The 121,896-nt window shown below is 42.1% G+C and overlaps 2 protein-coding genes across 7 annotated transcripts in view; one reads left to right on the forward strand and one right to left on the reverse strand.

The window, feature by feature from the left end:
* The window catches only part of LOC121546012 (TAR DNA-binding protein 43-like), a 13,446-nt gene extending 6,198 nt beyond the window's left edge, over positions 1-7,248 (forward strand). For 2 of the 3 annotated variants that reach the window (XM_041856976.2, XM_041856977.1), the window contains exons 2-5: positions 4,700-4,863; positions 4,962-5,102; positions 5,222-5,392; positions 5,516-7,248. In XM_041856976.2, the coding sequence (XP_041712910.1) occupies positions 4,700-4,863; positions 4,962-5,102; positions 5,222-5,392; positions 5,516-5,998 (959 nt within the window). In that variant the 3' untranslated portion in view covers positions 5,999-7,248. The remainder of the gene's footprint in view (positions 1-4,699; positions 4,864-4,961; positions 5,103-5,221; positions 5,393-5,515) is intronic. The other variant, XM_041856978.1, reaches the window with a different exon arrangement.
* A 12,905-nt stretch (positions 7,249-20,153) lies between these two features.
* Positions 20,154-121,635, reverse strand: LOC121546010 (ubiquitin conjugation factor E4 B). Of its 4 annotated transcripts, XM_041856975.2 has the most exons (29): positions 121,352-121,635; positions 120,324-120,531; positions 104,226-104,361; positions 93,705-93,792; positions 75,822-75,969; positions 75,280-75,505; positions 74,396-74,857; positions 73,305-73,415; positions 71,533-71,674; positions 69,586-69,686; positions 61,639-61,750; positions 61,239-61,322; positions 60,504-60,560; positions 56,913-57,029; positions 56,369-56,467; positions 55,921-56,034; positions 55,433-55,631; positions 43,734-43,872; positions 43,442-43,541; positions 42,988-43,115; positions 34,643-34,741; positions 33,555-33,790; positions 33,222-33,348; positions 32,860-33,004; positions 32,603-32,737; positions 31,008-31,199; positions 25,200-25,374; positions 22,474-22,620; positions 20,154-20,413 (listed from the first exon to the last, which is right to left on the reverse strand). In XM_041856975.2, the coding sequence occupies exons 1-29, from the start codon at positions 121,373-121,375 to the stop codon at positions 20,346-20,348; spliced, it is 4,119 nt and encodes a 1,372-aa protein (XP_041712909.1). In that variant the 5' UTR covers positions 121,376-121,635; the 3' UTR covers positions 20,154-20,345. The 4 variants fall into 4 exon arrangements, with proteins under 4 accessions (XP_041712909.1, XP_041712907.1, XP_041712908.1 ...); XM_041856973.2 differs by lacking the exons at positions 73,305-73,415; positions 74,396-74,857; XM_041856974.2 differs by lacking the exons at positions 73,305-73,415; positions 74,396-74,857 and having other exon boundaries at positions 43,734-43,869; positions 93,705-93,795.
* Between the last annotated feature and the right edge of the window lie 261 nt (positions 121,636-121,896).

Raw genomic sequence — 121,896 nt, forward strand, 5'->3', positions numbered from 1 at the left:
AGGGCGCCAGTGGCGAATTTGCCAATCTTGGTGTTCTCTGGCAAATGCCAAACATCCTGCACGGTGTTGGGCTGTAAGCACAACCCCCACCTGTGGACGTCGGGCCCTCATACCACCCTCATAGAGTCTGTTTCTGACTGTTTGAGCAGACATGCACATTTGTGGCCTGCTGGAGGTCATTTTACAGGGCACTGGCAGTGCTCCTCCTTGCACAAAGGCGGAGGTAGCAGTCCTGCTGCTGGGTTGTTGCCCTCCTACGGCCTCCTCCACGTCTCCTGATGTACTGGCCTGTCTCCTGGTAGCGCCTCCATGCTCTGGACACTACGCTGACAGACACAGCAAACCTTCTTGCCACAGCTTGCATTGATGTTCCATCCTGGATGAGCTGCACTACCTGAGCCACTTGTGTGGGTTGTAGACTCCGTCTCATGCTACCACTATAGTGAAAGCACCGCCAGCATTCAAAAGTGACCAAAACATCAGCCAGGAAGCATAGGAACTGAGAAGTGGTCTGTGGTCACCACCTGCAAAACCAGTCCTTTATTGGGGGTGTCTTGCTAATTGCCTATAATTTCCACCTGTTGTCTATTCCATTTGCACAACAGCATGTGACATGTATTGTCAATCAGTGTTGCTTCCTAATTGGACAGTTTGATTTCACAGAAGTGTGATTGACTTGGAGTTACATTGTGTTGTTTAAGTGTTCCCTTTATTTTTTTGAGCAGTGTATATACATGTACCAGTCAAAAGTTTGGACACCTACTCATTCCAGGGTTTTTCTTTTCTTTTGACTATTTTCTACATTGTAGAATAATAGTGAAGACATCAAAACTATGAAATAAACATTTACATTTTCGTCATTTAGCAGACGCTCTTATCCAGAGCGACTTACAAATTGGTGCATTCACCTTATGATAGCCAGTGGGACAACCACTTTACAATTAGTATTCCTTAAAGAGGTGGGGTTTCAAGTGTCTCCGGAAGGTGGTGAGTGACTCTGCTGTCCTGGCGTGAGGGAGCTTGTTCCACCATTGGGGTGCCAGAGCAGCAAACAGTTTTGACTGGGCTGAGTGGGAACTGTGCTTCCGCAGAGGTAGGGGAGCCAGCAGGCCAGAGGTGGATGAACGTAGTGCCCTCGTTTTGGGTGTAGGGACTGATCAGAGCCTGAAGGTACGGAGGTGCCGTTCCCCTCACAGCTCCGTAGGCAAGCACCATGGTCTTGTAGCAGATGCGAGCTTCAACTGGAAGCCAGTGGGGTGACGTGAGAGAACTTGGGAAGGTTGAACACCAGACGGCTGCGGCGTTCTGGATGAGTTGTAGGGGTTTAATGGCACAGGCAGGGAGCCCAGCCAATAGCGAGTTGCAGTAATCCAGACGGGAGATGACAAGTACCTGGATTAGGAACTGTGCCGCTTTCTGTGTAAGGTAGGGTCGTACTCTGCGAATGTTGTAGAGCATGAACCTGCAGGATCGGGTCACCGCTTTGATGTTAGCGGAGAATGACAGGGTGTTGTCCAGGGTCACGCCAAGGCTCTTTGCACTCTGGGAGGAGGACACAACGGAGTTGTCAACCGTGATGGCGAAATCATGGAACGGGCAGTCCTTCCCCGGGAGGAAGAGCAGCTCTGTCTTGCCGAGGTTCAGCTTGAGGTGGTGATCCGTCATCCACACTGATATGTCTGCCAGACATGCAGAGATGCGATTCGCCACCTGGTTATCAGAAGGGGGGAAAGGAGAAGATTAATTGTGTGTCGTCTGCGTAGCAATGATAGGAGAGGCCATGTGAGGATATGACAGAGCCAAGTGACTTGGTGTATAGGGAGAATAGGAGAGGGCCTAGAACTGAGCCCTGGGGGACACCAGTGGTGAGAGCACGTGGTGCGGAGACAGATTCTCGCCACGCCACCTGGTAGGAGCGACCTGTCAGGTAGGACGCAATCCAAGAGTGAGCCGAGATGCCTAACTCGGAGAGGGTGGAGAGGAGGATCTAATGGTTCACAGTATCAAAGGCAGCAGATAGGTCTAGAAGGACGAGAGCAGAGGAGAGAGAGTTAGCATTAGCAGTGCGGAGAGCCTCCATGACACAGAGAAGAGCAGTCTCAGTTGAATGACCAGTCTTGAAACCTGACTGGTTTGGATCAAGAAGGTCATTCTGAGAGAGATAGCAAGAGAGTTGGCTAAAGACGGCACGCTCAAGAGTTTTGGAGAGAAAAGAAAGAAGGGATACTGGTCTGTAGTTGTTGACATCGGCGGGATCGAGTGTAGGTTTTTTGAGGAGTGGTGCAACTCTCGCTCTCTTGAAGACAGAAGGGACATAGCCAGCGGTCAAGGATGAGTTGATGAGCGAGGTGAGGTAAGGGAGAAGGTCTCCGGGAAATGGTCTGGAGAAGAGAGGAGGGGGTAGGGTCAAGTGGGCAGGTTGTTGGGCGGCCGGCCGTCACAAGTCGCAAGATTTCATCTGGAGAGCGAGGGGAGAAAGAAGTGAAAGCATAGGGTAGGGCAGTGTGAGCAGGACCAGCTGTGTCATTTGACTTAACAAATGAGGATCGGATGTCATCAACCTTCTTTTCAAAATGGTTGACGAAGTCATCCACAGAGAGGGAGTAGGGGGTGGCAAAGAGCTTCCTAGGGTTAGAGGCAGATGCTTGGAATTTAGAGTGGTAGAAAGTGGCTTTAGCAGCAGAAACAGAGGAATAAAATGTAGAGAGGAGGGAGTGAAAAGATGCCAGGTCCGCAGGGAGTCTAGTTTTCCTCCATTTCTGCTCGGCTGCCCGGAGCCCTGTTCTGTGAGCTCGCAATGAGTCGTCAAGCCACGGAGCAGGAGGGAAGGACCTGTAGTAACCAAAAAAGTGTTAAACAAATCGAAATATATTTTATATTTGAGATTCTTCAAAGTAGCCACCCTTTGCCTTGATGACAGCTTTGCACACTCTTGGCATTCTCTCAACCAGCTTCATGAGGTAGTCACCTGGAATGGATTTCAATTAACAGGTTTGCCTTGTTAAAAGTTAATTTGTGAAATTTCTTTCCTCCTTAATGCGTTTGTGCCAATCAGTTGTGTTGTGACAAGGTAGGGGTGGTATACAGAAGATAGCCCAATTTGGTAAAAGACCAAGTCCATATTATGGCAAGATTAGCTCCAGGATCACAGTCAAACGTATATAGCAGATTCTGTAGAATTTTTTGGTATTTCCCATGCATGCTTGCGTTCAGTTCGTTCATTTTACCAAACATGTCTGTTACATTGGCAAGGAGACACTTTTTTTTATTTTCATTACACAGAAAGTCAAGTCAGTTTTTTACATCCATTGCAAGTTCCTCTCTCAATTAGAAAAATATTTCCAACACTCTCCCTCGATAACCACCAAGCCTCGGTGTGAAATAGAACATTGTCATGCTCTGATCATATACAGTGGGGGAAAAAAGTATTTAGTCAGCCACCAATTGTGCAAGTTCTCCCACTTAAAAAGATGAGAGAGGCCTGTAATTTTCATCATAGGTACACGTCAACTATGACAGACAAATTGAGAGAGAAAAATCCAGAAAATCACATTGTAGGATTTTTAATGAACACGGAAACATGGCTCTCTCGGGATATACTGTCTGAGTCGGTCCAGCCAGTTGGGTTCTCTGTTCATTGCGCAGACAGTAATAAGTCTAGCTGACGCAATGCTATTTTCTGGATTTTTGACCATTTTTGTTCTTTCTTTGGCCTCCCATCGATTTAGTCACCCTAATTGTGGCCATCCTACAAGGGTACAAATTCCAATAACTATTGAACAGATTACGACAGAGACATTAGATTTGGACCGTTGGTATCTACACAATTATCATATTTTACCTATTGGTCAAAATATGTTTTTGGGGCCTCCTGAGTGGCGCAGCGGTCTAAGGCACTGCATCGCAGAGCATGAGGCGTCCCTACAGACCCGGGTTTGATCCCAGGCTGTGTCACATCGCGCTCTAGCGACTGCGATTTATATACTTTATCAATGCCAAATAGGGTGCTTATTTAATGCCAAGCTAAACCGAGACAGCAATCTTGAAGTCGAAGTGATTTTGAATTTGATTAGCTTCCCACATCGCCATTTGAAATATTCTGATTTATAATTAAATAATATGCCGTGGCAAATATTTGTATACTTGCCAATGTAACCTACAACATTATCCCAATTTGATATGCTGCTACAATGTATTCACACCCATATGAGATAAAATGGAATGTTCTCATGTTTTGGTTGCAGAGAAAAAGCACATCTCACAGCTGTTTTTACCAAAGCCTGGAATCAATAGTTATTACTTTTGGGGGGATTCTAATAAGGCTACAATGTTTGGTTTATTGTTTGAACAGTCGCTGAGATAAAATGTATTTATCAATGCAAAATAGGTTACTTTGATGCATAGCCTATAGACCAGATCAAGGAACCAAGCGAGCTGCCATGGCTACGCAAGGAATGATATGCCGCGTTACAATTTTCATGTGGTACGGGAGTACGTAGAAGGTCGGAGCGCAGGACAACGACATTGCTACACTCAATAGGGTCCGTCTCTATAGGGTATACTAGCTAGATCTACCAAACATTATTTCTTAGCTAGTTTGTTTAGGCCAATGACCAAGTATTTTAACATTGTTCATCCTCTTGATTTTGTCTTAACACTGTATCATAATGTCATACAACATTTTGCATTCCTGTGTCAGATAACAAAAGGAAAATGGATGAAATGGATGCTGCCTCTGCGGTTAAAATGAAGCGGGGTATCGAGAAAACATCAGACCTCATTATCCTTGGGTTGCCTTGGAAAACATCTGAGCAAGATTTGAAAGACTACTTCGCCACTTTTGGAGAAGTCATCATGGTGCAGGTAACCCAACCTAATCAACATTTTGTTTAATGGTTGATGTACTTCATGGAGGTAGCATGCATGTCAATAATCATACCTCTCTCGCTCTGCGCGCGCAGGTCAAAAGAGATGTTAAGACTGGGAACTCAAAGGGTTTTGGCTTTGTTCGGTTCACTGAGTACGAGACTCAATCCAAAGTGATTTCTCAGCGACACATGATTGACGGAAGATGGTGTGACTGCAAACTACCCAACTCTAAGGTATTTAATCAATGTTTGAGTACCCGCTTATTTGAATCCTTTCCTCTAAAGTCTCGATTTTGTTAGATTCACAGTTCAGGTAAAATACTTAAGGGCTTTCACTCTTATTGTCATGATAGGCAGGTCCCGATGAGCCCATGCGCAGCCGTAAAATATTTGTTGGCCGCTGCACAGAGGACATAACCACTGATGAGCTCCGGCAGTTCTTCATGCAGTATGGTGAGGTCACCGACGTCTTCATTCCCAAACCCTTCCGAGCGTTCGCCTTTGTCACTTTCGCAGACGACCAGGTATGTTTTCCTATGGCCGTTGCTCAACCTGTTGGGTCAAGACTTTTGAAGTGGTGCGCAGATTATACTCTGTTTGGTTTGCTTGTTGAATCATCTCCTCCACCCGCCCCCCTCTCTGTCTAGGTTGCCTCAGCCCTGTGTGGAGAGGACCTGATCATCAAGGGCGTCAGTGTGCATATCTCCAACGCCGAGCCTAAGCACAATAATAGTAGGCAAATGATGGATCGTGGTGCCGGTGGGTTCGGGGGCCAGGGCTATGGCGGTGGTCGTGGAGGGCTAGGGAGCAGTGGCAGTAGCGGGGTGAATTTCGGGGGGCTTAGCCTTAACCCAGCCATGATGGCCGCCGCTCTGCAGAGCAGCTGGGGCATGATGGGTATGCTGGCTAACCAGCAAGGTCAGACCAATGCGGCAGGCACCACCGCCGCCGGGCAGACCAGTGCCAACCGAGATCAGAGCCAGGCCTATAGCTCTAGCAGCACCAGTTACAGCAGCCCCAGCTCAGCTAGTCTAGGGTGGGCTGCAGGCACCAACTCTGCCTCCAGCAGTGGGTTCAGCTCTGGCTTTGGGACCTCTATGGAGTCAAAGTCATCAGGTTGGGGAATGTAGAAAGCTTTGATTTAAAGTCCTATTTCTAGATTAATCTGGTAAGTATTTTGAGGGGCAAGAAAGAGTTAGTCATATCTTATCTCCCTGCTATTTAAAACTATATTGCCTTTCATTTTGTTAAAGACATTTGAATATTCATATGTTTGTGTGTGTGACTAATTATGTAGGAAATGAGTGCACAGAGTGGTTGAAGTGTATAGTTCTTTAGTGGTAAACTGCTACACTACCTGTCATTTTTTGTTTTTCTTGAGAAAAAGTTATTTTGTATTAGACATGAGATGACTCTGCATGCTAAGTAGGTATTTCTGAGATGCACGAGTATCACGAAAGCCCCCCTCAACCACCTGTATGTGATTAAATGGTCTTGAATTGGGCTTGAGGTTTAATCTCAATGCAGTTGATGGTATCTTTTTTGTTTGCCGTTTTATGGAAACGCCTTCATGAAAATCTCTTCAACAGTTAACCAACTCTTTTCGAATTTCCCGGGAAGAAGCCCCTCGTTGGCAGTAATGTTCGACCGAACTCAGTATCAGTACCCCTCTTCCCATGTGTAAATGCTTTGCCATCAAAAGACACAGCTTCACTCTGCATATACTGTGTTAGACGGTGGGTGTTGTCTTTTTTCTCCCCTTTTCATGGATCTAAAAATCTTGTCAGCTTCATCACTTGAGAACAATGCGATTGGTAGTGGCCAAAGAGTGAGAGACTGAGTGCGCGAACGGGGGAAAAGAAGTGTGAAAAGGACTGGTTGTGCGATGCTAAAGAGCCAGTTGTCTGCGAGAGTTGTGAAGAACCTGTGGCTTTGTGCGAGTGTGAAAGGAAGAAGTGTGTTCCATATGACCATCAAAAGGACATTCATCGCATCTTGAGATCCCTAAGGTCTCCTTTCTCTATTTCTATCAAGCTTAATCTTAAGCACAGTGGAATGTTTAGCGCTAAGAATATTTGTATCCTTTCTTGCTGTCTGATTTGATGTGAATGCTGTAGGGTGTGTGTTCTTTATTTTCTCCTTGTTCCTACACCTTTCTGTGTGAAAATGTGACCTGCTGTTGGTGGTTGTCTGTGTTGAGAGCACTGGGGGAGATTGGAGGATTGTGTGACGTTGCACGTGAACTCAGTGTGTCTTAAGAGGGTGAAGTGGCGAGCGTTTGACGAGTCCCTATTGACATTTTGTGTTAAGTGTTTTTGAATGCATTTTATATGTTTTGTGAATCAAAGGGAATTCTCAAATAAAACTAAATTTGACTAGGTATGTTGCGTACCTGACAGTGATCTTTTTTTTTTGGGGGGCTGTTACTATTAATTGAACTGCCAACACTCTAATTTGCATGTATAGGGACCTGGACACTGCCTGCCCAGGTTTACATCAGAACCCCAGAGTGAAGTCAGTTATCGGGAAGCTGAAGACTGGAGTTTGATGCACTGTTGGTTGGGGGCAGGCAACAAGCCAACAGTGGAGATGCTGCAGAATGCCTTATGCCTGAAAAGGGACTTCTTCACCTCACTAACAAGACCCCTTGGACCACCCCCATTTGAAATTTAAAACTGACCATTCTCAATTGGGCAGAGGTATTTGGTTTATACCTTCAAATGAGAATCTTAAAAGCAGGGCAAAATGTCATTTATTTAACTAATCGCCTGCAATTAAGTGGTGTTTTATTTGTATGTTTTTTTAAGACATTACCTTATTTTAAATCTTGCTTTCGAAAGATTTAATTTTGTCGTTAAATTATGCTTTGTCACAATACAGCCATTGGTTATTGTAATTGGAAATGCAAAGAAAAGGCTTTTATTTTAAATATTCTGTAGATCCCTCTTTGATTTGGGGAATGACTTGAGTCAATTTTACAGGGTTTTGGATCATTTATGATTGAACTCGCCAGCAGGAATTGTATTGCTTGTGTACTGATATTGAACTCTTTATTTTTAGTTATTTAAAGTGTAAAATAGTGTAACATTTTGAATCATTTGTTGTAATTCTCCATTTAGACAAGCTTCTATCGTCTATCAGCAGCCAGCACCATATTTGGTGCCTGGTCAGAAATTACTGTTGCCAAGTTCGCATTCTCATTTGAGGCAGTGTGGCAATATTAGATCAATATCTTTTATAGATCAACTCAATTTGTTGAATTTAGATTTAGGGCTCGACTCAATCCGTATCGTGGGAGTTCAGCACGATTGAAATTGAAAGGCAATGTTCCCGCGTTCGCAGAAACTGCGTTCATGGTAAAACACTGCATAAGTCAGCTTAATCAGAAATTACCTTTACATTTCAATTGTGCTTGAATCCAGCCCTTAGCCAGGCTCACACTCCTGATCTCCTAACCCCTCCCCTCCCCCTCTTCATGGACTAAAGAGCAATGGATTTGTACAATTGGTTAGTCTAGTTCGGTGTTCCTCGTTCTTGGGTAACAGTGAACATTGTCATCCCTACCTGTGCTATAACACCTCATTGAACTACTCAATAAAACCGCACTTGGGTAAATGGGTAACAGTGAACATTGTCATCCCTACCTGTGCTATAACACCTCATTGAACTACTCAATAAAACCGCACTTGGGTAAATTGAGTGAAGGAATGATTGGTTATGACAACATGCACTAAATCAGAGCATAGTTATTGTGAACAATAAAAACAGAAGGATATGTGAATTGAATTGTGACTAGTGCACTTAGCATGAATTGTACATTGATAATATGTGTTTGAGGTTTCCATCCATGCTAACATTTTTGCATAATTTGTGCTCCTTCACAGGCGGTTCTGGCTGATGAACGGTCTCCATAGCTGATAGAAATGTTAGTAGCATCATTGTGGATGATATTCCTTCTCGATTTCTAACTGTACTAATAAGGAAGAGGAGGGCAGGCTTATTCATTGTCCCTGAACTGCTTGAAGTGTTCACAGGCGGTTCTGCGATAGACTAGCCAGAAATGTCTGGGAACGTCCTGTTGTGGTTCAAAACGTTTTGACAAATTTTGCATTGTCCTGCTCACTACGACGAGAGTTTGCGTCTTACACAGCATCGAGTTCTACAGCAGACTGGACTTGATTTCCACAGAATCACTTGCTAGCTAGCGGAACCATTGGGGAAAAGCTAGCTACAATTCGCCAATAAATATACTTTCTACTGAGCACTACATTACGTGATGTAAATACAAACATGAATTGTGTTATCAGCTAGTAATTTTGCCCTTGTAGAACTTGGAAGACAGCGGCTAGAGGTCCGTGTATGGAGGTTCTGAGTACTGCTGTTTTTCTTATTGCACCCACCTGGTGTCTCAGCTCTACCAGTCCGTGATGGGAAGAATGGAAATATATGTTCCTTTTTATCTGATAATTGTATTTTTAATATAAACCAATCAGGGTTTAGGCCTGGGCATAGTACTACCACAGCAACCACGCTAGTTGTTAATGATCTTGTCAATGCCTTGGATGCTAAAAGAGCTGTGCTGCCTTGTTTATTGATCTGTCAAAGGAGTTCAACACTGTTGATCATTCTGTTTTGCTGAAGAAGTTATCAAGAATAGGCCTGGGATATACATCCTGTTTATGGTTTCAGAATTATCTTAGCGACAGAACTCAGGCCATCTTGACAGATGCTGTCGCTAAGATCATGCTAGGTCACGAAATGTTGACCCTGAGGACCTGCATATTTGCGCTACAAATGGAGCCCAAATTGAGCTTGTTTCTCAATATAAGTACCTGGGTGTCTGGATTGATGACAAGTTGTCCTTCGTAACGCATATAGAAAATCTGACTAAGAAGCTAAGAGAGTTTTTTTTAATATTGAAATAAATCATGCCTCAGTATTGAAAATAGGAGAAAGATTGTTCAAACAATGCTTCTCACTGTATTGGATTTTGATGATATTGTTTACATGCATGCGGGAACCTCTGTTTTGAAACCCTTGGGGATGCAGTCTAGCATTCCGCAATACGTTTTATCACAGGGGACAATTTTAGGACTGTTCAACACTGTATACAAATGTGGGATGGACCTCTCTGTCTGTAAGAAGAGAGCTGCATTCTCTTTTATTACAGAAACTCCCTTCATTAATTAAGTTAAGAATCATAAGTTACCAAACCCGTTCTCAGGAATGGATAACACTAGAGATCCCTTCAGTCTCCACAGATTTGGGAAAATCTGCGTTTTGTTCTTTTGCCCCTAATTTGTGGAATAATCTGCAGAGTTCACTGCAGTTGGGTGTGCTGGTGCCACGCAGGCAGTTAAAACTATTGACTGAGGACCTCTATGTAGTTGAATGTGATTGCTTTTATTAAATATGTTTATTTTGGTTTATTGTGTATACAGGGCTCTCTTGTAAAATAGATTTTTAATCTCAATGTGACTCCCTGTTTAAATAAAGGTTAAATAAAATAAGTAAATAAAATTACAATGGTAGCAGGCCAATCCTTCTCCTGGAGGTATGCTGGCTTCTGTTCCAGCCCAGCACTAACACACCCAATTCATCTTATCAAACCTAATGAGTTGATCATGTGTATTATTGCTGGGCTGGAATAGAATGCACACCCAGTAGATCAGGGAGTGGAGCAAGGTTGGCCACCTCTGGTAATGCTTTAGTAATAACAGCCTACTTACTAAGATGTCTAACATTTACAAACAAGTTAGAATAAAATGAACAAAATCTATTTTCATTAAACTTGTATTAATTGTTAACTTAAAAACATTGAAGATGAATGAACATTGACACTAGTTCATCACAGATCACAATTCTGCAATAAAAAGGTGTGAAGGGGATCTGCCACTTATGTCTTTTTCCGTGTTGCTTCCTCAAATTAACATTACCTTTTTATCCAGTTGTGAGCTCTCCAATGGGTTTTATTTGATTGTCACAGTCTCAGGATATCGGCCTTGTGAACCCATTTTGCAGCTTCACATAATGGCATGCATCGCCAATGCAGCCATAGGCCTACAGTATGATGGCAGAACTGGCCTAATGGGCATGTACAATCAATGTCCCCTTGTCAATGTACATCTGAAGCAGAGTATAGCTAAACTCACAAATTAGCATATTGATGAGCTAGAAAAATTTTCTCAATTTAAAATGATACCAGTAGATAATGTACAGTGCATTCGGAAAGTATTCAGACCCCTTTTTTTTGGCATTTTGTTACATTACAGCCTTACTCTAAAATGTATAAAAATAAACTCAATGCACTGTACAAGTTGAGAATGACACATACTAATTTTCACAAAGTCTGCTGCCTCAGTTTTGATGATGGCAATTTGCATATACTCGAGAATGTCATGAGTGATCAGATGAATTGCAATTAATTGCAAAGTCCCTCTTTGCCATGAAAATGAACTTAATCCCCAAAAAACATTTCCACTGCATCTCAGCCCTGCCACAAAAGGACCAGCTGCCATCATGTCAGTGATTCTCTCGTTAACACAGGTGAGATTGTTGACGAGGACAAGGCTGGAGATCACTCTGTCATGCTGATTGAGTAAGAATAACAGACTGGAAGCTTTAAAAGGAGGGTGGTGCTTGAAATCATTGTTCTTCCTCTGTTAACCATGATTACCTGCAAGGAAACACGTGCCGTCATCATTGCTTTGCACAAAAGGGGCTTCACAGGCAAGGATATTGCTGCTAGTAAGATTGCACCTAAATCAACCATTTATCGGATCATCAAGAACTTCAAGGAGAGAGGTTCAATTGTTGTGAAGAAGGCTTCAGGGCTCCCAAGAAAGTCCAGCAAGCGCCAGGACCGTCTCCTAAAGTTGATTCAGCTGCGGGATCGGGGCACCACCAGTGCAGAGCTTGCTCAGGAATGGCAGCAGGCAGGTGAGAGTGCATCTGCATGCACAGTGAGGCGAAGAGTTTTAGAGGATGGCCTGGTGTCAAGAAAGGGCAGCAAAGAAGCCACTTCTCTCCAGGAAAAACATCAGGGACAGACTGATATTCTGCAAAAGGTACAGGGATTGGACTGCTGAGGACTGGGGTAAAGTCATTTTCTCTAATGAATCCCCTTTCTGATTGTTTGGGGCATCCGGAAAACACCTTGTCTGGAGAAGACAAGGTGAGCGCTACCATCAGTCCTGTGTCATGCCAACAGTAAAGCATCCTGAGACCATTCATGTGTGGGGTTGCTTCTCAGCCAAGGGAGTGGGCTCACTCACAATTTTGCTTAAGAACACTGCCATGAATAAAGAATGGTACCAACATATCCTCCGAGAGCAACTTCTCCCAACCATCCAAGAACAGTTTGGTGACGACCAATGCCTTTTCCAGCATGATGATGGAGCACCTTGCCGTAAGGCAAAAGTGATAACTAAGTGGCTCGGGGAACAAAACATCGACATTTTGGGTCCATGGCCAGGAAACTCCCCAGACATTAATCCCATTGAGAACTTGTGGTCAATCCTCAAGAGGCGGGTGGACAAACAAAAACCCACAAATTCGGACAAACTCGAAGCATTGATTACGCAAGAATGGGCTGCCATCAGTCAGGATGTGGCCCAGAAGTTAATTGACAGCATGCCAGGGCGGATTGCAGAGGTTTTGAAAAAGATATGTCAACACTGCAAATATTGACTCTTTGCATAAACTTTGTAATTGTCAATAAAAGGCTTTGACACAGTTATGGAATGCTTGTAATTATACTACAGTATACCATAGTAACATCTGACAAAAATCTCTCATAACACTGAAGCAGCGAACTTTGTGAAGACCAATACTTGTGTTATTCTCAAAACTTTTGACCACGACTGTTACACACAATACCCCATAATGACAAAGCGAAAAAAGGTTTTTATACCTTTTTGCGTTTTTATATACACTACTGGTCAAAAGTTTTAGAACACATACTCATTCAAGTGTTTTTCTTTATTTTTTTTACTATTTTCTACATTGTAGAATAATAGTGAAGACATCAAAACTATGAAATAACACATATGGAATCATGTAGTAACCAAAAAAAGTGTTAAACAAATCGAAATATATTTTATATTTGAGATTCTTCAAATAGCCACCCTTTGCCTTGATGACAACTTTTTTTCAGCGGCAGGGAGACTCATCAGGATCGAGGGAAAGATGAACGAGCAAAGTACAGAGATCGTTGATGAAAACCTGCTCCAGAGCGCTCAGACTGGGGCGAAGGTTCACCTTCCAACAGGACAATGACCCTAAGCACACAGCCAAAAAAAATGCAGGAGTGGCTTTGGGACAAGTCTCTGAATGTGCTTGAGTGGCCCTGCCAGAGCCCAGACTTGAAGCCAAACAAACATCTCTGGACACCTGAAAATAGTTGTGCAGCGACGCTCCCCATCCAACCTGAGCTTGAGAGGATCTGCAGAGAGGAATGGGGAAAAACTCCCCAAATACAGGTGTGCCAAGCTTGTAGCGTCATACCAAAGAAAACTTGAGGCTGTAATCACTTCCAAAGGTGCTTCAACAAAGTACTGAGTAAATGGTCTGAATACTTATGTAAATCTGATATTTCAGTGTTTGTATTTTTAATACATTTGCAAAAGTTTGTATAAACCTGTTTTTGTTTTGTCATTATGGGGTATTGTGGGTAGATTGATGAGGGAAAAAAACAATTGAATCCATTTTAGAATAAGGCTCTAACGTAACAATCTGGAAAAAGTAAAGGGGTCTGAATACTTTCCAAATGCACTGTATATGAGGCTAACCATAAGCAATATTTTCTACATTATTTTTCGGACATGAAATTGTTTATTGCAAATCCAACCCTTGTATTCTAGGTACAGAACTGTAAATAAAAATAAGGAGCTGGCAATTTGCAGGCTAATTAAAAATGTCAAAAAGGAAAATAATGTGGCGTGGGGAATATTGTAATTCTACTTGTTTATTTGCTAAGAATGATTTTAGAATACAGAGAAAATCAGAAGGTCAATGGCATGGAGGAGGATTCCAGAGATGATGGTGGGTAAAGAGAGATTTGCACAACAATGTTTGCAAGTCAAAGCCACTATTTCCAAAGTACCCATTTATGTCCAAGTAGGCCTATGTACTTTACAGGAAGTGAGCAAAATTATCAATGTCATGACACAAGTATAATGAGTCATAAGCTATAATATGAGAATCATAATGTTAAGATACCATAATCCAATTGGTAGCATATTACATGGGAAATTCATGCTTAGTGTATTATTTACAATGTTATAATGCGTGTTACTGGTGATTTCTATTCTTTGGTGGGCAAATTCCATAATTTAATTCACAAATAGTGGCTTTGATCAGTTTTGAGGTTTAGGTTGCTTGATGTTCATTGCGAGCAGACAGCACAAGCAAACATTGTTGTCCAAATCTCTCTAACCACCATCAACACCAACAATCTCTGCAATCCTGCTCCATGCCATTGACCTTATGATTTTTGTCTCTTTATTCTAGCAAAGCAATATCATATAGAATTGGAAAACCAGACACAGCGATGATTGGCTTTAATCCATCTTTTTTGGTTGCGCTTGCCCGGAACTAATGACAGGTTGAACTATGTTTCATGAAGGGAAGATTTTCAAGCAAACATCTGCTCCTCACCTGATTGGTTAACTGCAGCGGTGGCAGCGTGCAATTTGCATAAAGCAGAGCAGAGCTGAACTTTTGCTATCGCTCTGCTAGCAGGGTTCGCACCGCTCACCTTCCCACAATCCCCAGGGCATTTCTCCGGTGCTTCCATTGAAAATGAAGTGGTGGAAACCCTACTTGAGATGGCGCTCGGAAAGCTCCCGCTGAAAAGTGCCCTTTGCCAAAAACCTGAGGGTGGATAGCACTTGGGTGTGCACCTGAACGGCATGCTTTTGCCTTTTTAAAGTAGGTCTTAAATCCTTGCAAAAATCCTATAAGATTGGCTTTGGGAAACAATATCTGATGAGCCAATCTGTACTTTCTGCAGAAAAAGTCCCACGTCTCTTAACGCGCTCTCTGCAAAATGCAGCATGTGCCAAATCTTCCAACAGAGCAAGAGCAGGCATCTCATTCGATTTCCCATTATCTCAGTCTTTTATAGTTTTTCAACAATGTTTCACTTTCACACATAGGCCTACATCTAATTTAACAAATTACCTATACTTTATATGGATAATTACACTGAACAAAAATATAAACGCAATATGTAAAGTGTTGGTCCCATGTTTCATTGGCTGAAATAAAATATCCCAGAAATGTTCCATACGCACAAAAAGCTTATTTCTCTCAAAGTTTGTGCACAAATTTGATTACATCCCTGTTAGTGAGCATTTCTCCTTTGCCAAGATAATCCATTCACCTGACAGGTGTGGTATATCAAGAAGCTGATTAAGCAGCATGATCATTACACAGGTGCACCTTGTGCTGGGGACAATAAAAGGCCACTCTAAAACGTGCAGTTGTGTCACACAATGCAACATATGTCTCAAGTTTTGAGGGAGCGTACAATTGGCATGCTGACTGCAGGAATGTCCACCAGAGCTGTTGCCAGAGAAATTAATGTTCATTTCTCTACCATAAGCCGCCTTCAATGTTGTTTTAGAGAATTTGGCAATACGTCCAACCGGCCTCACAACCGCAGACCACGTGTAACCACACCAGCCCAGGACCTCCACATCTGGCTTCTTCACCTGCGGGATCGTCTGAGAAACTGTGGGTTAGCACAACCAAAGAATTTCTGCACAAACTGTCAGAAACCATCTCAGGGAAGCTCATCTGCGTGCACGTCATCCTCACCAGGGTTTTGACCTGACTGCAGTTCGCAGTTGTAACCGACTTCAGTGGGCAAATGCTCACCTTTGATGGCCACTGGCACTCTGAAAAAGTGTGCTCTTCACAGATGAACCCCGATTTCAATTGTACCGGGCAGATGGCAGACAGTGTGTATGGTGTCGTGTGGGTGAGCGGTTTGCTGATTTCAACGTTGTTAACCACCCCATGGTGGCGGTGGGGTTATGGTATGGGCAGGCATAAGCTACGAACAACAAACACAATGGCAATTTGATTGCACAAAACATACCGTGACGAGATCCTGAGGCCCATTGATGTGCCATTCATCCGCCGCCATCACCGCATGTTTAAGCCTGAAAATGCACGGCCTAATGTCAGAAGGATCTGTACACAATTCCTGGAAGCTGAAAAAGCCCCAGTTCTTCCATGGCCTGCATACTCAAACGTCTCCCACTGAGCATGTTTGGGATGCTCTGGATCGACATGTACGACTGCGTGTTCCAGTTCCCACCAATATCCAGAAACATTGTACAGCCATTGAAGAGGAGTGGGACAACATTCCACTGGCCACAATCAACAACCTGATCAACTCTATGCGAAGGAGATGGGTCGCGCTGCATGAGGTAAATGGTTGTCACCAGATACTGACTGGTTTTCTAATCCACGCCCCTGCATATCTGTATTCCCAGTCATGTGAAATCCATAGATTAGGGCCTATTGAATTTATTTCAATTGACTTATGTCCTTTTATTTGTATTTATTATGGATCCCCATTAGCTGCTGCCAAGGCAGCAGCTACTCTTCCTGGGGTCCAGCAAAATTAAGGCAGTTATACAATTTTAAAAACATTACAATACATTCACAACATTAAGTGTGTGCCCTCAGGCCCCTAGTCTACTACCACATATCTAAAACACCAAATCCATGTGTAAGTGTGTGTATAGTGCGTATGTTATTGTGTGTTTGTATGCATGTGTCAGTGCCTATGTTTGTGTTGCTTCACAGTCCCCACTGTTCCATAAGGTGTATTTATGTTTTTTTAAATATATTCTTACTGCTTGCATGAGTTACTTGATGTGGAATACAGTTCCATGTAGTCATGGCTCTATGTGGTACTGTTCGCCTCCCATAGTCTGTTCTGGACTTGGGACTGTGAAGAGACCTCTGGTGACATGTCTTGTGGGGTATGCATGGGTGTTCAAGCTGTGTGCCAGTAGTTCAAACAGGTAGCTCGGTGCATTCAACATGTCAGTACCTCTCACAAATACAAGTTGTGATGAAGTCAATCTCTCCTCCACTTTGAGCCAGGAGAGATTGACATGCATATTATTAAATGTTAGCTCTCTGTGTACATCCAAGGGCCAGCAGTGCTGCACTGTTCTGAGCCACTTGAAATTTTCCTAAGTCCCTCTTTGTGGCACCTGACCACACGACTGAACAGTAGTCCAGGTGTGACAAAACTAGGGCCTGTAGGACCTGCCTTGTTGATAGTGCTGTTAAGAAGGCAGAGCAGTGCTTTATTATGGACAGACTTCTCCCCATCCTAGCTACTAATATATCAATATGTTTTGACCATGAATTTACAATCCAGGGTTACGCCAAGCAGTTTAGTCACCTCAGTTTGCTCAATTTCCAGATGATTCATTACAAGATTTAGTTGAGGTTTAGGGTTTAGTGAATGATTTGTCACAAATACAATGCTTTTAGTTTGAAATATGTAGGACTAACTTATTCCTTTCCACCCGTTCTGAAACTAACTCCAGCTCTTTGTTAAGTCTTAGTCATTTCAGTCACTGTAGTAGCTGACGTGTATAGTGTTGAGTCAGCTAGACACACTCAAAGCCAGTGGCATGTCGTTAGTAAAAAGATTGAAAAAAGTAAGGGGCCTAGACAGCTGCCCTGGGGAATTCCTGATTCCACCTGGATTATGTTGGAGAAGCTTCCATTAAAGAACTCCCTCTGTGTTCTGTTAGATAGGTAACTCTTTATCCACAATATAGCAGAGGCTGTAAAGCCATTACACATACGTTTTTCCAGCAACAGACTATGATCGATAATGTCAAAAGCCGTACTGAAGTCTAACAAAACAGCCACAACAATCTTTTTATCATCAATTTCTATCAGCCAATCATCAGTCACTTGTGTAAGTGCTGTGCTTGTTGAATGTCCTTCCCTGTAAGCGTACTGAAAGTCTGGTCAATTTGTTTACTGTAAAATAGCATTGTGTCTGGTCAAACACCATTTTTTCCAAAAGTTTACTAAGGGTTGGTAACAGGCTGATTGGTTGGCTATTTGAGCCAATAAAGGGGGCTTTACTATTCTTCGGAAGGGGAATAACTTTTGCTTCCCTCCAGGCCTGAGAGCATACACTTTACAGAAGGTTTACATTGAAGATATGGAAAATAGGAGTGGCAATATTGTCCGCTATTATAATCAGTAATTTCCATCCAAGTTGTCAGACCCCGGTGGCTTGTCATTGTTGATAGACAAAAATAACTTTTATGAACTCAGTAAAATCTTAGAAGTTGTTGCATGTTATTTTTATATTTTTGTTCAGTGAAAGTTTCACTACCAAGACTTAACCAAAATGGATCCCCATTCCCAAATCCTAAATGTATCACCCTCCCCTTTGTATAGCTGAAATGTATTAATTAAGTATACATAAAGTCTTACAAAACTGAGAACAAAATAAACAATGAATAAAGCGATTGAATGCATTCTGCTGCTAAAAACCTATAAAACCTGTAGGCTGTGACAACTGCTTATCCTTGCAGCGTTATATGCATTCACTTCGTCAAATATATGTATACAGTTGAAGTCGGAGGTTTACGTACACCTTAACCAAATACATTTAAACTCAGTTTTTCACAATTCCTGACTTTTAATCCTAATACAAATTCCCTGTCTTAGGTCAGTTAGGATCACCACTTTATTTTAAGAATGTGAAATGTCAGAATAATAGTAGAGCGAATGATTTATTTAAGCTTTTATTTCTTTCATCACATTCCCAGTGGGTCAGAAGTTTACATACACTCAATTAGTAATTGGTAGCATTGCCTTTAAATTGTTTAACTTGGGTAAATGTTTCGGGTAGCCTTCCACAAGCTTCCCACAATAAGTTGGGTGAATTCTGGCCCATTCCTCCTGACAGAGCTGGTGTATCTGAGTCAGGTTTGTAGGCCTTGCTCGCACATGCTTTTTCAGTTCTGCCCACAAATTGTCTATAGGATTGAGGTCAGGGCTTTGTGATGGCCACTCCAATACCTTGACTTTGTTGTCCTTAAGCCATTTTGCCACAACTTTGGAAGTATGCTTGGGGTCATTGTCCATTTGGAAGACCCATTTGCGACCAAGCTTTAACTTCCTGACTGATGTCTTGAAATGTTGCTTCAATATATCCACATCATTTTCCTTCCTCATGATGCCATCAATTTTGTGAAGTGCACCAGTCTCACCTGCATCAAAACACCCCCACAGCATGATGCTGCCACCCCTGTGCTTCACGGTTGGGATGGTGTTCTTCGGCTTGCAAGCATCCCCCAGTTTCCTCCAAACATAACGATGGCCAAACAGTTCTATTTTTGTTTCATCAGACCAGAGGACATTTCTCCAAAAAGTATGATCTTTGTCCCCATGTGCAGTTGCAAACTGTAGTCTGGCTTTTTTATGGCGGTTTTGGAGCAGTGGCTTCTTCCTTGCTGAGCGGCCTTTCAGGTTCTGTCGATATAGGACTCGTTTTACTGTGGATATAGATACTTTTGCACCTGTTTCCTCCAGCATCTTCACAAGGTCCTTTGCTGCTGTTCTGGGATTGATTTGCACTTTTTGCACCAAAGTACGTTCATCTCTAGGAGACAGAACGCGTCTCCTTCCTGAGCGGTATGACGGCTGCGTGGTGCCATGGTGTTTATACTTGCGTACTATTGTTTGTACAGATGAACGTGGTACCTTCAGGCGTTTGGAAATTGCTCCTAAGGATGAACCAGACTTGTGGAGGTCTACAATTTCTCTGAGGTCTTGGCTGATTTCTTTTGATTTTCCCATGATGTCAAGCAAAGAGGCACTGAGTTTGAAGGTAGGCCTTGAAATACAGCCACAGGTACACCTCCAATTGACTCAAATGATGTCAATTAGCCTATCAGAAGCTTCTAAAGCCATGACATCATTTTCTGGAATTTTCCAAGCTGTTTAAAGGCACAGTCAACTCAGTGTATGTAAACTTCTGACCCACTGGAATTGTGATACAGTGAATTATAAGTGAAATAATATGTCTGTAAGCAATTGTTGGAAAAATTACTTGTCATGCACAAAGTAGATATAGATGTCCTAACCGACTTGCCAAAACTATAGTTTGTTAACAAGAAATGTGTGTAGTGGTTGAAAAACGAGTTTTAAAGTCTCCAACCTAAGTGTATGCAAACTTCCGACTTCAACTGTATGTAGATATATACACACAAAGTCATGAGCAAAAACCTTTTAAAAGTCGTAATTTTATTGTTTCATTTTAGCGCCAAGGGCCTTTAGATGACGATCCGAGAAAATAAGGATAAAGGGAGAAAAATCTCATCAGGTTTTTTTGTCTTTTTTGTTGTTGTTGATGGTATTGAATTCAGGTGTGGTGGTAACATCCCTTACCCCCGGAGTTGGGGGTTGGGGGTGTCACTAGAGGAAACGTCCCTGGCCTTGCTTCTCTCTCATCCATGCCTGGATCCTCTCCTTCAGTTCAGGGACTGTGAATAAAGACACAATGACACAGCAAAACGTGACCACAACCCCCTGGGGACCTTAACAGTTAATAAGGTATGCTAGTTACTCTTGACCCTGATCTCTCTTTTGACGAACATATCAAGACTGTTTCAAGGACAGCTTTTTTCCATCTACGTAACATTGCAAAAATCAGAAATTTTCTGTCCAAAAATGATGCAGAAAAATTAATCCATGCATTTGTTACTTCTAGGTTAGACTACTGCAATGCTCTATTTTCCGGCTACCCGGATAAAGCACTAAATAAACTTCAGTTAGTGCTAAATACGGCTGCTAGAATCCTGACTAGAACCAAGAAATTTGATCATATTACTCCAGTGCTAGCTTCCCTACACTGGCTTCCTGTTAAGGCAAGGGCTGATTTCAAGGTTTTACTGTTAACCTATAAAGCGTTACATGGGCTTGCTCCTACCTATCTTTCCGAGTTGGTCCTGCCGTACATACCAATACGTACGCTACGGTCACAAGACGCAGGCCTCCTAATTGTCCCTAGAATTTCTAAGCAAACAGCGGGAGGCAGGGCTTTCTCCTATAGATCTCCATTTTTATGGAACAGTCTGCCTACCCATGTGAGAGACGCAGACTCGGTCTCAACCTTTAAGTCTTTACTGAAGACTTATCTCTTCAGTAGGTCATATGATTGAGTGTAATCTGGCCCAGGAGTGTGAAGGTGAACGGAAAGGCTGGAGCAACGAACAGCCCTTGCTGTCTCTGCCAGGCCGGTTCCCCTCTCCACTGGGGTTCTCTGCCTCTAACCCTGTTGCAGGGGCTGAGTCACTGGCTTGCTGGTGCTCTTTCATGCCGTCCCTGGGAGGGGTGCGTCACTTGAGTGGGTTGAGTTACTGACGTGATCTTCCTGTCTGGGTTGGCGCCCCCCTTGGTTTGTGCTGTGGTGGAGACCTCTGTGGGCTATACTCGGCCTTGTCTCAGGATTGTAAGTTGGTGGTTGGGGATATCCCTCTAGTGGTGCGGGGGCTGTGCTTTGGCGGAGTGGGTGGGGTTATATCCTTCCTGTTTGGCCCTGTCCGGGGTTTCTTCGGATGGGGCCACAGTGTCTCCGGACCGCTCCTGTCTCAGCCTCCAGTATTTATGCTGCAGTAGTTTATGTGTCGGGGGCTGGGGTTAGTTGGTTATACCTGGAGTACTTCTCCTGTCTTATCCAGTGTCCTGTGTGAATTTAAGTATGCTCTCTCTAATTCTCTCGTTCTCTCTTTCTCTCTGAGAACCTGAGCCCTAGGACCATACGTCAGGACTACCGGGCATGATGACACCTTGCTGTCCCCAGTCCGCCTGGCCTTGCTGCTATTCCAGTTTCAACTGTTCTGCCTGCGGCTCACGAAACCCCTACCTGTCCCAGACCTGCTATTTTCAACTCTTAATGATCGGCTATGAAAAGCCAACTGAGAGACCTGAGCCCTAGGACCATACGTCGGGACTACCGGCCGTGGTGACTCCTTGCTGTCCCCAGTCCGCCTGGCCTTGCTGCTATTCCAGTTTCAACTGTTCTGCCTGCGGTTATGGAACCCCTACCTGTCCCAGACCTGCTGTTTTCAACTCTTAATGATCGGCTATGAAAAGCCAACTGAGATTTATTCCTGATTATTATTTGACCATGCTTGTCACTTATGAACATTTTTGAACATCTTGGCATGGTTCTGTTATAATCTCCACCCGGCACAGCCAGAAGAGGACTGGCCACCCCTCATAGCCTGGTTCCTCTCTAGGTTTCTTCCTAGGTTTTGCCTTTCTAGGGAGTTTTTCCTAGCCACCGTGCTTCTACACCTGCATTACTAGCTGTTTGGGGTTTTAGGCTGGGTTTCTGTACAGCACTTCGAGATATTAGCTGATGTAAGAAGGGCTATATAAAATAAAATTGATTGATTGATAGTAGGACATGTTGCCTAAAAGAAAATGGAAAATAAACAAAGACTTAAATTGCAGTTATCGAGTGCTGGTCCCCTTTTTTCTTTATGTGACCAACTGTTGACTGGAAGACCATGCTGTGTGTGTGTGTGTGTGTACATACGTGACTCCAGCATGCTTTCGTTGAGAGGCTGTCTGTTAAAGGGGTCAGTGGAGGAGTTGAGAAGGTGGCGGAGGATGATGGCTCGGTCCATGATGTTCCCAGAGGGCAGTATCACAGGGTCAGTCATTAGGGTGTCCATCAGAGGGTCTGTGGACACACACATACACAGACAAACAAAGATAAAATTACATTTTATCTTCAATTAAAATGAAATTCATAAAATCTAAATATACATTCCTCTCTTCAGACATTGTTATTAAGTTCTCTGCAATTATTTTTGCATGCATGTGTCTATGCTCAAATCAAAGCACAGACTTCAGAAACGTATGCAAAGAAATCTTGATTAAGATAATGTAATTAATTATCTTTAAATTAAAAGTTGTGTCCTTTATTGAAATGTCGAGAGGTGGCTGTACTGTGGTAGAGGGTTTTATATGTTACACGTTTTATGTTACATGTGAGGACTCAATCGCGATTTATGGCATTGTCTGGATGGCTGACCATATGTTCGCTATCACAAAAGTCAAACACACCTTATCCGTGGCGGGACGTTCCCTGGGAGCACGGACACCGACGGTGGTGTGAAGACAGATGAAAACTTGAATAGACTAAATTAATGTTACTGTGTGAATTAAATTGTCGTGTTTGGATTGTTTCAAGAGTTCATAACCAGCTGTGAATTTTGACAGGTTTTCTTATATTGTAAGTGCTATAGATGTATTTTTACCGAGTTACTGTCTTAATCTGTTTGTCGGACGGCGGTCAGTTCAAAGAGGGAGCGACACAGATGTCCTATCATTTAGATAATTGAGGTTGAAGAATGCGTGTGGTGCTTTTATGCCTTTTGTTTATTGTTTTGGCCAAACAAAGTGATTAGAATTAGACGATGGGAGATACTGAGATTTGGCGCTCTGGGAAGAATAAAAGATGGGTGGAAACTTTGCACATGGAGCCATTGTAAACCACTCTCCTGGTGTAGTGTTCCGTTACACAATAGTGTATTTTATACTTTGAGATATTTTGTATCTTTTGACATTGAATACTTCTGGTACGTACCATTTGATAATAGTATTCTTATTACATAACTGTAATACATCTGATTACTTTGAAATGGATACAAACAGTATATTTCTGAGTAATATTCCTTGAATTATTATTCGATGTATGGTCTAATGGTAAATGTTATTCACATTACACATAGCATATACAGTGCATTCGGACAGTATTCAGACCACTTCCCTTTTTTTTATGTTACAGCCTTATTTTAAAATTGATTAAATAATTGTTTTCCTTCATCAATCTACACACAATACCCCATTTAGACATTCTGAAAATGCATAAAAAATACAACAGAAATACCTTATTTACATAAGTATTCAGACCCCTTGCTATGAGACTCAAAATTGAGCTCAGGTGCATCCTGTTTCCATTGATCATCCTTGAGACGTTTCTACAACTTCATTGGAGTCCACCTGTGGTAAATTCAATTGATTGGACATGATTTGGAAAGGCACACACCTGTCTATATAAGGTCCCACAGTTGACCGTGCTTGTCAGAGCAAAAACCAAGCCATGAAGGAATTGTCTGTAGAGCTCCGAGACAGGATTGTGTCGAGGCACAGATCTGGGGAAGGGTACCAAAAAATGTCTGCAGCATTGAAGGTCCCCAAGAACACCTCCCGAGTGGCGCAGTGGTCTAAGGCACTGCATCGCAGTGCTAGCTGTGCCACTAGAGATCCTGGTTCGTATCCAGGCTCTGTCGTAGACCCATAGGGCGGCGCATAATTGGCCCTGCGCGTCCAGGGTAGGGGAGGGAATGGTCGGCAGGGATGTAGCTCAGTTGGTAGAGCATGGCATTTGCAACACCAGGGTTGTGGGTTCATTTCCTACAGGGGGCCAGTATAAATAATAATGTATGCACTCACTCTGGATAATAATGTATGCAAGTCGCTCTGGATAAGAGCGTCTGCTCTGGATAAGAGCGTCTGCTAAATGACTAAAATGTAAATGTAAACACAGTGGCCTCCATCATTCTTAAATGGAAGAAGTTTGGAACAATCAAGACTCTTCCTAGAGCTGGCCGCCCAGCCAAACTGAGCAATCGGGAAGAAGGGCCGTGGTCAGGGATGTGACCAAGAACCCGATGGTCACTCTGACAGAGCTCCATAGTTCCTCTGTGGAGATGGGAGAATCTTCCAGAAGGACAACCATCTCTGCAGCACTCCACCAATCAGGCCTTTATGGTAGAGTGGCCAGGTGGAAGCCACTCCTCAGTAAAAGGCACATGACAGCCTGCTTGGTGTTTGCCAAAAGGCAACTAAAGGACGCTGTCTGTGTGACCCTCATTACTCACAAAATGTCCGGAATTTTACCACGATAGAGGGTCTTCCTTTTACGTCCCAATCGAACTGATTGAAGTCAGCTCTTTTGACCCAAGTCCTGGTCTTACTCATTATGAAAAAATCCTACGGACGTTCAGAACATTGCAGATAGATACGTAATGTACAGAACAGACACGGTGCTGTAGTAGGCCTAATGTGGAATAGAGGACTGTGCCAAATCTTACTGCGACGTTGCATCCAAATGAACATGCCACTGCGGTCAAGGGCAATTAGTAACTCAAAATAAAAATATATTTTTGAAGTTCCAAAACTTGCCAGTTTTGAACACTAGAAAGTGATTTTAAACACTTTCGAGTTTGAACACTGGAAAGGTTGAACACTTGCCTTTAAACTCATCAGGTGCGTCACTGTAGTCCATTTCGGACTGAGAGTTCCTGGCGACTATCTCCTCCACCTTCTCCGATAGCAGCTTGAATTTTTCAATGGCGATGGTGGACTTGATGCCGGCTTTCTTCATCTTGGAAATCACTTCCTCAAAGAGCTCTCGGCTGTATGACCGCTGGAAAGGGGAGAGAAAGAACACCATGTAAGCCTTAGGAGTATTCATTACTGCACACCATAGCAAAACGTTCTGCAACAGTAGATCCCTCCCCGCATTTTGGATTTGAGATCAAATGTTTTATTCAAGGCGACAGTACAGAATGTCACCTTTTATTTCAGGGTATTTTCATACATATCTGTTTTACCATTTAGAAATGAAAGCACTTTGTGTATCTAGTTCCCCCCCCAGGTGAATAAGTCATAAGTATTTGGACAAATTCCACTATACTGTGTGTGTGTTTGGGACTTTTACCATTATTAAAGACCATAATATTGAAACCATTAGAACTACTGTAGCCTAATGGCTTGCTTTTTCGCCAGGAATGGTCTAACTAATCCAGAACTTTTTTGAAAGGAATAAACCACACACAGATGGGCCGTTTCCTGGAGACAAAGTTTAAAAGAAAATGTTGTGATCCATTTTAAACACGAGAGACCAACAAAATGGTTAAAAGGGTGTGGCAGTAGCTGGAACAGAGGCATTTAGTGGGCAAAACCTGGTACTTAACATTCATTTATGGTAAATAATGCAATCAACTTCAATGGCAAATTTCTCTGAACAGGGGGGAAGAAACGTCACCAGACGCAGAGGGAATACATTTCATAGGATGAAGAAGCAATACTCCAAGCCTCCATACTACTTGTCAGACAGAGAACGGTTACAGTATACTGGTTGTTGGGTTGGGGTATCCGTGGGAGGCCTTTGATCATTTTATTGGATTCCTCATATCTTACTCATTGTTAGGAAGAATTATGGTCCAAATCGGATGTTAGGTACTATATTTATTGAACATTATATGAATCCTATAAATTAAAAAAGGGCTAATTTGGGTGCAATCAATTAGCTTAATTTCTCAGATCAAATTACATTTAAACAAAATAATGTTTCAGGAATGTTAATCTTATCTCTTTCTAACTACAGAAACTATTTCAGAACAATCTGAGATGGGTGTCGAAATCCTCTGTGTTTTTTGAGGTGCAACGACCCTTGGGGGACTATATACAGTGCCTTCGGAAAGTATTCATAACCCTTGACTTATTCCACATTTTGTTGTGTTACAGCCCAAATTCAAAATGGATTAAATATATTTTCTCACCCATCTACACACAATAACCCCATAATGACAAAGTGAAAACATGTTTTTAGAAATGTTTGCAAATGTATTGATAATGAAATACACAAATATCTCATTTACATAAGTATTCACACCCCTGAGTCAATACTTTGTAGAAGCACCTTTGGCAGCGATTATAGCTTTCTAGGTAAGTCTCTAAGAGCTTTCCACACCTGGATTGTGCAATATTTGCCCATTATTCTTACAAAAATTATTCAAGCTCTTTCAAATCAGTTGTTGATCATTGCTAGACAACCATTTTCAGGTTTTGACAGATTTTCAAGTAGATTTAAGTCAAAACTGTAACTCGGACACTCAGGAACATTCACTGTCATCTTGGTAAGCAACTCCAGTATAGATTTAGCCTTGTGTTTTAGGTTATTGTCCTGCTGAAAGGTGAATTAATCTTCCAGTGTCTGGTGGAAAGCAGACTGAACCAGGTTTTCCTCTAGGATTTTGCTTCATTCCATTTCTTTTCAACCTGAAAAACTCCCCAGTCCTTAACGATTACAAGCATACCCATAACATGATGCATCCACCACTATGCATGAAAATATGGAGAGTGGTACTCAGTAATGTGTTGTATTGGATTTACCCCAAACATAACACTTTGTATTCAGGACAAAAAGTAAATTGCATTGCCACATTTTTTTGCAGTATTACTTTAGCGCCAAGTCGCATGTTTTGGAATATTTTTATTCTGTACAGGCTTCTTTCTTTTCACTCTGTCAATTAGGTTAGTATTGTGGAGTAACTACAATGATGTTGATCCATCCTCAATTTTCTTCTATCACAGCCATTAAACTCTTTAACTGTTTTAAAATCACCATTGGCCTCACGGTGAAATCCCTGAGCGGTTTCCTTCCTCTTCGGCAACGGAGTTAGGAAGGACGCCTGTATGTTTGTAGTGACTGGGTGTATGGATACACCATCCAAAGTGTAATTAATAACTTCACCATGCTCAAAGGGATATTCAATGTCTGGTTTTTACATTTTTTTACCCATCTACCAATAGGTGCCCTTCTTTGCGAGGCATTGGTAAACCTCCCTGGTCTTTGTGGTTGAATCTGTGTTTGAAATTCCCTGCTCGACTGAGGGACCTTACAGAAACTTGTATGTGTGGGGTACAGAGATGAGGTAGTCATTCAAAAATCTTGTTAAACACTATTATTGCACACAGAGTGAGTCCATGCAACTGACTTGTTAAGCACATTTTTACTCCTGAACTTATTTATGCTAGCCATAACAAAGGGGTTGAATACTGTACATATTGGCTCAAGACATTTCAGCTGTTCATTTTTATTTTAATTTGTAAACATTTCTAAAAATATAATTCCACTTTGACATTATAGGGTATTGTGTTTAGGCAAGTGACAAAACATCTCAATTTAATCCATTTTAAATTCAGACTAACATAACAAAATGTGGAATAAGTCAAGGAGTATGAATACTTTCTGAAGGCAAAGTGCTTTAATTTCTAAAGGGTAAAAACAGATGTATATGAAAATACCCTCAAATAAAATATGATATTCTGTACTGTCGCCTATTATGAATATCTCAAATCTAAAATGCTGTACAGTGCCTTTAGAGAGTATTCATACCCCTTGACTTATTCCACATTATGTTGTGTTACAGCCTGAATTCAAAATGTATTACATATATATTTGTTTACCCATACACACACACACACACACACACACACACACACACACACACACACACAAATAACCCATAAAGACAAAGTGAAAACATGTTTTTAGAAATGTAAGCAAATTTATTGAAAATGAAATACAGAAATCTAATTTACATAAGTATTCACACCCCTTTGCTATGACACTACAAATTGGGCTCAAGTGGATCCAATTTCCGTTGATCATCCTTGATATGTCACTACAACATGATTGGAGTCCACCTGTGGCCAATTCAATTGTCTGGACATGATTTAGAAAGAAACACACCTGTCTATAAAAGCTCCCACAGTTGACAGTGCATGTCAGAGCAGAAACGACCATGAAGTCCAAGGAACTGTCCGTAGATCTCAGAGAATTGTGATGAAGCATTTACAGTGCATTCGGAAAGTAGACCTTGACTTTTTCCACATTTTGTTACGTTACAGCCTTATTCTAAAATTGATTAAATTGTTTTTTCCCTCATCAATCTACACACAATACCCCATAATGACAAAGCAAAAACAGGTTTAGACATTTTTGCAAATGTATAAAATAAAATAAACTGAAATCTCACATTGACATTATTATTCAGACCCTTTACTCAGTACTTTGTTGCAGCACCTTTGGCAGTGATTACAGCCTTGAGTCTTCTTGGGTATGACGCTACAAGCTTGGAACACCTGTATTTGGGGAGTTTCTCCCATTCCTCTCTGCAGATCCTCTCTAGCTCTGTCAGGTTGGATGGGGAATGTTGCTGCACAGCTATTTTCAGGTCTCTCCAGAGATGTTCGACTGGGTTCAAGTCCGGACTCTGGCTGAGCCACTCAATGACATTCAGAGACTTGTCCAGAAGCCACTCCTGTGTTGTCTTGGCTGTGTTCTTATGGTTGTTGTCCTGTTGGAAGGTGAACCTTTGCCCCAGTCTGAGATCCTGGGTGCTCTGGAGCAGGTTTTCATCAAGGATCTCTCTGTACTTTGCGCCATTCAACTTTCCCTTGATCCTGACTAGTCTCCCAGTCCCTGCCACTGAAATATATCCCCACAGCATGATGCTGCCACCACCATACTTTACCGTAGGGATGGTGCCAGGTTTCCTCCAGACGTGATGCTTGGCATTCAGGCCAAAGAGTTAAATCTTGGTTTCATCAGACCAGATAATCTTGTCCTTTAGGTGCCTTTTGGCATACTCCAAGCGGGCTGTCATGTGCCTTTTACTGAGGAGTGGCTTCTGTCTGGCCACTCTACCATAAAGGCCTGATTGGTGGAGTGCTGCAGAGATGGTTGTCCTTCTGAAAGTTTCTCCCATCTCCACAGAGGAACTCAAGAGCTCTGTCAGAGTGACCATAGGGTTCTGGGTCACCTCCCTGACCAAGGCCTTTCTCCCCCGATTGCTCAGTTTGGCCGGGCGGCCAGCTCTAGGAAGAGTCTCGGTGGTTCCAAACTTTTTCCATTTAAGAATGATGGAGGCCACTGTGTTCTCTGGGACCTTCAATGCTGAAGAAATGTGCCTCGACACAGTCCGGTCTCGGAGCTCTACGGACAATTCCTTCGACCTCATGGCTTGGTTTTTGCTCTGACATGCACGGTCAACTGTGGGTCCTTATATAGACAGGTGTGTGCCTTTCCAAATCATGTCCAATCAATTGAATTTACCACAGTTGGACTCCAATCAAGTTGTAGAAACATCTCAAGGATGATCAATGGAGCAGGATGCACCTGAGCTCAATTTTGAGTCGCATAGCAAAGGGTCTGAATCCCTATGTAAATAAGGTATCTGTTGTTGTTTTTTAAATACATTTGCAAAAACTTTTCGCTTTGTCATTATGGGGTATTGTGTGTAGATTACTGAGGATTTTTATTTATTCAATCCATTTTAGAATAAGGTTGTAACGTAACAAAATGTGGAAAAAGTGAAGGGGGTCTGAATACTTTCCGATGGCACTGTACTGTATCTGGGGAAGGGTCTAAAACAATTTCTAGAGTGTTGGAAGTTTCCAAGAGCACAGTGGTCTCCATCATTGGGAAATTAAAAAAAATATGGAACAACCCAGAGTCTACCTAGAGCTGGCCGTCCGACCAAACTGAGCAACCGGGCATGAAGGACCTTGGTCAGGGAGGTGACCAAGAACCCAATGACGACTCTGACAGAACTACAGAGTTAATTGGCTGAGATAGGAGAACCTGCCAGGAGGACTACAGTCTCTACAGTACTTCACCAATCAGGGCTTCATGGGACTGTAGAACTGCTTTTACTTCTTGATTCCCTGCTATGTGTACACAATATTCAGTTAGGCTGCAGTAAGGTCTTTCCTGCGGAGTTATTTTAATGTATAAAGATCTTTATTTAGCAGGGGTTTAGATTAGTTGAGATTAATGTATTCGTCATACATTTTAAATATTTCTGGTCATACATCAGTAAACAAAGTTATACAGTATAGAAAATACATACAGTAGAGCAGGGTTCTTCAATTCCGGTCCTGGAGGGCCGAAACACTTCTGTTTTTTATTTCTACCTGGTAGTTAATTGCACTCACCTGGTGTCCTAGTGTGAATTAGCCCCTGATTAGAAGGAGAGGATGAAAAACAGAGGTGTTTCGGCCCTCCAGGACCGGAATTGAAGAACCCTGCAGTAGAGCATGCATACAAACATTTAATGGAGCCTACTTCTACTCAGACATGGGTTCATACTTGCCAGATGGGCGGGGTTTGCAGTTTTGGGACTTTTCTATTGATTTATTAAGTCAGGCGAGCTCAAACAAGCACAAATAAAGTATTTGAAACCCAGGTATGCGACTACTACAGTTTACCTGGTCGTCGGCGATGGCCTTGGCGAAGCGGGCACAGTCAAGTTGCAGGTAAATGTCAGTAAGCTGGTCTAGGAGCTTCTTGGGCTCAAAACCGTACTTCTCTGGATTCTCCACCTTCAGGTCCCGGCACTTGGGCCCGCACAGCTGCTGGAGGTTAAAGTTCAGCATGGCCGCCAGACGAGGCCCCAACTCCTGGAACGCACAAAGCAGGAAGTTCAGTCACCAGGAAAAATATTTATTGTGTATCTACGTCCATGAATAGGAATGGTTTAAGGTTATTATTGAAGTAGGCTTTAAACAGTACAGGGCTTGACTTACAGGTAAATTTGCCAGTGGCACACCGGGCCAGTACCAAGTGAAAACTACTGGCCCGGGCCAAGATCACAGGAAAGCAAGTTACAGCGCCTTCAAAGACTTATTCCACATTTAGTTTTGTTACAGCCTGAATTCAAAATTGCAGAAATATTTATTTTTTTCCTAACCCATCTACACACAATACCCCATAATAACAAAGTGAAAACATGTTTCATTAATGTATTGAAAATGAAATACAGAAATCTCATTTACGTAAGTATTCACAACCCTGAGTTGTGTTAGAATCAATCACCTTTGGCAGCAATTACAGCTGTGAGTCTTTCTGGGCAAGTCTCTAAGAGCTTTGCACACCTGGATTGTACAATATTTGACATTCTTTTAAAAATTCTTCAAGTTCTGTCAAGTTGGTTGTTGATCATTGCTAGACAGCCATTTTCAAGTCTTTCTGTAGATTTTCAAGCCGATTTAAGTCAAAACTATAACTAGACCACTCAGGAACATTCAATGTCATTTTGGTAAGGAACTCCAGTGTAGATTAGATTATTGTCCTGCTGAAAGGTGAATTTGAAAGCTTGATTAACTGGCCGGTGAGCTCGGCAGATGTTGTCGAGCCCTGCAGTAATATGTTTTCACAGTGCCATCTGTCCCATGTATTTTGTGCTGCAGCACAGCAATGTTCTATTGTTGGGAGAAAAACAAAAAGGAGATGATTAACACCACTTAGTAAACGAAAAATGTAGAAAAATGAATGTTACGCCTTACTTTTCCCATCACGGCACTCTTGAAGAAAAGGGATGAAGGCACATACCAAGCCGAAACACATTGGCGTTTGTTTTTCAGGTTTTTTTTATTTTTCTACCGTAATGCCAAGACAATAAACGCTTTTTAAATCAATAAATTATTCCCTGCTTTTCTTCAAGAGTGCCTTGATGGGGAAAAGTAAACCGCACAATACATTTTTCTACATTTTCCGTTTACTAAGTGGTGGCCATCATACCCTTTGTTTTTCTGCCAGTCATAGGCTACCCTTTTCAAAGAGGCCTTAAAATGTTTTATCCATTTGAGCGCACCAGCACATAGTTTTTTCTTCTGAATGTTCTATTGTTGTTGTTGGCTGCTGTGTGTGGCTATGTTGACAGCCAGTAAAAGTAATGTTAACCTCATCTTTGTCAAATACAACATTTGTAAACGGGGTGTTCTAACGCCCATCTCTCCCTTTGTAACCTGGAAACAGAGCATGATTCAAATGTGTATTTTTTCCTGGTCAGAGTGGTACTCACGGGCCGGAGGAAGGGCTTCTGGACCTGCTTGGTGAGGATGTGGAACATGTCGACCGTCTCTGTAGCCAGGGCCAGGTAGGAGCGCGACACCCGCTCATCCTGGGTCAACTGGGACTGGCGGCTCTGCTGCTGCTCCTGAGGGAGAAAGAGAGAAACACTCAGTGTTTCAGTCTTAACGCACTACAAAGGTGCTTCGTAACACATTCATAAGCACTTCACAACACGTTTGTTTTTTTCCCCAGGAATTCCGTACTGACCCTGGGAAGTTGATCCCACTGCTCCTTGTTTTTAACCTCCTCCTGGACCTCATGGATGCGCTTCAGGGACTCCAGGCTCTCGTCCAGCAGGAAGGTGGTGTCGTTGATCAGCATGTTGATGTAACGCACAAACTGCTTCCCGGAGCTACAGGGGAACAAACAGATGTATTGATTGACTGGGAGGCCTTTGGAAGCCAGTGGAAGCCACACAGAAAATTCACTATGAGTCTGAACTAGTTCTGAGTACATTTTACACGCAGCATACAGCATGACCGGACAGTGGCCACCTATTTAGACCAGGCTGTCACCATAATAGTAATTGTCATAAGATAAATACTAAGCTTTGATTCTAGCCCACTTACTTGAACTCTTCCAGGAAAGTGCCGTGGTGGCCCATGTTCTGCCAGAGGCTCTTGAAAATGGTGCTGATGTGGTAGCGGATGGTGAACTTGTCGTAGAACTCGCTGGTGGCACCGGTGTGCTCCACGTCTGTGGAAGGGAAGAGACACTCAAGAGTCAGTTGCCTGTGAGAATCAGTCCACTTGACTTCACTCTAATAGCATTTTCGAGCCAAGCCGAGCTGTACTACACATCCACTATAGTTGATGAAACCAAGACCAAGAAAATATCCAAGCCAGCACAGTACAGTTTATGTTGCAGCAGCAACTGAACCCCCCTGCACCAAGTGGTCTTACCAGTGTAGAACTTCATGAGGGCTGGGACCAACAGTTTGACGGACAGGGGGTGGTTCTCCATCATCTCAGAGAAGCGCTGGGTGCGCGGCTGCACGGCCGGGTTGGTGACAAACAGCACCTCCACCAGCTTGGCGATCAGGTAGGGGTTCCGGATGTAGTTCTGACTGCAGATGAACACCACCAGGAAGGTGACAATATCCTGGACGCAGGGCTCATACAGAACCTGAGGGGAATACCTGGCAGGGGATAGAAAATGGATGCTGACTGTCAGTCAAAAGCCATTTCTCAGAAGACGCATTATTTTACCTTTTATTTTTTTAAGGTAATTTCTATATGACCCCCATTCAAACATCCCCTTATTTAAAAATGTTCTGCTGGTATACCCTCGTTTATACATAATGTGTAACCAGCAATTTGGGAGGGGTGTTGTTAAACCCAATTCATCTTTCTTTGATTCCTCGCTTCCTCTCTGCTCACCACCTCCTCATAACGCATTGGAGGAGAAGGTCTGGGTGGAGGGACCTTTGAATTTCTCCTGCAATACTGTTTGAGAAGGTGCAGAGAGAGGATGCGAGGAAACGAGGGGAGACTAATTGAGAAAAAGTCAAACATTTACATTTTAGTCATTTAGCAGACGCTCTTATCCAGAGCGACTTACAGTTAGTGAGTGCATACATTTTCATACTGGCCCCCCGTGGGAATCGAACCCACAACCCTGGCGTTGCAAGCGCCATGCTCTACCAACTGAGCTACAGGAGGCCTTTAACAGAGACTTGTCCAGGGAGGAAGAGGAGGATGTCCCCCTCATGTATTTATTAATACAAGGAGAGAGAACGTCCGCTGCATGTCAGGGCCAGGCGTTTCTCTGGTCGGGTCACATGGTTAGGAAATCCTCCTGGCCCTACTCATATCACATCCCTTTGAAGATACCATTTTAGTACACAATTCTCCAATACATTTATAAAAGATGGACTGAAACATTTGCTTCATGTAAAACAGGGTAAATTGACAAGATCACTCTGGTGGTCTGTGGTATTTGTCTGGCCCTGCACTATGTAATAATTATGACCATCGATCAGTCGACTTACTGCACAACAAAAAGCAGGAACTCTGCCACATCTTCAATGTAAAACTCCGGCAAAGCAGCAAAGCTTTTGGGGATCTCCGGATTCAACGGTAGAGTCATGCTACAAAAAGGGAAAGAAGGAATATAAGGGAGCATTTTTGACCCTCTTAATGCAAGTCACACATCACAAACAATACAAACAATATTGTGGCCCTGGTGGCACAAAATAATCAAGGGTCTGACTGCACAGAGATGCTTGGGACATTTCTCACAACAGGGGACCAGCGTGTGTGTGTTTCATGGGAAGGGGGTGTATCTGCGCTCCATCAGCTAGGACTTGACATTGGTTAATAAAATTTCCCCATTCTTGCATACCTTCTCAAACAGCTGCAACTGTATATGCATTCGCAGATCAAGTCTTTTCTTGAGTTGGGCTCAGGGATGGAACAACTGTTGAACATTTGAGCTTGTGGTTGTTCGTGGGGTAAGGGTGGGGAGTGTGTATGAGTGTGTGTGTATGAATGTTTCCCAAATCTGTTGCTATGGGGTAATGATGAAAGGGACAATATAGTAATGGCAATCCTGGTTATAGGTAACAATCCTTCCAATGAACTGCCTACATTATTAAGCATATTGTTCGTTAATCTGGGATTTTTTTTAGATATGCAAAAAATATAGATTTTTTAAATAACTGTAATATAATCGAGGTGAGGGCGTTGGAAATGCTTTTGGCGGTTGATCTGCTTCTGTTCTGTGGGTGGGACTGTGCTCTTTTTAAAGGATGGATCCCAATCTCTCAAAGGCCCTAGGATCCAGTGGGACAGGGGTGGTCTGCCAGTCACTTGGACGACAACTCAACTTTGGATGGGGGGAGGTTTTAGCGGGTGGAATAGTGGAGAACAATTGGAGGTTTACTTAGTAGCAGTGCAAATATCATGGTACAGCTATATGGACACTCAATCATTATGGTACTTTTTAATGGTAAGTTAACAAACATATATTATGATATATAGAATTCAAAGTTGTATCTTATTATAGTAAATGGTGAAATAAGTATAGCCAGTTATAATTGTAATGGCTTAGCAGATAATAAGAAAATACTATCAGTATTTACCTGGTTAAAAGAGGAATATCATATCTATTGTTTACAAGAAAGGGGGGGGCAAATATACTTCTCCCATGGGCAAAGAAACTCAAAAGGGGTGATGATATTAATTTTCATTTTGATCCGAATGTGCAAATTGTCCAAACAGATCCGCAAGGTAGATGGATTATTTTTGGACCATAAACAGATTTGGCTCATTAATGTATACGGTTAAAATAATGATAAGCCACGCTTCTTTGAAAATATAATAATTTATCAAGCCTACAAGCAATACAAGACTCTATTATTATGGTGGGAGATTATAATACCTCAATGGATCGTAAAGAAAATCACACTACGAACTATCACCCTCATGCACTTCAGGAAATCACGAATATCATGGATATATTGGAACTTGTGGATATATGGAGGCTTAAATATTCTGACCTAGTGAGATATACATGGCGGAGGCTCAATCAAGATAGTCGTCATGACAACTTTCTTATGTCATTCTCACTGCCACCAAAAGTAAAGAAAAGTGTTGATAGGGGACAGAATGCGGTCGGACCATCAAACATTATTCTAAGAGAATTCCCACGTGGGCGAGGATATTGGAAATTTAATCAAAGCCTATTGGATGATAAATTCTTCTGTCCTCGTTAAAAACAAGTTATAACTGACTTTTTCCGACATAACATAGGTACAGCAGATCCCCTTATTGTGTTTAAATGTGCCTTTAGGAGGCCATGCAATTCAATACTCATCTTTAAAACAAAAGCAATTTAGGTCACGAGTGTTCATATTAACAAAATAAATAGTCCTTCTAACAGTACAGATAGATAGCAATAAAAACTGTACCAGATGCACAGAATAAGTTGGAGGAAAAACAAAAAACAAATGGAGGAACTTATTCAAGAAGGATCAAGTGTAATATATTATAAAAATAAAAGCGAACTGTATGGAATATGGGGATCAATTCACCAAATTATTTTTTTAAAATCTTCAACATAGAAATGCTACCAAAAAGTGTCAGTCTTGATTCACCAAAATATATTTTGAAAGAGAAAGCAAAGTACTTTAAGCATACAGTGCATTCGGAAAGTATTTAGACCACTTGACTTTTTCCACATTTTTTTTACGTTACAGCCTTATTCTAAAATTGATTAAATCGTTTTTTCCCCTCATCAATCTACACACAATACAGCATAATGACAAAGCAAAAACAGGTTTTTAGAAATTGTTGCAAATTTATACAATATAAAAAACGGAAATATGACATTTACGTAAGTATTAAGACCCTTTACTCAGTACTTTGTTGAAGCACCTTTGGCAGCGATTACAGCCTTGAGTCTTCTTGGGTATGACGCTATAAGTCTCCCAGTCCCTGCCGCTGAAAAACATCCCCACAGCAAGATCCTGCCACCACCATACTTCACCGTAGGGATGGTGCCAGGTGTCTTCCAGTCGTGACGCTTGGCATTCAGGCCAAAGAGTTCAATATTGGTTTCAGCAGACCAGAGAATCTTGTTTCTCATGGTCGGAAAGTCCTTCAGGTACCTTTTGACAAACTCCAAGAGGGCTGTCATGTAGGCCTTTTACTGAGGAGTGGCTTCCTTCTGGCCACTCTACCATAAAGGCCTGATTGGTGGAGTGCTGGAGAGATGGTTGTCCTTCTGTAAGGTTCTCCCATCTCCACAGAGGAACTCTGGAGCTCTGTCAGAGTAACCATCGGTTCTTGGTCACCTCCCTGACCTAGGCCCTTCTCCCCCGATTTCTCAGTTTGGTTGGGCGGCCAGCTCTAGGAAGAGTTCCAAACTTCTTCCATTTAAGAATGATGGAGGCCACTGTGTTCTTGGGGACCTTCAATGCTGCAGAAATCTTTTGGTACCCTTCCCCAGATCTGTGCCTCAACACAATCCGGTCTTGGAGCTCTACGGATAATTCCTTCAACCTCATGGCTTGGTTTTTGCTCTGACATACACTGTCAACTGTGGGACATTATATAGACTGGTGTGTGCCTTTCCAAATCATGTCCAACTCAACACACCTACTCATTCAAGGGTTTGTAGAATAATAGTGAAGACATCAAAACTATGAATTAACACATGGAATCATGTAGTAAACAAAAAAGTGTTAAACAAATCAAAATATATTTTACATTTGAGATTCTTCAAATAGCCACCCTTTGCCTTGATGACGGCTTTGCACACTCTTGGCATTCTGTCAACCAGCTTCACCTGGAATGCTTTTCCAACCATCTTGAAGTAGTTCTTACATATGCTTAGCACTTGTTGGCTGCTTTTCCTTCACTCTGCGGTTCGACTCATCCCAAACCATCCCAATTGAGTTGAGGTCGGGGGATTGTGGAGGCCAGGTCATCTGATGCAGCACTCCATCACTCTCCTTCTTGGTAAAATAGCTCTTACACAGCCTGGAGGTGTGTTTGGTCATTGTCCTGTTGAAAAACAAATGATAGTCCCACTAAACCCAAATCAGATGGGATGGCTTATCGCTGCAGAATGCTGTGGTAGCCATGCTGGTTAAGTGTGCCTTGAATTCTAAATAAATCAGTGTCACCAACAAAGCACCCCTACACCATAACACCTCCTCCTCCACGCTTTACGGTGGGAACTACACATGCAGAGATCATCCGTTCACCCACACCGCGTCTCACAAAGACACAGCGGTTGGAACCAAAAATCTCAAATTTGGACTCCAGACCAAATGACACATTTCCAGCGGTCTAATGTCCATTGCTTGTATTTCTTGGACCAAGCAGGTCTCTTCTTCTTATTGGTGTCTTTAAGTAGTGGTTTCTTTGCAGCAAATCGACCACAAAGGCCTGATTCACACAGTCCCCTCTGAACAGTTGATGTTGAGATGTGTCTGTGACTTCAACTCTGTGAAGCATTTATTTGGGCTGCAATTTCTGACGCTGGTAACTCTAATGAACTTATCCTCTGCAGCATAGGTAACTCTGGGTCTTCCATTCCTGTGGCGGTCCTCATGAGAGCCAGTTTCATCATAGCGCTTGATGGTTTTTGCAACTGCACTTGAAGAAACTTTCAAAGTTCTTGACATTTTCCGTATTGACTGGCCTTCATGTCTTAAAGTAATGATGGACTGTCGTTTCTCTTTGCTTATTTGAGCTGTTCTTGCCATAATATGGACTTGGTCTTTTACCAAATAGGGCTATCTTCTGTATACCCCCACCTTGTCACAACACAACTGATTGACTCAAACGCATTAAGGAGGAAACAAATTCCACAAATTAACTTTTAAGAAGGCACACCTTTTAATTGAAATGCATTCCAGGTGACTACCTCATGAAGCTGGTTGAGAGAATTCCAAGTGTGCAAAGCTGTAATATATTTTTATATGTTTAACACTTTTTGGGTTACTACATGATTCCATATGTGTTCTCATAGTTTTGATGTCTTCACTTTTATTCTACAATGTAACAAATTGTAAAAAATAAAGAAAAACCCTTGAATGAGTAGGTGTGTCAACTTTTGACTATTAGTATATATACACACACATATATATACAGTCATGGCCAAAATTGTTGGCACCCCTGAAATTTTTCCAGAAAATGAAGTATTTCTCACAGAAAAGTATTGAAATTACACATGTTTTGCTATGCACATGTTTATTTCCTTTGTGTGTATTGGAATAACACAAAAAAAACAGGAAAAAAGCAAATTTGACATAATTTCACACAAAACTCAAAAAATGGGCCGGACAAAATGATTGGCACCCTTAACTTAATATTTAGTTGCACACCCTTTGGAAAAAATAACTGAAATCAGTCGCTTCCTATAACCATCAATAAGCTTCTTACACCTCTCACCCGGAATTTTGGACCACTCTTCTTTTGCAAACTGCTCCAGGTCTCTCATATTGGATGGGTGCCTTTTCCCAACAGCAATTTTAAGATCTCTCCACAGGTGTTCAATGGGATTAAGATCTGGACTCATTGCTGGCCACTTCAGAACTCTCCAGCGCTTTGTTGCCATCCATTTCTGGGTGCTTTTTGAAGTATGTTTGGGGTCATTGTCCTGCTGGAAGACCCATGATCTCGGACGCAAACCCAGCTTTCTGACACTGGGCCCTACATTGCGACCCAAAATCCTTTGGTAATCCTCAGATTTCATGATGCCTTGCACACAGTCAAGGCACCCAGTGCCAGAGGCAGCAAAACAACCCCAAAACATCTTTGAACCTCCACCATATTTGACTGTAGGTACTGTGTTCTTTTCTTTGAAGGCTTCATTACATTTTCGGTAAACAGTAGAACGATGTGCTTTACCAAAAAGCTCTATCTTGGTCTCATCTGTCCATAAGACGTTCTCCCAGAAGGAATTTGGCTTACTCATGTACATTTTGGCAAACTGTAGTCTTGCTTTTTTATGTCTCTGTGTCAGCAGTGGGGTCCTCCTGGGTCTCCTGCCATAGCGTTTCATTTCATTCAAATTTCGACGTATAGTTCGCGCTGACACTGATGCACCCTGAGCCTGCAGGACAGCTTGAATTTCTTTGGAACTTGTTTGGGGCTGCTTATCCACCATCCGGACTATCCTGCGTTGCAACCTTTCATCAATTTTTCTCTTCCGTCCACGTCCAGGGAGATTAGCTACAGTGCCATGGGTTGCAAACTTCTTGATCGTGTTGCGCACTGTGGACAAAGGAACATCTAGATCTCTGGAGATGGACTTGTAACCTTGAGATTGTTGATATTTTTCCACAATTTTGGTTCTCAAGTCCTCAGACAGTTCTCTTTTCCTCTTTCTGTTCTCCATGCTTAGTGTGGCACACACAGAAACACAATGCAAAGACTGAGTCAACTTCTCTCCTTTTTATCTGCTTTCAGGTGTGATTTTTAGATTGCCCACACCTGTTACTTGCCCCAGGTGAGTTTAAAGGAGCATCACATGCTTGGAACAAACTTATTTATCCACAATTTTGAAAGGGTGCCAATAACTTTGTCCGGCCCATTTTTTTAGTTTTGTGTGAAATTATGTCAAATTTGCTTTTTTCCTGTTTTTTTTGTGTTATTCCAATACACACAAAGGAAATAAACATGTGCATAGCAAAACATGTGTAATTTCAATACTTTTCTGTGAGAAATACTTCATTTTCTGGAAAAATTTCAGGGGTGCCAACAATTTTGGCCATGACTGTATACACATACATATATACATATATATATATATATATATATATATATATATATATATATATATACATATACATATATATATACATACATATATATATATATATATATATACATATATACACAATATATATATATATATATATATATATATATATATATATATATATACATACATACATACAGTGGGGAGAACAAGTATTTGATACACTGCCGATTTTGCAGGTTTTCCTAGTTACAAAGCATGTAGAGGTCTGTAATTTTTATCATAGGTACACTTCAACTGTGAGAGACGGAATCTAAAACAAAAATCCAGAAAATCACATTGTATGATTTTTAAGTAATTAATTTGCATTTTATTGCATGACATAAGTATTTGATCACCTACCAACCAGTAAGAATTCTGGCTCTCACCAGACCTGTTTGTTTTTCTTTAAGAAGCCCTCCTGTTCTCCACTCATTACCTGTATTAACTGCACCTGTTTGAACTTGTTACCTGTATAAAAAGACACCTGGCCACACACTCAATCAAACAGACTCCAACCTCTCCACAATGGCCAAGACCAGAGAGCTGTGTAAGGACATCAGGGATAAAATTGTAGACCTGCACAAGGCTGGGATGGGCTACAGGACAATAGGCAAGCAGCTTGGTGAGAAGGCAACAACTGTTGGCGCAATTATTAGAAAATGGAAGAAGTTCAAGATGACGGTCAATCACCCTCGGTCTGGGGCTCCATGCAAGATCTCACCTCGTGGGGCATCAATGATCATGAGGAAGGTGAGGGATCAGCCCAGAACTACACGGCAGGACCTGGTCAATGACCTGAAGAGAGCTGGGACCACAGTCTCAAAGGAAACCATTAGTAAACACACTACGCCGTCATGGATTAAAATCCTGCAGCGCACGCAAGGTCCCCCTGCTCAAGCCAGCGCATGTCCAGGCCCGTCTGAAGTTTGCCAATGACCATCTGGATGATCCAGAGGAGGAATGGGAGAAGGTCATGTGGTCTGATGAGACAAAAATAGAGCTTTTTGGTCTAAACTCCACTCGCCGTGTTTGGAGGAAGAAGAAGGATGAGTACAACCCCAAAAACACCATCCCAACCGTGAAGCATGGAGGTGGAAACATCATTCTTTGGGGATGCTTTTCTGCAAAGGGGACAGGACGACTGCACCGTATTGAGGGGAGGATGGATGGGGCCATGTATCGCGAGATCTTGGCCAACAACCTCCTTCCCTCAGTAAGAGCATTGAAGATGGGTCGTGGCTGGGTCTTCCAGCATGACAACGACCCGAAACACACCGCCAGGGCAACTAAGGAGTGGCTCCGTAAGAAGCATCTCAAGGTCCTCGAGTGGCCTAGCCAGTCTCCAGACCTGAACCCAATAGAAAATCTTTGGAGGGAGCTGAAAGTCCATATTGCCCAGCGACAGCCCCCGAAACCTGAAGGATCTGGAGAAGGTCTGTATGGAGGAGTGGGCCAAAATCCCTGCTGCAGTGTGTGCAAACCTGGTCAAGACCTACAGGAAACGTATGATCTCTGTAATTGCAAACAAAGGTTTCTGTACCAAATATTAAGTTCTACTTTTCTGATGTATCAAATACTTATGTCATGCAATAAAATGCAAATGAATTACAGACCTCTACATGCTTTGTAAGTAGGAAAACCTGCAAAATCAGCAGTGTATCAAATACTTGTTCTCCCCACTGTACACACACACACATATATATATATATATATATATATATATATATATATATATATATATATATATATATATATATGTGTGTGTGTGTGTGTGTGTGTGTATATTTACACATTGGGATGATGCAGACAATTACGTTGATGGAAGCCACAATCTATCTGCAATATTAAAGCAGATCAATCAAAAAAGAAAAGAAAAAAAAACTATACAAACTAACAAAGATGAGAAGATGATTCTAATATAAAAAATAAACATCTTAGAATTCTTAGGTTAATAAGAATGGTGCATCCCTCACTTAGTTCAATCACGACATTTCGTTTCTCCAGATAGCCTACTTTACTTCATAATATAACCTTATATTACAGCATTAAAACAGTTCCGATTGTGGCATAGTAACTTACTGTGGGTAGGCAGGATCCACCATGCGTAGGATGAGCTGAATGACCATACTGTAGAACTGCAGACATCTGCGTAACACGTTCTCGTCCAGAAGACCCGCATCAGCACAGGCTTTGGAGCGTACCAGTTTCTGTCAGGTCCAAAGATCACAAGATAGCGGGTTTCTACTGAATATTGTCCTTCACTCATGTTGTGACGAGTTAAAATGTTTAATTTTCCTGTCCGCAACACTAAATTTCACGATAAAACATGTATGAAACTACACAAAATGGAAGAACATTTGGAAACAAACTATGACGCACTGGAGAAATGTTGCTTTTTCTACTGTTTTTACACTTCAAATTTACCAAAGATTTATCACGTTTGACAAGCAGAACACGAGCAGATGGGAGAGTGGGTAAAGTTCCATAAGGCTGAAAACTGAGGGGAAAAATAACAGAAACGGTGTTAACGAACCTTGAGTTGGGTTTTGCATCTCTTCAGCATCTCTCTGTGTCGGCTGGCCAGCGGAGAGTCCTTCCACTGGCTCTCACTATTCTTCAGCTCCTCCACCGTCCTGCCACATCAAACACAACAGGGTCATCTTCAATATGGCACACCATAGCAAAACATTTAGAAACTGGTAACGAAAACAAGCCTTTCTTATTGGACAACTTCAGCTTATCCCTCCCTGTTTCTTTCAATTTTCTTAACGTTTGGCGCTTGTGTGTGTTTCTGTGTGCGGCTGTTTGTGTGTGTGTGTGTACACCTGTTGAGCTCGCGGATGGCTCTCAGCCTGCGGATGTAGCGTCGGCAGCCCGGTAGGATGGACAGGTGGTGGGTGTGCAACGTCAGAAAGAAACACTCTGTGGGGAACTTGGGATCATATAACTTGGAGGGGTCATCTTCTGTCAATAAAAACAATGTGGACAACAATTAGGACAATTTTAGGTAGGTGAATGGCACATCCAGTTAGTCAATTTTGCAGGTAATAATAATTACAAGAAATGCCAATTAGCAGACACTTTATCCAAAGCGACCTACAGTCATGAGTGCATACATTTACATGGCATATATATGATATAGGAAGACATTTTACTCTTCTTAAAGGAACAATATGTAGAAATCGCTCCACCATTGCCTGTTCGCTAAAATTGGAAAATGTTCAGAAAATTCAGTTTGTGACAAAACAAGCACCATCTAGATCGCTGTGAAATGTATTTTCAATAACAAAAAATTTAACTTTCTCCAGCCTCCAGCTAGTAGCCTAGTGTGAGCTTGTTTGAATGGCCATTAACATTACGGTAGATAGTTTGCCAGCTTGTTAATGAAGTTGCACAGCGCCAAAGTTTTGGGACTGTTCTCAGAAATCAGCACGTACACTATATATACAAAAGTATGTGGACACCCCTTCAAATTAGTGGATTCGGTTATTTCAGCCACACCTGTTGCTGACAGGTGTAAAAAATAATAAAGAAAAAAAAGAGCACAAAGCCATGCAATCTCCATCGACAAACATTGGCAGTAGAGTGGCCTTACTGAAGAGCTCAGTGACTTTCAACATGGCACCGTCATAGGATGCCACCAGTTCGTCAAATTTCTGCCCTGCTAGAGCTACCCTGGTAAGTGCTGTTATTGTGAAGTGGAAACATCTAGGAGCAACAACGGCTCAGCCGCAAAATGGTAAGCCACACAAGCTCACAGAATGGGACCACCGAGTGCTGAAGCGTTTAAAAATTGTCTGTCCTCGGTTGAAACACTCAATATCGAGTTCCAAACTGCCTCTGGAAGCAATGTCAGCACAAGAACGGTTCATCGGGAGCTTCATGAAATGGGTTTCCATGGCCAAGCACACAAGCCTAAGATCACCATGCGCAATGCCAAGCATCGGCTGGAGTGGTGTAAAGCTTGCTGCCATTGGACTCTGGAGCAGTAGAAACGCGTTCTCTGGAGTGGTGAATCACGCTGCACCATCTGGCAGTCCAACGGACAAATCTGGGTTTGGCGGATGCCAGGAGAACACTAGGTTGAGTTAGGTTGAGGAGGAATAATGGTCTGGGGCTGTTTTCATGGTTCAGGCTAGGCCCCTTAGTTCCAGTGAAGGGAAACCTTAACACTACAGCATACAATGACATTCTAGACGATTCTGTGCTTCCAACTTTGTGGCCAAAGTTTGGGGAAGGCCCTTTCCTGTTTCAGCACGACAATGCCCCTGTGCACAAAGCGAGGTCCATGCAGAAATAGTTTGTCGAGATCAGTGTGGAAGAACTTGACTGGCCTACACCTCAACCCCATCAAACACCTTTGGGTTGAATTGGAATGCCGACTGCGAGCCAGGCCTAATCGCCCAACATCAGTGCCCAACCTTCATTAATGCTCTTGTGGCTGAATGGAAGCAAGTCCCCGCAGCAATGTTCCAACATTTAGTGGAAAGCCTTCCCAGAAGAGTGGAGGCTGTTATAACAGCAAAGGGGGGACCAACTCCATATTATTGCCCATGATTTTGGAATGAGATGTTCGACGAGCAGGTGTCCACATACTTTGGTCATGTAGTGTGTCTGACTGACAGCTGGCACTTTCATGGCCGCGGGAAATAGGGGTGCCGCGAAACCCCTTGATAAATCCAAATTAAATTGGACAAATTTAGTGAACTAGGTCATTATTACTCTGGTCGTTGTGCTTTTCCACTAAATTTGTGAATTACGCCTTTATTACTCTAGCCGACAGCATTGTATGAGCGAAGAAAAACGTTTTCCTCAACTCCCTAGGGTTACACCCAGAAGTTTAGTCTTCTCAACTTGCTGAATCGCCACATTATTCAATAATAGTTCTAAATTAGGTTTAGCATTGAGCAAGTGATTTTCGTTTTTGAGATATTTAGCACCAGCCTATTGCTAGTGGAGCTCTATGTTAAGGGTGTCAGTTATTTATTTGACTGTTGCAGCCGACGCGTATACTGTTGAGTCGTCAGCGTACATAGACACACAGGCTTTATTCAAGGTCAGTGGAAGGTAATTAGTAAAAACAAAAAACAATGTCCCTAGCCTTCTGCCCTGCGTTACACCACACTCAATTTAATTTGCATGTGAGGCTTCCATTAATCAAAACCCTCTGTGTTCTATTACTGAACAAAAATATAAACTTAACATGTAAAGTGTTGGTCCCATGTTTCTTGAGCTGAAATAAAAGATCCCAGCCACAATCAACAGGCTGATCAACTCTATGTGAAGAAGATGTGTCGCGCTGCATTTCGCAAATGGTGGTCACACAAGATATTGACTGATCCACACCCTACCTTTTTTTTCTAAGGTATCTGTGACCAACAGATGCATATCTGTATTCCCAGTCATGTGAAATCCATAGATTAGGGCCTAATGAATTTATTTCAATTGACTGACTTCCTTATATGAACTGTAACTCAGTAAACATTTTGAAATTGTTGCATGTTGTGTTTATACACTGCTCAAAAAAATTAAGGGAACACTTAAACAACACATCCTAGATCTGAATGAATGAAATAATCTTATTAAATACTTTTTTCTTTACATAGTTGAATGTGCTGACAACAAAATCACAAAAATTATCAATGGAAATCAAATTTATCAACCCATGGAGGTCTGGATTTGGAGTCACACTCAAGATTAAAGTGGAAAACCACACTACAGGCTGATCCAACTTTGATGTAATGTCCTTAAAACAAGTCAAAATGAGGCTCAGTAGTGTGTGTGGCCTCCACGTGCCTGTATGACCTCCCTACAACGCCTGGGCATGCTCCTGATGAGGTGGCGGATGGTCTCCTGAGGGATCTCCTCCCAGACCTGGACTAAAGCATCCGCCAACTCCTGGACAGTCTGTGGTGGATGGAGCGAGACATGATGTCCCAGATGTGCTCAATTGGATTCAGGTCTGGGGAACAGGCGGGCCAGTCCATAGCATCAATGCCTTCCTCTTGCAGGAACTGCTGACACACTCCAGCCACATGAGGTCTAGCATTGTCTTGCATTAGGAGGAACCCAGGGCCAACCGCACCAGCATATGGTCTCACAAGGGGTCTGAGGATCTCATCTCGGTACCTAATGGCAGTCAGGCTACCTCTGGCGAGCACATGGAGGGCTGTGCGGCCCCCCAAAGAAATGCCACCCCACACCATGACTGACCCACCGCCAAACCGGTCATGCTGGAGGATGTTGCAGGCAGCAGAACGTTCTCCACGGCGTCTCCACATGTGCTCAGTGTGAACCTGCTTTCATCTGTGAAGAGCACAGGGCGCCAGTGGCGAATTTGCCAATCTTGGTGTTCTCTGGCAAATGCCAAACGTCCTGCACGGTGTTGGGCTGTAAGCACAACCCCCATCTGTGGATGTCGGGCCCTCATACCACCCTCATGGAGTCTGTTTCTGACCGTTTGAGCAGACACATGCACATTTGTGGCCTGCTGGAGGTCATTTTGCAGGGCTCTGGCAGTGCTCCTCCTACTCCTCCTTGCACAAAGGTGGTCCTGCTGCTGGGTTGTTGCCCTCCTACGGCCTCCTCCACGTCTCCTGCTGTACTGGCCTGTCTCCTGGTAGCGCCTCCATGCTCTGGACACTACGCTGACAGACACAGCAAACCTTCTCGCCACAGCTCGCATTGATGTGCCATCCTGGATGAGCTGCACTACCTGAGCCACTTGTGTGGGTTGTAGACTCCGTCTCATGCTACCACTAGAGTGAAAGCACCACCAGCATTCAAAAGTGACCAAAACATCAGCCAGGAAGCATAGGAACTGAGAAGTGGTCTGTGGTCACCACCTGCAGAACCACTTCTTTATTGGGGTTGTCTTGCTAATTGCCTATAATTTCCACCTGTTGTCTATTCCATTTGCACAACAGCATGTGAAATTTATTGTCAATCAGTGTTGCTTCCTAAGTGGACAGTTTGATTTCACAGAAGTGTGATTGACTTGGAGTTACATTGTGTTGTTTAAGTGTTCCCTTTATTTTTTTGAGCAGTGTTTTTTTGTTCAGTGTAGATAGGTCACACTCAATCCAGACAGAATTGGCTGAGGTGGAGGTGTTGCCATATTTACAAAGGACAATTTAATTTAATGTCATCACTAAGAGAAACTTTAAAAACTTTAGAGAACAAAGCTTTTTTACACGTTCTTTATTTTAGTGACCTTGATTTTCTATCAGTTATCTCTGAACCTGATTTAGCTTGAAGCTTTTTCACAAATGTCTATTGTAGATAATCATGACCCCTTCACAACTGAGAGTTAAAGGTAGATTGAATGCCTGGTTCACTCCTGAATTATCTGAAGTAATTCCTAAGAGGCCAGGAACACAGGCTTAGGCCCGAATTGGCAATATTTTAGGCAAATGAGACTGATCAAAAGGGCTAAATCTGATTATGTAACCACTCTTTCTGATGATAAGGGGAACCTGGCTAAATTCTGAAAAACTGTCAATTCTCTAAAGGGTTGCACTTCCTTCTCTCTGCCCCAACAAATTAATTCAGACTCTGGCCCCATTACAGACAAAAATGTCATCATTGATGCATTTAATCATCATTTTATTTCTGCAGGCTATCTTTTTGAACCAGCGTCTGACCCTTCTATCTCTAAGAATGGACTAAATGCTGATTCAGAAATTTTGCAGATTGACTGGTAGTCAAGTTATTGCATTTCGGCAATTCACAGAAAAATAAGTCCTTGATGCCTTACTTGCTATAGATACCAAGAAATCTACAGGGGCTGACCAATTGGAGCCAGGTCTGCTCAAGTCTGCTGCCCCCCTCATTGCTGGCTCAGTAACCCATATCTTAAATCTAACATTGTTATCAGGAAATATTCCTAAAGTATGGAACACAGTTTATGTGCTACCACGCCATAAGGGCAGGGATAGTAGTGATAATTATCATCCCATCTCCAGGCTTCCATGTCTAGCTAAAATTCTCCTTGGTAAATAAGCAACTTCACTCTATCTGAGCCTGGTATTTTGAATATAAATCAATCTGGGATTAGGCCAGGGCACAGCACTATCACAGCAACCACAGTTGTTAATGATATTGTCAATGCTTTAGACGCTAAAATGAATTGTGCTGCCTTGTTTGTGAAACTGTCAAAAGCATTTGATACTGTTGAGAATGTTATTTTATTGAACAAGTTATCCTCGATTGTCCTGTGCTTTGACGCCTGCTCTTGGTTTCATGATTATCTAAGTGACAGAACATTTCAGGCCATCGTGATTGATGGGGTTAAGTCAGAATTTCTTGAAGTACATAAAGGTGTTCCGCAGGGGTCAATTCTAGGACCTGTTCTTTTCACTATTTATAAAAACACTATTGGTCAATCTGTTAAAAGTTGTACATTTCATCTACTGTATATGCGGATCACATTATTATGGACGCTATTGCCCCGACTGCTGACCTGGCTGTGACAAGGCTGCAGTCAGATTTTGCAGCTGTGCAGGAAACCCTTACTGATTTTAAACTCGTGCTTAATACGGGCAAAACTAAATACATTTCATTTTCAAGTTCTCGTAAGATTGCCTCAGATGGATTATGTCTTCATTCATCGTATGGTTCTATAATTGAATATGTCTCTGCATACAAATACCTTGGTATTTGGATTGACAATGATGTATCGCTTAAAAAAAACATACGAATAAGCTTGTTAAGAAACTACGATTTTTTATTTATTTATTTTTTACAGTAACAGATCTTCTCTCTCTCTAGTCAGCAGGAAGCAGATTGTGCAGTCAACATTTCTACCTGTTCTTGATTATGGTGATACTACTTATCAAAGTGCAGCTGCCTCTACTTTTAAACCCCTGGATGCCGTTTTTTCATAGCGCCCTTTGTTTTATCACAGGAAACAGTTTTATTACTCACTGTATTCTTTACCAAAAGGTTGTCTGGACCATTTTGAAGTCACGTAGATCACATCATTATGCTCTTTTTGTTTACAAAACCCTGACCCACAAGCTTCCGACTTACATAACTTTACTATTAAGATTTAAAATTCGAAGTAATCAAACCCGTTCACAGGGTTGGTTCACTCTGAAGATTACTTAGGTGTCTTCAGAGTCAGATCAAATCAGCCTTAAGTTTTTCTGCTCCATATGTTTGGAAAAACAGTACAAATAGAGGCCTTAGTGTTCCTGGGTCAGTTTAGAGAGTGGAAAGACCAATTTTATAATGAAGAACGTTTTTTTTTTTTTTTTTGATTCTGTTTTGTGTATATTTATGTTTGTCTGTGCAATTTGTATTGTGCTGTATTTTACTTGTTTTATATTGTATTCGATTTTTTTATTCTATGAATTTGTATATGCAGGGCTCCCTTGAAAAAGAGACACTGTCTCAATGGTGACTCCCTGCTAAAATAAAGGTACAGAAATAAAATAAATAATTTGTGCATTAGCTAGAACTTCACTACAGTAGCGAGCTAGAGGGAGTATTCAGCATTGAGTGTGTGATCCGGCGTTGTTAGCATCCCGTAATTAGTTTCATATTAATTGATTTGAGACTGGTTCAGCCAGCAAGCAGACAACAGCTAGCTAACTTTTGCTAGCTAATTTCCATGCACATTTCGAATTTCATAAATACTGATTCTACCACCGCTAGATGTACAATTAGGTAGTGAAAACTTGCTCATGAAAAAAACGTCAATATTAGTTACAGGTTTAGTTTTTGGTAAGATTAACTGACTTGAGGATGAAAGGGGGTTCAGTGGACAATGTCACCTTGATTACATTTTCTAATGTTAGGACAGCATATTGTAGCCAAAGTTCTTTTTAGCTACAGTGCCTTGCAAAAGTATTCATCCCCCTTGGCGTTTTTCCTATTTTGTTGCATTACAACCTATAATTTAAATTGATTGTTATTTGGATTTCATGTAATGGACATACACAAAATAGTCCAAATTGGTTAAGTAAAAAAAGAAAAACTTGTTTAAAAAAAATCAAAAAAATAAATAACGGAAAAGTGGTGCGTGCATATGTATTCACCCCCTTTGCTATGAAGCCCCTAAATAAGATCTGGTGCAACCAATTACCTTCAGAAGTCACATAAGTAGTTGCACCTGTGTGCAATCTAAGTGTCACATGATCTCAGTATATATATATATATATATATATATATATATATATACACACACCTGTTCTGAAAGGCCCCAGAGTCTGCAACACCACTAAGCAAGGGGCACCACCAAGCAAGCGGCACCATGAAGACCAAGGAGCTCTCCAAACAGGTCAGGGACAAAGTTGTGGAGAAGTACAGATTAGGATTGGGTTATAAAATAATATCAGAAACTTTGAACATCCCACGGAGCACCATTAAATCCATTATTAAAAAAATTGAAAGAATATGGCACCACAAACCTGCCAAGAGAGGGCCGCTCACCAAAACTCACAGACAAGGCAAGGAGGGCATTAACCAGAGAGGCAACAATGAGACCAAAGATAACCCTGACGGAGCTGCAAAGCTCCACAGCGGAGATTGGAGTATCTGTCCATAGGACCACTTTAAGCCGTACACTCCATAGAGCTGGGCTTTACAGAAGAGTGGCCAGAAAAAAAGCCATTGCTTAAAGAAAAAAATAAGCAAACATGTTTGGTGTTCGCCAAAAGGTATGTGGGAGACTCCCCAAACATTTGGAAGAAGGTACTCTGGTCAGATGAGACTAAAATTGAGCTTTTTGGCCATCAAGGAAAACGGTATGTCTGGCGCAAACCCAAGACCTCTCATCACCCCGAGAACACCAACCCTACAGTGAAGCATGGTGGTGGCAGCATCATGCTGTGGGGATGTTTTTCATCGGCAGGGACTGGGAAACTGGTCAGATTTGAAGGAATGATGGATGGCGCTAAATACAGGGAAATTCTTGAGGGAAACCTGTTTCAGTCTTCCAGAGATTTGAGACTAGGATGTTGGTTCACCTTCCAGCAGGACAATGACCCTAAGCATACTGCTAAAGCAACACTTGAGTGGTTTAAGGGGAAACATTTAACTGTCTTGGAACAGCCTAGTCAAAGCCCAGATGTCAATCCAATTGAGAATCTATGGTATGAGAAAGATTGCTGTACACCAGCGGAATCCATCCAACTTGAAGGAGCTGGAGCAGTTTTGCCTTGAAGAATGGGGGGGGTGAATAGTTATGCACGTTCAATTCTGTTTTTTTGTCTTATTTGTTGTTTGTTTCACAAGAAAAAACTATTTTGCATCTTCAAAGTGTTAGGCATGTTGTGTAAATCAAATGATACAAACCCCCCAAAAATCCATTTTAATTCCAGGTTGTAAGGCAACAAAATAGGAAAAATGCCAAGGGGGGTGAATACTTTCGCACGCCACTGTATCCCATGAGTGTTTGCGAGTTATCAGACAGATCAGTGCAGACGTGAGACAATGCCGCTTATTAGACGCTTTCAATGAGAAAGAGATCTGTAACTCACATTACTATGTGAATTTGGTCGGGTCGTGAACAAAGCTACATATCGCGCCTTTAAGGATGCACTATTGCTTATTACAACTAAACCACACAAATACTTTGTTTTCTGCAAACAATAGGCCTATATGATTTTGTTCATGTGTGGGGAGGTGTGCCCCTTTCCCCTATCCATTTAGGAGTCCTAAGCTGGCTCAAGAGAACCCCTAGAGGCAAACGTTCTGTATAGCCATTAGCCTCTGTAATGCACATGAGCAGTGTGCCTACAAATGGGGTCTTCAATGTTTCTTTGCATAATCTCAACCAGACCTGTGTTCAAATAGCATTTGTTTTCTTTCAAATACTTTAGCTGCGCTTGATTGAGCTTGCCTGGCACAAAAGAACAAATTGAATAGTTCCAAAAGTGCAAACTTTTGGTACCCCGGGCCGACTCAATCTAATGCTCAAGCATTTGAAAGAAAACAAATACCAATTGAACCCAGCTGTGATCTCAACGTAATACACTTCTCATAATCGTCATGATGGCCATCAAATCCTTAAAAAGTTATACAGCTGCACCATTGACAGCATCTTGATTGGCTGCATCACTGCTTGGTATGGCAACAGCACTGCCCTCGATCACATGGCACTACAGAGCGTGGTGCGGACAGCCCAATACATCACTGGGGCCGAGTTCCCTGCCATCCAGGACCTCTATATCAGGCTGTGTGAAAGGAAGGGCCGGAAAATCGTTAAAGACTCCAACCACCCAAGGCAGACTGTTCTCTCTGCTTCCGCATTGCAAGCGGTACTGGTGCATCAAGTCTGACACCAACAGGCTCCTGAACAGCTTCTATCCCCAAGCCATAAGACTGCTAAATAGCTAACATAATGGCTACACAGACTATCTGAGTTTACACTTGTTGTATTTTTGCACTGGTCTCTATGCACACTCACAGGTCTCTACACAGTCACGCACACGGACACTCCAACACACACACATAACATGCACACACATTTATACTGCCTCTACACACACGCACTCACATAAAATCATAATTTATGCTGCTGCTACTCTGTTTATCATATCTTCTGATGCCTAGTCACCTTACCTCTATACATATCTACTTCTATTACTCCAGTATCCCTGCACATTGTAAATATGGTTTTGGAACTGACCCTGTATATATTCAGAGATTCAGATTGTTTAATAGTCACATGTACAGGGTTGCAGGTGTGATGGCAGGGTACAGTGAAAATCGATAGGGGGAGTAGAAGAGGGGGGAGCATCAGGAGAAATAATGTTAATTGGGGGAGTAGCAGGGCGAGGGTGGAGCAAGTAGCCGACTAGTGGTGGCTATTCAGCAGCCTGATGGTCTGAGGGTAGAAACTATTGGTCAGTCTCAGTTTTTGCCATGATGCTCCTGTACAGCCCGCGTCTGAGTGATTGAAGCAGGGAGAACAAGGCATGGCTTGGGTGGCTGGGGTCCCTGATGATCTTCTTGGCCTTCCTGCGACACCTGGTGTAGGGCAGGCAGTGTGCACCCAATGGTGCGTTAGGCTGCACATATCACCCTCTGAAGATCCTTGCGTGGCAGTGCAGTTGCCGTACCAGGCTGTGATGCAGTCCGACAGTATTCTCTCGATGGTGCTCCTGTAGAACACTGTGAGAGCCCTCGGGGACAGGACGAATTTCTTCAGCATCCTGAGGTTGAAGAGTCGCTGTGGTGCCTTCACTACGGTGTCTGTGTGGTTAGACCATTTCAGCTTCTCTGAGATGTGTACACAGATGAATTTGAAGTTATTGACCATCTCCACGGCGGCCCGTCCTGGTTCCTCCTGAAGTCCACAATCAGCTCCTTTGTTTTGTTAAGGTTGAGGGAGAGGTTGTTTACCTGGCACCACGCCGTCAGAGTGCCTACCTCCTCTCTGTAGGCAGTCTCGTCGTTGTTGATAACAGGCCTACTACTGTTGTGTCGTCAGCAAACTTAATGGAGTTGGAACTGTGTGAGGCCACGCAGTCGTAGGTATACAGAGAATACAGGAGGGGACTGAGGACGCACACTTGTGGGGCCCCCGTGTTGAGGATCAGCGTCGAGGAGGTAACGTTGCCTACCTTCACTACCTGGGGACGGTCAGGAATTCCAGGACCCAGTTGCATAGGGAGGAGTTCAGACCCAGGGCTGTGAGCTTTGTAATGAGCATATAGGGCACTATGGTATTGAAGGCCGAGCTGTAGTCGATGAACAGCATCCTCACATATGCATTCCTTTTGTCCAGGTGGGTAAGGACAGTGTGCAGCGCAATGGTGATTGCGTCGTCCGTGGATCTGTCAGGGCAGTAGGCGAATTGGAGAGGGTCGAGTGTGTCGGGGAGGGAGGAGGTGATATGGTCTTTGACTAGCCTCTCGAAGCACTTCATGATGACGGAAGTGAGTGCTACTGGTCGGTAGTCATTCAGTTCAGTAACTTTCCCTTTCTTGGGCACAGGGATGATAGTGGACATCTTACATTTTTACATTTTTTGAAGCAGGTGGATATAGAGGCCTGAGCTAAGGAGAGATAAAAAATGTCAGAGAACACAACAGCCAGCTGGTCTGCACATGCCCTGAGGGCACGGCTAGAGATGCCATCTGGGCCGGCAGCCTTGTGAGGGTTAACACGTTTGAATCTTACATACCTACTCAGTGGAGACTGAGTGGGGGCTCTCCTCGGCAGCTCAGGGTCATTGTGCTCGAATCTTGAGAAAAAGGTGTTTAGCTCGTCTGGTAGGGTGACGTTAGTGACCGTGATTTTCTTTTTATTTATTTTGTGTTTTGTTCTACCTTATGTAAAAAAAAATGGTGCTACATTGATATTGATTACTACATTGTTGGGTTTGGAGCTTGCAAGAAAGGCATTTCACTGTACTTGTCATTAAAACTTGAAACATTATTATGACGACACTGGTGGTGTCCACCTAGATATAGAGCAAAAAAATATAGAGCTGACAAATTGTTCCATTCTGATGCATAGGGGCTCTATAACATCCACGTATTTACTGTTATATTATCTATGGGTGTCCACTCACGCATCTCAGCCAGCCAGGTATTGAGCTCCTCCATTGTGGCCTTGAGCCGGGTCTCCTCACGGCTGACCTGCAGGCGGCAGCGGGGGTGGAAAATGTAGTAGGGGTCTACAGTCTCCAGCTTGATCTTCATGCTCAGCTGTTGCAGCACCGACAGGAAGTTAATCATGAAGCCGTCCGTGGACACCAGCTTGTCGTCCGTCTGCGAGAGGGGAGGAGGAGGTGGGAGGAGGAGGGGAAGATAATTAATATGAAATAAAGTACCGCTCAATGATTCCCTTATTTGTTTTATTGTTATTCATATATATTTGTATTTGTTTCCGATAGGACAGTGAACAACTGGGGGGGGTGCTAGAATAGCAGTGGGTCTCTCCAGACTTTGGGGCCAGACATTCTAGCTTGAAATGATGGTCACATTAGAAACCCTCAATACAGATGTTTCATAGATTAAATCAAAATAGGCTAGGATCACTAAGCTTTACGTCTTTTACCTGCATCTGGGCTTTCTTCACATTGCGGTTGACCAGAGCTGCCATGTAGTTGAGCGCTACCTCTCTTGTCTCTCCGTTCAGTAGGATGTTGTGGAGGATTTTAAACAAGTCACCCTGACAAATAAACATATAAAAAAGTATTATGTCATACCAACTTGAAGGAAGTATACTTGGGCAAAGGAAAAGTCATAATAGACCCAGGCAGGGCTCTACGCTGACCTTTTTTTACAAGGAGCTTATGTGCGCCCAAGTTGAAAAATGTAGGCTCACAAGGAAACTTAGGAGCACAATGAAAAATATTTGAGTTAATAAAGCTAGAATCCTGAACTTTTTCTCGGGGCACTGGTGCTCCTAAATAAAAGATTCCAGGTCGCAAAGCAAAATATTTAGGCACATATGCAAGTAAAATGGTCGCACTGTAGAGCCCTGCCAGGTGGGTGGGACTTACCCGGGCTGACTCCAGGTAGTGCTGCAGGGTTTGGCTGACCACGCGAGTGTTCTCCATGGTGATGGCTGGGCCCGAGAAGTACTTGTCACCCACTTTGGTCTGAGTAGGAAAAGACCCCAAATACAAAGTCTTTTTTTTTTGCTGGTCAAAGTAATAGAATGGCAACATAATTCTGGAAGCAATTTGATATAAACTTTTCAAGGTCATTTGTATATATGTGAGCTTTAGATTAAGCATTTTATGAAGTGAATTTAGGCAATAGGATACACCAGAAAGACGTTAACATTCAGCAAACTTGGTAAATTCACACAATTCCAAGGGACAAGCAGTGCTGCTGGGCTACATTCCTTTTGCTCTTTGGGCCACATTGCATTGATTCACACAAGCAGACATTCATTTAGCTCCAGGGTGAAGTTTCCTCTAGGTACAGAATTAGGATCAGCTTCCTCTCCCACAATTCTAACCTTAACCATTAGTGTAGAAAATGCAATACTGACCCAGGATCAGCGTCTAGGGGCAACTTCACCCTACTCCTATTACTCACGTCATCCTCTGCAAAGACCGACAAGCTGAAGAACGCTCCCAAGAAGGACAGTCTCTGGACCTCTCGGCCCATCCCCGGGCTCAGAGACTTGGGACACCACAGGGGCAGAGAAGTCATCTGGACAGGACACACACACACACACGAGACAGGCACATACATGAGGTGACTATTACATCACTAAGCCATACTTGGTAAAGGCAGTCACCAATACCACTAGCCTGACAATTCAAATTGCATGTGACCTGTCCAACACTCCTTGGCAATGTGAAAGCATGTTTGTGTTTTCTGCTTATTGTAGACCTTTGTAATGCAATCCAGCTCAAGCTCAAAGTAGGATGACGAGGACACCAACTATGTTAATTTAAAGGCACTATTACTAACTAATGGAATTGCCTTACATAAATGGTTCGTACTGATTTCAAACTCTGATTGGCGCGATTATAGTGTCGCTAAATACGGTATAGGCTTACAGTGCCTTCGGAAAGTATTCAGACCCCTTCACTTTTTCCACTTTGTTACGTTACAGCCTTATTCTAAAATGTATTTAAAAACATTAAAAAATCCTCAGCAATCTACACACAATACCCCATAATAACAAAGCGAAAACAAGTTTAGAAATGTTTGCATAAAAAATACAAATAAAAACATATTTACATAAGTATTCAGACCCTTTGCTATGAGACTCGAAATTGAGCTCAGGTGCATCCTGTTTCCATTGATCATCCTTGAGATGTTTCTACAACTTGATTGGAGTCCACCTGTGGTAAATTCAATTGATTGGACATGATTTGGAAAGGCATACACCTGTCTATATAAGGTCCCACAGTTGACAGTGCATGTCAGAGCAAAAACCAAGCCATGAGGTCATGGGAATTGTCAGTAGAGCTCAGAGACAGGATTGTGTCGAGGCACAGATCTTGGGAAGGATACCAAAACATATCTGCAGCATTGAAGGTCCCCAAGAACAGTGGCCTCCATCATTCCTTAATGGAAGAAGTTTGGAACCACCAAGACTCTTCCTAGAGCTGGCCACCCAGCCAAACTGAGCAATCGGGGGAGAAGGGCCTTCGTCAGGGAGGTGACCAGGAACCCGATGGTCACTCTGACTGAGCTCCAGAGTTCCTCTGTGGAGATGGGAGAACCTTCCAGAAGGACAACCATCTCTGCAGCACTCCACCAATCAGGTCTTTATGGTAGTGGCCAGAAGAAAGCCAATCCTCAGTAAAAGGCACATGACAGCCCGCTTGGAGTTTGCCAAAAGGCACCTAAAGACTCTCAGCATGAGAAACAAGATTCTCTGGACTGATGAAACCAAGATTTAACTCTTTGGCCTGAATGCCAAGCGTCACGTCTGGAGGAAACCTGGCACCATCTCTACGGTGAAGCATGGTGGTGGCAGCATCATACTGTGGGGATGTTTTTCAGCGGCAGGGACTGGGAGACTAGTCAGGATCGAGTCAAAGATGAACGGAGCAAAGTACAGAGAGATCCTTGACGAAAACCTGCTCAGGACCTCAGACTGGGACGACGGTTCACCTTCCAACAGGACAACGACCTTAAGCACACAGCCAAGACAACGCAGGAGTGGTCCCTGAAGTCTCTGAATGTCCTTGAATGGCCCAGCCAGAGCCCGGACTTGAACCCGATCGAACATCTCTGGAGAGACCGGAAAATAGCAGGTTTCCAACCTGACAGAGCTTGAGAGGATCTGCAGAGAAGAATGGGAGAAACTGCCCAAATACACGTGTGCCAAGCTTGTAGCGTCATACCCAAGAAGACTTGAGGCTGTAATCGCTGCCAAAGGTACTTCAACAAAGTACTGAGTAAAGGGTCTGAATACTTATGTAAATGTGATATTTCAGTGTTTTTATTTATTTAATAAATTAGCAAAAAAATCTAAAAAAATGTTTTTGCTTTGTCATTATGGGGTATTGTGTGTAGATTGATGAGTGAAAAAAACAATTTCAATCAATTTTAGAATAAGGCTGTAACCTAACAAAATGTGGAAAAAGTCAAGGGGTCTGAATACTTTCCGAAGGTATATATTCCTTAGTCATGCATAAGGGGATTTTGTCTACGTCCCAAAGGGCACCTTATTCCCTTTATAGTTCAATACTTTTGACCAGAGCACTATGGGACCTAGTGAAAAGTAGTGCACTACAAAGGGAATAGGGTTCCATTTGGGACGTATCCTTTGTCTTCCCGTGGGGAAGAAGAGAGTCAACACCTTGGACTATGAGGTGCTATGGAGGAGATTGTTACCTAATTCTTAGGGGTGTAACGGTGAACCTATGGTTCGGGTACGTATTGCGGTTTTGGGGTCACAGTTCGGTTTCGGTACAGCGGGAAAATAAAATGCAAAAGTAAATTTGTTAAAGTTTTGGGATTCCTAATTTCATATGGTTATGAGTCATATAATGCTTGATGAGAGCAATCAGCAATACCAACACTTTTTCTTATTCTTAAATAAAAACACACAATTACTCAACAACACTAAAATACAGTGCAATATGCATGTGAAATCAATATGTAATCATCGCTCAGACATTGTTTTGGCCTGTGCTATAATGTTGTGAACATGTCTCAGACATGGTATAGGTCTATGCTATAATGTTTTCTTACAAAGACAAAAATATGCACACTTGTGTGACTCTCATAAAGGGGGCGTGTCTGTAGCACCGTACTTCTAATTTCCCACTCCGGGGTAATGAGATGGGATGTCACTGTTAAGTAGCTCTGTAGCCCAGGAGGTCCATCCATCTGTAGTAAGCGCAACACAGGGTGCATCGGCCAATTCATTGACAACTTCGCTTTAGCTTGATTATATAGAGCGGGTAGTACCGGTTTGCTGAAATGGGTGCGAGAGGGCGAAGTTCGTAACATGGCTCGAGCACTTTCATGAGGTGCTTAAACCCCCCTATTCTTCTCCAGCACTGAGAATGGGCGCACATCCGCGGCTATAAACATTCCTATCGCTCTTGTAATTTCTTTGGCCCGGTCAGAATCAGCTGTGAAGTGCTGCTTGAATGTACAGGGAAGATGAAGTTGTGTGGTTGTGGTTTTGTGTTTCTGTCTTGCTCCGGTGGTAGGAATACTGGGGTGATGTCGGTGTAAATGTTACAACGTTTGAGGTCTCTCTGTCCATCGCCATAGTAATCTACTGGGAAGCCAAAATGTTCCCAAACTGGAGATTTAAACGATTATGGATATTTCTCCTGGTTTATCGACCTCACCACTCACCATCGTACAGAACAAGTTGCGCCTCACAAAAAGACAGCTTAAAGTGCGACGACTAAGATTTTAATTTTGATTACAAGGTGCACATAGGCTCTAGTTGTTTTAACAGAATAGCCTGAAAATGTTTCTTCAGATCAGATTTACTCAAGAAGCATACAATGCACCGTAGGCATAGCCTATAGGCCTAGTGTTTAATTGTTTTATGTATTCATTCAGGTTCACAGTGCGGACCGAACCGAGGTCCCCATACCGAACGGTTCGGTACAAAAATGTGTACTTTTAAACCCCTACTAATTCTGTAATAGATGAAGAAAGACATAAGAAAGATGTCTCCGTCTCTCCGAACACACTCACCAAATTGCACATGGGGTGAGTCTTCCCAAACTTTATCTCGCAGAGCTCAGCTAAAGCCTGTAGAAAAAAGACACGTTGTAGGTAAACGTTAAATAAACACCCATCCGAAATAGCCTCATAACATTGACCATTGACTGTTAAATGACCATATTCAAATGTTATCTTCAATAAAGTTTCCGTCCCCTGGTGTAAAAAGAAAACACCCGATGTCATCTTACGACAGGTGTGACAAGATGTGGTGTGTGTAGAAATGTCCAATCATGTTACCCAGCCTTTAAGTTTGAGTACTGGGAGCCATAGAAATAGAATTACTAGCCCCTCAGACCACGGCAATTTGAATGGAACACACGTGCACACTCAATATGGCGACCGGTCCACCAATAATAGAACCATTGACTTCAACGGGAAATTCCCATTCTATAATTTATATTTCTATGGTGGGAGCCTAAAGGTTCGCTCAGGGTTTATTGGCTTGTCACGCTAGCAGAGGTTCAGCCTCACGTCGACCACCCGGGCAAGTCCGTGCCGGGAACATAATCCATTATACATTTGGCACATCTCAAACTGCCCGGGTGAGACAGGCTCTCTAGGCTGCCAGCCAGAATCTAAAAGACCATATTAAGACGCGTCCCAAATGGCAACATGTTCCCTATGTGCCCTGTCAAAAGTAGTGCACTATGTAGGGAATAGGGTGCTGCACCGCAAGCACGCATTACTTCTCCGCTGCCACCTTACCATGAGGGGGAATTTAAAGTTGTCACTGTCGAAGGAACATTCTTTCACGGCCAGGCCCAGCCCTTGAAGGATTGGAACGAAGATCTGAAAGACAAAGAAGAGCATGTGAGCAAATGAGGATTGCACCACAGTAAACATAGCTGAAAATCAGCATGGTGAAATGTACAGGAGAACTTGGTATAATAGGGGAAAAAAATATTCTGCATTTCACATGGTTTTTCTCAAGTGTTTGACTAATTGATCGAATTCTCAATTACCAAATGTTTTCTAATTGACCTTTTAATTATCAGCCTTACCGTCTACAAGCTTGGACAACAATGTCACACAAATAAAAGCATCGTTTTTGTGTGTGTCTCTGTATATCTGTGTGTCAGTCTGTCTGTCTCTCGGTCGAGCCCACCTGTCTGAAGACCTCCTCCTGGTGGGTCATGCGGGCCAGCTCCTGGATAAAGCCATACGGCAGGTTTCGGCACAGCATGTAGGGCACCAGCAGGGACTGCTGCAGGGGGCTCCTGAGTGGAGAGGCAAGGGGAGGAGGAACGCTTTCACGCAGACACACAACATACCTGGCCCGTGTCACATGGCCAAACACTATTTTGAAAGCAAATTAGGAGTGTATTTTGAATAAGAAAATGTGCATTGTATCCTTGTTTTCTACCATTTAACAATTGGCAGAACAGGCATTCTAACAAAAGCCTACTTTATATTGTACGTATGTTTGCGTCAAGTTACTAAAAGCATTGAGTTACTATGACGAACATACCAAAAATATTTCAAGAGCATATTTTTTCCATCTTCATAACATTGCAAAAATTTGAAACTGTCAAAATATTTGGCAGAAAAGCTAATCCATGATTTTGCAATGCTCTACTCTCCGGCTAGCACTAAATAAACTTCAACTAGTCCTAAATACATCTGCTAGAATTTTGACTAGAACCAAAAAATTATAATAATAATAATGACCCCATTACGGGGGCTGAGTCACTGGCTTGCTAGTGCTCTCCCAAGCCGTCCCAGAAGGGGTGCATCAGGTCTTGCCAGCATTTTTTTCGCTATACTCGACTTGAGTGCGTTGTCACTGACGTTATCTTCCTGCCTGGTCTTGCGCCCTCTCGGGTTCGTGTGGTGGGGGAGATCTTCGTGGGCTATACGCTGCCTTGTCTCAGGGTAGTAAGTTGGTGGTCTGTTGATATCCCTCTGGTGGTGGGGGGCTGTGCTTTGACAAAGTGGGTGGGGTTACCTTGTTGGCCCTGTCCAGGGGTATCGTCAGACGGGGCCACAGTGTCCCCGACCCCCCCCCGTCTCAGTTCCCAGTATCTATGCTGCAATAGTCTATACTATATATACAAAAGTATGTGGACACCCCTTCAAATTAGTGGATTCGGCTACTTCAGCCACACCCGTTGCTGACGTGTATAAAATCAAGTAACAACGCGTAGAGCGTAAAAATAGTCTGTCCTCGGTCTAACAACTCACTACAGAGTTCCAAACTGCCTCTGGAAGCAACGTCAGCACAATAACTGTTAGTCGGGAGGTTCATGAAATGGGTTTCCATGGCCGTGCAGCCGCACACAAGCCTTAGATCACCATGCGCAATGCCAAGCGTCGGCTGGAGTGGCGTAAAGCTCGAGCAGTAAAAACAAATTCTCTGGAGTGATGAATCACGCTTCGCCATTCGGCAGTCCGACGGACGAATCTGGGTTTGGCAGATGCCAGGAGAACGCTACCTGCCCCAATGCATAGTGCCAACTGTAAAGTTTGGTGGAAGAGGAATAATGGTCTGGGGCTGTTTTTCCATGGTGCAGGCCCCTTAGTTCCAGTGAAGGGAAATCTTAACGCTACAGCATACAATGACATTCTAGATGATTCTGTTCTTCCAACTTTTTGGCAACAATTTGGGGAAGGCCCTTTCCTGTTCAGCATGACAATACCCCCGTGCACAAAGCGAAGTCCATACAGAAATGGTTTGTCGAGATCGGTGTGGAAGAACTTGACTGGCCTGCACAGAGCCCTGACCTCAACCCCATCGAACACCTTTGGGATGAATTGGAACACCGACTGCGAGCCAGGCCTAATCGCCAACATCAGTGCCCGACCTCACTAATGCTCGTGGCTGAATGGAAGCAAGTCCCCATAGCAATGTTCCAATATCTATTGAAAAGCCTTCAAAGAAGAGTGGAGGCTGTTATAGCAGCAAAGGGGGAATCAACTCCATATTCATGCCCATGATTTTGAATGAGATGATCGATGAGCAGGTGCACACATAATTTTGGTCATGTACAGTGCCTTGCAAAAGAATTCATCCCCCCTTGGCGTTTTTCCTATTTTGTTGCATTACAACCTGTAATATAAATTGATTTTATTTGGATTTCATGTAACAGATATACACAAAATAGTCCAAATTTAAGTGAAATGAAAAAAATAACTTGTTTTTAAAAAAATTACGGAAAAGTGGTGCGTGCATATGTATTCACCCCCTTTACTACGAAGTCCCTGAATACGATCTGGTGCAACCAATTACCTTCAGAAGTCAAATAATTAGATAAATAAAGTCCACCTGTGTGCAATCTAAGCGTCACATGATCTGTCACATGATCTCAGAATATATACACACCTGTTCTGAAAGGCCCCAGAGTCTGCAACACCACTAAGCAAAGGGCACCACCAAGCAAGCGGCACCATGAAGACCAAGGAGCTCTCCAAAAAGGTCAGGGACAAAGTTGTGGAGAAGTACTGATCAGGTTTGGGTTATAAAATAATATCCAAAACTTTGAACATCCCACAGAGCACCATTAAATCCATTATAAAAAAATTGAAAGAATATGGCACCACAACAAACCTGCCAGGAGAGGGCCGCCCTCCAAAACCCATGGACCATGCAAGTAGGGCATTAATCAGATAGGCAACAAAGACACCAAAGATAACCCTGAAGGAGCTGCAAAGCTCCACAGCGGAGATTGGAGTATATGTCCATAGGACCACTTTAAGCCGTACACTCCTCAGAGCTGGGCTTTACGGAAGAGTGGCCAGAAAAAAGCCATTGCTTAAAGAAAAAAATAAGTAAACATGTTTGGTGTTCGCCAAAAGGCATGTGGGAGACTCCCCAAACATTTGGAAGAAGGTACTCTGGTCAGATGAGACTCAAATTGAGCTTTTTGGCCATCAACGAAAACGATATGTCTGGCGCAAACACAACACCTCTCATCACCCCGAAAACACCATCCCCACAGTGAAGCATGGTGGTGGCAGCATCATGCTGTGGGGATGTTTTTCATCGGCAGGGACTGGGAAACTGGTCAGATTTGAAGGAATGATGGATGGCGCTAAATACAGGGAAATTCTTGAGGGAAACCTGTTTCAGTTTACCAGAGATTTGAGACTGGGACGAAGGTTCACCTTCCAGCAGGACAATGACCCTAAGCATACTGCTAAAGCAACACTCGAGTGGTTTAAAGGGAAACATTTAAATGTCTTGGAATGGCCTAGTCAAAGCCCAGACCTCAATCCAATTGAGAATCTGTGGTATGACTTAAAGATTGCTCTACACCAGCGGAACCCATCCAACTTGAAGGAGCTGGAGCAGTTTTGCCTTGAAGAATGGGTAAAAATCCCAGTGGCTAGATGTGCCAAGCTTATAGAGACATACCCCAAGAGACTTGCAGCTGTAATTGCTGCAAAAGGTGGCTCTACAAAGTATTGACTTTGGGGTGGTGGATAGTTCTGCACGCTCAAGTTTTGTTTTTTGTCTTATTTGTTGTTTGTTTCACAATAAAAAATATTTTGCATCTTCAAAGTGGTAGGCATGTTGTGTAAATCAATTTTAATTCCAGGTTGTAAGGCAACAAAATAGGAAAAATGCCAAGGGGGGTGAATACTTTCGCAAGCCACTGTAGTGTATGTGCCGAGGGGCTAAGGTCAGTCTGTCCAATCTGGTGTATTTCTCCTGTGTGATCTTCAGTATGCTTTCTTTAATTCACCCATCTTTCTCTCTCCCCTCCCGGAGAACCTGAGCCCTAGGACCATGCCACAGGACTACCTGGCCACTCCTGGCTGTCCTCGTCCCCAGTCCACCTGGCCGGGTTGCTGATCCAGTTTAACTAAAAGCATTGTATTTGGGACAAATCATTCACTAAACCCTAAACCTCAACTAAATCTTGTAATGAATAATGTGGAAATGGATCAAGTTGAGGTGACTAAACGGCTTGGAGTAACCCTGGATTGTAAACTCATGGTCAAAACATATTGATACACCAGTAGCTAAGATGGGGAGAAGTCTGTCCATAATAAAGTGCTGTCTGCCTTCTTAACAACTCTATCAACAAGGCAGTTCCTACAGGCCATAATTTTGTCAGACCTGGACTACTGTTCAGTCGTGTGGTCAGGTGCCACAAAGAGGGACTTAGGAAAATTACAATTGGCTCAGAACAAGGTAGCACCGCTGGCCTTTAAATGTACATGGGGAGCTAACATTAATGATATGCATGTCAATCTCTCATGGCTCAAAGTGGAGGAGAGATTGACTTCATCACTACTTGTTTTTGTAAGAAGTGTTGACAAGCTAAATGCACCGAGCTGTCTGTTTAAACTCCTAGCACACAGCTCAGACACCCATGCATACCCTACAAGACATGCCACCAGAGGTCTCGTCACAATCCCCAAGTCCAAAACAGACTATGGGAGGTGCACAGTACTACATAGAGCCATGACTTCATGGAACTCTATTCCACATCAGGTAACTGATGCAGATTTAAAAAACAGATAAATAAAAATCTTATGGAACTGCGGGGACTGTGGACACACACAGGCGCTAGCATGCGCACTCTACACACGTACAGTGTAATATTGTTGTATGGCGCTATTATACTGTATTGTAGATATGTAGTGGTGTAATAATGTTATATGATGTCCTGTTTTATTTTTAGTTTTATGTGTAATAATGTGTTGGATCCCTAATAAATACAAATACTCTCTCTCTGAATGCTCAGCTATGAAAAGCTAACTGACATTTACTCCTGAGGTGCTGACCTGTTGCACCCTCTATAACGACTGTGATAATTATTTCACCCTGCTGGTCATCTATGAACATTTCAACATCTTGAAGAACAATCTAGCCTTAATGGCCATGTACTCTTATAATCTCTACCGGCACAGCCAGAAAAAGACTGGCCACCCCCTCAGAGCCTGGCTCCTCTAGGTTTCTTCCTAGGTTCCTGCCTTTCTAGGGAGTTTTTCCTAGCCACCACGCTTCTACATCTGCATCTGCAAAAGTTTTGGGACACTGTAAAGTCCATGGAAAATAAGAGCACTTCCTCCCAGCTGCCCACTGCACTGAGGCTAGGAAACACTATCACCACCGATAAATCTACAATAATCGAGAATTTCAACAAGCATTTTGCTACGGCTGGCCATGCTTTCCACCTGGCTACCACTACCCCGGCCACCAGCTCTGCACCCTCCGCTGCAACTTGCCCATGCCCCCCCCGCTTCTCCTTCACACAAATCCAGACAGCTGATGTTCTAAAAGAGCTGCAAAATCTGGACCCCCTACAAATCATCTGGGCTAGACAATCTGGACCCTTTCTTTCTAAAACTAGCCGCCGAAATTGTCGCAACCCCTATTACTAGCCTGTTCAACCTCTCTTTCGTAACGTCTGAGATCCCCAGAGATTGGAAAGCTGCCGCGGTCATCCCCCTCTTCAAAGGGGGTGACACTCTAGATCCAAACTGTTACAGACCCATATCCATCCTGCCCTGCCTTTCAAAAGTTTTTGAAAGCCAAGTCAACAAACAGATCACCCACCATTTCGAATCCCACCGTACCTTCTCCGCTATGCAATCCGGTTTCCGAGCTGGTCATGGGTGCACTTCAGCCACGCTCAAGGTCCTAAACGATATTATAACCGCGATCGATAATAGACAGTACTGTGCAGCCGTTTTCATTGACCTGGCCAAGGCTTTCGACTCTGTCAACCACCGCATTCTTATTGGCAGACTAAATAGCCTTGGTTTCTCAAATGACTGCCTCGCCTGGTTCACCAACTACTTCTCAGATAGAGTTCAATGTGACAAATCGGAGGGCCTGTTGTCTGGACCTATGGCAGTCTCTATGGGGGTGCCACAGGGTTCAATTCTTGGGCCGACTCTTTTCTCTGTGTATATCAATGACGTCGCTCTTGCTGCTGGTGACTCTCAGATCCACCTCTACGCAGACGACACCATTTTGTATACATCTGGCCCTTCATTGGACACTGTGTTAACAAACCTCCAAACGAGCTTCAATTCCATACAACACTCCTTCAGTAGCCTCCAACTGCTCTTAAAACACTAGTAAAACTAAATGCATGCTCTTCAACCGAACGCTGCTTGCACCCGCCCACCCGACTAGAATCACTACTCTCGACGGGTCTGACCTAGAGTATGTGGACAACTACAAATATCTAGGTGTCTGGTTAGACTGTAAACTCTCCTTCCAGACTCACATTAAGAATCTCCAATCCAAAGTTAAATCTAGAATCGGTTTCCTATTTCGCAACAAAGCCTCCTTCACTCATGCTGCCAAACATGCCCTCGTAAAACTGACTATCCTACCGATCCTTGACTTCGGCGATGTCATTTACAAAATAGCCTCCAACACTCTACTCAGCAAATTGGATGTAGTCTATCACAGTGCCATCCGTTTTGTCTCCAAAGCCCCATATAATACCCACCACTGTGACCTGTACGCTCTTGTTGGCTGGTCCTCACTACATATTCGTCGCCAAACCCACTGGCTCCAGGCCATCTATAAATCACTGCTAGGCAAATCCCCGCCTTATCTTAGCTCATTGGTCACCATAGCAACACCCACCCGTAGTCTGCGCTCCAGCGGGGTATATCTCACTGGTCATCCCCAAAGCCAACACCTCCTTTGGCCGCAATTCCTTCCAGTTCTCTGCTGCCAATGACTGGAACAAATTGCAAAAATCTCTGAAGCTGGAGACACTTATCTCCCTCACTAACTTTAAGCATCAGTTGTCAGAGCACCTTACCGATCACTGCACCTGTACACAGCCCATCTGAAATTAGCCCGCCCAACTACCTCATCCCTATATTGTTATTTATTTTGCTCATTTGTACCCCAGTATCTCTATTTGCACATCATCTCTTGCACATCTATCATTCCAGTGTTAATACTAATTGTAATTATTTTGCACTATAGCCTATTTTATTGCCTTACCTCCATAACTTGCTAAATTTGCACACACTGTATATTATATGTATTTCTGTTGTATTTTTGACTTTGTTTTGTTTTACCCCATATGTAACTCTGTGTTGTTGTTTTTATCGCACTGCTTTGCTTTATCTTGGCCAGGTCTCAGTTGTAAATGAGAACTTGTTCTCAACTGGTTTACCTGGTTAAATAAAGGTGAAATAAAAAATAAAAATAAAAAAATAAATAAAAAATTGCTTGCTCTTTGAGGTTTTAGGCTGAGTTTCTGTATAAGCACTTTGTATCATCTGCTGATGTAAAAAGGGCTTCATAAATAAATTGTATTGATTGATTGCGCCGAGTTACTAAACTGTGAGGCTACACACGCTTGCACCTATGCAAGATCAGCATTTTGTGTAGCTAATTTTCATTCTTGCAATGCGTATTGCGTAGGGTATGAATTAGGCTTTACTCAGACACACAACATACCTTGAACAAGTCACCTGGCCAATACTATTTTGAGGAACAAACCTATTTTTGTACCAAATTCTTGCATCGTATTCTTGTATTCTGCCCTTTAACAAGTGGTAGAGCATGCATGCTAACTAACATGCTCAGAGCATGGTGAGAGGAAACGCTAGAGTGGGGGAGCAAAGGTGTAAAAGACATGGCAAAATTATGTGGATATGTGAACCCAATGAATAATAGATTAGTTGCTATTGTGCTCGGGTTGCTATGATGCTGGAATAGTAGCACCTGCTTGGGGTGCTGAAATAGCAGACAAAAGAACAAAACATGTATTTTCCATAGTTTAATTTCAAGGCGAAAGCAACATCCAGGCCGTCAGGCATCATAATTGTCAATTGACAAGTTAATTGCTGCTTTCTTCCATGTGTCTATGAGTGGATATTTGGGCTTTAAAAAATATATATCTATTTGCACTTGCCGAAATAGTTTTGAATTGAAATAACACCTAAATAAATACATAAAATATATGGGTCATTTGAAACTAACAGGCAAGCAGGCAACATAGCTAAACAGCTAGACACTCCTATTCAATGGCATGGGAAACACTGATGTACAGAATAATAGAAATGACTATTATGACCACAGTATTGTGAGAGGTCACAGAAGGTGAAAGGAAGGTGTCAGACTGACCTTGGCTGTGTGAGAGCGCCCTGAAGGACAAGAGCGGCGTGGGAAATACACTGTGAGCGTATGTTGCTGAGGAGCTGGCTGACACTGGGGTGGCTGCAAATCTGAGAAGACAGAGGAGGAGAGAGAAGTACAAGTTAAGTTTGTTTTGTCACCATCAGGGCTGTCAAGGTGACCCCATCTCCACATTCTGCTGCCGAATCATAATTTGGTCACAGAGGAGTGGATCTTTCTCTCATCGTGAGCGGTATTGTGGTTAGTGCTGTTACGGTGACCGTATTACCACCACACCGGTGGTCACAAATCATGACCGCAGTCAAATTCCACGTGACTGTTTAGTCATGGTAACTAGGCTTCTCCAAAACTGTGCTCTGATGCTGCTGATGGTCATTAGTAGCCTACCAAACTTGCCAACTGCCTGGTACTCAGCACTATTGTCCCTCTTATCACTCCAACATCAATGCAAATGTATTTGAAAATCAAATCAAACACTTCACGAGAGCCCATGAGCTCATGTTGTGCAACATTTCTATAGGCTAAGCAATTACCTACAGAATGTATTAAAAATCTAAACCTATAGCCCAACGTTTATATCACAACTACATTTGCATAAATAACTCTAAATTAAGCATATAGGAGGACCTGTTTCTTTGTTAACCGCTCAACACAGAATAGCCGCATGTGAGCACTGCCTCAGAAATTGTTTTGAGAAAATATCCTTTCTATTTTAATCAGCTATGTTCAATTGTATTCTTCATACTGTAAAATAATGCCACAGAATTCTAAGCAACTCTTGTCTGCTGAATGAACTAGTGTAGCCCACAGCCATATGGCATAGCCAGATCAGGGCCTAACATAAGGACAACTCAGAGTATGCTATTCTGTTCTTTTGAAATAAACTAAATTTTCTTCATATCATGTTTCTTCAGACCTGTCTAAAATAAATAATGGATTTATTGTGATGGTGTAGGCTATATTAAATGGATTTATAATATTTTTTAAATGTAGATGTTCCAAAGGTCTGCATCAGTGGCTTGTAGGCTGTGCGTGGAAGCCAGGAGATGCTAAACATGTTTATGTTAATTAACGGTCAATTACCGTGAGACCGGCAGTTATTTGCTTGACAATCACCGGCTGACAAAATGTCATGACCGCCACAGCCCTAATTGTGGTCAGGCTCTTTGAACTCAATTGGGTATTACCCGATGAGTGTTGCGAGAGGTTTATGTTCATGTGTTTTGTCCATATCCGTCTCTCTTTTAAATAACAAATTTTAACAGAAAATAATGTTCCGACATGCAAATTTAACTTTGCCTTATCTCAGAACATTTCTGCTACAACCTGCGGTCTTAGGCATAGCACACATGGCTGAAAAGTAAGTATTGTTTGGGGACACTATCTTAAAATGGTGTTTCAGAAAGAAAAATTCTGCCCAAGATTCCAAATGCTTCAAACAGTGATGGGGGGAGGGGGGGGGGAATCAATACAGTTACATATCGCTATATTATTTTTGGACGATGTTACTTTGACTCCAAGTATTGATTTGTAAAATAATAAAATAAAAATGTGGTGCTAAGTACAGTTAGCTAGCACTAGTGGCTGTACCTGCGGCAAAACTCCGGTATTTTTCATCCTATAGCTTGTTCTACATCATTTTTTAAATAGTGTACCAACATGTTTTCAGCACCTTTATTTCCATGACTGATCAAAACTAATTTTCTCATGCGGCCTCTTTTCTCTCTGCAGCAGACATAGTGAGCAATATGTTTGGAACATCATCGCAATAAAATCGCTGTATCGAATTGCAAAACATATCATATCGGCACCTACGTATTGTGATAATATCGTATCGTGAGGTCCCTGGCAATTCCCAGCCCTACTTCCAAATGAGTAGATACGGGTCAACCCTAAGGTGGGGAGCCATTTATGTTTGGGGTGTTTCCAGTTTACCTTGGGCGCCTTCCTTTCCTCCATGCCCACACTGTCGAAGCGCTCGATGAGGTAGTTGAGCATCTCCGTCTCCTTGCACGCCTCGATGGAGAAGCGGTCGCCGCAGGATTCCGAGGCCATTCCCCCTCCAGACGCACCCAGACTACACAGAGAGATGGAGGGAGGGAGGGTAAAACAGAGGGAGACAAAGTCATTACATTTAACAGGACAATAGGAGAAGAACCAGGGCACCGTAAGAAACAAGCCACGTGGACAAATGCGGTAAATAAGCGACCCTTCCAGTTCTCCTGAAAGAAATGTCAAACGTTAGCGACAGTATTGCAACGCAGCGTTTCAGCATTTTGAATCCACAATTCTTGAGTTTGAACTAAACTCTTCGATTTGACAAAATTCCTTCAATAATCTCCCTCAATAGCAGTTTGAAGCTTAAAGCTGGGTCGTGTTCATTAATGCACGCAACGGAAAACCTTTTGCAATGTTTTGCGAAGTAAAACAAACATTTGTGTTTCTTTTTGTTCAATTCCATGTAGTCGCTCGCTCCCTCCTGGCTTGTTTCAGTCCATTTTCTTCCATCTGGTGCTTAATGAACACAACCCAGGTAATGGATTCTACAGAGATATCCATTGACCACACCCATGGGTTCACTGGGGTCTAAGCTAATGCATTGCTAGTGGTCTGTTTCAGAAGACAGACCGGTGGGTAACCTGTGAGCAGCTTCACACCACCACAAACCTCTGGCTATACCATTAGTCATGTTATTTACAGTTGCAGACACTAAAAGTTAATAAAAAAATGTTTAAAGTATTTTATACCGGTTTTTGTGACAAACTATCGCTAGGAGACACTAGGGTTGTGTTGCACATATATTGCAGAAAATGCTCTGCCAATACCGCAGCAAACTAACTTTTTAGTGACTGCAGGAATATTGTGGATAATTATTCTGCCCAAGGCTGCTTGACAGATTTCTAGCAGAGACTTGAGTGCACAGAACAGGGAACTGAATGTCTTGTGAAATTGGTGGAGAACTTGCACTTTCAATCTAGCAGATCGTTTATCCGGGCTGCAGCAAGCAGCATTTGCAGCAACAGACTATCTGAGACACGTTCAAACCTGTTGACGTCTTTGGGTTTTATCTGAACATTGTTTGCAGAAAGATGAAACAGTGGCTTCGACATGCACTTCCAAGGCTTATTTGCCTGGTCTTCACAGACAGTCTAAACTTTGGATCCTTTCCACATATCACAAATTTGATCCGAGAGCTAGAGAAATTGGCAATCTGAGCTACAGTACATGACAGGCCTAATTCACAGGGAAATTACAATCCTGGGCCAAACTCATGCTGGTGATTTCCAAGATCCTAGTGCTTGAGTACCTGATATCATGCTACTAACTGCAATGCTAGCCTTGTCATAATATTTGTATTTAATGAACTGCAATTCAGACCAGCTCACCAGTACCACAAAGCTGAGCACCCTGCCTTGATCTGTACTGACATGAACTACTTCTCTAAGGTTGAGCTTCAACTACAGTTGAGGGCCCGTAAAATCTGCTAGCGTTTACAGCCTCTACGTTTCTCAGCCTGTGCCTGCAGCAGCTGGGCTGCAGTGGTGAAACGCTGGCTACGCCCCAAAGGGCACCCTATTCCTTATATAGTGCACTACTTTTGACCATCACCCTGGGGTTACCTCAGCGGTTAGTGGCTAGGCTTGTCACACTGCTGAAGCATGCCGGTGAGTCTACTGAACACACACAGGCCGTGCAGCGGTGTATACCTGGACCCAAACTGAAACTGCGCAAAATCCTCCTCCTGCTCATCCTCAGGCTCTTCTTCGCTGCTGTCCGGAGACATGTCAGAGAGGGCGAAGAACAGATAGGAGAGGGGGCTGGTGTGGAGGAAGGAGGGATAAAGCAGGAGGACAGGGTGTGAGGATGGGGAGACAAGAGAGGTGGAAAAACATGAAGACTAAGATGGAGATTTGATGGACAGTTTAGACACACAGGTCATATATAAGAGAGGGTAGGGAAGGAAGAGGGTAGCACTGAGGAAAGGACGTAGGAAGGAAGTGATATGACTAGCACGCCTTCTCTCTGACTTTAGCTGAACCTTGATTGTGATTCACTGTGGAATAAAACACCAGACTACACTCCTAGTGCTGACCTTTTCCATGTCCATCAATACATTTTATCAGAAGATACAAGGAGGACACATAGGCTCCTACAGCCACCATAGTCAAAGAGCTATGTTTCACAAAAACACATGCAGGACAAGCAATGCATTGGCAAGCAAAACTTTAGGGTCTTTCTCCTCGTTTCTCAATTAAACTGTTCCAGCTCCAAGTCTAGGTCTTTCTTTGTTAGAACTGGGCCATTGTCTGAACTGACCAAACATTGAGTATTATCTATCTATCTATCTATCTATCTATCTATCCATCTATCCATCCATCCATCCATCCATCCATCCATCCATCTATCTATCTATCTATCTATCTATCTATCTATCTATATATACTGTATATGTTTCTATGACAATGATTGTAAATTGTCCAAATCAGAGAATTGGAGTTGGTTTGTGGGTGGGAATTATGTGTAAACCTAAACTCTAACTGTTTCCCAGACACAGATTAAACCTAGTCCTGGACTAAAAAGCAACTCAATGGAGAATCTCCATAGAAATCTATTTTTAGTCCAGGACTAGGCTTAATTTGTGTCTGGAAAAGCACCCATATCTGTCCATAATAATTAAAGCAATAGGCCTACACAAGTAGGGGGGATATGTCGTGGGCGGCGGAGCCTGGGGGAGGATTAATGTTTTAGTAAGGTAGCTTGTTGCATGTCACTGTCAAACAGGTGGTTGAGGAGGTACCTAGACGGGATTCGGGCGGCGGGGGCAGCTTGTCGGGCAGCTGCTCTGGGTGGGGGGGGCACTAGAGGGAGGGGCATAGAGGTGGGCGGGCAAGGTCTGGGGGAGGGAAGGGGAACCGACTGGGGGGTGGTTGGTAGTCGTGGGGCTGGGGCCTGGGCCAGGGCGATGGGCAGTACGGGGAGACCTGCAGGGACAGGGACAGGGACAGAGGAAAACCCAGGGAGGCTAGCCAGTATGGGGCAAGGGGGGGTGGAGAACCCCCAGGGAGAGGTGACAGAGTAGGGCCGGTGGTGCTGGGAGATGGGCAGGGGGGCGGAGAGAGAGAGCCTAGGGGGGTTGGCCATAGTAGGGGGACTTGGGGCTACTATTGGATGTGGGGAGGAGGGGGTGGAGGTGGGTAGAGGTGTAGAGGTCATCCTGGCTGCATTCAAAGCCAGCAGGTGTGGACTACACCCGTATAGGCTGTGGACAACATCGCAAAACAAAGGTGTTATATAAAACTCAACCAAGAATACAGAGAACGATACCATGACTGTGCCAGTTTAAAAAAGACAACACTTCCCATTGACTAGGCCTCAATTACAAGAAACGGAACAATTCAATTTCCTTCGATTTCAATATAGGAATTCCATTGGATGGATTCCAACAGGGCGTCCTGTACGATTTCTAATCAGACAATAAATTAAATGGCACTGGTTGAATTTGAACACCCATATATGCTAATGGTACGTTTTAGGCTGAGCTCCAAATGGCACCCTATTCCCTATATAGTGTACTACTTTTGTAGGGGAGCTCTATAGGGAATATAATGCCATTTGCAACACAGCCCTACTGTATTTACCCAGGACTGGGGGCTAGTTGTGGGGCCACTGGGGCGTACTTGCCTGGACAGAGAGCTGGCCCCAAACGAGCCTGCACAGGGGGCCATGGGACTGCCGCCCTGACTAGAGGGCTGGACCAGCGTCAGGTGGTGGTCGGGAGATTTGGCAGCAGCAATTGGCTGGGATGTGGCGGTCAGGCTGGCGAAGGGGTTGTGGACGTGCGACATGGTGGACATCATGAGAACCTCCATCAGGATCTGGCCAATCAGGTCTTTGAAGTCAGAGTAGACTGGGAGGGGGAAGAGAAATCATAAACATACACTTCATTTGTGACAGGTAAATGAAATCTTGTCATTGCAGTGCAACATACAACAGTATACATGACAGAAAACAAACTGAATGCACAAACTGATTTGCATTTCAATGTAATACAAATATTTTCTTCAAATTTCAACAGAAACATTGGGTTAGAGGATTATTATTTTTTTTCATAGTTATTGCATTCAGATGACTAAATCCTAAACCACTAATCTAGGACTCTCCTGCGAAAAGCTATACAATTCAAGGAGAACATCATATCAAAATCTCCTGCATCTTTGCCGTACCGTCTTTGGGGCTGCTCTGGTGGAACTCGGCAGCAAGCGAGGGGAGAAAGATGACGTCTCTGTCCTGCTCCTTCCAGGAGACACGCAGGATCTTACAGATGAGCTGCAGAGCCTGCTCTTCAGAGACATCTGAGTTTTCAGCGGATTCCTGGGACAGGCACACCCATAGTTAGAAGTACTAGCTAGAGCGGACATTGCTGTTCAAGTGACGGGTGGATCGGCGGTCATGTTGAGTGTACCGATAGGAGGTAAAAATCATACATTTACATTTCCTTGGGTAAAAGCAGGGAGTTCGGGGTTCAATGTGTAATTTTAGTGGAGGCGTGTCCACTGCAAAAGAGAAGCATTGACTCAAATTTGTAGAGAAAAATAATAATAAACTACTGCTGGAATTGCCTCCTACCCACTGACTCTGTGTCCATTCGCGTCGTGCCTAAGAAGAGCCCTTAGCTGTGGTATATTGGCAATATACCACACCCCATCGGGCCTTATTGCTTAAGTATATCAGTGTTTCCCCTATATCAGCAGTACTCAGACTTTTTTTTAAATCAGGGACCCCATTTTTTTTCTCCAGAATTTCTGGTGACCCCACCTCATCCCAAATCTAATGACAACGTTAACATCCTCCATTTCGATTTTACATCAACAAATAGCATTCATTACATTTGTCTATCTTATCAACATTAAGAGTACAACACGTACATTACTTTATTTGGAAATTAAACGAAGGCCAAGAGGCAGACACCTGAGCTTGAATAAACAAAGTGATACGAGCAACAGCAGTGTGAGAGTTTCTCTTTTCTTTTTAAGAGATTCAAATCGATTTCATTTTGAAAAATAAGGCCTACATTCAATAAAGCAGTAATAACAATCAAACTACTAATTTAATTTTTTACATCAACAAATAACATTCGATGCATTATATTTTAATCTCTCTATCAACATTAAGAGATTCAATTAGATTTCATTTTGAAATATAAAGCCTACATTCAATAAGGCAGCAATAACAATTAGACAATTAATTTGGATTTTAACATAAAAAAAGTGACAGTCCATTCATCTTATTCAAACTATTGGGGTTCGTTAATTTTAGCACCATGGACAGAGCTGTTGTCTGGAGATCACAGTAGCGCAGGGCCTATCAACGTTCATGTTCAGGACCTTGGACAGAGAAATAGGCTTCACTTAAACATGCAGTTCAATTTTTCATAGATCATCACCTTTTCCACATGTTACGTTACAGCCTTATTCTAAAATGGATTAAATAAAAACATTTCCTCATCAATGTACACACAATACACCATAATGACAAAGCAAAAAATGTTTGCAACAGAAATACCTTATTTACAAAAGTATTCAGACCCTTTGCTATGAGACTCGAAATTGAGCTCAGGTACACCCTGTTTCCATTGATCATCCTTGAGACGTTTCTACAACTTGATTGGTGTCCACCTGTGGTAAATTCAATTGATTGGACATGATTTGGAAAGGCACACACCTGTCTATATAAATGTCCCACAGTTGACAGTGCATGTCAGAGCAAAAACCAAGCCATGAGGTTGAAGGAATTATCCATACAGCTCCGAGACAGGATTGAGTCAAGGCACAGACCTGGGGAAGGGTACCAAAACATTTCTGCAGCATTGAAGGTCCCCCAAGAACACAGTGGCCTCCATCATTCTTAAATATAATTCATTTGGAACCACCAAGACTCTTCCTAGAGCTGGCCGCCCGGCCAAACTGAGCAATCGGGGGACAAGGGCCTTGGTCAGGGAGGTGACCAAGAACCAGATGGTCACTCTGACAGAGCTCCAGAGTTCCTCTGGAGATGGGAGAACCTTCCAGAAGGACAACCATCTCTGCAGCACTCCACCAATCAGGCCTTTACGGTAGAGTGGCCAGACGGAAGCCACTCCTCAGTAAAAGGCACGACAGCCCTCATGGAGTTCGCCAAAAGGCACCTAAAGGACTCTCAGACCATGTCTCCTGAGTGGTGCAGTGGTCTAAGGCACTGCATCGCAGTGCTAACTGTGCCACTAGAGATCCTGGTTCGAATCCAGGCTCTGTCGCAGCCGGCCGCGACCGGGAGACTCATGGGCGGCGCACAATTGGCCCAGCGTCGTCCAGGGTAGGGGAGGGAATGGCCGGCAGGGATGTAGCTCAGTTGATAGAGCATGGCATTTGCAATGCCAGGGTTGTGGGTTCGATTCCCACGGGGGGCCAGTATAAAATAAAAAAATGTATTCACTAACTGTAAGTCGCTCTGGATAAGAGCGTCTGCTAAATGACTAAAATGTAAAATGAGAAACAAGATTCTCTGGTCTGATGAAACCAAGATTGAACTCTTTGGCCTGAATGCCAAGCGTCACGTCTGGAGGAAACTAGCACCATCACAATAGCTGCCCTGTTACCTGCAATCTTGAGCTGCACTGTCCCACTTTGTGGTGGATAACACCCACTCTTCGTTTACGCAATGGGTTGTAAGGCACAAGTATCCTATTTCTCGAAAATCCACAAGTGTAATTGCGCCATTGTATTTACCCAAGTTCTCGCTCAACTCCGGGACCTCCCGCCAGCTGATTTTTTTGCCTGATCTAGCGCGAGAGGAAACACTGACAGAAACATTCACACCTCCATCAATTTACAAAAGCATAGTCTAATAGCTAGGCTAGGTGTGAAAATTCCCCCAATTTGTGCCACAGTTTAGACTACCGATAGATGCTGCAGTCAGTCAGAGTTGAGTCCTATTGTAAAGTGTAGTCTAATGGCCAAAAAGGGCAAACTTGCAATGTATTCGAGGCTTAAGTCCTCTAAAGTTGTACATTTCTAACAATATCACAGACCTGAATTGCCCTAACGAAAAACGCATCAACCCCTACAAATGTCAATTTATTATAATCTACATAATAATTAAAACGAAGTGAGCTGTAGCGAGAGGAGAGAGTTCTTGTGTCATTAACCCTGCATTATAAAATAACTTATTTTGAACGAAAGCCAGGAATGAGTGAGTCACTCAGCCCTATGCTTCTGTTCCTGCTTCTGTTGCCTATTTGAGTGTTTATTTAATATCCTACTGATTCTGTGATCACCAAGCTATATGCAACCGCAAAATGTCAGAAAGCAATTTTAAACATCTTGCTGTTTTTAAACTTTGCTATAATAAAGGCTTCAGAATTTGTTTTCATAAGAACAGACTCTGGTATTACTTATAATTTATTTAGTGTTGTTTACACTATTCCAAAGGGGCAGATAATGTACACTGTAATCTAACAGCACCTTTGTCATGCAGCAGTATCTCTTGCGCTTTTGACAATGATTTTACATGAGGACTAATTCACATGATGCAGGTGGAAGTTTACATACACCTTAGCCAAATACATTTCAACTCAGTTTTTCACAATTCCTGACATTTAATCCTAGTAAAAATTCCCTGTATTAGGTCAGTTAGGATCACCACTTTATTTTAAGAATGTGTAATGTCAGAATAATTATTTCTTTCAGCTTTTATTTATTTCACCACATTCCCAGTGTGTCAGAAGTTTACATACACTCAATTAGTATTCAGTAGCATTGCCTTTAAATTGTTTAACTTGGGTCAAACGTTTCGGGTAGCCTTCCACAAGCTTCCGACAATAAGTTGGGTGAATTTTGGCCCATTCCTCTTGACAGAGCTGGTGTAATTGAGTCAGGTTTTTAGGCATGATGCTGCAACCCCCGTGCTTCACGGTTGGGATGGTGTTCCCCCTTTTTCCTCCAAACATAACGATGGTCATTATGGCCAAACAGTTCTATTTTTGTTTCATCAGACCAGAGGACATTTCTCCAAAAAGTACGATCTTTGTCCCCATGTGCAGTTGCAAACCGTAGTCTGGCTTTTTTATGGCGGTTTTGGAGCAGTTGCTGTTGTTCTTCCTTGCTGAGCGGCGTTTCAGGTTCTGTCGATATAGGACTAGTTTTACTGTGGATATAGCTACTTTTGTACCTGTTTCCTCCAGCATCTTCACAAGGTCCTTTGCTGTTGTTCTGGGATTGATTTGCACTTTTCGCACCAAAGTACGTTCATATCTAGGAGACAGAAAGCGTCTCCTTCCTGAGCGGTATGACGGCTGCGTGGTTCCATGGTGTTTATACTTGCGTACTATTGTTTGTACAGATGAACGTGGTACCTTCAGGCGTTTGGAAATTGCTCCCAAGGATGAACCAGACTTGTGGAGGTCTACACATTTTTTTGCTGAGGTCTTGGCTGATTTCTTTTGATTTTCCCATGATGTCAAGCAAAGAGGCACTGAGTTTGAAGGTAGGCCTTGAAATACATCCACAGGTACACCTCCAATTGACTCAAATTATGTCATTTAGCCTATCAGAAGCTTCTAAAGCCATGACATCATTATCTGGAATTTTCCAAGCTGTTTAAAGGCACAGTCAACTTAGTGTATGTAAACTTCTGACCCACTGGAATTGTGATACAGTGAAATATAATTGAAATAATCTGTCTGTAAACAATTATTGGAAAAATTACTTGTGTCATGCACAAAGCAGATGTCCTAACCGACTTGCCAAAACTATAGTTTGTTAACAAGAAATTTGTGGAGTGGTTGAAAAATTAGTTTTAATGACTCCAACCTAAGTGTATGTAAACTTCCAACTTCAACTGTATGTCTAAAATACTTTCCACTAGGCTAATAAATAATCAAATTTTTCCTTTCGATTATTGAATTAACCTATATCATGTTATTTCAAGTTATCACCTTGGAGAGCAGGCAAAAACAATTTGGAGTTGAATTGGAGGTACAAAATGTATTACAATTGAATTTGAATTAACTGAATGATGAGGATGACGAAGAAGAGGGTGATTGAATTAAGAACAATAGTGTAAGAATTGCTCTTCCTCTGTCCCACGTGCACAAACACAAAAAAAAGGCACTTGTTTCTACTTTGTCAGAAGCAGCTGCAACTGGACTGTAGCTTATTACTTAATAAAACTGTTGTTATACTAAGGTTTTTATTCTAAGAGAAACAAAAATGTTCTGTTCTTTTCCATTATATTTTTAGTAATGTCTGCTAAATTAACAAGTTAATAGCGTAGCCATATAGCCTCGGCTACTAAGCACAGTAAAATAAAAATAAAAAAGGTTTAACATATTCTCAAGACCCGAGCTATTTAATGTATGCGTTTTATTTATTAGATTTACCTGTGGAATGTTACCGAATAGATAACAACAATAGAAAGAAGCATCTGGTGGCATTTGTTAGAGAGTCAGAAGGAGAATGGAGTTTTACCTCTTAAGGATCGGACCCTTTTTTCAATTTTTGCATAAAATGACATACCCAAATCTAACTGCCTGTAGCTCGGGACCTGAAGCAAGGATATGCATATTCTTGATACAATTTGAAAGGAAACACTTTGAAGTTTGTGGAAATGTGAAATTAATGTAGGAGAATGTAACACATTAGATCTGGTAAAAGATAATACAAACAAAAAAACATGGGTTTTCTATTAATTTTTTTGTTCCATCATCTTTGAAATGCAAGTGAAAGGCCACAATATAATATTGCAGTTTAGGCGCAATTTAGATATTGGCCACTAGATGGCAGCAGTGTGTGTGCAAAGTTTCAGATTGATCCAGTGAAGTGTTGCAATACTGGACTATTTTATATCAAGTCTGCCCAAATGTTCCCGAATTGGTCAATTGATACATTTTCAAGTACATAACTATACAGAACAATTATATGGTAATACAAAATGTAAGTTTACACACTCCCAGGAATGTCATACATGATGGATCATTAGCTTATACACTAACTTTCTGTAAGTAAGCATTTCACTGTGATGTCTGCACCTGTTGTATTCGGCGCATGTGACCAATAAAATTTGATTTGATTTGATTTGACTTTCACACATCTAGACGGCCGGGCGGGGTGGGTGTGGCGCCAGAGACAGCAAGGGTTCACACTGTAGAACCCAGTTCCTACATTTGAATATAAAAATGGATTTTATCAAACAAAACTATGCTACATTTTATCTCTGGTACCCTTAGGATGACAAATCAGAGCAAAATTACTGAATGTAGGTACATTATTTAACCTTCAGAGGTGAATGTATCATACCAGTTGCCGTGATAATTTTTTTTTTGTGCACTCTCCTCAAACAATAGCATGGTCTTTTTTCACTGTAATAGCTACTGTAAATTGGACCGTTCAGTTAGATTAACAAGAATTTAAGCTTTCTGCCCATATACGACATGTCTATGTCCTGGAAAGTTTGCTTTTATATACAACAGTCATGCTAATCACATTAGCGCACGTTAGCTCAACCGTCCCATATACGGGACATCGATCCCGTAGAGGTTAAGTGCACTAAGTACGCAACAAGGCTGTGGGCCAGGTGTAAATAGTTTAGCAGCCTTTACAATAAATTGGAATACAAAAGAAGCCATCCACCCTTGATAGGCTATCAGCAGGACTCTTGCCTAGGTTAGGGACTTTAAATATATTAATGGGTGTTTGTTCGTGAGGCATGTCATAGCCCACCAAATGCACTGTTTTCTAACCACATCTGGACGGAGCCATAACAAATTACTATGGGAATAAATATCACTGAATGATGGAAATATTGGAATAAAGTAGGTTAATGCAACTTAAGGCAACACATTGTTGTTTACTGAAACTCCCAAAGTCATCCAATTGTTATAATAGGATTTGAAGCAATGTGTGGTCAACTATTTGAGCACCGTTTCGCGCCGTTTTGAGACAAGCATGGAGACTGGTCTCGATAAATTAAATCAGATTTTTATTTTCACTGAATCGCTGTTTGGGTATTGGTTAGCCTACAATTAGGGTGTGGAAATGTTAGGATTATTTTACTCTTCACTCGCGGTCGCTTAGTAGCCTAGGCCTACTCCCGACCGGTCACGTTGTACAGCGCAATATTTTCCTAACGGAAACCCTGAGGCATACAAAGGCTACTGTAAAATGCATTTTCATTTTTCGGCGAATAGGAACACCATAATATTAATACAATTAATAAGCTACATTTTTAACAGTATAAACAGCACAACAAATACAATAATGATTTACAACATATTATAATCTATTATAATCAATCCCATATAGTCGGTCCTAACAAAAAAGGATTTCAAGTTTTTAGTACAACCAATATTACAAACAGTCAAATGCATTCGTGAACCCACCTGTCCCTGACTTTTCCTAAATATGTGTATTTTACACTCTAGCAGTAGGCCTATATTGAGATAAATATTATAAAAGACTAAAACTTTCTGAGCATTTCATCCTCAAAGCGCCATGAAGGTCTGCTGCACCATATGCATATTAACAATACAATATCCGAGACTCAATGAGTAGCCTACCAATAGCCGCCAGTCTAATAAATCAATTTAATATACACAAATCACAAAGAAATCCATTAATATTGTGTTTAAGGAGGTCATAAAAAACATGGCACGAAGACAATTTATTTCAAAAGAACAGAATAGCATGTTTTAAGATGTATTTATCTGTGCTAGAGTAGCTGACTATGGCTGTGCCATGTCAATGAAATTAACTTGTTAATTTAGCAAAAATCACATGCTTATATTCCGCAACCCTTTACAATATGAATATGATGGAATATAACAGAAAGGATATTTTCCCCAAATGGGTATTTGCTGATTGTCATCAGTAGGCATGGAGCTACGGTTATTCTAGGAAAACGCTCTATTTTGAAAGAGACCATCTGTAAATCATTTTGTGTTGTTTGGCAAAACTGGGTTCATTAAAAACCTTGGAATATGCTCTTTCGGATAGGGTATAGCAATCAAAACGTCTGGCCTGCATGGAAAAGTAAGCAAGCACCAACAAGCTTCATAAAGACGCCCTCTAAGTTGCCCTTTGTTGGTCAAACTAGCATTAATGGCAACAATGGCTGACAGTAAAATACTATGAGGTCATGCACTCCAACATACCATACCATTCCGCAGCATCCTGCAAGCAACTTTTAAATGTATTTGACTAAAACAATCATTTCAAACCTTGCTTACATTTGTATACGATCACGTGTCTCTATTATGCGTGGCAATATTTGAGACGAGATTTCCAAAATTAAAATCACTTAGAGCTGATTTCCTGGTGTTATTACAGTCTTATGTCCAACAATGAAAAATAATATTTTTTATACAGTCCCGTGTAGCTCAGTTGGTAGAGCATGGCGCTTGCAACGCCAGGGTTGTGGGTTCGATTCCCACGGGGGACAAGTATGAAAATGTATGCACTCACTAACTGTAGTCGCTCTGGATAAGAGCATCTGCTAAATGGCTAAAAAATAAATAAATATATATATATATACACAGTGGGAGAACAAGTATTTGATACACTGCCGATTTTGCAGGTTTTCCTACTTACAAAGCATGTAGAGGTCTGTAATTTTTATCATAGGTACACTTCAACTGTGAGAAAAGCAGAACTTAATATTTGGTACAGAAAGCTTTGTTTGCAATTACAGAGATCATACGTTTCCTGTAGGTCTTGACCAGGTTTGCACACACTGCAGCAGGGATTTTGGCCCACTCCTCCATACAGACCTTCTCCAGATCCTTCAGGTTTCCGGGCTGTCGCTGGGCAATACGGACTTTCAGCTCCCTCCAAAGATTTTCTATTGGGTTCAGGTCTGGAGACTGGCTAGGCCACTCCAGGACCTTGTGATGCTTCTTACGGAGCCACTCCTTAGTTGCCCTGGCTGTGTGTTTCGGGTCGTTGTCATGCTGGAAGACCCAGCCACGACCCATCTTCAATGCTCTTACTGAGGGAAGAAGGTTATTGGCCAAGATCTCGCGATACATGGCCCCATCCATCCTCCCCTCAATACGGTGCAGTCGTCCTGTCCCCTTTGCAGAAAAGCATCCCCAAAGAATGATGTTTCCACCTCCATGCTTCACGGTTGGGATGGTGTTCTTGGGGTTATACTCATCCTTCTTCTTCCTCCAAACACATCGAGTGGAGTTTAGACCAAAAAGCTCTATTTTTGTCTCATCAGACCACATGGCCTTCTCCCATTCCTCCTCTGGATCATCCAGATGGTCATTGGCAAACTTCAGACAGGCCTGGACATGCGCTGACATGAGCAGGGGGACCTTGCGTGCGCTGCAGGATTTTAATCCATGACGGCGTAGTGTGTTACTAATGGTTTTCTTTGAGACTGTGGTCCCAGCTCTCTTCAGGTCATTGACCAGGTCCTGCCGTGTAGTTCTGGGCTGATCCCTCACCTTCCTCCCTCATGATCATTGATGCCCCACGAGGTGAGATCTTGCATGGAGCCCCAGACCGAGGGTGATTGACCGTCATATTGAACTTCTTCCATTTTCTAATAATTGCGCCAACAGTTGTTGCCTTCTCACCAAGCTGCTTGCCTATTGTCCTGTAGCCCATCCCAGCCTTGTGCAGGTCTACAATTTTATCCCTGATGTCCTTACACAGCTCTCTGGTCTTGGCCATTGTGGAGAGGTTGGAGTCTGTTTGATTGAGTGTGTGGACAGGTGTCTTTTATACAGGTAACGAGTTAAAACAGGTGCAGTTAATACAGGCAATGGGTGGAGAACAGGAGGGCTTCTTAAAGAAAAACTAACAGGTCTGTGAGAGCCGGAATTCTTACTGGTTGGTAGGTGATCAAATACTTATGTCATGCAATAAAATGCAAATTAATTACTTAAAAGTCATACAATGTGATTTTCTGGATTTTTGTTTTAGATTCCGTCTCTCACAGTTGAAGTGTACCTATGATAACAATTACAGACCTCTACATGCTTTGTAAGTAGGAAAACCTGCAAAATCGGCAGTGTATCAAATACTTGTTCTCCCCACTGTGTGTGTGTGTGTGTGTGTGTGTGTGTGTGTGTGTGTGTGTGTGTATATATATATATATATATATATAAAATAAAAAGTGTTGGGGGGGCCAAATAAAAACACCCGCGGCCGCCAGTACTATACTGATTACTAGTTCACTACGATTTGGCTTGACAAAATCGTTAAATGTGAGAGCTTCTCCGATGGTTAGAGCCCGCATACCGGGAAAAAATCATGTAGCCTTTAATGAGGCCCAGCGATGTTAGGATTTTGAAAGTTGTGTAGTGTACACCCAGAATTAGAGATAAAAACCTGGGCTGTATCACGTACGCTGACAGGGGTGTTTTCAGAGAGCTTTCGAAGACCATTGGCATAGAGAAATGTATCTGTTCAGAGCATTTAAGTTCTACAGCCATGTGGAGATGGAGTAGGGAGGAGTTGAAGGATTTGATCATAATCAGTGAGGCAAACCAGGGCATACAGATCTCAAGAATATTCAATGCCAGAGTCATCAATGCACAGACATTTTACTTGTCGCTATTGTGCAATTGTGGAGAGATCTATTCTACATCAATGATGGACCTTCCATTCATTTTTTATTGCAAGGCAACATGTGCATTTGCTTGTTTTATTTTAATTTAGGGATTATAGTGAGGCCTTTTGATAACTAAAACTAAAAGTAGGTCACTCAAAACCTATTGTTACCAGCAGAAGCAAGGTCTTCATATTATCAAAGTCGAACATAGCTCTCTGACAATGCAAAAAATATATATACTTATTATGACCCAAATTATGTATTTTTCTTTGAGACTGAACAATTGATTTCTTTTTTCTACAATGACAGGCGTATCAAAATGAAATTTCTTTTCACATACATCATGAAACCACTGACGTAACAGATTCACAGATTACACTCTCTATTGCACTCCACACTGCCCTCTCCCACCTGGATAAGAAGAACACCTACAGTACCAGGGTTTTTCTTTATTTTTATTATTTTCTACATTGTAGAATAATAGTGAAGACATCAAAACTCTGAAATAACACATATGGAATCATGTAGTAAACAAAGTGTTAAACAAATCAAAATTCTCTCAACCAGCTTCATGAGGAATACTTTTTCAACAGTCTTGAAGGAGTTCCCACATATGCTGAGCACTTGTTGGCTGCTTTTCCTTCACTCTGCGGTCCAACTCATCCCAAACATTTTTACATTTACATTTTACTCATTTAGCAGATGCTCTTATCCAGAGCGACTTACAGTAGTGAGTGCATACATTTTCATACTTTTTTTATACTGGCCCCCTGTGTGAAACAAACCCACAACCCTGGCGTAGCAAGCGCCATGCTCTACCAACTGAGCTACAGAGGGTCCATAAATACATTAGCATTTGAATTAATTAAAATGTATTTATGTACAGACATTTTCACATGCAAACACGATTTATATGCTCAAGGATTACATTCTGATTATGAAATTCTTTGTTGTCGCTATTATATCTAATATCTAAAGTAGGCTATTGATAATGAGAAAAAAATGATATCTACACTACCAGTCAAAAGTTTTAGAACACCTACTCATTCAAGGGTTCTTACATATACATCATTTAGCAGACGCTCTTATCCAGAGCGACTTATAAACCATCTGAATTGGGTTGAGGTCGGATGATTGTGGAGGCCAGGTCATATGATGGAGCACTCCATCCCTCTCCTTGGTCAAATAGCCCTTACACAACCTGGAGGTGTGTTTTGGGTCATTGTCCTGTTGAAAAACAAATGTAGTCCCACTAAGCGCAAACCAGATGGGATGGCGTATCGCTGCAGAATGATGTGGTAGCCATGCTGGTTAAATGTGCCTTGAATTCTAAATAAATCGCAGCCAGTGTCACCAGCAAAGCACCCCCACACCATCACACCTTCTCCTCCATGCTTCACGGTGGGAACCACACATGCGGAGATCATCCGTTCACCTACTCTGCGTCTCACAAAGACACGGCGGTTGGAACCAAAAATATCAAATTTGGACTCATCAGACCAAAGGACAGATTTCCACTGGTCTAATGTCCATTGCTCACGTTTCTTGGCCCAAGCAGGTCTCTTCTTATTATTGGTGTCCTTTAGTAGTGGTTTCTTTGCAGCAGATCAACCATGAAGGCCTGATTCACGCAGTCTCCTCTGAACAGTTGATGTGTCTGATACTTGAACTCTGTGAAGCATTTATTTGGGCTGCAATCTGAGGATGGTAACTCTAATGAACTTATCCTCTGCAGCAGAGGTAACTCTGGGTCTTCCTTTCCTGTGGCCATCCTCATGAAAGCCAATTTCATCATAGCGCTTGATGGTTTTTGCGACTGCACTTGAAAAAACTTTCAAAGTTCTTGAAATGTTCCGGATTGACTGACCTTCATGTCTTAAAGTAATGTGGGACTGTCATTTCTCTGCTTATTTGAGCTGTTCTTACCATAATATGGACTTGGTCTATTACCAAATCTTCTGCATACCACCCCTACCTTGTCACAACACAACTGATTGGCTCAAACGCATTAAGAAGGAAAGAAATTCACACCTATTAATTGAAATGCATTCCAGGTGACTACCTCATGAAGCTGGTTGAGAGAATGCCAAGAGTGTGCAAAGCTGTCATCAAGGCAAAGGGTGGCTATTTGAAGAATCTCAAATATAAAATATTTGGTTACTTTTTTGGTTACTACATGATTCCATAGTTTTGATGTCTTCACTATTATTCTACAATGTAGAAAATAGTAAAAATAAAGAAAAACCCTTGAATGAGTAGCTGTGTCCAAACTTGTGACTGGTACTGTAAATGGATGATTTATAAAGTCAGCCATATTTAACAGTTAAACTATTGATTATAGACCTAATTAAGTTGTGGTTTCCTCTCTCCAATTTTCTTAGACAATTAAGGCATGGGATGTTTTCTAATCTCCTCACTCCGCTGCTGCCTCCGCCGCATTGTTCTCAACACCAATATGCTGGTTAACTTTGCTATTATGCAAATAGTGACATGGCCTATCCAACGCGTGAGAAAGCGAATTTGTTATAAAATATTATTTGTATTAGTGTTGCACCATTGTTCTTACATAATATAACCATATACAATTTCAGTAGAAAATATCTTAGTGATGGACTGTGCCATCCCCACAGCTTCAGCAATGGATTAGTCCACTCAGACGGGCACCATGGAAAACATTTATATTTGCAACTGACAGCTGGACTAAATAAATCTTGGTCGGCCAACAGCCTATCGACCAAACAAATTGACCAGTCGACTAAATGGGGTCAGCCGTAGTCGGCAACACATCTTCCACGCTGACCCTCAACATTGGGGCCCCTCATTGGTGTGTGTTCAGTCCCCTCCAGTACTCCCTGTTCACCCACAACTGCGTGTCCGCCCACGACTCCAACACCATCATTAAGTTAGCGGATGACACGACGGAGGTAGGCCTGACGACGATGAGACAGCCTATAGAGAGGAGGTCAGTGACCTGGCAGTGTGGTGCCATGACAACAACCTCTCCCTTAACGTCAGCAAGACAAAAGAGCTGATCATGGACTACAGGAAACGGAGGGCCGAGCATGCCCCATCCACAGGGCTGTAGTGGAGCGGGTCGATAGCGTCTAGTTCCTCGGTCTCCACATCACTAAGGAATTAACATGGTCCATACACACCAACACAGTCGTGAAGAAGTCACGACAATGCCTCCTCCCCCTTAGGAGGCTGAAAAGATCTGGCATGGGCCCTCAGACCCTCAAAAAGTTATACAGCTGCACCACTGACAGCATCTTGACTGGCTGCATCACTGCTTGGTATGGCAACTGCTTGTCATCCAACTGCAAGGCGCTACAGAGGGTGGTGCGGACAGCCCATTACATCACAGTGGCCGAGCTCCAGGACCTCTATACCAGGCTGTCAGGAGAAGGTTCGGGAAATTTGGAAAGACGCCAGCGACCCAAGCCATAGACTGTTCACTCTGCTACCGCACGGCAAGAGGTACCGGAGCGCCAAGTCTGGGACCAAAAGGCACCTGAACAGCTTCTACCCCAAAGCCATAAGACTGCTGAACAGTTTATCAAAGGCTACCCGGACTATTTGCATTGACCACTTTTTGCACTGACTCTCTTGCATTGACTCTATGCACACTCACTGGACTCGACACACACGCTCACACTGACACTCCAACACTACATACACACACACTTTTACACTTCACATTCACTGCTGCTACTCTGTTTATCATCCATCCTGATTGCCTAGTCACTTTTACCCCTAACTACATGTACATATGTGACCGACCGGCACGATCTTATGAAGGACATTTTGAAATTCTGTTTTTTACATTGGATAAAAGTAGAGACTCAGAGCTAGAAAATTGTATATCATACACTACAGTTGAGGAACAATGGGAAAGTAATTCTGCTTTGAAAGTTGATAAACTTGTAACCTCGCTCATGTAACAGGGTTATATTGGTGATTCCCCTTGCCACTTTATTGCCAATGGGTTTTTGGTTTTAATGTTGTCTTGCCTTCACCTACTCAACATGGCATCTTATTGGCTGGTTTGCATGACTTGCTTACGAGGGAGGATGTTTAAGTTAGAATCGTCCCAGTGAACAAGCACCAAACCAGTGGTAGATTGTGGGTTGTAAAGCACTGTACGTCAAAAGTGATTTTTATACTCCCGAGTGATGATTTGAATGTACCATTTATATCAAGTTATTTGTAAATATTATTAGAACGTCACACATAAGATGCAGCGTATTTTGTGAATATTTGTTGTGCATTTTGTTGTAGAGAATTCCAGCTAATGTTAGCTAGCAACTTACTGTGTCTGGTGGGGGGGTTTCGTATATTTTGTACAGTGCGTGAGTGCAGAGTTGGATGGTGAGCCGTGCATTGCATGACGTGCAATTGTGTGCTGTTTCTATCAGGTACATTGTTACAAATATTATATTATTATTGTGTATGGTAATAGTTATATTATTTTGGTAACTACGTTGCCCCAGTGAACAAGCACCAAACCAGCGTGTGTGAGTGCAGATTTGGATGGTGAGCCGTGCATTGCATGACGTGCAATTGTGTGCTGTTTCTATCAGAATAAATCTCCATGACTGGCGCTACAAGTTCGAGTCCGTGTCGATGATTGTACACAACGCAAGAAGAGTACTGTTACACTTAAGAGAAAATGGACCTTGAATGTTTTGGTAAACCTACTGGAGAGCTCTTCGTCTACACCCATTCAGCATCATTCACACCCTTTTTAGCCTTAGCCCCACCCATCTCTTTAAGGACTCACATGTGAGGCCATGTACTAAACAACCAAAGATTTCAAGACTAAAGGCTGGTTTATACTACGGGTGTGTTCGTAAATTCAATCTGGAGTGCCAGAGTGGGCTCAGAGTGCACTGGGCGTTTGTAAACTCAGAGCGTTGTCAGATTGTCAGTTCGTAAATTCAGAGCGCTTCGCTATCGGAGCGTTCAGAGCGCACACTGGACGCTCTGGCCGAGGAGTAGGGTTGATCCGAGCGTTCTGACCCAACAACAGCAGTCAAGCACCCAAGCAAACTGGCTAACGTTGGCTATCATGCTAGCTACTTCCAGACACAAATGAGAGAATAGCTCACTCTGACCATTTAAACTCACCCTAGTAGAGCTGGTTAGGCTGTTGTTATGTTATCCAGAGCGTTGGTGACTAACTGTGCTGCTGGCAACAATTTAATTACGCTTTTTTTGTCAACGTTTACTGACACCGGCCATATTCAACGGGTGTTGAGCGTTCGTAAATTCGTCAGTTATTCTGCGCTCTGGCACACTCAGACGAGAGTGCTCTGAAATCGGAGTAGATAGCCAGAGCGAATTTACCAGCTACGTCTATCGACAGTTGTCGCAGATACATCATGAACATTCTACTGAAATGGTTACTTGCATAGTGGACTCTTGTTTAGACATGTAACTAGCTAGCTAAACAATGAACCATAATCCCAACTCATAACGTTACTACCCTGCATGAATCTGCAGGTAGCTAACCAACCAGGTTCAATGTTAGCTAGCTAACATTACTAGGCTATAACTAGCCATGCAAATGGCTGAGATACAAATAATATTACTACACAGATCATGCATGTAACGTTAGCTAGCGAGCCAGCCAGCTAAAGTTACCTAGAAAGCTAACAGTACACTTTAACTTGAAATGAAAATGACTTCCTGACAAAATTAGAAGCGTGTAATATCTGAAAATGTAGCTAGCTAGACTATCTTACCCGTATACATGGATGACGCCTCTCCCTCTCTGTCACGGATGCCATGGTTACCCTTAGTTTTAAAAATTCCTTAGCTATCATACACTAATTCCACTGGGCATTCCACTGATTTCAAAACTCAGTCCTCCAGAAAGTGAAGAGCAACACTTTTGCAATTCTACTACGTGATATCTTTAAAAAAAATAAAACACATTAGAAAGGATTACCTACACATACTGACAAGCTCATGTTATAGACAGAAGCATGCTATATGGCAGACCAATCCGAACTCATCTCTCGGCATGTCCAGCCCATCCATTATCTCAGCCAATCATGGCAAGCGGGAAGGTTCCTGTCTTTTTCCGTGGCTAAAAAAAAGTTTACGTGCAAATGGCTCCCCTGTGAAGTAGTGACGCGCGACATACGCCTAGTTTCCTGAAACGAGTCACATATTACCTCAACTACCTCGTACCCCTGCACATTGACTCGGTACTTGTACACCTTGTATATAAAATTCCAATCTGGTTTTCATGCCCACCACAGCACAGAGACAACCTTAGTTAAAGTGGTAAATGAGCCAACACAGATGCCAAACAGCTCTCTGTCCTTGTACTCTTAGATTTAAGTGCTGCATTCGACACTGTTGACCATGATGTCCTTCTTTACAGATTAGCGAGGTGGATTGGCCTCTCCAGTCCAGTTCTAAATTGGTTTAGGACCTATTTAACCGGTTGAGAGTTTGATACCCTTGGTGAACATAACTCAGAGAAAATAGATATCACGTTCCACAGGGTTCGATTTTGGGTCCGGTACTGTTCAGTTTATATTTGTTACCCATTGGCAGCGTTATCAGAAAGCACAGCATTAATTTTCACTGCTACGCAGACATTTCACAACTTTACATGTCTATGTCACAAGAGGATTTTAGCTCCACGGATAAATTATTAAACCGTATTAGTGATTTAAATACTTTAATGGCTCACAACTTCCTCCAGTTAAATCAAGACAAGACTGAGGTACTTATTGTTGTAGACAAAGCACAGAGAGAATCTAGCCACACATTTTAATTCACGGGCAATAAAGATAAAACACCAGGTAAAAAACAATTTATTTCTGAACTAAATGTCAAAAATCGCACATTAGGAATGTGACCAAATTAGCTTTTTACCACCTGGGGAACATTGCCATGGTGCGGCAGTTTCTCTTTTAGGCTGATACAGAGAGACTCTTCCATGCTTTTATTACAAGCAGGCTTGACTACTGTAATACACTCCTGTCTGGTCAACCCAAGAAAGCCATTGGTCAACTGCAAAACATACAGAATGCTGCAGAACGGGTACTGACCAAGACCAGATGGAGAGCACACATTACATGTCAGACTTGCTTTGAAGTTCTGTACCCAGTAGGTCCCTCAGGTCCTCTGGCACTGGCCTTTTAACTATCCCAAAGCCTAGGACCAAGAGGCATGGAGAGGCAGCTTTTAGTTACTATGCCCACAGCTTCTGGAATAGCCTGCCAGAGAACCTGAGGGGGGCCGAAACTGTGGACCTATTTAAAAGAGATCTTAAAACATTTATATCTTTGCTTTTCCTTAGGGTGCTTTTTAGTCATTCCGTTTGTTTTGTAGTAATTACTTCAAGCTTTTATTTTTATTGTTTTTAGTTTTGTCCTGTAAAGAACATTGCATTGCATTCCATGTCTGAAATGTGCTGTGTTAATAAAGCTTGATTTGATATAGCCTCGTTATTGTTATCTATTGTGTTACTATTTTGAATTGGGAGCCCTGCCTACCTTTTCAGCCAGGTTCCTCTTCTCCCTGCGGTCACTGTCCTCCACCTCCATGTTCTCTATCCCTGAGTCAACGTCCACTTGGGACATGCTGCTGGGCAACAGAGAGAGAGGGGAAGAAAGCAACATTAAGGTCAATTAATTCATCCCTCCATCAAATCATAGAAACAGGCCATCAACTGTATTCTACCAACAAAGGACAAAACACTGTGGCGATGAACAGTTAAAAGCAGCGGGTGGCAGTCTTATCGCCTCTTATCAGAACACTGGCCGTCATTTTCTGTTAACCTCTAAAAGTCTAAACCATATACAGTACATTCGGAAAGTATTCAGACCCCTTGACTTTTTCCACATTTTATTACAACCTTATTTTAAAATTGATTAAATAGTTTATTTTTCTCCCCATATCAAGTTACACACAATACCCCATAATGACAAAGCAAAAACAGGCTTTTAAATTTTTTTGCAAATGTATTTAAAAAAAAAAGAACGGAAATATCCCATTTACGTAAGTATTCAGACCCTTTACTCAGTACTTTGTTGAAGCAGTTTTGGCAGTGATTACAGCCTAAAGTCATCTTGTGTATGCAGCTACAAGATTGACACACCTGTATTTGGGGAGTTTCTCCCATTCGTCTCTGCAGATCCTCTCAAGCTCTGTCAGGTTGGATGGGCTGCGTCGCCTGCATCAGCTATTTTCAGGTCTCTCCGGAGATGTTCGATCGGGTTCAAGTCCGGGCTCTGCCCGGGCCACTCGAGGACATTTAGAGACACTCCTGCGTTGTCCTGTTAGAAGGTGAACATTCACCCTAGTCTTAGGTCCTGAGCGCTCTGGAGCAGGTTTTCATCAAGGATCTCTGTACTTTTCTCCATTCATCTTTCCCTCGATCCTGACTAGTCTCCCAGTCTCTGCTGCTGAAAAAAATCCCCACAGCATGATGCTGCCACCACCATGCTTCACCATAGGGATGGTGCCAGGTTTCCTTCAGACGTAAAACTTGGCATTCAGGCCAAAAAGTTCAATATTGGTTTCATCAGACAAGAGAATCTTGTTTCTCATGGTCTGAGAGTCCTTTAGGTGCCTTTTGGCAAACTCCAAGCGGGTTGTCATGTGCCTTTTACTGAGGAGCAGCTTCCGTCTGGCCAACCTACCATAAATGCCTGATTGGTGGAGTGCTGCAGAGATGGTTGTCCTTCTGGAAGGTTCTCCCATCTCCACAGAGGAACTCTGGAGCTATGTCAGAGTGACCATCGGGATTTTAGTTACCTCCCTGACCAAGGCTCTTCTACCCCGATTGCTTCCCCAGATCTGTGCCTCGACACACTCGACCTCATGGCTTGGTTTTTGCACTGACAAGCACTGTCAACTGTGGGACCTTATATAGACAGGTGTGTGCCTTTTCAAATCATGTCCAAATCAATTGAATTTACCACAGATGGACTCCAATCAAGTTGTAGAAAAATCTCAAGGATGATCAATGGAAACAGGATGGACCTGAGCTCAACTTCGAGTCTCATACATAAGTATTCAGATCCTTTGCTAAATAAGGTATCTGTTTTTTGTTAATACATATGCTAAAAATTCTTAATTTTTACATTGTAGAATAATAGTGAAGACATCAAAACTATGAAATAACACATATGAAATCATGTAGTAATCAAAAAAGTGTTAAACAAATCAAAATATATTTTATATTTGAGATTCTTCAAATAACCACCCTTTGCCTTGACAGCTTTGCACACTCTTGGCATTCTCTCAACCAGCTTCACTTGAAATGCTTTTCCAACAGTCTTGAAGGAGTTCCCACATATGCTGAGCACTTGTTGGCAGCTATCCCTGGTTAAAAAAGCAAAATCAACATATTTCTTGAATTGTGTATCAGAGAGTGGTGGTAATCCAGCCAACTTCTGGAAATTGTCAAATATTTTATAACAAAACTCCACCCCATCATTGTCCCAGCAGGTTTTTTGTCCCATTCTAGCCGAAATGAAAAATTATGATGCTTTCAATAACCATTGTGCTTCACCTGTCCACCTTTGAAATTATAATCTCTAAAAATTAATCTCATCCCACTAGAGGGAGTCCTTTAGTTACCTCAGAACAGATTGTAGCGAATGATGCACTAACAGACTCACATACTTTATTTTCATTTCAACCCTATGATGTCTATGATGTACTAAGTGCTTTGCTAAAGATTGATGTAAAAAGAAAAAACATAAAGGGGCTGATTCACTTGATCCCTTCTTACTGCAGCTCTCTGCCCCACTTATTGCAAAACCTCTGACCTATATTTTTAACTTGACAATTGTTTCTGGAGTTATCCCTAAGATCTGGAAAGCGGCACATCCCGTTTGCAGTTTGCAGTTTTCCCTGGGTCAGCAAGATGAGTTTAAACAGGCAAGATGACAGCAATCTGTAAGTCATTGAGAGGACATCAGTTCTGTATGTAAATCCATGATAATCTGATTTCTCCGTCATTGTTATCTCGAGGGACAATCAAGGCGGAACAACATTGTTGTGGACGGAATTGCAGAACCTCAGAGACCTGGACGGAGTCTGAGGACAAAGTGAGGGAAATGATTTCGGAGAAACTCAAGATGGACCACAGGAAAATCGAGGTGGAGCGCGCACACAGGACTAGAAAACCCACCACCGGCCCAAGTGACAGGCCCAGGCCGATAGTGGTCAAGATCCTGAGGTTCAAGGACAAGTTAGCTGTTCTGGAAAGCGCCAAGAACTTGAGAGGAACGTACATCTTCCTCAACGAGGACTATCCTGAAGCTGTGCGCCAAAAGAGGAAAGAACTTTTCCCAGCCATGAAAGCTGCGAGAGTGCGTTGGGACATTGCTTACATCCACTATGTCAGGCTCCCTCTCAAAAGCCTGGAAGAGATGAAAGAGCCAAGCATATGGGTTCGTAGCGTCAACCCCGCAACACACACCAACTGATTAATGGACTGCTGAATATATCTTTTTTTCTCTTGCTTTGTTTGCGCTTTTCCATTTGATGTCCATCTCTGATAAGCTACCCAGGAAAGGGCTGAAAATAGCCCATATTAAGCTTCTCACTGTGACCAGTACCTGTAGTCTGGTTCAGGTTAATAATCAACCTACCAGGGTGTTTACAAACACTACAGGAACAAGATCATCCACATGTATTGATCGCATTTTTACTAATACTGTAGAACTTTGTTCTAAAGCTGTATCCATACCCATTGGATGCAGGAAAGCCAAAGTTCCAAAAGCTGTGCCTAAAATAGTGTATAAGAGATCATGTGGATGATGTTAAAAATATTTGTTGGTCTGATGTGAATAATAGGGAGCATTCAGACGCTGCATTTGATACATTTATGAAATTGCTTCTTCCAATTATTGATAAACATGCACCTGGTAAGAAACTGACTGTTAGCACCGTTAAGGCTCCATGGATTGAAAAACAACAGTTGAAAGAGATGGGACAAAAGGAGTGGCTAATAAGTCTGGCTGCACATCTGACTGGCTGATTTAATGCAAATTGAGAAATTATGTGACTCAACTCAACAAAAAGAAGAAGAAACTGTATTATGAAGCCAAGATCAATGATATAAAGAATGATGGGAGAAAAAAAAACACTTGAGTACTTTAAATGAAATTATGTGCAAAAAGATAAATTCAACTACATTTTTCATCGAATCAGATGGCTTATTCATCACAAAACCATTTGATGTTGCCAATTATTTTTATGATTACTTAATTGGCAAAGTGGGCAAACATAGGCAGGAAATGTCAACAACGAACAGTGAGCCGTCGTACTCATGTATAAAAACAAAAAAAATAATGAAAAGCATTGTACGTTTGAATTGTGTAAAGTCAGTGTGGGAAAGGTGGAATAATTATTGTTATCAAGGAATAATGACTAACTTAGATGGAAAGCTACAGAAGATGCTAGCTGACTCTATAGCCACTGATATCTGTTATACATTTAATATGAGCCTAGAGGAAAGCCTTTGTCCTCAGGCCTGGAGGGAAACCAAAGTCATTCCGCTACCCAAAAGTGGTAAAGCGGCCTTTACTGGTTCTAACAGCAGACCTATCAGCTTGCTGCCAAGCTCTTAGCAAACTGTTGGGAAAAAAAATAGTTTCACTAAATACAATGCCATTTCTCTGTAAATAAATTACCATTCTTTCAGCATGCTTGCAAAGAAGGGCAATCAACATGTACTGCACTGACACAAATGACTGCTTGGTTGAAGGAAATTGATAAGAAGATTATGGGAGCTATACTGTAAGATTTCAGTGCAGCCTTTAATATTATTAACCATCACCTGTGGAGAAAATGTATGTGTTATGGCTTCTCAACCTCTGCCATATCGTGGATTCAGAGCTATCTATCTAAAAGAACTCAAAGGGCTTTCTTTAAATGGAAGCTTATCTAATGTGAAACATGTAAAGTGTGGTGTACCAAATGGCAGCACTCTAGGCCCTCCAGTCTTTTCACAAATGACCTGACACTTGCATTAAACAAAGCATGTGTCCATGTATACTGATGATTCAACCATATGCAACCACAGCTAACGAAGTCACTGAAACCCTTAAAGAGTTGCAGTCGGTTTTGGAATGGGCGGCCAGTAATAAACTGGTCCTGAACATCTCTAAAACGAAAAGCATTGTATTTGGTACAATTCTTTCTCTACATTTTAGACCTCAGCTGAATCTGGTAATGAATGGTGTGGCTGTTGAACAAGTTGAGACTAAATGACTTGGTGTTACCTTAGATTGTAAACTGTCATGGTCAAAACATAAATTCAATGGTTGTAAAGATGGTCTGTCCGTAATAAAAAGATGATCTGCTTTTTTGGAATCCACACTCCACAAAGCAAGTCCTGCAGGCTCTAGTTTTATATTATCTTGATTATTTTCCAGTCATACGGTCAAATGCAGCAAAGAAAGACCTAGTTAAGCTGCAGCTGGCCCAGAACAGAGCGGCACGTCTTGCTCTTCATTGTTATCAGAGGGCTAATATTAATACTATGCATGCCAGTCTCTTTTGGCTAAGAGTTGAGGAAAGACTGACTGCCTACAAGAAACATTCATCTGTTGGAAATTCTAATTGTTTGCATACTCAACTTATACACAGTACCGAAACACACACTTACCCCACCAGACATGCCACCAGGGGTCTTTTCACAGTCCCAAGGTCCAGAACAAATTCAAGGAAATGTACAGTATTATACAGAGCCATGAGTGCATGGAACTCCCTTCAATCTGATATAGCGCAAGTGAACAGCAAACTTGGTTTAAAAAAAACTAATAAAGCAACACCTCACGGCACAACGCCTCTCCCCTATGTGACTTACTTGTGTGTTTTGTTAGGTTCTGAACAAACAGAATAATAACTCACGGACAACTAGAAAAAGCTCAAAGTTTATTCACCCACTGGGTCAAACAGCTGCAAAGACAAAGCCATGATTACACAAGCACATATATTTATACCCTCCTTCTTGGCGGAGTCAACTCCTTGCACATCTAGACAGCCAATACATATGTTGCTAGTCAGGAACTGGTTCCTCTCACTGGTGTAGTCATGGCCCTGCCTCATGGTAGAACCTTCATGGGCATGGAAGTATACGTGTGTGTAATAGGACTGTTCCTTCTCACTTCATCTGACCTGACCTCGGGCCGAATTCCTCACTTCTTTTTAATCCACGGTTGTCCTACCTTATCAGTGACTGAAACCAGACTGTTGCCTTCTGACTCCCTCCTTAGGAGCCATGGTATTTAACAATGTTTGATAGAATGTAAATGTTCTGCACTCCCTCGTCTCAGTCAGTACACCTAGTTCTTATCCACCCCCCATTGACCCCAACATATACATTCCTTATGCAAGTACAGTAATCAATAAGTTCTAGTCTGGTAACATGAATAATTATATTTAAAGCTAGAATCCAACAGTAGGTACGGACATGTATGTAACTGATAGATGCACACACACACTCTACATTATGTTTTGAAATGTACAGTGCATTCAGAAAGTATTCAGATCCTTCCACATCTTGTTATGTTACAGGCATCTTCTAAAATTGATTAAATTAAATGTTTTCCTCATCAATTCTACACACAATGCACCATAATGACAAAGAAAAAAAACAGGTTTCTAGAAATGTTTGCAAATGTATTAAAAATAAAAAACAGAAATACCTTATTTACATAAGTATACAGACCCTTTGCTATGAGACTTGAAATTGAGCTCAGGTGCATCCTGTTTCAATTGATCATCCTTGAGATGTTTCTACAACTTGATTGAATTTACCACAGATTGGATATGATTTGGAAAGGCACACACCTGTCTATATAAAGGTCCCACAATTGACAGCGCATGTCAGAGCAAAAACCAAGCCATGTGGTTGAATAAGTTGTCCGTAGAGCTCCGAGACAGGATTGTGTCGAGGCACAGATCTGGGGAAGGGTACCAAAAAAATGTCTGCAGCTTTGAAGGTCCCCAAGAACACAGTGGCCTCCATCATTCTTAAATGGAAGAAGTTTGGAACCACCAAGACTCTTCCTAGAGCTGGCCGCCCGGCCAAACTGAGCAATCGGGGGAGAAGGGCCTTGGTCAGGGGAGGTGACCAAGAACCTGATGGTCACTCTGACAGAGCTCCGGAGTTCCTCTGTGGAGATGGGAGAACCTTCCAGAAGGACAACCATCTCTGCAGCACTCCACCAATCAGGTCTTTATGGTAGAGCGGCCAGACGGAAGCCACTCCTCAGTAAAAGGAAAATGACAGTCCACTTGGAGTTTGCCAAAAGGCACCTAAAGGACTCTGACCATGAGAAACAAGTCTCTCTGGTCTGATGAAACCAATATTTAACTTTTTGGCCTGAATGCCAAGCGTCAAGTCTGGAGGAAACCTGGCATCATCCCTACGGTGAAGCATGGTGGTGGCAGCATCATGCTGTGGGGATGTTTTTTAGCGGCAGGGACTGGGAGACTTGTCAGGATTGAGTGAAAGATGAATGGAGCAAAGTACAGAGAGATCCTACATGAAAGCGCTCTGGAGCAGGTTCAGGATCTCAGACTGGGGCGAAGGCTCACCTTCCAACAGGATAACGACCCTAAGCACACAGCCAAGACAACGCAGGAATGGCTTCGGGACAAGTCTCTGAATGTCCTTGAGAGGCCCAGCCAGAGCCCAGACTTGAACCCGATCTAATATCTCTGGAGAGACCTGAAAATAGCTGTGCAGCGACTCTCCGCATCCAACCTAACAGAGCTTGAGAGGATCTGCAGAGAAGATTGGGAGAAACTCCCTAAATACAGGTGTGCCAAGCTTGTAGCGTCATACCCAAGAAGACTCGAGGCTGTAGTCGCTGCCGAAGGTGCTTCACAAAGTACTGAGTAAATGGTCTGAATATTTCTGTAAATGTGATATTTCAGTTTGTTATTTTTAATAAATTAGCAAAAATATATAAAAACCTGTTTTTGCTTTGTCATTAGGGGGTATTGTGTGTAGATTGATGAGGGGGAAAAAACTATTTAAATCAATTTTAGAATAAGGCTGTAACGTAACAAAATGTGGAAAAAAATCAAGGGGTCTGAATACTTCCTGAATGCACTGTATGTAAATGGTAAAGTCGTCTGTTGACATGCTCAGGAAAGTGATACCACAACTTAAGCCTTCTACATGCCTTCTCGATCCTATCCCCATCACCTTCTTCAAAACAGTTTTTAATAGCATATTTGAAGAATTGCAAGCTATTGTTAATCACTCCCTGCTCACAGGCACTTTCCCCACTGCATTAAAAACTGCTATGGTGAAACCCCTTATGAAGAAAAGTAAAATGTAGATTCTTCAGCTCTTTGCAAGTTTCGGCCAATATCCAACCTTCCCTTCTTAAGCAAAACGCTGGAGAAATTGTTTTTCAAACAGCTAAGTGATTTAAGTGCCAACTGTTTTGAAATAAATTCCAATCTGGTTTTCGTGCCCACCACAGCACAGAGACAGCCGTAGTTAAAGTGGTAAATGACCTTAGAGCCAACACAGACGCCAAAAGCTCTCTGTCCTAACTCTTGGATTTAAGCGCTGCATTCGACACTATTGACCATGATGTCCTTCTGGACAGACTGGAGAGGTTTAGGACCTATTTAACCGGTCAAGAGTTTTTCCACCCTTGGTGTACATAACTCAGAGAAAATAGATATCACGTGGCATTCCACATGGTTCGATTTTGGGTCCGGTACTGTTCAGTATGTTACCCATTGGCAGCATTATCAGAAAGCACGGCATTGATTTTCACTGCTACGCATACGATACAAAACTTTGCATTTCTGTGTCACCAGAGGATTTGAACTCCATAGATAAATTAGACTGTATTAGTGATTTAAATACTTGGATGGCTCACAACTTCCTCCAGCTCAATCAAGACAAGACCGAGGTACTCATTATTGGAGCAAAAGAACAGAGAATCTTAGGGAGAGAGAGAGCGCGCGAGAGTGAGGAATCTTTACACGAGAAATGTGACCAAAATAGCTTTTTAGCACCTGAGGAACATTGCCAAGGTGCGGCCATTTCTATCTCAAGTTGAAAGAGACTCATCCATGCTTTTATTAAAATCAGGCTCGACTACTGTAATGCTCTCCTGTCTGGTCTACCCAAAAAAGCCATTGGTCAACAGCAAAACATACAGAATGGTGCAGCACGGGTACTGACCAAGACCAGACAGAGCACACATTACACCGGTTTTAAGGTCTCTGCACTGGCTGCCTTTTGAGTTTTATAATTTATTTTCAGATAATTGGTTTTTAAATCAATCCTTGATTGTGCACCCCAATAGATTTGTATTATTAGGGATCCCCATTAGCTGCTGCCAGGGCAGCAGCTACTCTTCCTGGGGTCCAAACACATTAAGGCACTTAAATTAAATAAAAAACAAGAAGTCTAACAAAACAGCCCCCCCCCCCCAATCTTTTTATCATCAATTTCTCTCAGCCAATTACCTGTCATTTGTGTAAGTGCTGTGCTTTGTTGAATGTCCTTCTCTATAAGCGTGCTGAAAGTCTGTTGTCAATTATTTTACTGTAAAATAGCATTGTATCTGGTGAAACTATTTTTTCCAGAAGCTTACTAAGGGTTGGTAACAGGTGGATTGGTCGGCTATTTGAGCCAGTAAAAGGGGCTTTACTATTCTTGGGTAGCGGAATTACTTTTGCTTCCCTCCAGGCATGAGGGCACATACTTTCTAGTAGGCTTAAATTGAAGATATGGCAAATAGGAGTGGCAATATCGTCCGCCATTATCCTCAGTAATTTTCCATTCAGGTTGTCAGACCCCAGTGGCTTGTCATTGTTGATAGACAATTTTTTCACCTCTTCCACACTCACTTTACGGAATTCAAAAGTACAATGTTTGCCTTTCATAATTTGGTCAGATATACTTAGATGTGTAGTGTCAGCGTGTGTTGCTGGCATGTCATGCCTAAATTTGCTAATGAAAAAATTATTAAAGTAGTTAGCAATATCAGTGGGTTTTGTGATGGATGAGCCATCTGATTCAATGAATGATGGAGCAGTGTTTGCATTTTTTCCCAAAATGTCATTTAAGGTGCTCCAAAGCTTTTTACTATCATTCGTATATGATTTCTTTTTGTTTCATAGTATAGTTTATTTTTTATTTAGTTTCGTCACATTATTTCTCAATTTGCAGTACGTTTGCCAATCGGTTGTGCTGCCAGACTTACTTGCCATATCTTTTGCCTCATCCTTCTCAATCATACCATTTTTCAATTCATCATCAATCCAAGGGGTTTTAACAGTCATTTTCTTAAATGGGTGCATGCTTATTAGTAACTGGAATAAGCAATTTCATAAAATGTGTCAAGCTCAGCATCTGGTTGCTCCTCATTACACACCAGCAAATATTCTTTACATCATCAACATAAGAATCACTACAAAACATTGCAGACATGAGTTATGTACCCTCAGATCCTCTGGCACTGGCCTTTTAACTATCCAAAGCCTAGGACCAAGAGGCATGGAGAGGCAGCCTTACTAAGCCCCCAGCCTCTGGAATAGCCTGCCAGAGAACCTGAGGGGGGGGGGACGCTGGGCCACTAGGGAGGCCCTGAAGCACTGAAGTTTGTCTCGGATATGCGGTGCCAGTGGAGATGCATGTTTTTTGTAAATCCATAGAAATTGTGATGAGCATTCCACAACGTTTATACAATCCATCGTTATCAAAGCCATGCTTAATCCGTAAAAGAGCAAGGAAATGTATGCAGTGCGACAAAAAATACAGATTAAAAAAACAAAAAATGTCAAACATTGTAACACATTACTCTCGAGCGGCTGCCTGGAAGCGCCAACCTTTCCTCGAGAGAGGAGGTGGACGTTTATCCCTCGCACTCTTTCTGTATGATTGGCAATAGCTTTATCTTTCCTTCTGAGTCTCCATATTGCTTCCACCTCCTACCAAATCCACTCAGAACTGAATGGCTTGGCACTATAGGGGCTAAGGGTCGGTTTTGAAACGACCGATCCGAGTTGCTCACCTCTTTTCACAGGAGGCGGTGTCAATGTCCATGCTCTGAGATCTGGACAGACTCTGGGACTGGGTCTCCAGGCTGTTGGAGGGAGAGCTGGAGAGGGAGCTCACGCCCTCGCTGCTCTGACTGCAGTACGCCACACCTGGAACAGGTATGACAAGAAAAAATACAAATAAGCAAGGGCTACAGGTACGACAGGAAGAAAATAAGCAATGGCAACAGAAGAAGAAAAAATATACTTTCCCAAATGGCCTACTACTTTAGGTCATGGTCAAAAGTAGTACACTACATTGCATTAAGAAAGTATTCAGACCCATTCACTTTTTCCACATTTTGTTACGTTACAGCCTTGTTCTACAATGGATTCAATGTTTTTTATTTTTCTTCAATCTACACACAATACCCCATAATGACAAAGCAAAAACAGGTCTAGAAATGTTTGCAAATTTATTAAAAATAAAAAACTGAAATATCACATTTACGTAAGTATTCAGACCCTTTACTCAGTACTTTGTTGAAGCACCTTTGGCAGCGATTACAGCCTCGAGTCTTCTTGGGTATGACCCTACAAGCTTGGCACACCTGTATTTGGGGAGTTTCTCCCATTCTTCTTTGCAGATCCTCTCAAGCTCTGTCAGGTTGGATGGGGAGAGCTGGTCTCTCCAGAGAAGTCTTGGTGGATCCAAACTTCTTCCATTTAAGAATGATGGAGGCCACTGTGTTCTTGTGGACCTTGAACGCTTCAGAAATGTTTTGGTACCCTTCCCCAGATCTGTGCCTCGACACAATCCTGTCTCGGAGCTCTACGGAAAATTCCATCGACCTCATGGCTTGGTTTTTGTTCTGACATGCACTGTCAACTGTGGGACCTTATATAGACAGTTGTGTCCCTTTCCAAATCATGTCCAATCAATCGAATTTACCACAGGTGAACTCCAATCAAGTTGTAGAAACATCAAGGATGATCAATGGAAACAGGATGCACCAGAGCTCAATTTCAAGTCTCATAGCAAAGGGTCTGAATCCTTATGTAAATAAGGTATTTGTATTTAATTTATATTTTGATAAATTTCCAAACATTTCTAAAAAATTTAGGCTGTAACGTAACAAAATGTGGAAAAAGTCAAAGGGGTCTGAATACTATGCGAATGTACTGTAGGCAACCAGAGGTGATTGAACACACAGCTGGGTAAGTCTTTGTGAATTGGAAAGCCTGTCTACTCGACAGTCAAGGACAAAGCTGATTAAGGCCCATATCCGATGGCTAATGAAAGGGCAGGAATAACCACCTGACTACAGAAACCCTGTCATAATATGGACCGTGTTTAGCAGGGCATAATGTAGACAAATAGAAATACATTGTGTAGAACAGACATGCCCCTGTGACATGTAGAATAGTGTGGCAGCTGGACCGCAATGGTGCGGACTGCCTCTATTGAAAATGAATGTCTTCTGTCCTACCGGAAAGATGTATAATATTTAGAACATAATAATATATCTATAAATAATACGTATATAATATACAATAATAATATGCCATTTAGCAGACGCTATTATCCAAAGCAACTCACAGTCATGCATGCATACATTTTACGTATGGGTGGTCCCGGGAAACGAACCCATTAACCTGACGTTACAAGCACCATGCTCTACCAACAGAGCTAAATAGTACATGGGGTGTTATTGTTAAAGCATGATGCTAACTCGGATCTGTCAGTCAATCATAAAAGGTAGCTAACAGGACAAACAACAGGGGTGAGATTGTATTAATCCATAGTGTAAGCTCTGGAAAACTGTATGCGTTTGTGAAAGCAGCATTCCTCAAACCGATGCAACAATGGCTGCAACAATATGATGCCGCTGCGGTTTCTGATGACAACAGCATTCAGTATCACTGCCTTTAGCTTGTCAAATCCCAGGTCCATTTCAGAGTGCTTTCACTCATGGTCACCAAGGTAGTTTACAGTGCATCCAGAAAGTATTCATACCCCTTGACTTATTCCACATTTGTTTGTGTTACAGCCTGAATTCAAAATGGATTAAATAGATTTGTCTCCCCCATCGACACACACACACATAATACCCCATAATGAAAGATAGTTTTAGCAAATTTATTGAAAATGAAATACATATTTAATTTACATAAGTATTCACACCCCTGAGTCAAAAAGCAACTTTGGCAGCGATTACAGATTTCAGTCTTTCTGGGTAAGTCTAAGAGCTTTCCACACCTGGATATTGCAACTTTTGCCCATTATTATTTTCAAAATTCTTCAAGATCTTTTAAATTGGTTATTGATCATTGCTAGACAACCATTTTCACGTCTTGCCATAGATTTTCTAAGTAGATTTAAGTCAAAACTGTAACTGCCACTCCGGAACATTCAGTCTTCTTGGTAAGCAACTCCAGTATAGATTTGGCCTTGTTTTGTAGGTTATTATCCTGCTGAAAGGTGAAATCATCTCCCAGTGTCTGGTGGAAAGCAGACTGAACCAGGTTTTCCTCTAGGATATATTCTAAAATGGATACAAGTATTTATTTATTTTATCAATATACACACACAATACCCCATAATTACAAAGTGAAAACAGTTTTTTTTAAATGTTAGCAAATTTATTATTTAAAAAAAACAACAGAAATACCTTATTTACATAAGTATTCAGACCTTTTGCTATGAGACTCGAAATTGAGCTCAGCTGCATCCTGTTTCCATTGATCATCCTTGAGATGTTTCTACAACTTCATTGGAGTCCACCTGTGGTAAATTCAATTGATTGGACATGATTTTAAAAACAGGCACACACCTGTCTATATAATGTCCCACAGTTGACAGTGCATGTCAGAGCAAAAACCAAGCCATGAGGTCGAAGGAATTGTCCGTAGAGCTCTGAGACAGGACTGTGTCGAGGCACAGATCTGGGGAAGGGTACCAAAACTCAAGGAGAATCAAGGATGTAATCGCTGCCAAAAGTGCTTCAATAAGTACTGAGTAAAGGTTCTGAATACTTTTCTAAATGTCATATTATTAAGGCTGTAACGTAACAAAATGTTGAAAAAGTCAAGGTCAGTACTTTCCGAAAGGACTGTATGCTTGAATATATGGAGAGTGGTACTCAGTAATGTATTGTATTTGATTTGCCCCAAACATATCACTTTGTATTCAGGACAAAAAGTGAACTGCTTTGCCACATTTCTTGCAGTATTACTTTAGTGCCTTGTTGCAAACAGGATGCATGTTTTGTAATATTTGTATTCTGTACCGGCTTCCTTCTTTTCACTCTGTCAATTAGGTTAGTATTGTGGAGTAACTACAATGTTGTTGAGCCATCCTCAGTTCTCCTATCACAGCCATTGAACTCTTTAACTGTTTTAAAGTCATCATTGGACTCATGGTGAAATCCTTGAGCGGTTTCCTTTCTCTCTGCCAACTTTTTAGTTAGGAAAGATGTCTATCTTTGCAGTGATTGGGTGTATTGATACACCATCCAAAGTGTAATTAATAACTTCTCCCTGCTCAAAAGGGATATTCAATATCTTTTTTTTACCCATCTACCAAAAGGTGCCCTTCTTTGCGAGGCATTAGAAAACCTCCCTGGTCTTTGCAGTTAGATTTGTTTTTTAAATTCACTGCTCGACTGAGGGACCTTACAGATGTGTATGTGTGGGGCACAGAGATGAGGTAGTCATTAAAAATATCATGTTAAAAACACTTTTTTTTACTCCTGAACATATTTAGAATTGCCATAAAGGGGTTGAATCCTTCTTGATTCAAGACATTTGAGCTTTTCATTTTTTATGAATTTGTAAAAGATTCCAAAAACATATTTCCACTTTGACATTATGGGATATTGTGTGTAAAATCTCAATTTAATCAATTTTAAATTCAGGCTGTAAGACAAAATGTGGAAAAAGTCAAGGGGTGTGAATCCTTTCTGAAGGCACTGTATATCTCCCATGGACTTCAGAGCCAAATCCTAGGAAAGGCCATCTAGCTAGGCCGTCATTGTAAATAAGAATTTGTTCTTAACTGACTTGCCTAGTTAAAAAAGGTTAAATAAATACAAAATAAGTAAAATAACTGCAAATGAATGAAATGTTCAAAAATATGCCCACAATCTGGGAATAGCCTATGAAATGCCATACTGCTTTCAACTGACTTCTACGAACCGGAACCGCTGGCTGAGAATGTTATCACTCATCCATGTGCCCTTAGCTGAACTTAGGCCAAGACGAGTGCACGCATGGCACAGTGACTGTGTACTTTCCTGGTAAAGGGCACGATGGTAGGTCCGGGAGACTTTGTTTTGCTTTGAGACCAAGTTTGTTCATGGTGATTCCACAGCTGGTTGCTATTAGTTCGAGGCTACCAGGTTTTCCCAACTAGTCAAGGTCAATTTACTAACAAATAAGCGTACCTCAACATAGAATTAGGCCTATTTTGATACTTTGCATCTGCTCAAAGCAAGAGTCCTGGAACTACTTAAAACCAGATTGCCTATCAAAGTTACTGAACTTTGTCTCTTTTCAGCCCGACTGAGTGGAAAGTAGTGTACCGAGTAGTATCGTGATACCACGAGGGGGAAAATCAGTGGCCTAGCGTCATGTTCGCCACGTCCCCTTGTTCCATTTTCTAAACATTCTGCGCATGTGCTACGCAAAAACCTTCTACTCAATACAACACATTGAATTTAACTTCACACTGTTCACTAGGGCTGTGGCGGTCTTGGAATTTGACGTTACGGTAATTTGCCAGGCCAATTTACCTGGGTGTGGGGGGATTGCCACATATCAGGCTCAAAAGAAACACGTGGCTTTTCTCTGTAACTTCACTAATACCATTACACTACATTATCAGTAGCATTTCATTATTATTATTCAAGTTATTACCTTAAATATAAGTCTAGTATGCAAATTAAGAAATGTCAGATTAAATAGGAATTCCGAAAAAAATACAGATTTCAATTTTGATGCACTAAACCATTCACACCAAGTCAGATTAGTTTTTCCCTCCACTTTTCCGAACCATTCGTATAACACCACCTACGGTGCTGCGGTCATTCTCTGTGGCAATATGTTGTTCAAAGTGGCTAGAAAGGACCCAGTAATGAAAGAAAATTCATATACCACTGGAAAAATAATATGCTACTGAAAATATTACAATATAGGCTATGCAACCTATAGGGTGAATCATGAAAGGAGTTTGGCTTGGTTTCATTCAGCTGCACCCCATTTAATGAGGGAGCCAGGAAATGCAAAACTGGCACCTGTCATCATTCACTGCACACATGCAACAAGACACCTTTTATTTTATTTTTTTCTATCTGATTAAAGAGTCCAGACAAGCTAAGCCTATTTTAGGAAATGATTTTTTTTTATTAATAAAAAAAAGACAGGTAAGTCATACTGAGACTAGGGTCTCTTTTACAGATGAGACCTGCATAACTACATTACAAAACACTAAGAAAAACAGACATTTATCAACAGAGGTCTCCGACCATTACTCTGAACTGACCAAGGGGGACCAGAACATCGAATTTCAGAGAGCTCTGTAAGTTGTTCTACATAAAGGGCACACAAAAACTAAAAGCAGCTTTACCCAACTCTGTGGAGACAAGGGGCCACCAGTGTTATCCAAGCCTGAGACGGGGTTTGGTAATTTTAAGTCTAAATTGATAGATGCATAGGAAGTGTCTGCTTGAGTGCTTTGTATACAAGAAAATGCTGCCCTCTCCTTACATACCAACCCACTTTTTGAACCAAAGCACAATGGTGAGTTCTATAACCATCATCAGTAATAAACCTAAGGGCACAATGGAAAACAGCATATACTGGTTAAAGTGTAGATACAGCTGCATGCATATAGACAATATCCCCGTAATCTAAAATATAAAGAAAAATGGCCTGGACAATTTCCTTCCTATTAACAAGTCAGACACGCTTTGTTTCTGTAAAAGAAACCAACCCTGAATTTCCACTTCTTCACCAGCTCAGTGCCAAGATTTTTTATATATTTGTTTTTATAAAACGGCAGTTTGTTATCAAGCCAGATACCAAGATATTTGTAGGAAGGAAGTCGCTCAATTTGGGTACCGTATAAACTAGTCATTACAAATTAATTTAAATCTGGGTTATTGGACATTCAGCACTAACATTAGATCCAACAGTGACCTCCGCGTGCTTGAAAATCAGACTTCAAATGTGAAAAGGCTTGGCCAACCGATGGCGCAATGGAATACAACACCATCATCTGCATACAAATTAATATATACAGTTGAAGTCGGAAGTTTACATACACTTAGGTTGGAATCATTAAAACTCATTTTTCAACCGCTCCACTAATTTCTTGTTAACAAACTATAGTTTTGGCAAGTTGGTTAGGACATCTACTTTGTGCATGACAAGTAATTTTTCCAACAATTGTTTACAGACAGATTATTTAATTTATAATTCACTGTATCACAATTCCAGTGGGTCAGAAGTTGACATACACTAAATTGACGGTGCCTTAAACAGCTTGGAAAATTCCAGGAAATGCTGTCATGGCTTTAGAAGCTTCTGATAGGCTAATTTACATAATCTGAGTCAATTGGAGGTGTACCTGTGGATGTATTTCAAGGCCTACCTTCAAACTCAGTGCCTCTTTGCTTGACATCATGGGAAAATTAAAAGAAATCAGCAAAGACCTCAGAAAAAAAATGGTAGACCTCCACAAGTCTGGTTCATCCTTGGGAGCAGTTTCCAAACACCAGAAGGTACCACGTTCATCTGTACAAACAATAGTACGCAAGTATAAACACCTTGGGACCACGCAGCCATCATACCGCTCAGGAAAGAGACGCGTTCTGTCTCCTAGAGATGAACGTACTTTGATGTGAAAAGCCTAATCAATCCCAGAACAACAGCAAAGGACCTTGTGAAGATGCTGGAGGAAACAGGTACAAAAGTATCTATATCCACAGTAAAAACAAGCCCTATAGCGACATAACCTGAAAGGCCACTCAGCAAGGAAGAAGCGGTCCTCTGTAGCTCAGCTGGTAGAGCACGGCGCTTGTAACGCCAAGGTAGTGGGTTCGATCCCCGGGACCACCCATACACAAAAAAATGTATGCACGCACGACTGTAAGTCGCTTTGGATAAAAGCGTCTGCTAAATGGCATATTATTATTATTATAAGCCACTGCTCCAAAACCGCCATAAAAAAGCCAGACTACGGTTTGCAACTGCACATGGGGACAAAGATCGTACATTTTGGAGAAAAATGAACTGTTTGGCCATAATGACCATCGTTACGTTTGGAGAAAAAGGGGGTGGCTTGCAAGCCGAAGAACACCATCCCAACCATGAAGCACGGGGGTGGCAGCATCATGCTGTGGGGGTGCTTTGCTGCAGGAGGGACTGGTGCACTTCACAAAATAGATGGCATCATGAGGAAGGAAAATTATGTGGATATATTGAAGCAACATCTCAAGACATCAGTCAGGAAGTTAAAGCTTGGTCGCAAATGGGTCTTCCAAATGGACAATGACCCCAAGCATACTTCCAAAGTTGTGCCAAAATGGCTTTAGGACAACAAAGTCAAGGTATTGGAGTGGCCATCACAAAGCCCTGACCTCAATCCAGAACTGAAAAAAGTATGTGCGAGCAACGAGGCCTACAAACCTGACAGTTACACCAGCTCTGTCAGGAGGAATGCAACTTATTGCGGGAAGGTTGAAGTCTACCCGAAACGTTTGACCCAAGTTAAACAATTTAAAGGCAATGCTCCCAAATACTAATTGAGTGTATGTAAACTTCTGACCCACTGGGAACGTGATGAAATAAATAAAAGCTGAAATAAATAATTCTCTACTATTATTCTGACATTTCACATTCTTAAAATAAAGTGGTGATCCTAACTGACCTAAGACAGGGAATTTTTACTAGGATTAAATGTCAGGAATTGTGAAAAACTGAGTTTAAAATTTATTTGGCTAAGGTCTAAGTATACTTCCAACTTCAACTGTATATTTTCTTTTACAGCATTACCAATGTTATTTACATAGATTGTAAACAGTAGTGGGCCGAATATCAAACCTTTGGGCACCCCTTTATGTAACTCAAGGGACTCAGATTTGACCCCATCTACCTTGATGGCCTGAGTTCAGTCATTGAGATAATTATGAAACCATCAGCACCCAACCCTATTGAGGACAGCTTATTCAACAGAATAACATGGTCTACAGTATCAAAAGCTTTTGACAAGTCTACATACATGGCAGCACAATTCTATCATCTAAGGCATTTGCAATATAATTTCAAACAAGCGTAACCATTGTGAAATGGCTAGCTAGTTAGCGGTGCGCGCTATTAGCGTTTCAATCTGTGACATCACTCGCTCTGAGACCATGAAGTAGTTGTTTCCCTTGCTCTGCAAGGGCTGCGGATTTATAGAGCAATAGGTAACAATGCTTTGAGGGTGACTGTTGTCGATGTGTGCAGAGGGTCCCTGGTTCAAGCCCAGGTTGGGGCGAGGAGAGGGACAGAAGCAAGACTGTTACACTGTAGTGGTGCTATGTTTAGGTCTGAATCCAGATTGATTAACATTAAGAATACCACTTACATATAGAAAATAACGTAGCTGTTTGTTGACCAATGATTCTAGTATTTTCACAAGACAAGGGAGCCTGGAAATGGGTCAATAATTATCAAAATCACTACTATACCCGCCCTTATAGAATGGTTGCACAAAAGCTGCTTTCCACACTTTTGGAATATTTCCAGAAACTAAAGTAAAATAAAAATGGTGTTACTGAAGCAGCAATGAGGGGCGCTAAATACTTAAGCAAAGACGAGTCCAAATTGTCAGACCCTAACGACTTCTTGGTGTCAATAGATAATAAGTCAGCAAGAACTTCTGTTTCTGTCAGTTGCCAAAAAAAACATGACTACCATTTCCCAAGTCATGTGAGGTTGACTGATCATACAGCGAGGCAACTGGAGGCTGTATGTGGGAAGAACAGTCATCTGACTAGCCAAGACCAGTATGACCACAAATCTTAACTTTTTCAATATTGACACTGGAGCCGTAAACGACTTGCTTAGGCAGGGGAATTACCCCGCTTTAGTGAAGTAACGGTTTTCCAGAATTTAGAAGGATCACTAACAGAGTCTGTCATAGCGCTAAGGAAGTAGTTTGATTTGGCCTGTTTAACCAAGGCAGTGCACCTATTTCTCAATTGCCTAAATAGCTTGCAAATACACCACTAGCCAAATACTTATGGGGACGGTTAATCAGGGTAAGGTCAATCAATGAGGAGTTAGTTAGGTTTTTTACATTAATCAGAGTGGGCTTCGTTATCAGCTGAGTCAAGTGGAACTCAAGACAGATATTCTTAAACTGATCTGAAGCATGTGAAAGCCAGTCAAGATTTAGATCTAACACAACCAGTTCAGATACCAGAAAGAGGCGGGGTCAGTAGACTGCAGCAATAAATATGCATATTTTGGCTGATGGCCACTTTTATAACCAACAGCTCACACATTTTGGGGACAGGTGATAAGAGAGTATGATGACATAAGATCTTAAATAAATTGCCACCACTCTCCCTTTATTTTGTCTATCACATCCATAATCTAATTATTCAGCCAGGTCTCTGAGATAACCAGAACGTCTGGCCTAGTGTCATGCACCCAGAAAGTCCAGTTTAGACATCAGCCTTTGCACATTTATATGTAACAGTCCAAGCCCTCTGCGAGATTTGAAAACAGCAGGAAGATCAAATGGAATGGATGAGCTAGCCACAATAGGCTTCCTGATTGGATTCTAAGTTGCAGCACTAATAGTTGAATTCAGATAAATGTGCACAAGATCACTATTGACAATACCCCTGTGCTTATGAGCACATGTAGCACAACGATAGCTTGATATAAAACTATTAATAGCATAAGTGGAGCTAACAGTGGAAATTAAATTAACAGGCACAGAATTACTATTTACAATACCCTATCAACATTGGAAGCTGTGGATGAATGATATCACTGTGATTTAATTGGAGTAAATACCTTTGAGGAGCTTGATTTGATCAGTCAATGCCTCAGCGTTGCCTTGTAGTGTTTGGACAGGATCCAGGCACCCAATTGATTAGGGTGGATCCCATCCTCCTTATACAGCATCCTCTGCTTTCAAAAAGGTGTCAAAATTGTCTACAAAAGTTACACCCAAGGAGCTGCAGTAGTCACATAGCCAGTTGTGAAGTGCTAATAGCCTGCTAAAACTTTCACTACCTCGACCCAGCGAGGGCACAGGGCCAGAAATGACAGGATGGTTTTTGGTGTCCAGCAGAGACCCAATCAATTCATCAAAATCCTGTTTCAGCCATTCCGAGCTACCATTCCTAATGTCATTAAATCCCACAAGGACTACAACAGGATCAATCTCCGTGTGCTGACGTAAAACGGTGGGGAGCAGCCTAGTTATTTCCTGTACTTTAGCCCTGAGGTAGCACAGGGTTTTTGCTCCAGAAACCGAGACGTTTCTTAGCACAGAGCTACCTAAGACAACAGCCGGCGAGATGGAAGAGGAAATCCACCCATTCCTATGCATTGCATGATTCGGGAGACCTGTCGAGGAGTTGCGAGATGGAAGAGGAAATCCGCCCATTCCTATGCCTTGCATGATTCGGGAGAACCGTCGAGGACTTGCGGAATCTTGCATGCCCGCAACTCTTCGCACCCGGTTCGAGCCTCCCATAACCAACGAAGCCTCATTCACAGTAGAAGCCATCGGAGAGGGAGTCAGAACAGGGGACGAAGGTGCAGGTACCTCCGGATCCGATCTCGAAGCCCCCCAAGGATGAAGGCACCGGATGCTCCCTCCCTCCCTTCCTCACACTCTCTCTGTCTCCCTCAAACACACACTGCTCCCAACTTTTAAAATGTTAGGCACCAAACAGAATTGAAGGAGCACCAGAAAGAGAAATGTTTTATATATAGTTTACGCTTACATTAGGGAATCCTAACTTTGAAGCACATCTCATGAGTAGTAGACCCTTTTCCTTTCTTCCTGTGCCAATCAAATTTGCCTAGACTAGGCTTGGGATATTTGGAAATAGCCACGGGATGTTTTTTTCAATAACATTGAAACTATTTCTATGAGTTTTTATTTTTATTTTTTTATATGTGAATATTGTAGCTACTTTTTAAGTAAATACCTGCAGTCAACATGTGCAATATGTTAGGTGATAAAGAAGATTGTGTTCTTCATTTCAGCGGTCACATAATTGTTCATTATGAAGCTTACCAGTAGTCCCCAGGCATGTGGTGTTTGTTTACAAGCACACAACGACGAGAGACCGCAGCCTTGTGAGTCACTCACTGTCCAGGTATGGAATTCACAACTAAATGTTTGCCAGCTAGACATCTTATAACTAATAAGTTAACTGTCCAACATTTGCTAAATGCTGTGCATTTGGGTTGCGCATTTAGTAACTAGTTAGCTTCTTCCAAAACCAAGTTTCGATTGGTAACAGCAGAGAATCCCCTCCTGGATAAAGAGCTTTGTGCGTGCATCACACTGTGTAGCATTTTTTTTATTTACTTTTCTGACTTTATGTGCTGGGATGTCTGTCCTGCAAATACTTTAGGTCAGAGACTGTATAAAATGTTTGCAATGCGCTCGTTAGCATTCTCTATGGGATTTTACATGTACTTATTAGCATTGCTAACCTTTGGATTACAATAGCGTCCCTTGTGTTCAGTGCCGGTATTACCAAATATCCTGGTATGGCACGAGGTCGGTATGAATTATATAAAATGCGTGCAAATCACAATAGAAAGAAAACGGTATCTCCGGTACTATGAGTAATTTTTTTAGCCGTTCAAGCTAGAGACAAGCTGTTTTTCCTGTAAACTGCAAGCATGCCTGTGCTCCATTTTCCTCCTCCGGCACTCAAAAGGCTGCGCGACAGCGAACTTGCAAAGTCTACTCAGACTGGTTTTAACAGGCAATGAAATGATACAATGCATCAACTTAGCTCGCTCTGTGCGCTGCTCCAATGTAACAAATGTACAAATCTAACAATAGAAGGCTCATCAGGGTCTGCATAACTGCTCGCCATCACGGCTAAATTGTATTTAGAAACTGATTTAGAAATATATGCACTGGAAGAGTGGACGGAGAGAAGCAGGTGAGTGAGGCATCGTAGGGGATGCGGCTGGTTGATTACAGCTGCCACATGAGATATGCGCATGAAAGTGAAGTGGATGTAATTGGACCGGCGCATACAAGAGACTAGTGGCTGTTGCTTAAATTCAAATGAATTTATAAACAAAACTGACTTTATAAACAGGCGCCATCAGGTTCTTTAGATCAGAAGGGCAGAAATTCAATAGTATTATATGAAATGGTACTACGGTGTTCATAAATGTTGGTATTATAAATATCATGATGTTTTGGTATTAGTTAGTGGAAAGTACACATTTGTATATAAGCATTTTCACTCAAAACAACACGGCTAAGAAGTGAAGTATTTTAGCGTAAGTGGTGCTTTTTACTAGCCAGTGATGTCTGTGAACTTGACCTATTTGCCTAATTATGGCCACCTGTGTTTTTGTTGTCTTTCTCTTCATGTAGAAGGCTGAGTCTGAAACACGTCCATGCAGGGCAAATAAAGGAATTTTATTGAAGTTTAGCCTCATGTGTGCTGTCCATTTCATTCACTATTTAGCCTCCATCAATGCCTTTACAGCAAGAAACAGCCAGCTAGCAATCTGACAAAACTTGTTTAGCTCCCAATGTAGGAGATTGTGTGAAACCAAAAGATTGAAGCTTTGCTGAATGTTTTTATCAATTGTAGTCATCTTTAAAAAGGGAAAGTGCGAGATTTTGGCAATTACTTGTTTTACTTACCCAGAGTCAGATGAACTCATGGATACCATTTTTATGTCTCTGCGAGCAGTTTGAAGGAACTTGTGTTAGTGCAATGACTAAGTCTATGGGAACAGCTACAGTGGGGGAAAAAAGTATTTAGTCAGCCACCAATTGTGCAAGTTCTCCCACTTAAAAAGATGAGAGAGGCCTGTAATTTTCATCATAGGTACACGTCAACTATGACAGACAAATTGAGGAAAAAATAAAATAAAAAATTTAATTAATTTATTTGCAAATTATGGTGGAAAATAAGTATTTGGTCACCTACAAACAAGCAAGATTTCTGGCTCTCACAGACCAGTAACTTCTTCTTTAAGAGGCTCCTCTGTCCTCCACTCGTTACCTGTATTAATGGCACCTGTTTTAACTTGTTATCAGTATAAAAGACACCTGTCCACAACCTCAAACAGTCACACTCCAAACTCCACTATGGCCAAGACCAAAGAGCTGTCAAAGGACACCAGAAACAAAATTGTAGACCTGCACCAGGCTGGGAAGACTGAATCTGCAATAGGTAAGCAGCTTGGTTTGAATAAATCAACTGTGGGAGCAATTATTAGGAAATGGAAGACATACACTGATAATCTCCCTCGATCTGGGGCTCCAAGCAAAATCTCACCCCGTGGGGTCAAAATGATCACAAGAACGGTGAGCAAAAATCCCAGAACCACACGGGGGGACCTAGTGAATGACCTGCAGAGAGCTGGGACCAAAGTAACAAAGCCTACCATCAGTAACACACTACGCCGCCAGGGACTCAAATCCTGCAGTGCAAGACGTGTCCCCCTGCTTAAGCCAGTACATGTCCAGGCCCGTCTGAAGTTTGCTAGAGTGCATTTGGATGATCCAGAAGAGGATTGGGAGAATGTCATATGGTCAGATGAAACCAAAATAGAACTTTTTGGTAAAAACTCAACTCGTCGTGTTTGGAGGACAAAAAATGCTGAGATGCATCCAAAGAACACCATACCTACTGTGAAGCATGGGGGTGGAAACATCATGCTTTGGGGCTGTTTTTCTGCAAAGTGACCAGGACGACTGATCCGTGTAAAGGAAAGAATGAATGGGGCCATGTATCGTGAGATTTTGAGTGAAAACCTCCTTCCATCAGCAAGGGCATTGAAGATGAAACGTGGCTGGGTCTTTCAGCATGACAATGATCCCAAACACACCGCCCGGGCAACGAAGGAGTGGCCTAGCCAGTCTCCAGATCTCAACCCCATAGAAAATCTTTGGAGGGAGTTGAAAGTCCGTGTTGCCCAGCGACAGCACCAAAACATCACTGCTCTAGAGGAGATCTGCATGGAGGAATGGGCCAAAATACCAGCAACAGTGTGTGAAAACCTTGTGAAGAATACAGAAAACGTTTGACCTGTGTCATTGCCAACAAAGGGTATATAACAAAGTATTGAGAAACTTTTGTTATTGACCAAATACTTATTTTCCACCATAATTTGCAAATAAATTCATAAAAAATCCTACAATGTGATTTTCTGGAAAAAAATCTCATTTTGTCTGTCATAGTTGACGTGTACCTATGATGAAAATTACAGGCCTCTCATCTTTTTAAGTGGGAGAACTTGCACAATTGGTGGCTGACTGAATACTTTTTTCCCCCACTGTAGCTAGTTAGCAATGGCTCGCGAAACTACCTTCAACTTCCTTCAAGCTGCACTCAGAGACATACAAATGGTATCCATGAGATCATGACAATTCTTTCTGGGGTTTTCCCTACGATCTGGAAAATGGCACAAGTCCTCCCTCACACAAAGGCGGAGATCCTTCCGACTTGGATAACTACCGTCCAATTTCCAAACCATCTTCTCTTGCCAAAATTTGAGTCCCTGGCCAACTCTCAGCTTAGAACTTTAACTTCTCATTCAATTCAGTTTCAGTGGCTACACTTGTCTTAGATGTGCTATATTGTTTAGACCATAAAAACCATTGTGCTGCCTTATTTATTGACCTGATGAAGACGTTTGATACAGTTGGCCTTACTTGTGCAAAGGTTGTCTGAAATGGGCCTAGATCAGGCATCTTGCAATTGGTTCAAACAGACATTTTCCTCAATATTATGAAAGGTGTGCCGCAGGGGTCGATTTTGGGCCCTGCTCTCTTCACTATTTATATCAATTATATTGGTCTCTGTTAAAACCTGTAACATTCATCTCTACATGGATTAGTTATTTACTCCTGTGCTCCCTCAGTACAGCAGGCCATTCATGACCTTTAACATGGTATAGACTCAATTCAAAACTTGCTTACTGAGTTTAAATTAGTGATAAACGCTAATAAAACCAAATGTATGTTCTCTAGCTCTCGTAATATTGACCCCGAGAACATGCATATTTGCACATTAAAGGGAGCCTAAATTGAGCAATATCCCCATTATAAATACTTGGGTATTTGGATTGACAATAAGCTCTTTTAAAACACACACTGAAAAACTGACAAAAAAGCAGATAATTAAGATTGGTTTCATTTATTGAAATAAATCCTGCCTCACTTTGGAAAGTAGAAGGAAGATTGTTCAAGAAACTCTTCTCCCAGTACTTCATTATGGTGATATAATCTACATGCATGCGGCAGCCTCCATTTTAAAACCTTTAGACTCCATCTATCACTCAGCATTGCGTTTTATCACTGGGGACAATTTTTGTACACATCACTGCATTTTGTCTAGTTCTATTGGCTTGGAGTCTCTGACTACCAGAAGGGCCCAGCATTGGCTACTTTTTGTATATAAAGCGGGTCTTTTCAGACCCGCTCTCTGGACTGGCTGGTTCCAGAGGTCCCGCGGGTCTCCACTGAGCTGGGGAAAAATGCTTTGAGTTTTTATGCTCCCAGCTCGTGGAATAACCTTCAGGCCACCTTGAAGCTGGACTCACTGGTCTCCATGGGCAGCTTAGATCAATTTTGAGGGATATAATATGTAATAGTTCTGTTTGTTTTGAATAATCTTTAGTATTTATTGTATTGATGTTGTTATTTAGCTTTATGTTGAATTTAATTGTGTGTTCATGTTCACAGGGTTCCCTTGAGAATGAGACCATGGTCTCAACGGTGACCCCCCCAGTCTAAATAAAAGTTAAATAATACAAATAAATCGGACTCTGGGTAAGTAGAAAAAGGGCTTGATTGACAAAATCTCACACTATCCCTTTAAAAACGTACTCCGTCTAAAATGTGCTCATACCAGAGGCGCCCATAGGAGAGGTGGCGGGGGTGACACTCTGGACATTGAGTCCCAGTGCATGTGAGGCGGCTGGTGGAAGGGGCTGGGGTGTGCCCCCTGAGGTCCCAGGAAGGGGCCCAGGGGGGGTCTCTCTCTGTGGGGACGTCAGGGGAGTGCTGGGCTGGGATGTTTGTCCTCCTGCCAGTCTGGCCAGTCTCCTCCTGCGGATCTGCAATGAACAGAAGAATGCTAGTTAGTTAATGATGATCTACCGGTATAACAGACCAAATATGAGAGATACTCACACTGATTTGATCATCATGGTTTACTTAGTATACGTTTAAAAAATGTGGATTAAATCATGATGTAACGTTAGCGTTAATGATAATGAATAGTTAGCCAGCTAGATTGAAATTAATAAGTTTTATGCTAATTTATCTTAACTAACGTTACCATTACAGCAAACAATAACATTAGCTAGTTATCAGCTAACTGGCTATAGCACCGGCTAGCAGGTAAAACAACAGTCTAGCCACCACTGATATTGACGATAACATTTATTTAGGTGTTGTTGGCATACAACATCTTTGGGAAGAATAAAATGGCATCTGGCTAGCTAAGGAACTGGTTAGATACCTAAACGGCACACGGCTAAACTAGCTTGATTGGGTTGAACAATGGTGGCCTGCTGTGTTAGCTACTGTTAGTTAATATGTTAGCTAGCTAGATTATGTGGGCTAACTAGCTAAATATCCTGTACTACGATGACATGACCCATTAATGGACTCAAGGTATCCAAACCCTTATTTTTATATTAAAGTCCATGTCATACGAAGATGCGTGTTGTTAGCTAACAACTAACGTTACATCTGCGGCTTTATGCGTAACGTTAGCTAACGTAACAGACTTGGCTAGTTAGCTAACTTTAGGCTTTGAAAAGGTAACGACATGGACTTGCACAGATAACCACGACCACAAGCAGTAACTGTAGTCGACACATATTGGATCAAACTAATAGTAGTTTTAACAACATCTAGACGTTATCTTACCTCGTCGGCACTCAACTCCTCCATCGTTTTTCCTTTATTTCCAGCTAGCTTAAGCTTACTAATTGTGCCAGCCAGCTTGCTAGCTATCTGTTTAATATACACAAATGTGCATAGTCTAACTCGTAAAACAAATAGCAGTTTGTATTGATTGTCGTAAAGTTAAAGGGAAAAAAACAAAGAGTGTTTCCTCCAAAATGTGTGTTATCTATTCAAATTCTACGAAGAATGAAACAAACATAAAAGTATTATTCATCAAAACACGAAGGTGGCCATTTTTATCATGTGTCACGTGACTGGGAACTGACATGTGTCAAAACAGAGAGGAAGTGGCGAAGCGAGAGGATGTACTCCGCCCAAAAGCTGTCCACCGAAATCAGGAATCAATGAGTGTCGAATTTAATCAACATATTTTTGTATTTCTAATTTTCTACGTGAGGCTTATTTGATCGAATAGAAGTTTCGTAATGGTTAGGTTGTTATGAATGCACTGATATAAGTGGACGTTCGTGACATTTCGGTAACGTTGAAAAAAACGACTTCTGAAT

Source organism: Coregonus clupeaformis, chromosome 30 (genome assembly GCF_020615455.1).
Source record: "Coregonus clupeaformis isolate EN_2021a chromosome 30, ASM2061545v1, whole genome shotgun sequence".
Classification (NCBI taxonomy): Eukaryota; Metazoa; Chordata; class Actinopteri; order Salmoniformes; family Salmonidae; genus Coregonus; species Coregonus clupeaformis.

Coding starts and splice junctions, on each gene's coding strand:
- LOC121546010 (XM_041856975.2), bottom strand. CDS start 121,375: ATGGAGGAGTTGAGTGCCGACGAG. Junction 104,362..120,323: donor CTCTCCTATGGGCGCCTCTG/GTATGAGCACAT, acceptor TACCTGTTCCAG/GTGTGGCGTACTGCAGTCAG. Junction 33,349..33,554: donor CCTCATGAAGTTCTACACTG/GTAAGACCACTT, acceptor TCCCTTCCACAG/ACGTGGAGCACACCGGTGCC.